Source organism: Labrus bergylta, chromosome 8 (assembly GCF_963930695.1).
Source record: "Labrus bergylta chromosome 8, fLabBer1.1, whole genome shotgun sequence".
NCBI lineage: Eukaryota > Metazoa > Chordata > Actinopteri > Labriformes > Labridae > Labrus > Labrus bergylta.
The window spans coordinates 2903515-3028225 of record NC_089202.1 but is presented as its reverse complement, the minus strand read 5'-3'; the positions used below and the strand labels follow the sequence as shown (position 1 = coordinate 3028225).

The following is a 124711-nucleotide window of genomic DNA, read 5'->3' as shown; positions in this document are numbered from 1 at the left end:
TGACTAGTGTATCGGAAAATTTAGTTTTTCCTGCTTTTTTTGGCACCCCAAACATCCAGTAGTTTGACTTCAATATAATTGCTATCTAATCGTTGGTTGCATTAAGTAGGGGTTAAATATCATTCTTAAAATGTTTCCTTTGCTACTGCCAGGAAAGATGACACTTCAATCAATCAACAGATGGTATTTGGTCTTGTGTTCCCACTTTAGTTTAAAACCAATTTACAAACCAACCTACACTGTACTTAAGCAACAATCTGCTGATGTGACAGGTAGCCTTTACAAGTAGAGGCCTGTGTGTTTTCCGGTGAGTATTGTTAATGGCGGTTAGTTATAAGTGAAACGGCTCCTCGCCATGGGAGCTGTGCCATGCTCCTGTGTACCACCTGCCAGTCCTCCAGACTTTTTCCATGCACCAAAGTTATGAAGCGCCTATCCCCATAGTGACAGAAGGCAGGCCTAGGCGGTGCTCCCCTGTACGACCATGGTGAGCCCAAAATAGCTCCACTATTTACAGATGCAGTCACGCCCCTTTTTCCTGGCACCGTGTCCTCCTTACCTTAGTCTTCCTCTGACAGCGCCATACCCTTTGACACAGTGGAGAGATGACTCAGGGCCACATTTTCAACAAAACAAGAAAAGGCAAACTAAAGCTGCATAGCCATGATAATAAAACAAAAACAATAAATACTGATATATAGTATCACACACGGCCTACGGCAATGTTGCATTTTACGAGAGTTAAACATTCAGGATTGGAACACTTTAAAAACCAATGCTCATGAGTTTCTTTAGTTAAGTTTTGATGTATTTAATTCAACGTTTGTGCATGTGTACTTCTTGTATACTTTCTGCTTTTTTCATCAAAATAAAATAACTGATACAACCCTTATAAGTCAAATACACTCACAAGAGGTTAACTTATAGCTAAAAACATTGGAAATTGAGGAAACAGGTGGATTTAATGGGCTGCAAAAAGGAGCAAAATCTACCTGTAAGTAAAGTTTTGCATTGGTTCTTACTCTTCAAAAGAACTTACACCATGCTGTTTAACCACTACGCGTAGCCTACAGTGTTTGTTTACTTTGTCTATTTTCTCCCCGACACAGACAACACACACCCACTGCTACATCAGGGATTATTTCTGACACTTCCCCTAGAAGACCTTGCTTTCTTCCTTTTTTAAAATATTTTTTTTATACCTTTATTTAGAGATAAGACAGTAGACAGAGTCAGGAGAGAGAGCGGGGAACGACAAGCAGGAAAGGAGCCACAGGTCGGATTCGAACCCCAGGCTTTTTTTTTTTAATAGAAAACATAATATTTAAAATAAAGTCTAATAAAACACTTACAAAAACACAATATATCATAATAAAAGGTATGACTAAATGTGTGATTTTGGTCTTTCATCACAGCAGATGTTCTTGAGTGAAAATGAAGTTATCTTTCATCGTAACAAAACACAAGTGAGCTGTTGAGGTACTGACTGTTCTTACCTTTAGATGGTTCAAGGCAAGCTGTTTCTCTTTTTTCTTATCATGCTAAACTTAGTTGACTGTTACCTCCTCATACCTTACAGTAATATCCATCACACAGATATTGATATTTTTATACTAATTATTTTTGGTAAGAAAATGATCAGGCTAATTATGCAGGATAACAATCTGTTCTATTTAAGATGGAGGACCAACAAGTACATGTTATGGAGAGTAGATGGCTTTCATGCAAATGCCAAGCTGACCACCAGCCGTGGGTAAGACAATAACTCATCTATGATCAGCACCTTTGACGACCCCATTTCCAAATTTGAATGATGCATATAACTTTTCATATTCACAATTTAAAGGATTTTTTTTAGTAAAATATTTATTTTCACTGAACCTTTTAACAGAAATCATATATATTAAATTAGAATAATAAATCCCTGATGCTTATTTGATATAGTATTTAACTCATGATCAAAGTATACGTGGCTGTATTCAGAAAGAATGCACTGATTGGTTTACAAGATGTCCAAAGACCTGACTGGTCAAATTTTACTGACAGAGTGATTGCTGACAGACAGACTCAACAAATGATTGGCAGTCTGACTGATGGACACAAATTTGGACCACGACATCCTTTAAGTAGACCATGAAGACATGCAAAAATCATAACCTCTGATCATAACGAGAGCAGCGCGTGCCATTTTCTCCCAAGGGTCCACCTGCACACGACACCTGGCAGAGGGCACGACTTAGAAGTTTTCACTGAAGGCTTTTTTTATGGCTTCTTTACAGCTCTGCTTCCTCCTCCATCGTATTCCCACTGAGCCCTTGATTTGGGCTTTTATAAAGTGAGCGCATAGGCACAGCGCTGGAGCCTGCTGCCCTCTACTCTCCTCGGCCATCTGCAGGCAGTAAATCCTCAATATACCTCCGTTATGAAGGGCATGTTGAGAGAAAAATGGGGGTGGCTTTAAGAGGTGCTTTAAGAGATAATTGCTTGACCATTCACTCGGACCTTTGATAGTTTTGTCCCTTACGATCGTGCCACATTTGATCTTTTCTTTGGTTCCTAGAGTCCCTGATTATTCGTTCTTCTTCATAGACATACGTCAGCTGACTATAAACAGACCGTTTCATCAATTACCTTTAGGAAGATAAAGAAGATGAAGACCATATGTCTGTGTGTGGTTATGAGCATGTGTTTACATGTGTTTTCTTTATCTGTTAAGGTTGGGATTTTTGGTGCTCCACAGGTGTACACAGAACTCCTTTCATGGGCCTGTTTCCATGTGACAGGACCAGCAGATGACCCGCTGACATGGTCACATGGTTGTGGACCAACAGACAAATCACCTTTTTAAAAGACACTTTAAGAGTCACTCAGAAAGGCAACCAGATGGGGCCTGGAAAAATCTTGTGCCTTTTTTTTTTATTCTCCATCTGCAATCATTCAGCAGCTTGATTCTCTCTCTGTCTCTCTTTTGTGATGCGTGAAATGTTGTGCAAGGATTTGTCAAATTTAGCAGCAGGACAGATGTTTGCCCTTTGGAAATGTGAAAAGTGAGAATTTTCTTTTAAAGGGGGTCTGTTCATACAGGATGAGTTCTCTTTTTCTCCACATCAAAGTGGACCCATTCAAATGGCCTTTCTCGTCCACTCTGAGAGCTCTATTCTTCTTCATTGACAAAAAGGAAATAAAACTCCAAGACATCCCGAGCGAGCCCTCCTCTATTGTTTGTTGTAAATGTTTCGGGACATATACAGAATGTTTATGTTGAAGTACATTGTAGCGCACATTAGGAATGCTCTTAATGGGCTACAGTAAAAGCCCTTGCTAGTCAAGAGTTCAGGCAGGTGCAGACTCTTACAGTAGATAAAGGAGCCTGGCACTGGAGATGAGTTCACGACAATCACTGTGAGGCTTTTAGACGCCTTCTCCGAGCTCAATCTTCATTTCCCCTGACACTGATTTTGCAATAAGGATCCGGAGAAAAGGGGAATGTCCATCTATTCATTTTAATGATCCCTCATTATTGACTGCTGGCAGGGAGGGGGCGGGCAAAGGTAATGATTCTTTGTCTTTGCTGGCCAATCACTCCTCTTAAAGGAATCAGACTCTAAATAAGGCCACTAATGGATGCCCAGTATGACCTTCATCTGACCCCATGTAAAGCAGTGCAAACTGACTTCCCGACATGAGTGAGTGAGCTTTTGCTGCTTTAGTCATTCTTCTTTTTGAAAGAGCTCATTAAGATATATCCAAGTAGAATGAGGAATTCTAATCAAAAAGGTCAAACCACAAATTCCATTTAGTTGAAAATGGAAAAGAAGAATCATTGCTAGCAGAACTATGGCCGGGTCAAGTGCAGATTTTATAACTGATATAACTCAAGAAATAGTTTAACAATCTCACAAAGGGGCTGATTTGCTTTCTCGCAAACAGTTGAAAAAATATTTCTTATTTCTGTTTTTTTCTTATTTCAGTTAAATCTCCTGCGAGGGACATTCAGGCTGTGTCGACCTTTTCTTGCAAAGTGGACGATGCCTCTTCTCATTATGCTGATTTTGTCCTGTACATGTCTAAGTCATGTTTTTTAACCAACAAAAAATAAATTCTGCTTTCTTTTAACTGTCAAATATAACACTCACAGGGACTCATTGCTGTGGGAAATGTAAACAAATGCAACATGCAGTCGGTCAGTTTGTCTGACACCTACCTGATTGGCATTAAAAATATTAAGACAAAGTGAACATCTTTTTGATGGTCTCGTTTGTTAGATCCTAAAGTTGCATCAGTATTATTTTCAGTCTGTTTCAAAACAAGGTAAGAACTCCAAACCAGACCTTGAAAACATGAGGCTAGAGTTAGCATTCCATTAGCTTAGCTTCTCCAAAAAAAAAAAAAAACAGAGGATAACTGGACTGGCTCTGTCCAAGTTACTAAAATCGTTACCGTTGGATAGAACAAGTATTGCTTTTCTTCAAAGGGATGGATTTGTAAACTTTTATTTAAATTAGTTAAGTAGGATTCTGCTGCCAGCAAGCTAGCTTAGCTTAGATAAAAACCTGGCTCAAAGTTCACCTATCAGGTGAGCTTTCAAAAATGGACACTTTCATTTGACCACAAACCCACATGTATCAATTAACAGATTGTAGGAGCCATGTTTGTGAGGTGCGGACACAGATTGTTCCAGCAGGTGTCGCCTTTGGGTTAAGGTGAAACTCTATATAGGTAGGAACTATCACTGGGGTGTCAGGTGTTGCTTGACGGGGAGCAAATACACTTTTTTGACCGCTGTACGCCAGGCTGAGGTAACAGACGTGAATTATTGTTTGAACAGGTCACATGTGACAGTAATCAAGAGATTGATTTACTGAGAAATAAATATTCCCAAGAAGAAGATATTGGACTGTCTTATTTCGAAAGCTTACACTCAGGAGTGAAGCCGGCAAAGCGCGTCAATCCATTAATATCAAACCGAACTCCAACAGAAAAAACCAGGGTAAAATAAATCAAAGAAAAACACTACAGGAGTTCAAAAGTACTGAACGCAAGGGACTTTGGCAATATGACAAACTGACATGAAAGAGACCGCACACAGACACTAAATAGACTTTTGGTGATTGGACACAGGTGTGACAAACAACACACAGGTGAAACTAGTGAACGCAATCAAAGCCATGATACTCAGGGGCTTAACCTTCACCGAACTCTGAAATAAACAAAATACAAAACTGAACAAGAACAAATCATGACAGTTATCGGTTCTTTTCAAACACTTTATCATCGTGCAGCAAAGCTTGTAGTACTAAAGTCATTATCACAAAACTACTATTATAGAACTTTGATTAGCTTGCAACAAGCAATTAATGTGTCCATAAACAGATGTAAATCTTACTTAAGGTTGGGTTTGAAAAGAAAAGGATTCATCACTGAGGCCTTCCATCCAAGCTACGATAAAGCTGACTCACAAGCACATTATACTTCCTTCTTTGCCTTAAAATAGTCCTTCTGTTATTTTCTCCCTCACTTCATGTGTTCAGATAAGCTAACTGGATGCTGGCATCACATTTACCACCATGGGTCTTAACGGTTATTTTACTTATCATCTTATCCTCGGCCAGAGGGTACACTCGGTTGTTCTCTTTAAACCTTTTCCCACCAAACTCTCTCAAGTTTAGAATTTCTCTGCAGCCACACCATTTCACACATATTGATGAGGAAGCCTTCAGCAAATGACTTTCAAGTGAAGAAAAAAAAGAAGATGCTGTGATTAAGCTCCAGTAGCTCCTGATGTATTTGCTTGTCTGACTGTATCAACAAGGTTTTTAAAGAAAACATCCCACTGTTCACGTACAGAACATGGCACACTCATAGCAAATGATGTACCTTTGATTTTATATGTATGAGTGAGTGTGTGCACATCTCAGCCCGTCTGAGCTGTCATCAGTCTGTCAAGGTAATGAACCCTACTTTACTGCAGCCTCCAACAGCTCTTTAAGGCCTACTTCACACCGCTGAAGAAATACACTCAGGTATAAGTTGTTTTGCCTGGATGGTCCGCTGGATGATGGGTGGGCGGGGATGTTATTAGGAGCGTTCATCTACAAGGCTCCCCAAGCCATACTATACTGAAACTGACCACAAGACAACCCTATCATCCTCAAAGATTACCTGTCTCCTGCACTGTATATGAATGTTTTATCATAAAAGCTTTTCTTTTTTGCTAAGTGCCTCCTTGAGTGTTTGCTTTTAACTTTTGATTACTTTATGTCTTGTTGTGAAGACGAAAAAACAAAAGGGCCCGGCCATTTGAATATAATGGACATAACGGGAAAGGTAGTCTCTGTTGCTTCATTCCAGACGATATATCACGGCAGTGTAATCCAACACAGCGGGTGCAAAATAGTTTTTCAGAAAGTGGTTGTTTCAGAGGATTGGAGTAAGCAGATTGTAAGAAGTTTTGATCTTGACATTTTGTCAAAGTGGGCCGAGCAGGTGGAGGCACTCGAGGGAAAAAACAGACATGACACAATCCTATGAATAAAATAGTACGGCAGGCTTTGTATAAGAGCCATATGTTTCCGTCTGTGAGGAAATATAGGATGTCATGCATTACAGCATAAAAAGACTCATTTACAACCATTAAAAGCGGACCAACTCACCATATCTGCATTTGATGTGGCTGACTTTTTATATGATAGCTCTCTTTTTTATATAGTCGTGAGTCATTTAGAAGAAAAAATATTTTTCTCTCATTTAGTCTAGACGTCTATCTCCCCCCCACCACCACCCTCCTGCTCCTCAAGGTTTTAACAGACGTCGCGTTGCGAGAGGGGAATGGTCGATTGCATAACGGAAGGCGAGACTTGATCGTTCCTGGCCTTCTCACAAAATTCAATCATTCTCTGCATACTCCAATCCCATGACGGCCTATTAAAGAGCAGCCCAGGCTAGGATTTCCCCTCATGTGTTTTAAATTGAAATTACGGTCACAAAGTCTGCCATATGCATGAATCGAGGAAGACAAGGAGCCTGGGGAGAAGGAGATATCAAAATAGTTCAACAGATGGAGAAAAAGAGAGAGAGGCAGGCAGAAAGATAAGAAAACTCCTGACCCTTCCTTTCGCTTTTTTTTGCTACTTGTGTAACCCTGACACCCACATTCATGTTAGGCAGTCCGTCCGCCTGTGTTATCTTAATGAATCTGTAGGAGTTCTTTTCATCAAAAGGACCAGATCAAATGTTTATTCAGTGGAAATGTCCATGAAGAAATGTTGATTGTGGACCAAACCTTGGATGTTCTCCCATATTCAGATATTAAGCCACGGTGCTTCCAAACAGCTCGGCAGCTTTTAAACTCAGCACACCATAAGTCATAGAAACTACGGGAAGCGATAAGAAGAATAGGTGAAGTATGAGACATCAGGAGATGATCACCCCAGATGTGCTTTGAGGAACCACTGGGATCTGAATCAGACTCTGACTGGCCATAAGTTCCTCATTCTTTTTCGTCCCTGTTGACTTCGGGAAGGACACACATGCTCACTCACACACTCACTCACACACTCACACACATGCACGCACGCACGCACGCGCACACACACACACACACACACACACACACACACACACACACACACACACACACACACACACACACACACACACACACACAAGACACAAAGACACACTTAAGTACACTTACATGAATAAGACAGCGTCTCTGATTTAGTGCAGAGGATGTGATGCAGACAACATTCTGATGACCTGGGCTGACACCCCAGAGACATTCATTACTCTTCCACCTTACTAAGGTTTGGCAGTTGCTCCAGAGATTTTGAAAAAAAAAAAAATCTATTTGAGGGCAGCATCACACTGACCAAGATGTTTCTATTTTTTCAAAAGGTTCACATGAATTGGGTATACATTTGGAACACATATTAATGATGAAGGTTTTTAAGACACGAGTCAAACAGTGGATGGAACTGAAGCAAGTATGTGGGCATTGACTCTTCCCTCATAAAATCCTCATTTTACTGTTTGATGTTATTTAGTCTCTTATTTGTATTGAGTTTATAATGTCTGTATTTGTATCACTGTTTCAGTATTTCTTTTAGGCTACTGATTCTGTTTTAATCCTAAAAGCTCTGTCAGGGTCAGGGGTTGTAAATTAGCCACAGATAGATATGTCTTGTAAGCATGTCATCTACTTCGTATTTTCATATGAAGCAATGTTCATTGCATGTGAAGAATAAATAAAAGACAAAAGAATAAATGAAGAATCAAATAAATAAATCATAATCCATTTTCAGCCTGGTTTTATTTTATTTGTTATTTACTCCTTTAACAAATTCCCTTCTTGTCTAAAAACCGTTGCACTACTTAAAGTGTATTTATTACAGCTTAGTGTTACAGTCTGACTCAGTTCATCATGCAGATCTTTTTATCAAACAGTGACACCTAGTGTTGAATTCAAAGATGTGCAAGGAACCAAAAGAAAGGTTCATTTCATATTACACATGCATGTGTCTGTATTGGGTGTAGATTAATTAACATAGGGACAGTCTTTCCATGGGATGAAACCAGTGAACTATTTATTTCACTTTGTTTAATTCAATCTAATATTTAAATAAAATCAATAATAGAGGTCTGCATGGTGGAACTGTAGTTAGCACTGTCGCCTCCCAGCAAGTATATTACTGGATCAAATCTCTGGTTGGACAGGGGCCTTTTTGTCTTTGTCCCACAGTTCCAAGACATGCTCATTATCTTAATCTGTGACTCTACATTGCCAGTGGGTGTGAGCATGACTGTGCATGTTTGTTTGTCTCATCATCAGCCCTGTGATTGTCATGCGACTTGTCCAGGATTTACCCTTCCTCTCACCCAATGACATCTGGAATAGTCTCCTGCCCCCGTGTAACCCCAAACAGAATAAAATGGTCTCGATATGGATGGATGAATGCTTTTGATACGATTTAGAACCACAGAGAGGCAGGAAGAGAGGGTAAGACCACATGTTACATTTTACTTTTTAAATATCACATGATTCTATCTGGTAATATTAATAGGACATGCCTTGTTTTTATCTGAGAAAACTTCACATTTAGATAATCGTCTTTGGTTTGCAAAGCCCTAAGGAGGTGGGATATTCTGTTTTTGTTTGAATTGTATTACTTTCGCACATTCGATAAAACTTTCCTCTTATCCTGCACTTGTCTGTTCTGTTGAAATACATCTGGGCACTGCACATACATGGGTCATATGAAGCTCTTAGTCTGTTATTCAAAAGTTCCCTTTTCAACTTTTTAACGTTTATATCACTTCAAACAAAACATAAAACACAACACATGTGAAATGGGCTGACAGTCTTTGGGTCATACCTTTTGTCTTATCAGCAATTCAACCCCTCTGCCTGTACGCTTTGGTATTATACCTTCTTCCCCAGCTTGTTAAGCGTAAAGTCAGTGTGTAAAGACGTGCAGTATAAGTCAATCATTTCAGGTGTTTTATTTTTAGCAATAAAACAAAAACAAGAATGTACTCATACAAAAGCTGTTTCAGTGTCTCAATTAAGGCACATTTTAAAGCCAAAAGTGCCTCTGTTCTTATAAAAGAAGCATCAATCAATAACACTTTCACATTGTGTTAACAGTTCAAGTAAACTGGCTTTGACCTCTGAATTGAGAAGGAAGTGTAATCTACTCAGCAACAAAAAAAAAGTCTAGTGCAGTCTGACACATTTGTAATTAACGTGTCATTTCAGACCCTGCTCCAAAAATAAATAAATAAACTATACCTAACACAACTCCATCTGAATCTGATAAAAGAAAACTGTTCAACAAAGAACACGGCTTACAAATTAACAGAAGTGGGCACAGTTCATTCAAATGTAACTAATTTTAATGTTAATCCGTTAACAAAGACGTTAACTTTGATATCAGTTAATCAGATCATTCTGTTAATAATTAATGGAAGTAAAAATTAACGTTGACCTTAGCCGGTAATGTCAAAAAGCAACAATGACATCATTTTTTTTGATTGCCGTTCTTAAGACTGAGAAAAGTCTCAATAACAAACATGTTTAAAACATTTAATCTTCCTATTTAAGATTAGTAATGCTTAGTTAAATCCTGGTTGTATATATTCACATTCTTAGTTTTGATATTTTTAGTGCTTATTTACTTTGTATTTAATATTATATTATGTTTAGATTTGCTAACATTGTGTTTTTTTACTCATATTGTGTGTTGGATAACCTGCTGCTGTAATGCCACAATTTCCCAGTTTGGGATCAATAAAGTAATTCTATTCTATTCTATTTTATTCTATGTCTCTGTTGAAAGTCTAAAAGTAATAGAAACTTTCATTTCTCACCCGCCCGCCAGCGGACTAGGTATGTTTACTCATTGTCAACGTCTTTTAGACTGCTGTGTATATTACCCTTACCATGCTTCCAACCGAATAAACAATTTCAAGATCTGACCAACACAGCAGCCACAATCTACGCATCTGTCAGACCACCGCCAAAACACGTCTTTCTGTTTCATTTTTCCTACCATCTTAAGGTCTACTACTCTACACTTTTCCGGTCTTGCAATGGCAAGGGTCCCCGAGATCCAAATCCAGTAAAAGATTTAAATCAAAGACATTAAATCCTTAAAGATCCATGAATTGATTCAAAACTTCCGCTGTTTACTCTGCAAAAGTTCTTGCACGCTGACCTTTTGGCTGACACCTCATTTGACCAATCAGGAACTTCCATTTTCTGTTCCTAGGCTACTAAAGCCAATGAGAGCTTGAGGAAAAATGGTCAGCTGACTTGAAATGTCTAAGGTGGATTCAAGTAAGGAAAATGATGTTATTGGAAACTAAATTTAACGAAAGTGAAATCGTTTTTCCAATTAATTGTTAACGGATTAACAGTGTGCCCAGCTCTGCAATTTAACAGCTGTACAAAAAGTAGGAATATGTAAAGAAAAAAAACTACTGCAGTGAGTTCAGTGCTACTTAAGAAACAGCGCAAGTAATGTTTCAGAAATTGTACAACAGTGTTTACACTATAACTTAAACATACATATTCTCTACATTGGACACTTGGTATTGCAAGCATCACCTGACTTAAAAAGTCCATAGACACTGACCAATGGGAACATCGATAAAGCCCCAATCATGGAGCCCAGCTGCACTACTGCTCCACACCACACGAGGGCGCTGTGACCCTCATCCCTCAGAATCACCCCAATGATGACCTTCACATACGACAGGGACAGGACAAACAGGATCCAGGCCAGCACCTGCAACATAGAAGAGGTAAATATGATGCATAACAATCATCTCAAACTCAGTCCCTGTTATTCAGATACCACTTCACTGGATTGAGTGCCCCCTGCCTCTCTTTAAAAGTCTCAATCCTTGGATGTTTATATGTGAATGTGTATGTAGGCCTACTTGTATGTGTATTGGTATGCCTATCATGTCATGTGATATTACCTTGTTTATTTCATATTATATCCCAACCAATTATATCACACGTTATAACCTGTTTTAAGTAGACTAATAATTAATACTCAACATTTTACATACATATCTACAATGTGTAATATTACCCATACTACATGCCCACATCAATTCTGCTCACCATTAACAGATGGGGACAGGAAGTTTTACTCCATTAAAAAAAAAAACTGAATTGGTTCACCAGTTAGTTCCTCATCAAAGGTGGAAGCGCTGCTGTACCAGCTTGTGAAATAAGCCATGGCAATAGCTAGCTGCTGTTTCTGGATCATGATTACTGATCAACATCCCATTAGTATTGTGCTAATAATATTATCTAACTTATTTTGCTTCAACAGTTTTGTCTCGTAATTAAATTTTCTGCTGATCCCATCGATTAAGTCATTCTGCATTCTTTTTCATTCAGTAAAAACAATTTGACCACAGAAATACAAAAAGTAAATACAAGACTTATGGGAATATTCATCATTTTATACTGTATATATAAATCAAAAGGTCTATGATGTTGAATATGTTACTATGGGAAAATAAACGAGTACTAATAAATATGCATTGAAACATGGTTTGACAGTATTGTCTTATTGATAAAAATTGATTTTCAAATTTGCCAACCACAAGTCCTGTTTGCAAGCTAGAACTTTATTTTAAATGTAACTGCTTCTAATTGATCATACAACTTTATCCTGATACATAAGAAACAGTCTTACTATGACTACAGTTCCAGAGGGACTGTGGACCAGTAGGGGGCAGGGACTGAGAGAAGCCATGGCCATGATGTAGGCTCCAAATCCAGTCCCAAACATGGTCAAGAAACCCATGAAGAAGAGAGACCTAAAAACAAAAATCATTACAAATTGTACAGCTTAACATTTCCTGGTATTTGGCACAACTTTTGCTACAAAATGCTTCCTTACATTAATTCATTATTGTTAATGGGAAGAGATGGTTTCAGGTTATCCGTCTTACCTAATTGGAACAAACATGGCGATGAGGCAGGCCACAGGGTTAGCAACAGCCGCCATGGTGGCAGCAAGATGGTAGGCCTTGTTCCCATACGGCAGACAGGAGTAGGACTGGATTGAGGGTAGCACTGCATTGGTCAGAGCATTGACCCAGGCAAGTACAATGAATATGAACAACACCTCCAGGCTACTATATGTCCCCATCCAAAAAGAGCTCCTGGGCTCCCTCCTGACTGCTTCCAGGGGGCTGATCATGGGCTTCTGCTCTGGTGTCTGGGCGTGCAGAGACAGACCTTGTTCCCTTTTCTCAGGAACCAGATCACCACTGAAGTACAGGTCATTCTTCCTCTCCCGAGCCACAGCAGGGTGATAGTTTAGCAGGATGAAGGCTACCATGCAAACAACCATCATCACGCTGAGGAACACAAAGAAGACCTGGGCGGAGAATTTAGCCGGCTGGTAGATGGCTTTTAGCTCTCCACTGCCAAGCATAGTTGCATTCACAAGTGTTTCGTTAGCAACATTAACCAAAGTGACATTCTGACAGTGGACTACACCAACACCTTGAATCAGAGCCACCACTGCAGGCACCAGACCACTGAGGCCTTCGCCTGCAAAGTACGTAGTGAGGTACTGTGGACGCAGCCTCATCATGAAAGGCAGGAAGGTAACAGAGGAGGTGCAGTCAACAACAGAGAGCAGGAAGCTTAGCACCAGCAGGGGAACGCTGTGAAAAGAGCCCCCGATTGCGACTGTGTGCTTCCAGAAGAAGGCCAGCAGGAATGTCGCAATCACCCCCAACCCTACGATGCAGTATATGACCGGCCGCTCGTCTAGTGTACCAGGGCGGAAGTGGTGCATGAGAGTGATGAAGAGTGGACCTATGTTGGCCATCTGGATGAGGACTGTGAGGTAGGATGGCAGAAACCAGCCCTCTGGGATCTCTGGTACGACCAAGGGTAGCTCCACCCACATCCCGTTGATCGCCACCCAGGAGCCCATCCCGAACAGGCAGGCCAGCACGTGAGTCAACAGCGACATGATGGAGTGATAGTAATGGAATGAGGTAACTCAGGAAATCTAGATCTAAACAATCTGAAATACAGAGAAAAGCATGGTGTAGTTTTATTAGTAGAATGAAAAACTTCATAATATAAAAATGAAATAATTTATCAAATTCCCAAAATGAGCTTTAATATGAGATAGGTGTATTAGGACTAAAATATTACTTCAGTGTTTGTGCAAATTCTGTCTCAGATATTTTAAAACTGGAAAGAGGGGGAAAAGGGAATTCTTTCTTTTACAGTCTTAGCCTAAACATACCTGACATGCATTTGGTTTTACTAATAATCCATCTACAGTATTGGTTGTTGGGACAAATCTTCTGGACCGATAACAACATTACTATTTCTTAATCCTCACCACTAGCATGGCTAAACAAAACAAAATCAAGTGCCTTTCAGCTGATCTTTGCTTACCTCATTATTGAGGAAACTTGGGGGAAACAAATGTAATATGCATAGCAGGGGATGAATGCTGCACATTTGTTACTGTGTAGCAAAGCAAATTACCCATGTGACTGTAGTTGACCTTCAAAGTCTCCCCTTACTCTACCTCTTGTTCTTTCATTCTCTCGTGTACTATTTGGCACTGGTTACCCGACCTTTCACTTACTGACACACTGCTCCTATAAAAAGCTCCATGTGGTCGTGACATAAACAGACACATTACAGGGACGTGTTTGTAAAGCCGTGTAATAAAACTACATCACAACTACTGTCACAATGAAGGACTAGCCCTACTTCAAACCATAAACAAACAGTCAACTGTCATGTACCAACATACTGTAAAGCATACTGCTAATATGGTACTGATGCAAAGGTTTTCTGAGGACTCAGAGTGGGACAGGGTCGAGAAGATTATCTAAAAAGAGACATTAAAAACAACTTAGTGTTTTTAATAGATGCCCTATGGATTCTTAGGGTTAGGGTTAGGGTTAGTAAGAGTATCTTGTTCTTATTATCTTCACAAGCAGGCATGTGTAACAGTAGTATTAGGAAACTCTAAAGTTGCTATGAAGGCAAACGGTTAAAACTTCCTGTTCCTGCTTTTATGTCTTCAAATCAATTCGTTGTATCTCTCCAATATACGAATCAAACACACGAGCATAGACTTGATCCTGGTGTTTCTAGGATCACCAGGAAACCTAATACTCTGTAGGCCTACATACCTTGTATCCACAGTCCTACAATATTTCATCCTACCTTATTCAGAACATCGCAAGGAAGAGCCTGATCCCCCCCTTCCTTCTGTCCATTCAAAAACCCTCACACCATCGTGATCCGTTTTTTCTTACATCAGCCACAAGTATGTGTTTATATGCCTTCCCTCCCCCTTTTCTCCTCTATTCACACTTTACTTAAGCTCACACTCTGCTTCCGTGTCCCTGTGCTGCTCTTGTCATGGGAGGGACTGCACACGCGCACATGCTCCGCACCACCATGACACTGTGAATGTGCTCCTATTGGAGGCCTGTTTCAAACTCACACAGCCATGTGCTCATGGTCTGCCAGGGGCTCGAGCAATAGGAGGAAAGAGAGTAAGGGAGGAAGCCTCAGAGAGCTTAGCTCCTCCTTTTGCTCGTCCCTCCCCCAACCAGCACTCAACCTTCATGTGGTCTGCACTCCTAAACAAACATGCTGCACTGTCAGTGAGAAGGTTAGTTACACACTCAATGAATTTATGCACTATACATATAAAAAAAACATACAAACCTAATTTTTCTTTGTACCTTGGTGTATTTATTTTACACCAGCAGTTCTTTTACATTCAGGTTGTTGGTTTGCATTTCACATGTCTTAGGTGTAAATAGAATTACTCAACTAAGAATACCAGTTTATCATGTTCAACTTAGACAACACCCACATGACATTGCAGTTTGGATTTTGCAATCAGCTAAATGGTAAAGGCTCATATTTAACAGTATGTTGTGTCTTTAAACTACCTTTAATACTACAGATTAAGAGGCAGACACTCCACCTTTGGATTGTGACATTTTACACAGCAAAGTGCAGTGATTGTTTTGCATCAGCAACATCTCACGTTATGCCCAATGCTTTTGTAAATGTCACCAAGGCCACCCATAAGGCGCCTGCATGGAGGGGGCCCATGGAGGTTAGCAAAGGCACTGTTCATCCTAAAACATCAATCAAACTAAATTGTATTTTAGAGCTACAGTAACACATCGTTACTTATTAAAGTAACATAAAGACGCATTTTATTGTTAGTTTCCTGTTACAAAATATACCTCTCTTCTTAAAATGGTATGAGCCTATAAGCTTTTTTTTTTTTGTAATGTTAACATTGTGTGTGGGCCTGTTGAACAAAAGCTGATCGGAGCCAGGTAGAGGATGCTAGCCCAAACGATATCGCTAATGCTACTGGTCCACTGGCACATGTTGATATTATCAAATGACATCTGAGGAGGGCCCAATTAATGGACCTATCAGGGGCCCAGTCATTTCATTTGGACAGGCCTGATTATCATCAATGATATTTTACATTTATTAAAGATACTGAACGAGGCTGACAGAACAGCGGCAGGACACATCAGGACTCTTTCTACTAAACCAACATACAGAGAAGTAGTGATTGGTATGTTTCTAAATGTTCTGCAAGACTTTAGGTTGTGTTCTCTTAGCACCTCCATGAGGTCAAAAACCACATGATAGTGCTCCTACAGCGACCTTTTCTACGGCTGAGTAATTTTCTCCTACATCACAGCAGCAGTATTATCATCCTTTCATTTAACCTTTATTTAAATCTTGAACATCACTGAAAATGAGGGCATGCCCCTCATTTCCATTGATGTTGAGAGTACATCTAAACAGAATACATGTGCTCAAAGAGAATAAATACAAAGAATGGCAACAACCCAATTAAAAACATTTACATTCAAAGGCACAGCAGTTTAAGATCATAGTTTTAAATTGGCCCATCGGAGCGAGTGTGTGACGTTTGAATGCCTGTTGTAAAGTGTTCCATGTGAATGCAGCACAGAAGCTAAAAGCAGTTTTACCAAATGTTGTTAATGAAGTGTTTGCCCGTGCAGAACTTCGAGCTTCAGCCGAATATTGAAACGTGTTGAGTGTTGACGATGTGACTGGTTTAACAAAGAAGTGATATTTTGTCAATTAAGGCTTTATTAATACATAAAAAAACAGTGCCTGTCATGTATCACTGTTGTGTGGAGTAACTGTCACCTGTAATGAACCTGAGGGTATATTGTTAAATGGAGTTTAGGGGGGTCAGCGTTGAGGCAGAGGTGTTCTGATAGACAATGTTACGATAATCCAAAAAAGCATCAATGATCCGTTTTCTGCAGACCTTTAGGAAGTTAACGTTGTTTCGGAGGAATCACATTTTTTAACGTAAGGGTATGAATGTAGAATTTAAATGTACGTTTTTTGATTAAGCAGGCACCAAGATATTTGTATCCTTTGTCTCTTAGGTTAAAACATTTTAAGTAGAACGTCTTCAAAATGTTGGGATTAATTTACGACAAACATCCTTAAGATATTTTGGCCCCTGAAAAAGTAAACGCTTATTTTTTATTGTACCTTTGTTTATCTATTTAGAGCTATACATAAGGTCAACATTAACACTTTTTTCTTATATTTCCTATTTTTATTTATTAGCGAGTCAGCGTAATTTTTTTTTAAAAAGTCTTAAAGATGTACAAGAATGCATCTTCTGCATTCTCTCATGAATTTGAGATAAAACCGTGGACAGACAGTCAAAGCAGAACCTTTCTCAAGGTTATCAACAACAAAAGAAATCTGCCAGCACAAGGCTGAGAAAGTAGGAGGAACGATCAGCTATAGTAGACCACTGCAGAGTGTACATTATAGGCATAGATTTGTCTTTCTTAATCATGCAAATTAATTACTAGTGACTATTCTGCAAAAAAATGTAATGTAAAAAATGTATGTAATTTACAATGTTTGAAATATTTATAAAAATCACACATTTTTAAATACTCCTATAATATTTTAGTGATATAAATTGGTTATAAAGGTCATATTTGCCTTTTCTTCTATTATGAAATGATTCATTTACAATAAATGCTATAAATATTTGCTTATTCCTGCCGATATCTCATTGATCATCATGTGGTTACATAAATGGTAAGGAAAATCTCAAAATTAGCTTTATTGTACTTTATTAGTTGATTATAAGTGTTTCTAAAACTCCACAAAAGTATTATTATATGACACGTTTCCTCTTCTAGACTAAACAACTTAACTTAAACCACAAGGCACTGAATTTCTTGCTACATTTTTGATGGCCTTAATTCATCATTTTTTATGAGCCAAGAAACCACCTACCTGCCCGTCGGAATGGTGAAGTGAAGCCCAATCTGGTAAGAAGTTGCACAAGTGCAGCGATGCTTCTGTGCTGAGAGTTATTGTTGGGATGCGTAACAGCACAGTGGCCTTCTGATGTTTCTGTTTTATGCACGCACACTGAGAGCAGCGCTTGTACTTTACTACTCTGGGTCTTACAATCTGTGTCATGTGACTGCAGAGGGCTGAGCCAGGGGTCCGGTTTGGGAAACTGAAAACCTCAGCAGCAGGGGTGGGTGCTAGAAGGTGAAAGAGGAAAGAGGTGTAGGAATGAAAGACAATGGATCAAAGACAGGTGTAGCTTTGAACATGTTGGTGAGAAAGTATCAGACTAAACCTGATGAGTTTGCAACATTAACATGATGCCTCTCTTTTTTTAGAGAGCGCTGACACAGTGGGCAGCTTAGCCAACCAGAAGATGACTTTGGACAGCTATGGTGCTTTCTGAGTGGGTGATTGGTCGGGGTCAGTCCGGCTTTTGTTGAGCACAAATTCCAGCCCAAACGAATGACCCCCGTGGAGCACCAACTAGTATTACATCAGAGTGCCCTTGCACCCACGTCTGCCTTGTACCCTGACTGGAACTAAATGTTCGCTTCTTGAACAATAAGAACATTTCAGACTGATGACATTCAAGCTAATTATTCTGGACTCAGTAAATTAAAATGTTTTTGCACATTTTTCTGAAAGTGTAATTAAGGTTATGGTTGTGTAACAAAGACATTTTAACCATGGACTGTCCCCAAAATATTTCTGTTCAACTTGACTGATTGGTACAGGAAAGTTATTATTGCTCTTATCTGTATTATTGTTTTTAAATGAGCCTTTGTCATGTTTTAAAAAAGGTGAATGTCATTGTGGTAACACATTGTTGTCATCAATTTAAAAAGGATGAGACAATGGTTTTAAATTGGTACTCTTAACACAAACAACGTCACAGCAAGTTATTTAACCAACATGAGCTACACTATTGGTTAGCTAGCTGTTGCTACATACTAGCAAACTAGCTCTAGACAACAATACTCACAACATTCATGCTTGCTAGGCCTATGTCACAATGACAACATATCTTGGCATACTTGAAGGCTGAATATCTCTGGGCAGATTTCATATGACTTTGTCCAAGCCATTTTATGTGCTGCACATTTATATTTGGACATGTTAGCTAAAATCAACTCTCTTTTAAGTTATTAACCAAGTTTAGCAAAATGATCTGTTTCAGTGACTAAAACTGCGTCCCCATTAGCTCAGCTACTTGAGTGGTCTACATACAGAGTTGCAACTGATGGTTTATCTGTTAAAGAAAGAATGTGTGACTTTTGGATCCAGTAGATTGCTATTGAGCAGCAGCATTAAACCACTGCTGTAATTAAAAACCATTAAGCGCAAGCAGCGGACAAAATTGTCCTTTGCTGGACCTGCAATTTGCCGTGGCTTGCGTTTGTGTTAGCAGGCTAATGTTTTTGTCTAATGTGTCTTTTCTCTCGTCCTTGACCTCAGTCCTCAGCTTTTATAGTAAGGCTGTAATTTAAATATGGCTCCGACAACAGTACAGCCAGTGGGACTCGCACTTCTCACTCATTGATATAAAACAGCATAGAAATGTCTGACTTCAGTTCAGCTAATCTTTGCTGATTTCATGACCTCTTTTCTGAAAAACAACATCAACTGTAAGCAAGAACTCCCAGATCTCTAGTCAAAGGATAATGTTTTTATAAAAACTCAATCATGCGCAGGCTGATCCAGTGACCTGGAGTCAGGGTGAATATTTGTGCAGAAGTACAATACTCTGCTTTCTGTCTCTAAACTGCAGGGCTCTGTGTTTAAACAAATATGTCAATGTTTTTGGTACTGAGTGTACAGTCCAAGTGAGACTGAAGATTCACTTGTTTAAGTCAGCAGGAGGAGAACTCGATCTAGGTATTCACAGAGGCTACCTCTGCCATTCAGAATTTATCATTAAATATGATACAAAATACAAGACTACATACACCTGACCTTTATCCTTAATCTTTTTTTTTCGATAACCTGTGATGCACACTGCTTTGGTCCAAATTCTTCAAAATTGGGTAAAAAGCAGTTTCAAGAAAAATGAATGAAAATCTTTGCATTCTTGCAATGGAAGAAACTTTTAATGTAAATTCAAAAATCATTTTTCAGTCTTCCAACCACTCAAAGCACTTTTTCACGACATCTTTAACACACACATGAACACACTAATGTCATAGGCTGCACTAAAGTGTTGATTTGCGCATGATGTCTTATCTAATCATTCACATAACTTCACACATCAGTGGCTCTACCTTTGCGGGTAATTTGGTGTCTTGCCCACTTCGACATTTTGACCACTGGCTGGGAAATGAACCAACAACCTTTCAAATTTAAGAGATGACCTGATGTTCTAATGCGCCACAGCCAATGTCTTTTTGATCTCAGTTACACAAACTGCTCAGATCAATATGCCAATGTGTAAGTCTTTCACACGGTTGAAGTCACACAGAAAAATCACCAGACTCTTATTCCTGAGAGTTTCACAGCTTCCTTTTGGGGCTTTGTTTTGGTGTTCTTACTGTTTGTTTAAGTCTCACTGCTCTAAAAGTATCTTAGAGCCAAAACAGGCTCCTACCAGGTGACCAGAAACATGGCTTCAACGTTGTTGAATCTGCTGTTTTTTTAAAAGGCCAGAGTTTGTCACCAACCGTACCATAACAAACTTTATTTATCTTTTTAAGACATACCTTGGGCGTTTTATCCCTTTATTGTGAGACAGGACAGTGGATTGAGTCTGAAATCAGGGAGAGAGAGAGAGTGGGGAATGAAATGCGGCCAAGGAGCCACAGGTCAGATTCAAACCTGCTTTGAGGACGGTAGCATCTGTACATGTGATGTGCGCACCAACCACTAGACCACAAGTGCCCTACCTTTACAACATTAATATATATAAAAATGTACAGTATATTGCTCATAACTACACAACATAAAAATGTGAAAGTGGCTGCCTGCAGTAAAGCTGATAAGTTAATTTTAAGTTAACAACTTTGTTTCCTCTATGTCCAAAATAATTGCACCAAAAAAAACAACAATGAACTGAGCGTGTTTTATGTTTTCATTGTCATGTGCAAATCTGCAGTGTAGTGCATAAACCACCATTCATCAATATGCCAAATATTTTTTTAATTTATTACAAAATGATTTCTTTTTTCGTACAAGTGGACGTAAAATTATTAGTGACATTCCTCTACAGATTTCCCTAGTTAGACATTAGAAAGAGTGCTGGGTATAGAAACATTTACAGTACAGAAAGATCAGGGTGCATAGCAATAGAGGAGAAATCTGGCCTTTATATTTTTACATTTCAGCAAAAATTTAAAAAAAAAAAAAAAAAATCAACCTTCTGTTAGAGCAACACAGAGAGACGGGGAAAAGGTAAATCATCATTTAAAAACGTATTTGACTTTTACAAAATCTTTTTTCGACAACTGCATAGACCATTATGCAACCTGTAACATAGAAGCTACTGTCTCCACTGTCAGGAGGATCTAGTACAAACGTTTACATACAAAAACAGTAACTTTACATGAAGCTTATAAATGAGAAGTTTACAGTAATACCACAGCATCACTGAAGCCTGTACAGCAGACTGAAAGTGGAGCTGCAGCTTCTTCTCTCTAAGGAAAATGCTTTTTTTTTTTTTTTTTTTGCTGAAGGGATGCATAATGGGTATCTTCAAGATCATGAGAAAACCTCTTAAAAAACACATTTAAATGTTTATACAAAATGTATTGTGAGAATTTCCGAATGGATTGGAGGTCAAAGACAAAAAAACTCAAGACTGAAATACAGGAAATTCAAAATATACTGCTTTTGGTTAAAGTGGCTGGTAGGGAGAAACAATGAAACTATAAGGTCGATTTAACTGAAAAACGACAAAACTTCAGTCATCTCCAGTGCATTCTTTTGTTCTTTTTCTTATTCATGACAACTGCGATCTTAGCAAAATGATTCATCTACAGTAGTTGGACACATAAAAGTGCATTTTTAAACAAAACTTTCCCAGGAAGTACAGTGTTATGACGTAAACGAAAAAACTACATTTTCACAGTAATGTTCCATAAACATACGTACATCCAGAAGCACAAAAAAGAAAAAAACAAATCCTGAGAAAATAATCTCTACAAATCAACAATGACTTTGTTGAACTTCAGTGCATCGCCCATTACACAATCTCCAGTGTTTATAACAAACGTACAGAAAAGAAGCATACAAATACACAATAAAGTGAAAATATGGAGGCAAAAAACAAAACTGTGGCACTGCCAACAATGTCAACTTCATGAACTGAAATGAAAACAGTAATTATCACAATGTTGAAGGACATCAAGCTGTAACCTTCACATCCTTGTGGTTTTGGTATATGTTTGTTTGTTTTTTGGAAGATATCAGACAGCACAATGTACAAATGCCTTCTACCTGTAAGTCACTGTTCAATCAGTTTCCCCACATCACTGCCCATGAGCTTTTGTTCTCAGGGTTCTCGTACCTTCTGACTTTTTCTTTACAACCGAATAAAAATAAAAAGCAGGAAAATCAATATTTGATAGAGCAAGACTCTGGCCCTCATGCAATAAGCATCCATGCAGAACTTGTAATCCCTACTCTCTAGGCAATCCGATATTTCTGTATGAAATGCAACAAGGAATAAAAAGAAAATCTTGATTTGCATCTGGATAGACCTCGTCTTTCTCCACTCAGAGGGGGGATTCATCTGTACACAGGGACCCTTTAACCTCTGGTGAACTTTGTGATACTTTTCTGTCATTGTTCTCTTCAGATGTGACTGAAGTGTTGCCATTTGGCCCCCTGTATCACGTTGCTTCCTCTTATCATTGTGTTTCGGGGGCCCCAAGGCGGTGTTTGGGTTCAGCACTGCAGCATACACGTGGTGCTCAGGGGGCAAAGGTCATCATGTGGGTAACCTCTCAGCTTCTTCTGGGGGATGAGATGAAATGAAAAAAGGGACAGGGTTATCTGACCAGCTAAGTTCTTTACATTTGTACATTTTCAATGAGACAGCAGGATGCATGATAAAAGCATGATTGTTAACCTGATGGTGAGGGAGAATTGTCCTCCCCTGTTGTGACAAACTGTAGATCGGAGCCCAAAGCAGCGATGGAGCTCCGGGGGCGGATGCAGCGGTCACCTGAGAAACTTCTGCGAAGTAATGCCTGGAGCAAACATGAACCATCAGATTAATCAGTTGTTAAATATGTGAAATTCTACATTTAGTTATGTCAGGAAAGGGGGGGGGGGGGGGGTGGTGGGGGTGCAGGTGCGGCAATATGCAAGTAAAGGCTGCAACTCTTCTCAGTGATGATTTGGTGAGTTAATGACAATCTATTGTTGACAGAACACATTAATATCAAAACTCTACATGTAGCACCAACTGTCAGTCAATAAATTAAAAAACACAAAAACAGAAGAGAATGTCGCTGTAGCCTGTTTGAGCAGCACACAGTCGTACTTGTCTTGCCTTGCGGGTCATGGGGCTGGTGGGGGCGGAGGCACTGCTGTAGAGGCTGAGGCTGGAGTTTGACCTGCTGACAGTCAGACCTTTTGAAGAGCTTCCAGCAGGGGACAAGTACTTCTCCTTGATCTTCAGGTTGGTCCTGCCCTTTACTGTTGAAGGGACATTTAACAGGGTGCTGTGTGTAGATAATAAATGCTTTGACTAGCTCTTATAGATGCAAGAATGCTTACTCATTTTAGAATCAAGGCAATGAATACCTAACCTTAAAAATACACCAATGTTATACATATATTTTTTTTTATTATACTGACATGGCACAAACGAAAATACAGAACCATGATATAAATTGAAATGTTTTTTGTACATAGAATGATGAACTTAGGAGAAAGTACAAACTATTTGGATTAGTATGTTTAATGGAGCAATATGTAACTCTGACATGTTGCATTTAAAACTGATACTGCAGTCCAAATTCAAAACATTGGAGAGCGCTGTCTCTCCTGCCCCCTCCTCCCTAGAGTCAATGCGCATTCAGGTTGCCATGTCGCAGACACGGAAGCTTCAGTGTTTAGCCAGCTGTGCAGTCTGCAAACCTTTCTGCGGTCTGCCAAGGTAGGTAAGGTAGAATCCATTATCTGAACCAGTTTGCTTGCCCTCTTCTATCGCTCCAAGACCTGTTGGTTCTCCGTTTGCCTGGCAAACCAAGGGGTGTCCAAAACGGCCATGTAGCGGTTAGCCTTTAGCTTCTCTGGTCAAAACAAGTACTGACCGTTCAGAACTAAAATCAAAACTTGCTGCATTGTTGTCAGAGATGCCAGCACTTCAACATAGCATCTTTCCTTAATGTCTGATCATATAGTAAGGTGATTGAATTATTTAAATCAGTAGACATCTTATATATTGCTCCTTTAAAGTATGTGGCTAAACAGCATGCGTCACTTTTGGTAACTGCAAGCCCTACTATACTTGTCTGAACACTAAGTGTGCTGTTTTACATGTAGTTTGTAGGATGTATTTTGGGGTATGCGTGACTGACCTCTGCAGGGGTCATTCTTTACCAGGAACTCATCTAGAGCAGTCCAGCCTCCTCCCACTCTGACCATCAACGTGCTGCGCAGGATGCGAACCATGCGCAACTGCTGGGAATCTCCGAACTGCAGCAAACACACAGAATACATCATTTAATCCACAGGTTTTTTTTTTTAGATATCCTTACTGTTGCATCTTTACAATTCACTTCCAAGATTTCACAAATGTTTCCTTAGGCATTGTCTTTTACACACACAGGGATTATACATAATATCTCTAAAAAAATAATAATGTGTAAACCCCATCAGTGAGAAAAACACATTCAAGTCTATTAAAATGGCTCACCCTGTATCTATTGGCACTTATTTGCTCCACTTGAAACCTCTTGGGGCAGTTACACTGTGACACCTGTCGGCTCACCTACAGGAAAGACAAAATAACAAGACGTCTGAGTAAATTTCACAATACATTAAGCACTATAATTCATCATATGACATTTATAAGTTCTGTCCCATCATAAAAACTGTTCATACCTCTTCATTGATTTGATCTGCATCCAGTGTTTTCCTGTATGGATCTCTGCTGGGGTGTAGCGCACTCACAAACTCATAGTAGTCGATGAAGCCATCACTGTTAATGTCGAAGATGTTAGCAACCGCGTTCATTTCCAGGGAGTTGGTTGGGAATTCTACAGAACATATGGAGGTTTTACTATGACTATAGAAAAGGTCTTGTTACAGAATAATTGATACATCTCATTTAGACTCATTTGAGCATTTAAATGTATGATTTTTGATTGTGTCTTTTGGGTTCTAAAGTCATTCAGAGTGTGTGATACATGCATGGAAACACTGGACCAGGATATGACTCGTTGTTCTTACTGGAGGCAAGGACATAATCAACAAGCTCTTTCTGGCTGATGCGTCCGTCCTGGTCCCGATCAATGCTGCGGAACACGTCCAGGATCCGCGACTTCAAATGACTGATCCACTGCATGTAGCGCTTTCGCCAAATATTGAAGTCAAAGTTTGCAAATTCCTCCATCTGTCGAGAAATGCAAAACAGCACAACATATTTACTGTTTGTAACATTGAACAGTGGAACTTTCTTTAACATATCTGTTGTTTTTAAAATGGGTTAATTCTGCAAGGACAATAACCTCTTTGAGCATTTGCTGGTGTTGCTCCAGACGTGTTTGTCTCGCCACAGCCAGGAGCCAGACTTTCTGCCACTGGCGGACCAGCTGACTGAGCTCTGGGGTCTGGGGGTCAAGGTGCTCCAGGGGAACAGGCACTACAGGCGGGAGCTTCAGAGTGCTCCTCCTCTCTAGATAGAGAAATAGCAACATTACACATTCTGCTTACCAAACTGTGAGCCACATCATATGCAGGGATTAAAACAATGACTTTTGGCGTTTATAACAGAAGTGTGGCTTACTTGTGAGTGGACGTTTGCTGGGTGAGATTTGATGCTTAGGGATGCTTTTGTGTTTGCAGGACTTTGTGGCATGTTCAACCTCTGGAAACTTCTTATTCAATTCCTCCATGAAAACCTGCTGCGACAAATGATCATTGATGACACGGACCAGCAATGATGTGATTTAATTCTCTGTATATGCTCGATAGTCTGGTAATATTGTAATATAGGGGAATTATACTAAGAATGATTCAAGGAAGATTTAGAAAATATATCTGTATAAAGAGAAGTTCCAATAAGTCAAATGAAGGAAAATAATGTGTTGATTATGGCAATTGCTCTCAACTGGTGGGTTGGGCCCAAAAGTGGGTCGCGGAGCTGTTTTCAGTGGGTCGAATGTGTGTGAGAAAAATGCTGTCAAAAAGTCTATTCAACGTTTTTTTTCACAAGTTGGAATCGTTCTGTTATTTTTGTTCTGTCACGATTTGCACCGTCTGAAATCCAAACTGCACAATTTTTCTGTAAATAAATCTGATTGATCAAAAAAAAAAAAGAAATTTGGTCATGATTTTTCATGAAGGAGTGGTTGGTGGGTCCTGAGGCTTGACCAGTTGAGAACCACTGAGAATAATATGAGTTGACTTATTTGTCCAGCTAACAAAAAAGTATCTGCACATATTACCACTCCTCAGTTTGTAGCAGAATTGAAGAGTGGTCTGCATTTGACAGAGAAGATGAAATATGGTATAGAAGGGGGAAAAAATAGGTTTTAAAAAATTGTACTGTATGCTGTTCTATCAATTCTTGGTTCTGCTCCGTGGTCTCGGGTAGTGGCTCCTGTTCTCTGAGGGTGAGGGATTCCTCTGCTGATGAGATCCAGTCCAGCAGCCTCTGGACCTCCTCTCTCTCTGCCTCCAGTGCTGCCAAGATGGCCTGGATCTTCTGGCCCTGCTGCTGAGCCCAGGTCTGAACCTGACACAGGAAATAAACAAGGTGAGTGAACTGCATGGGCTTCATTCAGATTTCCTAAAATGCTGACTCAACAGTTTCACCAATTGCGTAAGCATTTGAGATCCCTAACTGATGGCAATTCAGGGTACCCAAAATTATGAATTATATAATCCAGTGCCTATATCCGTGAACACTCACCTCCTCATAGCGAGTCTTGGTGACACTGATCCAGGATTTTAAGGTGATTATAGAGTCTGGGTGACAGGAGGCCAGGATCTCTTCACCCAGACACTGAATGTTCTGTAAGTCCACAGCCTGAGCCTGCAGGGCACTCATGGATTCCTTAATAGGATCAGAAAAAGGGTTTAATCAACATTTAAATCAGTAAAACATTCTCACGCTGGATGAACCATTAGCTTAGCAATAATGTAAAATTTCACTAATTTCAGAAATTTTTCCTTTGATGTAGCTTAAGATGAGAAGATCAAATGCTGTTTTAATGTTTTAATGTTACTACTTTGTTGGGTAGGGAGAAGGGACATAGTCCAGATCTGTTAACCAGTTTGCTACCCTTCAACAGTAGCCAAACTTAATATTCAACTAGCTAACATTACGTTAGCTAGAAATTTAACTCAGATGAAGCATTATGTTAGCTTTATCCTATTGCATCGTGAAACACTACAAAAAGGTATTATAAGCCAATTCTTAGCTTACTGATTTTTTTATGTATGAAGCTAAATGTATCTGCTGTGTGACAGTAGCTAACAGCTAATCAAATGTGTCGTTTCCTGTGAAATATAGCTGAATGTTCCTCTTGGATTGTATTATCATGATTCATTGTCTTTTTAGCTGCCATTTAAAATAACCACCGTGTGAACATGGTCAGCTACAACCCCTTGTTGTACCAGTTCATTGCTTTGTGCTAAACATAGTGTCAAATTGTCAAGGATCTGCCTCAGGGAATGATCCCACATCAAAGTGGTTCAATCGAAATAATTAAAAAAATACAAAACTCTGGTGAATGTGATTCAAACATTAAAAATCTGTATTTGTGTTCAAGGTGAAAATAAGTTTATAATGTATAGGCCTACTAAAGATTTCAGTTTACAAACTATTAAACATCTGTTTAAATAGATTAGACTTTTATTTGTACGTTTGCATGTAAAGTTTTTTTTCTATGCTACAAAAATATTTAGAATCTCCCTCAGTGGTTTTCATTACCTTTGTCTTAAGCTTGGTCATCCTATCCTCTGATTGGTTAGTCTAGAGACATGCTTTCTGCTCAGAAAATTATCTGTCTACATCCAACTGTTTTTCTTAAGTCCAGTGATCCAACCACCACACATTGAACCCTAATATTACACATAATTCAGATCACAGCTTGCAATATTTCTTGGAGAAGGCATAGATATCCCTGAAGCTATCGAATTAATTAACAAACAACTTAAGCTAATATGAAAAATAAAGAAGACACATCTACAAGATCTTGTGAATAATATCCAAGTTTCCCAATATTATGCTACTTCTTGTTATTACATTTTTTAGCATGCATTCAGTCAATTCATTAACAAAAAGGTTTCTGTTATATGACCCCACTATTAGTCCTTCAAACAGGTTGAATGGGTTCAAGCATGAGTTTGTGCAACACTCGCCCTTTTGTAACTGCCACTAAGCCAGACACTGAACCTTATCAACATTAACCTGTTGTTCTGTTTCAGACCGTGACCCCTTGACCTCCCCAGTAGCAAAAAAAAAGATAGGGTGTATGCATTTCCCCCATAGAGTGTGATAAGATATCATCTTATACTGACCTTGTGCTGTTTGTGGAAGGCGAGCAAGCCTTCCTCCTCCTCTGGTATGACCCCATACTTAAGTATCCTCTCTGCCTCAGTGAGATGTTCCATGAAAGAGTGGACGAGGCCGTTGAACTTCTCAGCCTGACGAGAACAAAGACATGTTTTTAGATAAGTGTAGGGAAGTGGTTAATTACCTTTTTTTTGTTAATTGTTATAAAAACAGCCAATAAGATGCCATTGGCTATATTCTGATATAGGATACAGCTTACATTTATTTTTGCTAATGTTCATTTGAATTTTACTAACAAGGATATTTTCCTATAAGGAGACTTGTGGTTTGTCCTGATTTGTAATTTTTCAGAGGAAATGGTGAAATGTAAAGCCACCGTCAGCATTATTTATTGCAGCTTCCATAAGGACAACAACAATGAAATAATATAAAAGCTCATTTCATCTTCTACTTTATTGTAATACCTGCTGAAGTGCAGCCTCCAGCCTGTCCTGCTTGCTGACTGACAGCTTGCACACAGCTTCCCAGCGGCCTTCCAGCTCATCCATCTGCTCCTGCAGCCAGTGAGCATCAGCTGTGCTGCTCCTGGTCAGATCTCTGACGGAGCGTTTCAGGGTTCTTATGCATCCAGCTCTCTTCCCCAGCTCCTTTTGGAAGGCCTGGGTTAAAAAAATAATAATAATAAATTAAATCAACTACATTTAAAGAAATTATAAACAGCTTAAAAGATGAATTCATCACTGAATATCCCATTACGACATCCATTACTGTATGAGTTACTGAATCTTTTATCAGTTATCCTGTAGAAGCAACGATTGCAAGGCATTCGCATAAAAATATTACTGTAAATTTAAAATTTACAAAAGGCTTACAAAAAAACAGAAACCATGATAAAATATCCTGTGGATCCTATTTTTCATTTTTTAAATGATTGCATTGTTGTTTAAAAATTCTGAAATATTGAGTCTACAAAACTAAAGGCATGATAGGTGTTGTACCTTATGTTTGTCTATCAGGTTGTGCACCATATCCTTGTCTCCGCCTACAGGAACATCATCAGCTAGTTGGGGCTCTGCTCTGTACAGCCAGTCATTCAGAGCCTGCAGAGCGTCAGTGAATCGACCTGAGAACAGCAGGGCCTCCTCCAGCTTGTGTTGTCTGAGAGAAGCAAACAAAAACACGTTCAAATATGCTTGTATACAGTCACGTTTATCCTCATCAGCTGTAACACGGTGCACACCTCTCCATAGATTTCCCACTGATCGTGTCCCATGTGTCTTTGAGTTCAGCCAGCAGGTTTTCCAGATGCTGTCTGTCATGGCCGGTTTGAGCTCGCTCGTGAAGACTGCGCCCATTCTTAGATGCAGCGTCGTACATCGGCCTCTTTGACCTCAGTAGTTTCTGGAACTCCTAATTTTGTTAAAAAGAGTGATCAGTGACGACCTTCATAAATAAATTGTACACAAGTTCATTATGACGCCTTTGGCTGTGCTGCACCTTTTGCTCAGTCAGTTGTTGTTTGATCTCCTCGTGGGACACAGCGATCTCTTTATGTGTGTCTAACGTCTGCTCTACCTCCGTCATCCAGTCCACTAGCAGGCGCCATGATTCATTAAACTAAGATACAAGAAATAAAGGTATAAGTCACACTAAAGGTGCTCTGAGTAACACAGTAAAAAAATGTGAAGTTTTAGAAACATGGAGAGTTGATATGATGGCTTACTTGTTTGACGTTCTTTTTGACCTCCTCCAGCATCCTGCCTCTTTCCGCAGCCCGCTGCTGTAGCTTCTTGTAGCGATCCTGGACAGTCATGATCAGGTTATGGATGACATCACAGTCTTCCTTCCTGCTCAGCTCGGTTAGTCTACATGCTGTGTTCTCCACTGTGCTCTTCTTCTCACCATAGCCCTTCACCTCATTCACCAGTGTCTGTGTAAAAAGAAATGGTTCATATCAGCAAAAACAAAGACATAGAAATGTTTAAGTAACTCTGGATCTGATGGGGTTAAACAGTAGGTGTAAAAAGACCTACTCTTTGGTCCTGCAGCTGAGTACAAACTGTGTCCAGGACAAAGCTGGGAGCAGGAAGAAACCCAATAGACTCTTCACACTTGGTCATCTTAGTGAGAAGTTCCTGCACACTACTGTGAAACTCCTTGGACAGACTCAGCCCTTCTGTAAGCTTCGCCTATGGGAACAAATGACATTTAAAAAATTGCAATGATAACACAACACAACACAACACAACACGAGAAAGAGTTAAACCACCTTTCGCTCCTGGACTTTGCTGTAAACAGAGGCCCATTTCTGTTCGAGAATGGATAAGCTGTGTTCAGTGCTCGATCCCCGCACAACATCTCTGCTCTCCAGCATCCTGTGGATGGCATTCTTCACATCCGTGTAGGCGTGAAGCTTTGACTCCATCTCATTGCACAACTCCTTTCATAGGCGAGAAGAAGGAAGCCAGTCAGTTTTTTCATTTTCTTTGAGGAAATACTAAGTAGCAGGTTTTTTGTTTTGATAGTTAGAATTCTGGTGAGTTTTACCAAGTGTGCACTGAGCCTTTCAGCGGCAGAGTCCGGCATACTCCATATGATTTTAGAGGAGGACAGTCTCAGGTCTGTGTTCTCCAGCCACTGCAGAAGATCCTGAATCTCCATTGTAACATCTTGTACCTGCAGAAAAAAAAATTAAACAACAGATTAATGCAAAAATATTTGTTTGTGATGCATATATCAGCTACAAGAACCTCAGTTATTTTATATGCTCTATAAAAACGTTGACTTAAAGCTTCACATTATATATATTTAAATTGATTTTCTTTATGATAGTTAATCCCACTGGTTGCAATTTGGACTTATCTCTTCATGCTTTTATGTTTACTGTTACAATCACCACAAGAGGGCTCCAAGATCAAAGTCAAAGTCAAAAGTCAACTTTATTGTCAATTTCAAAACATGCCAGACATACAGTGGAATCGAAATTGCGTTTGTCTCTGTCCCACGGTGCAATACAACCAAAATAAGGTAAAATAAGATAAGGTAAAAATAGATCAAATAAAATGAGGTAAAAATAAGATAAATAATATTTACAGTAATAAATTCAAGATATAGCGATATAGTTTCAAAATACACTATAAATATAAAGCAAATATTGTCAATAATTCATTTTATAAGGACAGCTTTTCTTATGTCTGTAAATTCATTGCACTTGTTTCCGATGAATCTGATTTTCTCTCTTCACCTGACTCAGTCTGTTCTCTAACTCCAGCTGCCTGCGTTCAGTCTCGCAGCGGACAAACTCCCAGCTCTCATTCAGCTGCTCCAGGCGAGACTGCAGACCATGCGGGCTGTCCCCAGACCCGACCTCCAGCAGCCCCCTGCCTGCCTGGTTCAGGGTCTCCATCGTGCGAACGTGGGACATGACATCATTACGCAGTACCTTGGAGAAGTAGGAAGCAATTGAGGTCAGATATGCAAACAAGACACATTTTTACAAAAGTACAGTTTGGAGATGTTAGGAGCTTTAAATTGTATTTATTGTGCCTGGCAGGCTATACGGATCCATTTTTTTTGTTGGAGAAGAATCGAGAAGCATGTATAACTTGTGAAGAATATATTAACATAAATATTACAAAATGCACAAGCACTGTAGACACAATGTTGAAAGCTATCAGGAGGAAGAAGTTATTCAAGGCCAAGTGTTATCTGGCAGATACGCCAACAGGTCTTTGAGGGACGTGAGAAGTTTGAGTGCTATGACACTATGTAACAGAGCAGTTTTGTGATGAGTACATATTTCTAAATTGAAGCCTGAACATTATGTCAAGATGTTTAGGGCAGCCACCTACCTTGTGTTTTGCCAGCTCTATTTCACAGGCCTGCAGGTCGATGCTGATTGGCTGGCTGCCCTGCAGTTGTTCTGCAGTCCTGGAGAGCCATGTGTGCAGCTCATCCAGTGTGTTTTGGAACTGACCCAGACCCAGCAGAGCACACTCCAGCTGATGCTGATGGCAGCACAGGAAAGGAGAAACATCAGTTTTACAGTTGGCCTGTTTGACATGTAGCTTCCATGCAGTTTCTACAGGGCCCTCATAAGTTCACATCATATTTAAAGAAATAACACTGACATTATGCATACGATGTGTTATGTTGGCATTACATAATGATATCTGCCAAAAACATATTTACCTGTCTGTTGACGGTCTCTGACTCCAAGCTGTCCCAGCGGTGTCTGAAGTCACACAGCGGTGAGACTGAACCTGGGCGCTCTGAGCCTGGAGACAGTCGGCACACAAAGCGATGGTTCTGACTCTCTATCTCGATTTTCTTCTGGTAGAGTTCACGCTTAAATTCCTGAAGGGAGGCAAAACATGATAAGAGTTTGAATAATATATACCAGCTATTGTAATGACTGTTTTTGTCATTGGTCATCTGTATTGTTGAGTGAATTTACCTTGAGATCACAGAGCTGTTCTTTGACTGACTCCAGGTCAGGGCCAACCATAAACTCTTCAGTTGACCTCAGCTCAGCCGACTTCAACCACTCAAAAAGACCCTATTAAAAAAACAATAACAATGTTTGTATAAAAGCACAATAAGAATGCATTATACTGAGCCCTTGTTCCAGAGAGCCATGAATTATCACCATGTTATAGTAATTGGTAGATATGCTTGAGCTTGTGTCGCACTTTTGTAGTCTTCTGACAAGAAAGGAGGGCTGCAGGTCACACCTTCACATTCACACAGTGATGGCAGGCTGCTATGTAAAGTAGTATTAACTAATACAATACACATTCATACGCTGCCGAAGCTACTTGGGGTTAAGTGTCTTGACCGAGGGCACATCGGACATTTGGCTGCAGAAGCTGGGGATTGAACCCCCGACCTGAGAGACGGCCGACTCTACCACTGATCCACAGCTGCTGCCCTGTGAGTGTCACAGTAAACAAAATGTTTGAACTGAATGGTCCAACGACTATTGCTGTTGGTGTATGGAGCTGGATTCATTTGACATAGTTTGTTCCTTTAATAATGTCACACAGTTTGCTCCTTTAATAATGTCACACGGTTTGATCCTTTAATAATGTCACACGGTTTGCTCCATTAAAGGTATTTGCCTTTGGAAGGGGACCACACTGTCTGTCAGTCACACAAAAAAGCTGCAGGGAGTAAGTCTTAAACACTGCTACTCAAACAGAAAAAAAAGAAGCTTGTTAAAGTCTTTGGCAGGATGCCACAGCGCTGCATAAATCAGGCAGTGGCAGCTAATTTGAAATAGCTATGATAATGACCTAGAAATACTATTGAGTAAATGAGCATGCACGCATTATCCAAATGTTTTTGAAGTTTAAAAGATTGAAACTTAACAGAGACACACAGTTTGGGCAGCAACAGGCTCTGAACCAGTTGCTGTCTGACCTTAAGATTCAGCCAAATCCCAAGGTTCTGTTCTGGTATTCTCACAAACAAACAACCAACCACACACACACACACACACACACACACACACACACACACACACACACACACACACACACACACACACATTCAAATCTTATTATTGAACCATCTGCCTGTTCAGATAATGTGCCTTATCAAGTACACATCCTGTTGGCCGTCAGACGGCTGCTGCATCGTGTATGAAGGCACAAACCTGCATAGTGTCCTGATAGTGAAGTGCCATCTGCAAGGACTCCTCCAGCTTGTTGTGACATTCGTTCCACAGTTTGCTCAAGTTGTTCCATGTGCAATAGAGCTGTTAAACAACAAAATGAGTTAGACAATGCAATGTCATGAGTTGAAGAGGATTTCAATTCTATGTATTTCTTACTTCATCTAGGCTCTTTGTGACATCTGGTTTATCTGTATCCCCACAGGCTGACATCAGGTCCATTCCCAGAATGCCAAGGGTGTCCAGATCTCCCTGTAAACTGTCAATGTCCTCCCTGAGAGTCTAAAAGCATGAAAGGGTGAAAAGTGTTTTATAGGCTTTTTTTGTATAACAATGTGAAATTGTTATGTACTGTATGTCTCCAAACAAACCTGCATGGTCTCAAGGCTCTGGCGGATTGTTTCGGAGTCTGTCCGACTAGCATTGAGATCCAGAACGGCCTGCTGACCATCATTGAGAGCAGCTGTGACATCACTGACATCACTCCAGAACTTCAAGGCCAGATCCAAAAGTTTGAGCAGCCAGCTTTCCCTCTCCTGGGCCTGAGTGTGTGTCTCATCCCACAGCTGGGACAGGCTGGATACTCGCTCCTGGATGGCTAAAATCACAAATAAAACAGGAATTTGGCTCAGAATGGTCTTTCTCCAGTTGTTTGCATTTCTCTTTGTATGCAAACAAATAAGAGTACCTGTGCCAACCGATCCGTCACCGGCTGCCTGTGTGTTAGCCAGCAGCTCATCTGCCTGTGTCTTGATGCTGCCGAGGCCTGTCTCCAGCTTGGAAAGCTCAGCCAGGGTGTGTTTGTTGTCCTGCAGCTGCTCCTGGATCCTTGGGGTGAGGCCTTGAAGAGAGCTGGGAGTCTGTATGCGACTGCGCAGGCGGTCAAGACTCTCTCTGATAAGTGTCATCCTCTCATTCAGCTGTGGATTCAAGAAAAAAGATATGAGGGTGTGTGCTTTGGCATATTTGTCGTGTGTAAAATGTGAGGGCTATTTAGAACAATTTTTTGATTTGTCCAAGTGTTTTTTACCTGTGTGAATCGAGGCAAGGACTCCTCCAGCAGATTAGCCGTCTCTCTGACCCGGTCTCTGATGGCTCCATGTTGTTCCTCGGCCTCTGAAGCCTTTCGACAGAAATCCTCCCCCTGAGTGGGGTTTAGTTCTGATAAGCGTTTTGCTAGAGAGCATAAGCGTGCAATCAAGGGTCTATGTTCTGCTATAGACTCCCTCAGACCCTGAGCAGAGGAGAGAAACAACGAAAGCTTGTTAAATATTTCGAGAACACACTGTCTTTTAGAGAGAACCTGAGTTCATTTCAATTACTCGAAAGAATATAGGTTGCTGTTCCTTTAATGGCACACCTAACAATGCCGACACACCATTATAATACGACTGAAAAAGTATCCCTGTCAGGTTGTGGATAACATTAGGGAACTGCACTTAGACAAAACACCTTATTTACCCAGAGGAATAGTGGCTTACTGTGAGGTATAAAAGGACCTCTTTGTTGAAATGGACAAAAAAAAAAAACGAGTGATAACAAAGAGAAAAGTGTAATGTGGAGAAGCAGGTTCCTTCTACCTGTAAGAGGTCCTGTTGTTCCCGAAAGGCTTCGTAGCTAATTGTGCTCAGGGAGAGCTGGCCAATTAGGGATTGAGTTTCTTGAAGCCAAGGCGAAACCTCAGCAAAGCCCTCTGAGAACTGGAGAAGAAGCGACTGAGCGTGCTCAAGCTGCAGGACCACATGGGAATTGGTGGCTGAGGTTGTGTTGCATTGTTCCTGTAAGGCCTCCATTGGTGTCTGCAGAAAAAAAGAAAGAACAACTTTTAGCACTGTTTTAAACTTTAATATCATTATATTAATTGCTTAAAATGAACTATAGAGAGTTACCCGCAAATCGCCTGTTTCTCCTTCATCACTGTATGTCAGCAAGATTTCACTGATCTTCACCATCTTCTCAATGTTGAACCTGTGTTGAAGAATCTCCACAGCCAAAATCTATTCAAGAGACAAAACATCTTGTTTAATTTAATTACAGTACAGACTTGAAATTGCTTTTTTGTTTTTTTACAACTTTTTTTCATACAAAGATGGTAAATGTGTAGTTGGTTCATTAGTTAGTGAATTATATTTGCTGACCTTCTGTTCATAGAGTTGTTCTGCTATGAGCTCTGGATGCAGGTTGATGGATTTCAGCTTCTCAAGACTCAGTGCTGTGTCTCTGAACCAGGCCATCTCCTTTACCACTGCCTGCTCCAGCTGATGAGAATGTGCTAAATGTTAGTATCATAACAGCACATCAATGAAACATGACCATGTCACAATCACACAATTACATCACTTGGAAGCACATGCTACCATTCTGAGGAACAGCGAGGATGTAAAATGTTATTTGTGCATGAAAAGAAGACATTTTATAGTTTAATGTCCGGACACCTTTTATTCAAAAAAGACAATAGAATCAATTATCAATGCCGTGTTCAGGATGAACTTTTAAAGAAAAAGTTGGAGGTTATCAGCAAAGGAAGACCTACAACCGTAAATGAAAGCTTTTGAGAAGCAATTAGACTTCAGCACTAACAAGTGATACCTGTCGTGGACTTCGTTTTCAAGTGACTGGATCATCATTGTTTTGGTAATGTAGGCCTACATTTTTCAGGCTAGCTGGAGCTAAAGCTTGCAAGCTACTTAACATGAAAGTTAACCTATGCTTCTAAAATCTTTGTTTTACCATTGCTTTTTCTGCCATTCAATGCAACGCTAGACTACATAGGATAATCAAAGCTTGCATTAGACATAATTGATGCTTTTAGTAAGAGGTAGCAAATATTTATTAGTTATTTTATACTTTTGTTGCTGATATCTACACCCTCTTTTGACTATTTTGCATTTAGCCTCCACAAATGTATCAAGTGTCACAGTGTTGGCTAAATACATTTAGATTTAGATGCATATTTATGAAATGATAGCACCTTTTGTCAGAGTCAGTTAAATTAGGCAGGAAATTATTTTTGGTTCTATAAACATGGTGTTTAGCATAATAATGCATTTTCAACTTGTGTATGACAGACTTATTGTATTGTGTTTTGCAGATTTACCCTCTGTCTCTCAGCTGCACATAGTACTGAATCTCCAGCATGTGTCTGTGCTCCACCTGCCCCGAGGAGCTCCCTCTCAATGCGGCCCAGCCACAGGTGGAGGTCCTCCTGGCTGGAGGTACAGCGACTGGAGGCCTCCAGGGCCTGCTCAAGTCTTTGCAGCACATCCAGACTGCTTATACTTAGCACAGAGCAACGGATACGCAGGGAATCCATCTTCTCCTGTACCTGCTGGGATTCCTCCTCTGAAGCACAGGACAAAACGCAAACATTGGGAATATCAGAAGTAATAGGGTAACCAGTTTGCAGATATTGACAGTATTAAAATGTCAGACAGAGTTATAGGATATTGACATTTAGTATTAAATCAATTCTATTGATCAACATATTTGTTGGGAGACTTTTTATTTAAATTGTTTTTAACTGTTTTCGAACATTTCATACAGCTTGCATGAATATAGAACACATCTTCATTTGATAACATTAATAGATCAGATAGAGCAGAACATGTTAGAGTGCAAAGGTCTGCTTCTACTATCGGCAGTATTGGAGCGAAACATTTATACAACATAGGTTAAAGCCTTGTTTTTGTATCCCTCAATAACCTTAAATTGACGTAAGGTCATAAAGTGAAGTAAACCTTACCTGAAATTGCTCCCATGAGATCATGGGCTGACCTTTGTATTTTTCCTAGCTCCACAGTTTTTACTTGAATCTCTTCAACGACAGCCTTGACAAAGGTTAAAAAAAAAAAAAAAAAGTCACAATTTAATTCTCAGGCCAAAAAGCATTTGCTCTAATGTGCATGCAGTTGACCTATAAATGATACTTTTCCAACCTTGGCCCTATCTGTTGCTTCTGAGAGATGCAGCATCACTCTCTCTGCATTCCGTAGTTCAGCTAGAGTTTGCTCCACCGATATGAGCCATTGCTGTAAACTGTCTACTCCCTCCTGGAAGAGCTGGGCCCTGGGCAGAATGAGTTCCAGACACGCTCTCCTACCAATTACAAGACAGCCACAAATTGTTAAGTAAGATTGTAACATGGATTAACCTTTGCCAAATGAGAGTGTGGCATTGGCACTAAATGTATCTGACCTTTGTTCTGCCTCCAGCTGTAAAGCCTCCCATTTCTGTTGGAGAGCAGAGAGCTTGACCTTGGTCTGCTCCCCTTCCTCTCCTGGGTGGGCCTCCACCAGTCGAGGGCCCTCCAACATCATACAGTCCATGCTACGCCTTCGGTCTGTTAGGAGACGCTGCAAGAGCTGTAAAAGAACAGATTTGTTCATGAAGTTCAAAAGGATCATTACAGATGGTGGAGTCATAAATCATATTTAACCTTTAAACTTTGAGAAAAGGCAGACGTGTTCATTGTTTCAAGCCCCTTGTAGAGAACCTTTTGTTTAAAATCCAAAACATGTACAATGAGATGCCAGTTAAGGTCATTTGGTAGAGCAGGAGCCTAAGGTTCAAAAAGGCCATCAGAAATGTTTAAAATAGAAAAAGAAACATTTTTTATCTATACTACAGAAATAAATTACCTTTCACAAGAGGTTCAATTTCAAATGGCATTTCATGGTGCTAAGAGCTAACATTTATCAAAGCCCTATTCTTGTTTTTTCTGCACTTCCGATATTGTGGATAAGCCCTGTCTCATGTGACAAGCTTACATTGTCGCGAGTCAGCCAGGTTTCACCTGATTCAGAAGAACTCACAATGGCTGTGATTACAGCTGAGTGAGGTAGTTCCCTTTTTTTTCAGACCCTAAGGAAATGTTCACAATGACTTACTGACAGTGGTTGTGAACGCCACCCATCCACAAAAAAAAATAACTGAGTTAAAAAGAAAGCAGTTGAGCATTTTCCATGACCCGCAGCACACTTTTCAAAAGCTGAACCAATCAGGTGTATCCCCCAAGAATAGTGCTCAAAAGAATTTTTCTTTGCAGACTAGAAATGAAGTGAGGTGATGTGATGTCGGTGATAACAGACCTTTTGTTCTTGGAGCTGTGCTTTCACCACTTTGACCTCTGAAGATGGTGGTTTCTGATTTGCTGTGAGCTCTTCAATCTCACTGACCCATGTGAGCAAAGCTTCCAGGTTTTGGAGAAATGTGTCAGAATCTGTGGACGCATCCCTCAGTGCCAAGGCAGATCTCGTTCCCTTGAGATGGACCATTGAAAAGTATTAGCTGAGAGGTATTGATGAATGGAAAGACATTGTTCCAGGTGAAACATGATCAGGTTAACTTTACAAGCACAAGGGGGGAAACGATGGGTTCAGGGTTAAAGCATACCTGCCATCTATCCAGACTGGATTCTTGGTCTGAGCTTGAGTGCCCATCACTTTGGAGCTGCAAAATGAAGACAGACTAGTTTCAATTTATTGAAACATTCTTTTAAAAAGATTTACTGTCAATGCCATGGGTAGGAAACATGAGGAAAGGTAAGAATGTTAGGGTCAGATGTTGAGAGGAAAGAATGGATTGAACACATGAGATTAGACGTGTTTGAAAATTGGTGATTTTGGTTAACCTCTGCCAGTTCCTTAGCGGCACCATTTAGGACTCTAACAGTTCTTGTAACAACGGGGTCCCCTCCTTTATCTCCAGATGGATATTCGGTAACTTCCACAATCTCTGTCACGATCGTCTCTGTCACTTCCGTCACTTCTGTAACCTCTCGTGATGCCAACGTCTTCCAGGACCAAGGGCTTCCTTCTCTGGAGTCTCTTCTCTGGAAGCTGGCCCTCCTCTCCGCTGCACTCTTGTCGAGATGAGCCAGGGGGGATCTGGCAAACTCCGGGGCCACTGTTCTCCTTGTGAGGGTCCCATTTCGGGATGTTTTTATTGGAGAAGGGCTGCTGTGCCAGGCGTTTTCCAAAGTACTGCTGCTCCTGATCGTAGAGGCTGGAGAACTCCTGAGGGGTTTGTCGGAAATGGGAGTTTGAGTCCCCTCCTCCCTTTTAAGATCAATTTCCTCTAACTCCTTGTCGCACTCTGACTCCGTTTCCTTGATTGCATCCTCCTTTGTATTTTCTTCAACAGCCACTTCGGGTTTGGCCTCTACATGCTGTTCCTGGGGCTGCCACTCTCTTCTTCGTTGGTAACACTCCTTTAGGAAGGCCTCGTCTGACCTCACGTGTTTGGACTTCTGGCCCAGGCAGCTGGGCCGGCTGATGAGGTTACCCATAATCCTTCAGCCCAGAGGCTAGTGAGGTAACAGGTGAGGTAAGGCCCCTTGGCCATGCATGCAGAAGATCCTTCAGCTACCTAAAATAAGACAAGGGGGCTCTGGGTCATCATGCAGTGAAAAGGTGCTCATTATGTACATTAACCAAACATATCATTGCTCATTTTTCTGCTTTTCAGTAACTGTGCAGTATTAATTGCAACTGCTTCTATCTTCAGATAACTCCTATGATACAAAATGTTACCAGTTTCTCACATTTTTTACTTGCCAAATCCATGTGCCAACATTGCCCTTTTCCTGCCACTGATAGATTACAGCGAACTACAGCAGAGATACTTGGCCCGGACAGTCGCTGTCCCTTTGTTTTTCTTTTGACCACATACACACATGCTTCCCATCTATCTCACATCACCCACTTAAATATTCTGGGCTTAGAAATCAATGTGACAGGCTTGTCGAGGATCCCACTGTTGAGCCTGGCACAGAGTAGCGGTGGCAAAAGGCCAGCATTTTCTCTAACTTAGCCTGGACCAGTCCTGGGAAACCCGCTAAGAATCTGATCAAATATGACAGCCATAAAAACGCCTCATTTCTTTTTGGGTGACAATAAAAGGAGGAGGTTTGAACACAGGGTGGCATGGCGGAAGTTGGGGGGAGGGTAATGAAAACATACACCAATCAACAAAGGCACCTTAGTGTGCAGACTAAAATAGTGGTTTTCCATTATGAGATCGAATTGGAGCTTGCAGGCCTCTCATCAACACCTTGTTGGAGCAGTACATTACTGAAGAGACTCTGATTGGCAGTGACAATTTCAAACTGTGTCAGCCTGCCTGCTCCCCTCTCAGCACAGTGCCTTCATTGCTTTGACATAAGGGTTAAAGGTGAATGTAATTATCTTGGTCTTGAGGAGCTGAGGTGAGCCCATCAGGAGATCACAGGGAGGGTCCCTGTCCTCTCTCTGAGGCGAGGTTGGACCACTCCATTCATAATTATACAGGTCACCTCAGGTCATGCTTGGTGACTAAAGATCTGTTGAGGGGCACTATGGGTGGACACAGAGGCCATTGGGATGTTGGCTCTACAAAATACTGAGAGAATTCTCTTTGGAGCTTGCTCAAAAATTCAGAAGAGGTGGATCTTTGGGTTCAATCACATGCTGCAGTCAGGCTGTTGGCAGAGAGAATTATGCTGAATAAGCAGCTCTTTTAATCCTGCCAGAGGTTAGACACAAAGACAGTCTGTAACCAAGGAGAACTCAAACTGTGCTGCTTTCAACATGCATGTCATTTTTGAAATAAATCAAATCTCATTAGTGTGTCTCCCAAGTATGAAACTAATCATAATTAACATACACCGAGGCTCTTAACTAAATGAGACTAGAAAATGACCTAGTTTGATATGATGCCTTCATGTGCATTAGGCTAGTAATTACCAACATCATGCAGGTCTCTGCTGAGCAGATGATGCAGTCAAGAGAGATCCACAGGGGAGCTCACAGTCTGATCAGAGAGTGGTGCCCAGACAAAGCCTCAGACTCCAGATCAATGATTACCCAGTTAGCTCAGATCACTGGCCAGCAGTCTCCTGAGGAGAGCAGAGAGAGTGCCTGTGGCCGTGTTCACATGGTTTAACAATTCAACAAGAGGGTGTGCCGTGTCTGGTTACTTCTTCATATGTGTGGTTGTTAGCTGGATTACACGTTTGCCTCTACAGTGATTTCAGTGCAATGTACAGTAAGCAAGAATATGCTGAGTAGGCTGATTATGGAGCACATGGTGCACTGCGAGGGGAATATAATCAGACATGAACATGCAAATGTACGATTATTATATCTACTAGACATGGGGGCGCTCAGACACTAATATACACCCTACTTTTTTTTAAATTAAGCATTAATCACATGAAAGAGTATTATAAATCCCATGACCTACATTCTTCTACTATCAAAGCGCACAAGGAAAGCCCCCTCAAAATGCCTCAAGCCTGTGTTTGATGTGCACCTCTCTCTTTCTAGTGTAATGGTTCAAGAGGGGGAACCAGGGAACCAGAGAACCACTCCACCGTTTACCTCATACTGCCAATGACCTAACCATCCCATCACTTAACCTATTTCCAAATGGCCCTTAATTCAGCCAAGCCCTTTCCCTGCACTCAGCAGTGATTTATGATACACGACTGCAGTCCATTTCCTGATGAATTTGATTACAACCAAGGTATGGGGGCTTCTTTTGTGGTATGTCGAAATATAAAATAAAATCCTGCTTGGAAGGAAGCAAATACTTAATTTCCAATCTGATTCTTATATGAATCTTAATTTGGAGACTTGTATGCTATCCCCTTACATTTTAAAATATCCATACAGTATATACTCAAGATCAAATCTTAATCGTATGTATTGCACAATTGAACCATTTATTTCAATTCAAAATTACATTATCAAAATTTTCAAAAATGTCTGTATTTGTATGAAATAGGATTGTAATTAGTAGAGGAACAATAATTATTAATCACAACAGTAGAGCCCCATGATGTTGTGTCACTGCTGTTTGTCTGCCTCTGTTAAGGGAGGTCCTGAAGTAACAATCATGATAGTGGTCCCTAATCAGAGATGGCAGCTGTGCACTCACTCACCCATGAGACTCATAACATTTTAGGCTGGATATTGTACAAGGTCACACATTCATCCCAAAGACAGCCTTCTAAAAGTGAAAGAAAAGGCAATTTCATACAACCAGGTGTCAGCATGGTTGTAGCAAAGCTATTCAAATAATGTGCTTTTGTTTAAGATATGCTCGTGTGGTTTTAATCTTTTAAAAAAAACCACTAAGAATTTGTTTACAAAGAACAAACTATAGAATATATAAATATATACTTACATGTAAACTTATCCATTCAAACTCATGATGTCTTTAAGTGTTTCATTGCCAGCTGCACTTGCATTTTTCACTTCCAATGAATTTAAGAAAAAAATAATTTAATGTCACATGGCTCCCTCAAATCACTGACCAGCAAAAGTCCCAAACCAAACTCTCCCTGAGCCAATCCTGGCTAAAAGGCAGTTTTGGCGGTTTGAAACTCACGAGAAACCACACTTACCCCTGAAGCACAGTTGAGCCAAACAGCACGAGTAAAGGAATCCAGCCAGTCCTCAATCACCATTCAAAAAAAGGGGAGCAAGGGGGGGAAATCCAGCTTTGTTAGAGCATCCTTTGAATGGCCTCCCAGCTCCAACATCCCAAACTGAAGGCTCCTCACAAACACATATTCAAGCATACTTTCTCCAACACACACTCAATCACACATGTCCACATGCAAACACACTTTCCAAACACTCTCACACATGCCCTGATAACTCATGCTTTTCCGTTGCCCACAGTCACAGGCAAACAATGTCCTCCTCTCCCTTCACGGTGCACCCCTCCCCTCTGCTCACTTCACTTCTCCTCCCACCAGCTCTGCTCCTCTCCCTTTCTTCTTTGTTGTGGGAGCTGTGATAGAGGAATTCCCTCCTTGTTAACGCCGCCGATGGGATAGTGCGCCCAGATGGAGACAATGTATTCCAACGGCTCAGTTGAACTCCCACAGTTCCCAGCCAAGAGCAGTTTTCACATGGAGGTCAGATTGTCAGCCTGCTCCATATAAAGACAAGGCGGTGGCATTCTCATCAGTTCTGCAGCTCAGGTTGCTCCTGTCCCCGGCAAGCAAGGCGGCAAAGTGCCCCCTTTTACCTTCCCCAGGCTTTTTCTCTCAATCTCTCCCTCTTCTTATCCAACAAAGCCCCTCCTCTGGGTCTGACTGTGGCTCAGAAAACTCCATGCTGCTTCTGCTTGAAAAATGGGATGGGTGGGGGGATAAAAAAAAGGAGAGTTTTCTAAAGACCCCCGGGCCGCCCCTTGGAACATTCACATGTTAAGTGACAGCTGCCTTAGCCCTTTCCCTCTCTCGATGGCGAGGAGGAGAAGTGCAGGCTACAAAAGAAGGTACCCACACCCACCCTTCTTACCCACCCACTCACACATTCACCCCAACCCCCTTGCTGCCCCCCCCTTCCCCATTCAGAGCAAGTGCAGTAGTCTCCACAGCAGCAACAAAGACGACTAATTACTGTAAAACATCTCAGATTACTTTTCAACTCACTTCCAGCCATTGCAAACTCCGTCCCATAAACAAAGAGGCAGGAAGAAAACACACACACACACACACACACACACACACACACACACACACACACACACACACACACACACAGAAGTAGAGAGAAATGTGAAGATAAAACAGAGTCTTTTCTCTGCGTTTGGCATGGAAGGACCCCTATGGGGAAATTCTATCATTCACTATTTCAGTATGTCACAATATTTGCCTTAGAAATGCAGACCACCAAGCATGCATGCAATCTCCATTACACTAAAATTACACATTTTCTGGGGTTTCAACTTAACATTTGTATTTTTCAGGTGTATATGATTTGATTTAACATATGAGCAAATTGATGAACACAAGTTGTATACAGGTGCAACCAACTGAAGCATGCTAGCAGGTGACTCTCACAGTGTTTATGAATCCCTGAATCCTACCCTCTTTATTCTGTTCTTTCTTGTCTTTGTCCAGCCAGCCAAATGATCAAGCAATCGACTGATCTGCCGAATGCGTGCATGCATGTACAGCACACACCCACACACTCTCTCTCACATTGTCTGGCGTATAAACACACACATGCTTGCACATACCGGCGTCCTTCCAAAATCTGCAAGGTCACATAGCATTGTGAGTTTTTAGGATTTGTTGTTTTGGAAAAGGAGCCTTACTATTGATGTATTTGTTGCTTTACTTTTTATAAATAAGATGCATTTTTGCCTGCGTTTCATCTCTTTGCCATTGCTTCCAGGGATGCTAATATCTACTGTGAGTGGGAGGAATGTGTTTCACTGCTTACATTCCATTGTGTATATGTACATATATCCCCTCATAAAATATCATAAAATCAATAGCACTCGCTCATGTAGAATGCCTTCTGTGTTACATGTGAGTGGGATGTCTTTGAACCTGTCAATGCAAACTGAGTTAACTGTGCATGAGATGTGTGCAGAGACCTGATATATATATGTGGGCCCTGGGATCATGATGTTACTACATTAACAGAGGCTAGAGTCCTGCAAAAGGTTCTAATGTTCTAATGTTAGTGTTAAATTTGCTAAAAGGGTGCATTTAATTTCTAGAGCCATGTCAGAAGACCTTCTAGAGGCCATGTGAGGCTGTTCTTAGACACAGTGATGATGTAAGCTAAATCCTTACATGTAGATTCAGACATGAAGAACAGCTGAAGGGAATGTCATGAGTACTGGAATCAAAAAACATCAACTTTTCATACCAATTATTTCAAAAGGTTGTAAAAAGCATATTTAAAATGATTTATGTAAAATGCTTGTCACAAATGTTATTTGTTGATTTATTTTTGCCTCATTTTCTCCTTCTCTTACCTCCAAGTTTTTGTGAACTACCTAGCGCCCTCTAGCGACCCCCTTGGGGGACAAAAACTTGCACGCAAAAACACCTGCTCTAGACCACATGGTGGAACAACAATACAGTAGCTATCATTGTTAAAAATCACATAGGGTGGTAAAAGGGAATTTGACTTTTTCCTTGGCGTGTTAAAGGTGGATATATGAGAAGCTGTGAAAGTTATGTTTTTTATAAACATATCTTTGTGCCTGGGACACCCCCTTACAATCTGTGGGATATGAGTTCACAAGGGTTTAACAAGTTTTGTTGGAGCATCACTTTGTAGCTTTTTGATCTTAGATACAAAAAGTAACCAAGTCTTGTAAAACAGTCCCTCAAGTGATTGTCCACTCAGCTACTCATTCAGTAACATTGTAACCTCAATGACTTAGCACTAAAGCTGCTGATGGGTGGTTACAAATGGGCAGTTCATTCTTCCTTTTCCACTACGTTGCTGCCACATTCAAACTCCCAACCCTCCACTAGCTGTAATTTATGTAAATGGTGATAAAAAAAAAACAAAGGCGTAGGAGAAAAAAAAAAGTGAAAATGCCTGTCACTGCGGCCTACAAGGAAGCAAGAGAGAGAGAGAATTGAATAGGACGACCCCTGCAGGGTCAAGTTATTTAACCCCTGAGTTCTCCAGTGCTGATGCAAGAGTTCTCTGTCTCAGAAGATATCTCGCATCTCAATATTTTAGACATGCACAGGGGTAAATAAAAAGGGAATCACACATTCTGGACTTTAAGACACCGCTCAGACAGTTTAGCTGTAAAAGATTCACATAAACACAGAAAGTTTGTTTCTTTGGGTCACTTAGAGAGCTCATGTCTTTAGCTGTTTAATGAGCAAGTTAGGCCCAAATTCCCCTTCCCCCTTTCTTTATGTGAATGGAGTTGGCAGTGATGAGGCACCACTTTGCCAGGAAGACATTGTTGTAAAAAACCATGACACCTGATCCCAGCTTTCAGCATCCTCCAGCCCCCTCTGTACTAATGAAACGATTTTGCCAAAACATCTCTCCTCTCCATTTCAAAGTACAGCAGCACACAGAGCCTGCACACAGTTCTTTAAAACACGGGAGCTGATGTGTCTGAAGAGCTGCTGGCACGTTGCGCCGTGATGCAATAAGCTGCAACTGGCGTCAAGAAAGAAAGCTCATTTTTCACCCAGTAGCCTTCATTATCCCTTCAAAATTCAAGGGATAATAGAGTGGCGTGGTCGGGAGATAGAATAAAATGAGTCTCTAAATTAATGTGATTCAGAATTAGAGTCCAATATGAGCCGGAATTTGATCACAGATCCCATGTGGCAGAGGACCAGAGGGAAAAAGATTAATTTTACGGGCTTGTTTCCCCCTCCTCTTCGATCTCAACCTCTCTACTGCCTTCAAATTAAATAAGACCTCAATGGCTCCTCTACAGAGCATGGTAATTAGTCCTCTTCATGAGACATGAAAAAAAGAGGGGGTCCCTTTAAAGGGTCAAACCAGAAGAACCATTCAGCATGCACACTGTCATTTATCACCAAAAGGGGTTGCTCTCATGAAAAGTGGATGAAAGGCTGATGGGAGTCCCTACTGGGTTGCTCAGGCCCCGCTGAGCTGCCCGGACGCTGGAAAATGTAAACGGCAAAAAGGAGAAGAGGATTTAGGCACTCCAGGATGGAGGAGTTCAACTCATCTCGGCTATGCGTTTGATTCGACTTCTCCCAGGAAGTTAGGATTTACAGCCATATAGGTCCACATTTTCCACAAGTACAGAAAGGCAATAAAGAGGCCCCACATTACCATTAACCCTGATAAAGTGTGTGAATCAAGATATTCTTCTATGGGATGTATTATTAAAAGGGCTATAAGTTTGAAATCAATTAGACACGCGCCAAGTGGGTCAAACAAACTGGATGTGACATCAAATCCCAACTTGAGTTGATAAAACAAAAGTTTTACCATTGAGGCATTTCTCACTATTTATTTATCTTGTAGGTGAATCACAGCAAGAAAATTAGAAGCCGTCCTCCTTCCTCTCCTTTGCTAAAGGTTGTGACAGCGTCAGAGAGCAGGGATGCTGTTTGCTGGCTGTCAGAAACAGAGAGCAGAGGATAATAGGCTGTGATCTCTCACCCTGCTTCCTGGCTCTGTTTGTAAGTTGTGTGTACACGGCTTATTTGGGATGCAGCATCTGCCACAGGCCCAGGGAAACCAGAGACCTTTAAGACACAGACAGCCTTTATCCAGAAGAGCCTCATTGGTGGGGGGGGGGGGTAGACAGAACTTTTGACCCTAACCTGACTGTCAAAGTGAAGAGATGTCATTTTGACTTGTCAGTGGCATGATGCACAGACTATGTGTACAAAGAAACAACAACACCATCAGAGTAAAAACTCAAACTTTCCCAGAGACATCATGTGTGAGCTACAAATTCTACAAGGTTCATTTGTAGCTATTTGGAAGTTTGGAAGTTTTTCATTGCATCAAACATTCTTCCTTAAGCTAATTCTTCCAGGAATACATTCTTAACGTGCTCCAAAGTTGAACATTTGAATGTCTTAGATTTCATGGTATCTGGAGAACTCCATCTGCTGAAGAATATCACAAGACACCATCAAAACCTAGAGAAGCTACTTAGGGGAGCTTGTGGAATTGCAGCTTTAGCAATACCCTCTTCATAATCAGGCTTTCCTGGTTGAAAAATGTACCCATTGAAGGGTATTTGCATTGGAAGTTGTTATTGTCAATGCTTGACAGCCTCCCATTTCAGGCTCCTGTGTATCCCAGTGTTCATGGGAAAAACAGCTTAAGATGTGTCAATGCATGCCTGGTGTTAAGGAGCAGGTGTATGTCTCTCTCCTGTGTATTGCAGGAGGGTCTGTAGGTCTATATGTGTGTGGGGTGGGGGGGCTGCTGTGGGATGTCCTCATTCAGACTCCTAACTAACGAGTCCCTCAGGCCCAGACTGCAACCAGCAGTGCAGCAGGCTAACAGCATTACCATGACAAAGGTCTGTGGTCGGATGCAGTATGAAAAAGGCATGGCAGGGATAAAAGACACCCCCTTATTTCACACATTCTCATTTGGGGTCCGAAAAAAAAAAACTCTACGAAGTTTTCAAGCTTTTGTGACACGAGACATGCCTGTGCATCACACTTGTCAGTCCTCAGGGAGACGCAAACAAAACCTAACGTGAAAAAGAATAGTCAACTTAAGGGAATGACTTAATGTTTTCTTAAACCCTCTTCCAGAGGAGGCAATGAGTAAGTTTCTTCAAAGGTCACACAGGTTCAAACACAGATCGTATTTTGTCCCTTGGCTCTTTCAAGCCACACAATCAATTAATGGCTCAAACATCCAGTCAGGACAAATGGACACATTCACTTGAATGGACCATATAACTAAATCAACCGAAACCAATTTTTACTATAACAATAAAAAACTTCAAACACTCTTGATCCTTTTGTGTAATTGATTCACAGCTCACTGAGGAAGGTGCAGTCAGTCATCACCAAGGATAATCCAATAAATGATTACTTCAACATGTTGCTGCACCTCTGTTAGAGATAGAGTAGCTTCCATTTAGTGTTATAAATGAGCTAATAAGCTCAATGCAAATGTATTTTATATCCAAAGGCTGAATTCATTATTTCAGAGTCAATGCACAGTTAAACCACACAATATAATATGATACAAATTATTCAGTGAACTATTTGAGAAAATGTGCTGATTTAATTGCCATAATCCAAATGTTATAATAAGGCAAACCTGCTGTTGAGAAAAAGGTTATGGCATTAGCTGGTTTAGACCTGATGGGAGTAGCATAAATGCAAAAAATGCTAGAGCTAAAGTTAGCTTATTAGCAAACCTGCTGAACAGTCATGACCAAACAGCCACACAATGTGATGCTATTTCTGTCTTCTTTTTGCCATTCAGAGATTTGGCCAGCAACTCAGTTTGTGGCCCCAGCTTCAACTGACAGATATTTGAATAGATGTTTGCACAATTGGTTGTATAACAAAATCTACAGTTGGTGTTCAATAAATGCCTCAATAGTCTGATCAGAGAGCTCTTACCATAAAGATCCAGCTCTTCTTTTTTCTGCCCCCTTGCCTCTTCCTCCCATCTGAGTCTAATGTCTTTTCAGAGTGTGCGCTCATGTGTGCAGGGGGCCTCCAGTGCCAAGCACTTCTGTGGCCTGGCTGTCCAGGCCAGGCACAATGGAGCCTGATCCCCCATCCCCTCTGTCCCCCTGTGGCCTAAAGAAGTCTCTCTGCAGGAGTGGAGGAGGACCACCTCAGTATCCTTCTGAGTATGTCTGACTTTGAAAAAAATCCAGTCTCTATCCTCTTCTTCTTTTTTGGTAATGCTCAATTAACTGAAGTGTTAGCATGCTGACTAGCATCATGTATTGGATCATTTATTGTCTCTTGTTTTCTTTATCATAACATAACCCTAACCCTAACACAAACCATCCCATAAACATAATAGGATGGTGCAATTACAGGATGCTTCATGGGGCATTTGAATGGGAGAAACAAATGAATTACTATGGATAATAAATCCCAAAAAAGGAAAACAGTAAACTCAATCTAAAGTCAAACATGAGTCTGCATCCTTTTTTGGGTTTAATGAAGTTGAAAACAACTGACTGGTTTAATTTTGAGTCAAACTAGAGTTCAACCAACATTTGGCTGTGAACGTCCCTCCCGATTGCCCCAAATTTTAACCATTTTCAATTTAAATCCTTGTATGTTCTTGTTTCTTCAGTTGGAAGTTGTTGTTTTTAAAATCCTTTTGTTTTTTGTTTTTTTTAGCTTTGCCGGTGATGTAGCTCTGGAGATAACAATGTTAAATAGATTTGTTGGTTGGTCCACTATTTTTCAGACAGGATATCAACAACTTTTGTATGGCTTACCATGAAATATGGGGCAAATGAATAATCCTTAGAGGATGAAGTCTGCTGATTATCGAGATTTTTTTTTTTTAAGCAGCACCCTGTGATGATTTAAAGCGCATTTAATCCAGTGTTTAGGTCAAAAGGTTGCCAAACGTTTTCTGGAGATGTTTATGCTCTGCACAGGATGGACTTTTCTTTGAGCTACATTTTCAAAAATTACATTTACCAATAAAGGAAGGGCATTCCCATCAGCCTCAGCAGGTGAACTGGGAGTGTAAAGCCAACACTATATCAGCGTGTTAACCTTAGTTTAATAAAAATGTTTGCATGCTAACATTTAGCTTCCAGCTCAGCTATGTCTGAGAGCAGAGTCACTAACTCTGCTGTAGAGTTCTGTTACTTGATGATATTGCTCCCAGTGTGATGAAAACATAAAGGCCACACAAGGTTCACAAGGTTCTTTCTAATCTTCAGAATAACCAGACTTGACACATTTACACAATGAGAGATAGTGAGCGAGAGCAAATTTGAGAGAGAGAGAGAGCGATAGAGAGCGAGAGTGTATAAGGCATGGCAGTTGGATTTAATTTCATGTGAAGTTTGAAAATATGTCTAAAAGAAAGTCTAAAAGGTAAATGGACTTGAGCTTGTAGAGCACTTTTCTAGTCTTTTGAATACTCAAAGTGCTTTTACACTGCAGGTCACACCTACACATTCACACGCCGGTGGCAGAGGCTGCTTTGTTAAGTGTCAATCATTATTAGCTAATCCATTCATACACATTCACATGCTGCCAACGAAGCAGCAGGAGCTAAGTGGGATTAAGTGTCTTGCCCAAAGAGGATGGACAAGCTGCAGGAGCTGGGGATCGAACCCCCAACCTTCCAGTTGAGAGACTCAACCACTGAGGCACAGCCGCACTGTCCTTCGTATAACCGTTATTAAGATAGAAAATAAAGTAAAAGAAATACATAAAGCACTTTTTCAACTGAATCTGATGATTTAGATTTAAATTTGTCAAAATTATATTTTTTGACTTGACATTTATTTGTGGGACAAAAACTCCCTCAGGAGGAGGATTCTGCGAAATACATTTAATGTAACTTTTCAATGTCAACATGTCATGTGGTGGATGATAGAGGGATGATGATGATGACGATGATGAAAAATCAGACAGAGAATAAACTAAACAAACCCCGGGGTCCAGAGGAGGCAACCTCATCTCCATACTCTTCAGCCACTGTCTCAGTGCCCTGATTTGACCTCTGAATTCACACTGCCATTGACTTAGGTCTTCCTCATCCCTCCTAAAACAGAGAGAAGTATTTTAGATTGCATTTTGGAATATCTTCATTATATATTTATTGATAATGACATTTTGACTTGTCCTGCTATACTGTAGTTCTATACAATTTTGTAGTCTTCTTTGCTTCATATGTTAATATAAAACACTGTATGGCTGGATCTTTGGTTACAGGAAGGAGAAAATAGAGAGGACAGACACAATAGCAAAACCATGACCTTAACCACAGCAGAAAGAAGTTACAACAGAGCTGTCAGGGAACATTACTCTTATCAAATATAAAGTAACCAGGGCTTTGGAAAACATCTCATTAGGGAGGCACTTGCACTTTTTTTTTCTCTCTCTCTCTCCCTCTCTCTCTCTCTGCTGAGCTGGAACATCAGTCTTCTTGTTTCAGTATGTTTCAATCAGATGTGCTCTCTTCACTAATCAAAGTGTCTTTGTACTGTGAGTAAATGCAGACGAACCGGTCTACAGAACTGACACAGTTGACTAACTGTGGTCACACAGGATGACTGTTGGTGGTCACTTTCAGTTAAGCAAGTCTTACTTCCATTGCCAAATTTGTGTTAATTAAAATAAAGTTCCAACATATCTTCATTTTTAATGACCAATTACTGTTAACTTTGGACAAACTCATAATTTTGTATTTCCTGGAGGTTTGACTCTCAGAAAGATAGATTTTCTAAATTAAATAAGATAACTCTTAAGGTGTAGTTTTGTTGTTTTTTTCTTTGGAAACATACCCATATCTCTGATCCACTGATGTTGGTGATGATCCAAATACAGCATTTTCTTTATCCTGCATAAGAACATTGAAAAAAAAAAACAGACAAAATACTTGCACCAATTCTTATATATTGCTTACTTACAGTAAAGCCTTTGCAGCTGCTTGAGCTGGTACTGTGCATTCAACAGTTCATTATATGTCTACAGGCTTTGATGAACCTCTCTTCTCTGTGTTCTTACCTCCCTGCCTCCAGCTTCTGGTGCAGGAAGAGCTGGCAGAGAGAGGCTCAGGTCAGAGTAGTCAAGGGAGCTGAGTGAAGAATTCTGGGAGGTGAATGCCCCGTTTCTTCTGTTGGCAGGCTCCTCCATCAAAACCAGTGGCTAGTGTTGGCATAGAGATCAAGAAAGTGTTTACATCTGGTTTGACTGACCTAGAAGGTAAATCCACATGCATTACCAAAAATATGCAATGGGGAGGTGATTTTTAATGATGTTCTTTCGGCAGTATTGGGGTTTTTTTAAATCATGATCGGAACAGCTTTCTTTGACAAAGCCAAATTTTAAAGGGGAGATAGTAAAGGTCCTCGTCTATGTAGGAAGTAATGCAACATCATCGGGCTTTAAAAGAACAATTATTGACTTAATACTCTGACTTCTAGATAATCATTATAGGAAACATAGAACTCAGTGTGTCAGGCAGGTGTTTGGACCGTGTAGCTGTTTCACCTGATTCTGTTGCTTCTTTTTGGGGAGAGTGTAGGTTATGCTAACACTGCCCTCCTGTGGTCAACTTGTGCCCTTACTAGCATAAAAATACGACAATGTATCACTCTTTGCATGCATTTTTCTGTGAAGCTGTAAAGAAACAGTATTTGAAAATGCTATCACTGGTGTATTGTTTGGCTCATAAAATATTTAACCTTTAACTTTTTAACCTAGGAGCAAGACACAAGGCTATTACTTTTCCTTGAATCTTTTCTTTACTGTATATTCATATTTAGAAATAATTGCTCCATCATTGTTGTGCTCCAAGGGCGGGGCACTATCTAGTTTTTAAGATATATCGATTTATATTTTCAAACAAGTCCCTATTGTTTATGTTGCATTAAAATATTGTTAAGTGTCACCTATTTTAGTTCATCTTTGTCATTTTTCATGTCCATGTGGACATTGTGCAGCCGACTGTTAATGAAACACATTTAGCGTTTGGACCATGTGGATTTATCTTAGAACTTACTTTGTTTTTATTATTTCTTTAAAGAAGAAAATATTGATAAATATATTGAGTATCGTAATTCAGCTAAACAATATCGAGATATGAGTTTTGGTCCATAAAGCCCAGCCCTAGCTCCAACATTGGTTTGCTTTAATAAGAAGCTATAGGAAAATGGGCATTATTTAAAGTGCAACAAGCTCTGTCTAATTTGCTCTATTTTGATGTCCACACCCTCGGGTGGGACTCCATGATTTTGGTATATTACACCCAAACCTGCTTTTTGGACAGCATCTGATGATGGTGTGTTCCAAAATGTTGTGTTATTTTATGCAAATAGCAAATAAATAAGTATATCTTTGGGAGCCAGAGTGTTGCGACTTGCGAGTCTTTGTGCATCATAACTAGTGATGTTTTTCACGACTCAGCACCTAAATAAGTGCATGTGTTAGCTGACTTTTTCTGACCCATTAAGTGAAGTGCCATAGTTTAAAATGTTCTCTTAATTCCAATGTAATTTGGAGCTGACGCTATAAAAATACAAATTGATTGATTGATTGATTGAATTTCAGAAAGCAGGTCTTTTTACATTTAATTTAGGTTGCATTTATATTGTTATATGAACGACAAGAAAGTCTCTTTAGAGCATATTTATTTACAACATAGTGTTATTTTCAGAAAGTCATCAGAATCCACTCACCACATCATTCAAAGCAATATCGGTCTCATAAGCAAAGCGGACCAGTTAGTTTGTGAACTTCTATATGTCAAATTCAAAATCAGCACAGTGATATCTGCAGTTTCTTGTGTTATTTTACACTAACATATTTCCCCAGTATCCTTTATAAATGTAAAACATGCATAGCAAATAAAAAAACAAATTGAAGACATTTACAGAAGTAAAACATTTGAGAGATACATAACAGAAACACTTGTAGTGGGAAATATAGCTGTAGGCTAAAAAGGCTTCAATGCAAAAGAAATATGTGACAAAATTTCAACTGAAATGAGCAAATGAACAAAAAGAAAACATACATTCACGCAATGTTGTGCTGTATCAAATAGTTTAAATACCAAATGTATCTTATTAGCACTTTGGTTGCTTTAAATTTACAGAGAGAAAATACAAAAATATACTCAGTGGACTCAGGTTCAGTTTTATGAAGACATGCTGTTCTATTACAACATACTACTGTAATCCCAATTAAATTAAAATGACTGATGCTGTGTGTATGCTTTCTGAGTCTTCTCTAAAAAAAAGTCAGGATATAACAGCATAAACAGCACGATTAGCATGCAAAAAAAATAAATATGAAAATAACTTCAAGAATGAGAGGTGTTCCTAAAAAGTATCCCAAGATGGCGTCAGGTTGACTCAGCCTCAGTTTTCTTCAAATATGATGTGCAATGGAAGAAAGGACAAGGCAGATCTAGGAACAAAAGAAAATAACTATGATTTCAAATGAAATGAAAAATGAACCAAGCCATGCAGCAAAAAAAAAAAAAACAATTATTCACATTTATAATGTTAATGTTTATCTTTTTGACTTTATACTCTACCTGTCTAACTGGATGAGGGTGACATGGACTCCCTAAACCATCCAAATTGAAGGGATTGTTTTCTCCAACCAGCTGAGGATCTGTGTGTATCATATTGAGGGACTGAGGCAGCTGTAAAACAAAGAAACAGAATAAAGAGCTCTCAATATGCAGTAATGAATATTTTCAATAAAAAGGTTCTCCGGTAGTGGGTGAAGATGGAGAAAATGGCATGAAATAATGCAATAATTAATGTTCTGAGATGTGCTACGAATCAACTGAATACAAAAAGCAAATAAACAAATAAACCAAAAATAATTCAACTTACAAGAACCAAAATAACAGGCAGCAGGTCTGTATGGTAGATCAGGATCAATTCTGACATCATCTTGGGATTTAAAGGGGACACTTAAAAAATGGTGAATATAAAGATTCCAAAAATTGGAGTGTGTAAAACAATGGATTAATGAAGTCAAAGGATGTGAAAGTCCACTAGATAAGATATTCAAAGTACAAAAAATCAAATTGTTTTCAGAAAAGTCTGCATATTTTCATTTCCGACACTTGATATTTGTGTTCTCCTGTAGTGTCTCCTTTAGTAGTGTCAAAATTGTGTATTCTTAGTGGGTATGATATGATGATGAGGCCACAGTTAATTTGAAAAAAAAGAACAAGTATGTTCATAATCTTTACATAGAAAAAGATATTTGAAGAATCTAATTCTTTTTTTTAACCTCTTAAAAACACGGAGTTAACACAAACAGTATCTCATTAAGTAGGACTGGGATAAATGGTAAAACTGACAAATGTTTTTGGATTTCAAAGGAAATAGTTATCAAAAAATATTTCCATTTGACATACATACAGTATATATTAGTTTTAGAAGGCACAAGTGTACAACTTTTTTCACAAGTGTGAAATGGAAACTATAAGGTCACTTTAAGAAATAGCAGAAATGTCATGCTTTGCTTTGTAAAATATTAACTTTGTGATCTGTACTAAAGAAAAAAATATCTTATATATCTAAATGCTTGTTATGTTTTCATAAATGTTTAGACATCATTTATATATGAAAAAAAATCTGTATGATTGGTAAATCTGTGTGACCATTTCTAGGGCAGAATAAATAAATTATATATTCTTTGTTAATGTTACTATTTATTTTTGGGTCTTAGTGAAAAGTTGTTAGGAACAGTACTAGCTAACTAGAATCTGCGGCCGTAGCCAGATGAAGAGGAAGTGAAGGAGGACGATGAGAAATTCATGCTGAAGCCAGAGCCAGCATCGATACTGCCTCTCCTAGAGCCTGTTCGGGAGCCAGTCCTTGAGCCAGTCCGTGATCCATAGGCAGATCCAGGACCACTTGCATTGTAGGGACTGTAGAGGCCTTTGCTAGACTGTGAGGAGGCCTCCAGAAGCCTTAGACTGGTTCCTTCCTCAACCATGCTTTTGTCCATGGCATCTTTGTAGGAGATTTTTAGTTTGGTCTTTGGGCACGTTAGGTATTTAGAATATGAATTCACATCTCTTAATTTCTGGGCAGTTCGGGCATCAATTGAGCCCTTCTTTATGGATTCATCTAGTGGCACTCTGTTTTCAACATCAGGCTCAATAAGTCCACCAGTCAGATATTGGATCTCAAGGAAACGTTGCCCAGCCTCATAGTACAACCAGCCTTTCTTTAAAGCTTGGGATGCAGACATCTTTACTTTTGTTTTGGGGTCTTCGAATCCATTAAATGCTTTTTGGGCCAGGTTGAGGCGATCAACCATGATTTTATCCACTAGGCCTTTTTCTGTGGCATCAGCAACTGCAAATCTTTCCCCAGTTGTGGGGTCAATTATTCCGCCTGTGCAGGCTTGGGCCTCCAACAGTCTTTGGCCTGAGATGTTGTCTACCAAGTTTCTGTGAATGGCCTCAGTGATAGACACCTTCTCCAGGGTGTCTATGTCTAAGATTCCAGCTATGGGACCAGTTTCCTCTACTGGATCATTCCATATGACTGCAGGTGGTTTAATGGAGGGTATGGGGCTCATGGAAGAAGAGTAAGTAGAAGCAGTTGTGGAACCAGCAGTGGAACCAAAGGAGGATGAGCGTGAGCGGAAGCCTCCGGTGTTTCCAGAAAGCATGTCAGCAAATTCTGTAATGGCCAGGTTTCCAGAGCGGTATGTATCAAGAGCATTCTGGTCAATAAGGCCACGTGCAAGAGCATCATCAACATCATATTGTCTCCCTGATCGCCTGTCAATAATGATGGATTTGACAGTACCGTCAGAGGAGGTCATTGTGATCTCTTCCCATTCACACTCTTGCTCAGCAAGCTCCAGGTAGGTTTGATGGTCAATGAGCCCCTTCCTGTAGGCCTCATACACAGTCATTTCTTTCCCTGTCTCTGGGTCTACAATGACAACTCTGCGTTTACGAACTGAGGACTTGGAGGAGGTCTTCCTTTCCCGCTTCTTTTCTTTCAGTAGCAGGAGCACCAGGCCTGTGTCAGGATCAGTGATGCACCTCTCCATGAGCTGGAGGTAGGTTAGATTTTCCTCAGTGTTGGGATCAAAGAAGCCTTTGGTGTCATCAGATGGATCTGTCAGGATCTCATTCATTTCCTCATCAAAGAAGCCACGTTTGTAGGCTACCTCAACTGGCAGACGATGACTTTCCTCTGGGTCAATGATACCACCAGTGGCAATCTGGGCCTCCAAAAGTCGGATACCATGGTCTTTCAGGATGAGCCCCTTCTTCATGGCCTGGAACAAGGAGATGGTTTTGCCTGAATAAGGATCTCTGTATCCTGTCACTGCACGCTCAGCAGAGAGGAGCTTGTCTTTAAACTCAGGTCCTACAATTCCCATTCTCACTGCTTCACTGACAGTTAGTTTGAGGTTTTTGATTGGATCAATGACATACCCTGTGGATGCTTGGGATTCGAGAAGTTCAAATGCTGTGCCTGGCCTAATCATGTTCTTTTTCATGGCCTGGTAAATTGATAGACGTTCCTTTGTGGACTCTAAGAATACACCAGCAATACAGCTTGTGCCCACAAGGTATCTTGATAGTCTATCACTAACCTCCTCCACTGTAACTAGACCTTCATTCAGTTCAGTGACAGTTTGCTGGTCGATAATTTGTGAGCGGAGCATCTCCTCCAATGTGATCGGTTTCCTCAGACCCTTGAACATCAGCCTCTTGTCTCCCAGGGACAACAGGCGCAATCCTCCTTCAACCTTGCATATTTTGAGCAGTTCTGCGTAAGACAGTTTTTCGTCAGTAACAGGATCAACAAATCCCTTGACATCATCGGTCAGCCTCTCATTGGTTTCCTTGTTGATATAACCTCTTTGCATGGCAATGTCCGCAGGCAGGTGGAACTGGAATTCAGGATCAATAATACCACCAGTGGATGTTTGTGCCTCTAACATTTTCAGAGCATAATCCTCTGGAACAAGATCCTTTTTCATGGCCTGGAATAGAGATATGATTTTCCCACTGTATGGGTCTTTGTATCCTGTGACTGCCCTCTCAGCTGAAAGAAGCTTATCGTGGATCTCAGGGCCAACAACACCCTTACGAACAGCTTCATCAACTGTGAGTGTTTCATTTTTTACTGGATCAACGAGGAAACCTGTGGCAGCTTGAGTTTCTAGGAGGCTGAGAGCAACTTCTGGTTTAAGGAAACCTCTCTTCATTGCTTGGTATATGCTTATCTTGGTGCTTGAGTCAGTTGTGACCCCAGCAACACAGCCTGTGCCGTAGAGATACTGTTTCACACTGGTCAACTCCATTATGTCACGGATGTCCCTCTTGCCCTGTTTGAGGAGGTTGTATGTTTCCAAGTCAATAATGCGAGCATTGTAGAGCTCATCAACAGTTATTCTTCTCCTTATAGTTTTACATGACATTGGGTCATTTTTGATGACCTCTCTCTGCTCCATGATCTCGATAATAATGATTATCATCCGCTCTTTAGTGATGTTTCCAGAGCGATATTCATCCATGAGTTTCTGCCTCTCCTGCTCTGGAAGCAAATTTGAGTTCATGATGTCCCAGAGGTTCGTTGATTGGTTAGCAAGACCCTCAATTGGAATGTCAATTTGGGTGTTGGTCAGATCACTCTGTGTTTGTTCCTCTGTGTAGAGGTATGTCTTCTCCACAACAGTTGGAGACTGAGGCTTTGAGAGTGGAAGGATGTACAGGCCGGTCTCTGGATCTTTTTGGCACTTGTCTTTAAGCTGTCTGTAGGTCACACTCTCATCAGACGCTGGATCTGAGAAAGCCTTGTGATCATCAGATGGTTCAGATAGGGTTTTGGCCATTTTCTTGGTCAAAATGTTCTTCTGATATGCCACATCAGTAGGGACACGGTGGCTATTTGCAGGGTCAATGATTCCTCCACTAACCATCTGTGCTTCCAAGAGTGGCATGGCATGCTCTTTTAAGATGAGATCTTTTTGCATTGCTTCATAAAGGGAGATTTTGTTGCCTGTGAATGGGTCTTTATAGCCAGTGACAGCCTTTTCTGCAGAGAGGAGTTTTTCATGTAGCTCCGGGCCAACAAGGCCTGACTTCACTGCCTCATCTACTGACACGCATTGATTCTTCACTGGATCTACAATGAAGCCAGTGGCAGCCTGGGCCTCTAACAGTGAAAGACCTGTGTTGTGTCTCAGGAGCTTTTTCTTCATAGCCTGATAAATGCTTATTGTCTCTTTCGTGGGCTCTAGGTAGATGCCAGCAATGCTTTCAGAGCCTTGCAGGTATTTATTGACATTGGGATTCTCGCTGACCTTTTTAGGTGTTGTTTTGCCTTGCTGCAGGAGTTCAAAGGTTGGCTTGTCAATGATTTTGGAATCATACAGAACGCTAGCTGGGACAGGAGATCTAAGTCCCTTGAAGCTGGACTGTTCCTGTTTCTTGGCTTCTTTCTCATTTACAACTGTGATAACAATTTTGATTATTCTTTCAATTGTAAGCTTTCCTGACCTAAATTGTCTTAGCAAGTCAAGCCTTTGTTCCTCAGTGAGATAATTAGAGTTGAGGATTTCCCAAATGGTCATCTTCCTGCCCTTAAATGGTCCAGAGTCAAGTTCGACAGTTGCCTGATTCATTGCCTCTTTAGTCTGAGCCTCAGTGTAGGTCGGCTCCTCCTTTGCACTGATTGCTTCATCAGAAAGAGGCAGCAGCAGGAGACCAGTTTTCTTGTCAGTGACACATCTCTTGAAGAGCTCTGCGTAAGTGACATTTTCTTTTTTGTTGGGGTCAATAAAGCATTTAGTTTCATCTGTTGGACTGCTGAGAAGCTGTTTCATTTCATCATCAAAGTAATTTCTCTTGCATGCCACATCATGAGGAATGCGAAGGCTTTTTACAGGATCAATAATGCCTCCTGTGGTTGTTTGGGCATCGAGCAGTCGAATTCCTTGATCTTTAGGAATAAGATCTTTTTTCATTGCCTGGAACAGAGATACAGTTTTTCCTGTGTAAGGATCTTTGTAGCCTGTAACAGCTCTTTCTGCTGACAGGAGTTTCTCATGCAGCTCAGGACCAACAACACCTGCTTTGACAGCTTCATCAACAGTGTACTTCTGATTGTTAACAGGGTCAACCATGTAGGCTGTACCTGCTTGGGCTTCAAGCATATTTAAGGCAGGTCCTGCCCTCATCATGTCTTTTTTCATAGCTTGGTAAAATGACATGGTCTCCTTGGATGAGTCAATGACTACACCTGCAATGCCTTTTGTACCCTTTAGTGCTTTGTGGACGGGTTCCATTTCAGACACCTCTTTGACTGTTTTATTTCCCTTGTGCAATTTATTGTACAGGTCTTTATCAATGATTTTGGACTCCAGGAGCTCAGTGGCAGGCACAGGTGCTCTCAGACCGTCAAAGGTGATTTCATTCTTCTTCTCTTTGTCCTCTGCCACAGTAATCACAATCTTTATGATTTTTTCTATTGTGATTTTGCCTGTCTTGTACTGACGAAGAAGGTCCTTCTTTTGGTCTTCAGTGAAGTACTCAGAATTGATGATTTCCCAAATGGTGACAGTCTTTCCCTTAAACTTTCCAAATGGCACAGACACAGTGGTTTTGCTGAATACATCCTTTGTCTCCTCCTCTGTGTACATACTTGAGCACTGGGCAGCTTTGTCTGTTATAGGCAGGAGTAGCAGACTGGTATCAGGGTCAGCTACGCATCTAGTCATGAGCTCAGAATATGTCAAAGGTTCCTGAGTGCTGGGATCAAAGTATCCCTTTGTATCATCTGTAGGCTTCTCCATAATCTTGTTCATTTCAGCATCATAGTGTCCCTGTTTATAGGCTATTTCATTGGGTACACGGTGACTATTGATAGGATCAATGACGCCACCAGTAGCGAGCTGAGCCTCAAGGATTCTGATGGCATGATCATGCTCTATCAGACCCTTCTTCATAGCTTCACAGACAGAGATCTTCCCACCAGTGTATGGATCTTTGTAGCCAATAACTGCCCTCTCAGCTAGAAGCATTTTATTGTGCAGTTCAGGGCCAATCACACCTTCCTTGACAGCCTCATTAACAGTAAGTTTCTGATCCTTAATTGGGTCTATGATGTAACCTGTTGCTGCCTGTGCTTCCAGTAGTATCATGGCTGTGCCTGGAGTAATCTTCTTTTCTTTTGACGCTTGGTAGATTGACATCTTTTGTTTGGATGGCGTCAAAACACCAGCAATGCAATTTTTACCTTTAAGGGTTCTTTTTAGATTTTCAGTCTCACCAAGCTTTTGCACAGTGGTTTTGCCATTTTTCAGCTTGTCAAACTCCTTCTTGGGTAAAAGGCCGAGCTCATGAAGTCTACTGGCAGGTACCTTTTCACGGATACCATCAAATGATAGGGGATCTGGTTTCTTCTCTGCACCGTCTGCCAAATCACCAGCATTTTGGCCGTTGTAAACAGTCTTGGTTGTCATAACCGATGTTACTTGGATGAGCTCTTTGCCTGGAATGTTGGTGTTTTGGTCTTTCTTTGCGTCCTCAAGCTGTTGGAGCTGATCACGCAATTTCTGGTTCTCTTCTGCAAGAACCCTTTCCTGCTCTAGTCTCTTCTTCTCCAGCTCTTGCATTTCTTTTTGCTTGTTAAGCATCTCTTTTTCAGCCTCTTTTTGTTTGTTGAGGGCTGCATCCATGGTAGCCTTGAGTTTCTTCTTCTCCTCCTCCATCTGCCGTCTCTGGCGTTCTTGTTCATCTTTGAGAGCTTTAGCCTTTTTGAGTTCCTCTTCAAACTGGCTCTCCAGCTTCTTTTTCTCATCTTCAATTAATTTCTCCTTCTTTAACAGCATCTCCTTTTCTGTCAGGAAGGTCTGTTGCAGGACTGTCTTCTCATGTTCAATTTGTTTCTGCTGTGCATCAGCCACCTGGTAGGAAAAATAATAGAAAACACAAGTTAACACAAGTATATAGGAGCGGCTAATGTATTCTGTACATATTTTGTAACTATGGCAGGTTTTTGTTTATATAGTTTACATTTTTAGTTCATTTTGAATAGTAGCAATTTGTACAATGCACTCTGCTTATGCATATTGAGATCAAATAATCTATGCTTTAGATAATTTACTGTGACAACCAGGATCAGACAGTGAACTTCATGTAATGCATCTGATAAATGAAGTTTAAGTACTATTTTTATCCGTACAAATTTACGTGGCTCTACAATTAAGGATAGAGTGCCTTGAGGTGTTGTATTTCAGTTGGGAAAAAAAATCCCTGACACTCTGAATTCTAAAAAATTGTTCTGTCAATGCTCAGTATGTTAATTTGAATTTGTCATAGTAGCTTTGCTGGCTCTTGAATGTTTATTATAATTCAGGTTTATTTGTCACTTTTTTGTATCTTTTTGATGAAAAGGTTAAGAAATTTAGTTGTATACAAATTTGGAGATAACCCAAATAGCCGACAAAGGAAAAGATCTGCAACAACCCAAAAAATATCAGTATGAGAAACGGGCTGCAAATAAAGTCACAATGCTAACTATAAAGACAAAAACAAATACACCTTGGGAGTCTGAATCCTGCCAAAATCACCCTCATACCACCCAAAGGGTACACAAAGATGCCCAAACTCCATCTCACTTGTCTCCCATCCCCATTTTGTTTTATTTATTTAGCTTTTGCGGAAGCTGCTGTATCAAAGCTACAATAAGGATAATGCCTCTTGTTGTAACACACCATTAGCCCCCCCGTACAACATGCCTGGCAACTCCAACATCCCGGCTGTACATGGCCCCTGCCCCTCCTGTCAGTTAGGGACAGTGAGGTATAAAGACCAACACTTACTCAAAGCTTCCATAGCTAGCAGAATAATCTATAAGAGGCACTATCTGTAAAGCTATCTAAGCTTGGTATTGGAAAAGAAAACAACTTAGCAATGCTACCTATACCTCAAAAAACAACTTCTACATAAGATCCAGTTGAACAAAAATACATTATTTCTTTAGATTGATTTTTTTGTGGAACTTCTCATAGTGTTGTACTCACTGAGGGCCCCATAGACACTCCAGCCATTTCTATGAATGTAAATTTACTGGGTCATTGCAGGGCCTTTGTCCTTACCGGCTAACCTGGTTAACTGATATCATTTAATATAGAAATTGAAATACTCTGGTAGTAGCAATAATAAACATACCAAAAATGATCCAAATTCAGTATATGGTTCTAAAGCAAACTCAGTGGTGGGGGAGGATGTGGTTCAAGTCAACAAGCACGTGTCAAGAAAGAGAGAATGGCGGTTGCATGCCTTTTGTGTCAAATGATGCACACAAGTGCATTACAGTCATGCCGGTTGGAGGGTTGACAGGATGACAATAGGTATTAAGACTAATATTTATGTCTATTATAGCTGACACATGTTTTAGCTAGCATGTTAAGGTTTGGTTCAGTGGTATGCTTGTCTGCCTGGGATGAAGGTACATTTGGTGGAGATGTCTGGATTTCTTAAAGCTCTCTCTACACTAAAAACACTAGTCATTGAAACTAATGATAACAACTCCCTTGTGTTTGAATATTCTTTACACTCTAAAAAAATGGTGAAAATCCAAGATTAAGCTACCATCAAATAAACGCAATGGTACGCTTCTTTTGACCACTTAAGATATTGACTCAGTGTTAAATCTGTGAATGTACTGAGATGCTAGACCTCTTTTGACCAACTTTAGTTATACTCGCTGACTAAATTGCTAACAAAATGTATTAATCTGAATTATTTTGATCTGAATTTGAATCATGACGTTTCAATTTACGTTGGATCTGAGTTTCAAAAAGGTTTTTTTAACGGCAAGAAATATGAAGCGTGTCTTAAAATAGAAGAAACATTCCAGGATATGAGGGGGCATTCAGGATGCGATCTGCATGAGCACAGTGCACTGTAAAAAATAAATGTAAATCATACTTTGAACATTTAAAATGAGAGAAATGGTTTCATGATTAGTATAATCAGATAAAGAGATAGAGGAAATTTTAAGAAAGAAGTGGGTTAGATTTCAGAGAATTTGAACAATGACATAAGCTGCTCTGTTATGCCATTTTTGACACAATACCTCTTTTGACTTATTTTGCAGTTCTTCAGCCTCCTTTTTCAGTCTAGCCTTCTCCTTTTCTAGGTCTGCAATAGCTTTGCGTAAACCGTCGGCCTCTTTGCTGGTATTTTGTCTGTCGACCTCCAGTTTTTCCACCACAGTCATTCTTTCCTGGGTGGCTTTCTCAGTCTCATACAGAACAGAAGCGATGTTATCGGCTTGTTTCTTGAACTTTTTAGCTTCTTGTTCCGCTTTGGCCTGTGCTTCACTGAGCTGAGAAACTTGAAGTTTGAGTCTTTCAGCCTCTGCTATGATCTCTAACTGTCTTTTCCTCTCTGCCTCAAGTGACTTCTGGTATTCCTCTGTTTCCTCCTCCAGACGCTGTTGCATTAATTGTTTGTCCTCCATCAGCTTTTGTGCCTGCTCTTGAGCCAAGTCCTTCTGCCTTTGGAGCATCTCTGCCTCAGCTCTAAGTTTGGATGCCTCTTGTATGGCCTGCATTTTCTCCTTCAGCATTTTATCTGCGAGAGCTCGTTGCTGATTCAGGTCGTCTTCTGCAACCTGTCTGAGGCGCGCAGCCTCCTGGGCCTCTACACTTAGTCGAGCTGCATCTTCAGCAAGCTTTTTCATGCTGTCTGCCTCTTTTGCAAGGAACATTTGAGTGTTGTCTTTGTCTTTCTTGATCAGGCGTTGATTTTCCTCCTCCATTTTGATTTTCAGTTTGAGAAGCTCCTCCATCTGAACCTTAACTTTAAACAGCTCCTCTTCGACCTGGGCCCTTTGTTTGACGGCGTCATCGACCTCGTCCTTCAAGCGCTGCAGCTCATCATCCAGGACGGATTTCTGTTTATCGGTCTCATCAAGCTTCAGTTTAACCTTTGTGAGCTCTTGTTCCACTTGGAACTTCTGTTTTAATGTTTGCTCTGCCAATTTTTTGTGTTTCGCCATATCAGCATCGGCTTGTTGCTTCTGCTTGAGTGCCGCAGCTTCTGCTTGTGCTCGTTTAGCAGCTTCAAATTCAGCCTCCTTCCTCAGCCTCTCAGCGTCCTCCTGAGCTTTGGCTTGGACTGATGCTTCTTGCTCAGCAGCTGACCTTTGACGCTCTGCTTCCTCTGCTTGTTGGCGAAAGAGAGCAGCCTCCCTCTCTGCCTTCTCCCGAGCAGCCTCGGCCTCTTTGGCTAGTTTCTTGGCTTTCTCATACTCTGCCTTAAGGCTCTCCTGCATCATTGTGTCTTCCTTCTGTTGAGCAAGGACACTTTGGACTTGCTGCTCAGCAGTGCTGCATTTCAGCGCTGCTTGTTGGGCTGCAACAATCTGTTTTTCTGCTTCCTTGTCGGCCTCCTCCTTTTGCTTCCTGGCTTCTTCTGATTTCTTTTTCAGCCGATCCAGTTCTTCTTGGGCGGCCTTGCGCTGTCTGGCTGCCTCTTCCTCTGCAGCGGTGATCTTCTTGACCTTTTCCTCTGCCTCCCTCCTCCTCTTCTCCTCCTCCAGGGCGAGCTTCCTCAGCTTCTCCGCCTCCTCTTCTGCTCTGAGTTTGCTCTGTTGAGTTTCCTCTGCGATGTTCTTCAGCTTGTTCAGTTCGAGCTCCAGGTCAAGTTTTCCAGACGAAGCCTTTTCAAAGTTGAGCTTGAGAATTCGAATCTCTTCTTCTACGACTCGCCTCTGCTTGAGCGTGTCATCCACGATCGCTTTCTGTCTGTCCATTTCAGCCTCGGATGACTTTTTAAGTTGGACTATCTTCAACTCAATATCCTGCTTGTGCTGGTTAGCCTGGTCTTCGAGAGCCTTCCTTTGGTAGGCCTCATCCTCGGCATGACGGCGGAGTCTTTCGTTTTCCGCCTCCTTTTCCTTCAGGGCGATTTCAGCCTCTGTTTTTAAGCGAGTGGCTTCGCTGATCGCAGAGAGCTTCTCTTTCAGGATCCTCTCGGCCTCCGCTCTCTGACGGGCTGCTTCTTCCTCAGCAATCTGTCTCTGATGCTTCGCCTCCTCTGCAATGGCTCTGAGCTTGCCCGCTTCGTCGGCGAGATCCCTCATCTTGGTGGCTTCGGCCTCAAGAAGCTGCTTGCTCCTCTCTGTGTTGGACATGGTCTCCTTTTCTGCCTTGGACTTAAGCTGAACAAGGACATCCATTTCACTCCTCACTTTGGCCAGTTCATCCTCCAGCTGTTTCCTGTCTTGTTGAGCTGCAATGACCTCATTCTTAAGGCGGTAAAGTTCATCCTCGAGGAGGGATCGCTGCTGCTCGGCGTTGTCGAAGTCTGCCCTTAGACGAATCAGCTCCTGCTCTGCGGTGAGCTTCTGCTGAGCCGTGCTCTCAGCTACCTTCCTCTGCCTCTCGAGCTCTTTCTCCGCCATCTCTTTCTGCTTCAGGGCAGAGTCTTCAGCTTTGGCTCTCTTTTTAGCCTCGCGCTCAGCCTCCTCCTTCTGCTTCTCGGCGTCTTCTTGAGCGAGGCTCTTCTTGTCAGCTTCCTCCTCAGCCTGGAGTCTCAAGCGGAGGGCCTCATTGGCCTTCTGTCTCCATTTCTCAAGTTCCTTCTCCGCTTCTTCTCTGGCGTTTTCGGCATCCTCCTGTTGCTTCTTGAGACGCTCCGCTTCCTGTTGCAGCTGGAGCACAGTGCCGTGCTCTTGTTTGAGCGATTGCTCCAGCTTTGAGGTCTTTTCCACGAAGGACAGGTGTTTGTTCTGGAGATCAACTGCAGCACTCTTCTGTGCCGTGTCACAGGCAAGCTTGATTTGTCTCTCCTTCTCGACTTCTGCCTGCTTAACCCGCCTCTCCGCCTCCTCCGCCTGCATCTTCAGGTTTTCAAGGTCTTCCAGAGCTTTTTGCTTTTGCCGAGAGGCCTCCTTCTCGGCCTCTGATTTGCGTTTGAGCTCCTCCTCTGCCATGCGCTTTTTCTGCGTCTCTTCATTGACTTGTTTGCGCAGCTTCTCAGCTTCTTCCTGGGCAGCCTTTCTGAGTTTCTCAGCTTCAGCTGCTCTGTCACGAAGCTGCTGGAGCTCAGATTCAGTAGTAGACTTTTGTTTGACTGTGGTATCAAGTTGGAGCCTGATGAGGCGGATTTCCTCCTCAATCTTGACCCTGCTCTGCAGAGCGTCATCCACCTGTTGACTCTTGTCCTTGATCTGCTGCTCCGACAGGTTTTTGAGCTCATGGAGTTCAAGCTGGATGTTTTGCTTTTGCTTCTCTGCGTCGACAGCGGCAACTTCTCGCTTGTTTACTTCTTCCTTCATTCTGAGTTTCAGCTCTTGAGCTTCTTTCTCAGCCTTGGCTATGGCCTTCGCGTGAACTTCAGCTAACTGCTTTTGTTTGTCTAACTCAGCCTGCATCTTGGCCATTTTTTTCTGCTCTTCCGCTTTGAGTTTCTCTGCAGCTTTCTGCATTAGTGGAGGGAAATGGTAGAGAAAGGATTATAATCAAGCATGACATGTTAAAGGTAACTCTTTACATCAACCAGCTCAACATAGTGGGAAATGCAATTACGAGTGTAACCACAGCCCATCCCACTGAGATATGAGCAGCTTAATGTACAGTATTACCTAGGCAATGTTAATGTTAATGTTAAAGTTAGCTCAAAGATCAGGACAAAGGTCAATCACTAGATGCAAAATAGATGCACATTCATTAAGGTGATGTTAAATACACAATGCAATTAAAACAGTTCATGACAAGACAATTCAGAGGGGGAAATGATGTGAAATGTATGAATGAATGTATGGAAACAAAAATATCACTTCACAACACAGCAAGAAAACCATATGGCATGCCACTGCAGCTGTAGCAACTCTCAAAAACTGCATTAACACAAGGATCCCATTATCATCATTATATCATAATCTACTAGAATAAAAGTCATGTAGCTCTTGGTCTTATCAAATTAAAATGTTTGTTTCAATATAATTGAGATGATCCCACACTGCTTGATAATCCCTTTTTAAATACTCTATGTGTTGAATCTTATTCTGCTCAGTAGGCATTTGTTTTAGGTAGTAGTGTTCAACATTAAATTGTTTTACGTTGTTTTTCCTCGGCTTTATTTGGCAGGGATAGATGCAAGTATACATGGAGAACTGAACAACAATTTTCCAATACCACAGCATTTATAGCGCTAATGCTAATTTCTAATGCCTGGCCTTGCAAATGCGTTCAATATAAAATAGTTATGGTTATTAAGAACTTCTTTAGACAAGTGTGAGAACATTTCTAAGTATTGTAGTTTATTCAGATGAAGATTATACGCTTCATGTTAAAGTGTTATCCACAGCACAGCACTTCACTTAAACTGAACCCTATCTCTTCCCATGCACCGGGGTTCTTTAAATCACTATTTGCCACGACATAAAATGGAATGGAAGAGTAAGGCAAGATGATGCCACTGAAGGTTGGAAACCAGTTTACGACTCCGGCAAGTTTTAGAAGCATTTGAAGTAGGTTAAGAAGAATATTAAGTACTGCGTAGTAAGAATGATGTGGACTCAGAGACAGTGCAGGAAGTGAAAGTGACTCTACAAGAGGCGGTACTAAAGGAAGAATTCAAATGAAATGTAAAGAAGAAATGCAGTTTGAGAGGTAGTTACAGTGGCTCTACAAGAGGCCGCAGTAAAGCAAGAATTAAAATGGCATGTAAAGAAGAAATGCAGTCTGAGAGAGACAGATGGGAGGACAACAAGGGGGGGAATAGGGGGTTACACAGTGAGTAAATTTACCTTTTTAATGCTCAAACATGTTAAGCATTCATCATGGCAAAGCACTGGCAAGCAGTTAAGAGAAGCAAAGAAACAAAAACAAAAAACATCAGGGTTAGAAAAGAATGTAAAAACTTGAAACCAGTGTTAATTTAGGGAGAAAAAAAAGAAGAGCTGAAGACCATAAGTGAACCTTAGAGATTTAACTTTGATTTATAACCTTTAGAAAAAAAAGAGCCCAGAGGGGATAAGAGAGGAAAGGATAATAGCAATGAAAGAAAGAACCCCTCACTCTAAATCTGTGAATGGAGATGAAATCTATTTTAGAGGAACATTTAGAGTAATGTTCTCAAACCAGGGTTAAAAACATCTATTTAAAAATGGTGTTCCCTTGAATGTACACACACACTCAAACCTCATGCATCGTGTGTTTGTGACAATCTTTTTATGCATTCACTTTTTTGCTTCGCTATGAGAGCTGCTAAAATATAATTTAAATATTCTCCAGCTAATCAGCTACAGCATGCCAATGTTTCAAGTGTAACCTGTGCAGAGAGACTTTTGTCACCTGTACATTAAGGTCATTTGTGTTTGTGTGTGTGTATGTGTATGTGTGTGTGTGTGCGTGTGACACACAGAGAGAAGTGGGTGCATGCGTGTGTTGTGATGATCGGCAGGTTTTTTTTTGTTTGTTTGGTTTTGTTGTTTGGTTGATTATTAAGTCGGTTGGTTAGCTTCATGTTAGAGTTTAGTTTGTTTGGGATCCACAGCCAGTTGTCACGCACCTCCTCGTCGTCCAGCCGCCGCTGTGTGTCAGTGATGAACTTGATGTACTGACTAGTCAGAGTCATCAGCTCACTGTACCTGGTCCTCAGTGTTACATACTGATACAGGGGAGAAACAAACAACACTTAAACATGTGAGTTTACAGCTGCATGTGGATGGAAAGTAAAACAACTCTTGTAATATAAATCAAACAAAATTCACGATTCATACTGAGGATCTGTATCCTATAATGTTGTAAGAAAAACACCTCCTGAATGATGTTGTCAGAAGCAGAATCCATTTTGGTTTTCTTCAATGGAGAAGCAAGAGGCTCCACCTGGGCTTTGTAGGCCACCAGCTGGAGTTCGTAGTCCTATTTGAAAACACAGAATCAATAAATATTGATATTGTTAAATATTGTTTTGGCCATGTTGATTTGAAAAACATGTATAGTTTTTTCAAAGGTAGATGCTCACCTTGATTGCATCAATGTATGCTTTGGCATATTTTTGACACTCGTCAACGTTGTCCTTGTTGCCCTCGATCTCCTCAAGAAGTTTCTGTTTTGAAAAAAGGGAGGTTATAATAAGAGTTGAGCTCACTATAGTTCCATGTAAAAAACCATCATGACAATGCTCAAAATCTCCCGCAGATTTCAACAAACCTTCTCCTGGGTCAGCTGTTCTTTCAGAGTCTTGCTGTCCGTGATGGGCACGGCCTGAATCTTCTCCTGCCTCTGCTTGGCGTCGCCGATCCAGCGGATCAGCCAGTCGTAGCTCTCGCGGTAGTAGCCGAGCTGACGGCCGAGCTGCTCCAGCTCTCTCTGACGGAGGTCCATCTGTGTGAACATGGCCTTCCAGCGGTCCTGTAGGCTGGACTGCAGCTGACGGTAGTGGTCGAGCTCGGCGTCGCGCTCGCTGTGCACGCGGGACATCTTGTCACTCACTGTGGAGGCCTTCTTCAGCTCCTCGTCCAGAGAGTCGAATACCGGCTGCTCGCCCTCGGCCTCAGCTCGCATTTTCTACAGTTAAAAAAAAAACAACCAAATAAGTTAATATCATCATTAGGGACAAGGCTTAACTGATTTAGATCCCTGTGACTAGAAAATAAAATATATACATACAGAAATAATGCAGCTCAATCAACACTTATGGGCTAAATGTGTGCGGTTGTGACAGTGACAGCAGAGACTTTATCCTCTGCCTGCATTTTCATGTTTTGGTTTGTTTTGATTTACTTAAGACGTTTCTGGTTGGGGAGCTGGCGTGTTTCTCCCAGCCAATGACAATGAGCAGGTGAGTTTAGGAGTGGATACACTTCAGCGATTGGACGAGGTTGAACCTTGTGTTAGCCTTAACATGTGGACGCAGAGTTGGCCTGCTTTCTGTTGGACAGGCAGGTGCCAAACACCGGCGGTTAGCTTTTGCTAGTGCAGGTAGCTTGCAGGTGAAGGTACAAGCAGTAAACGTACACACTACGTCCTGCAGTGAGCGTGCACTTCTCGGGGTGATGAGCCCAGGAGGAGGAGGGGGTCCAGATTCAATGTTGTGTTCACATAGCTGCAAAGACAATTTGCTACTGACTCCACCTTTAAAGTTGTCCTCTAACAGCTGGTGTTTCTCTGAACCCTGACACTAAAAGAATGAAAAGCTGGTTTACCTTGAGCTTTGATCTGTAAGTCTCCACTTCCTTGATATCACTGGGCACAGTGTGAACCTCACGCAGGCAGTCCTCATACTGCTTGAGAACTCCCTCAGCACCCTGAGTGTTACGAATCACCATTTCCACGGTCTTCAGCCTGGGGCAAAAGAAAAAAAGAAGTAGTACATAAAGTGGCAAACCAAAGTTTCATCAGAGAACAGTGCATTATCTTTTCATTTCAAAGAGCTAGTTTGTGAAGACTCACTTGTCCAGATAAAAAGAGGAAAGCATGTGGGCATGATCCATCTTCTGCACGGTGACGTCAAGCTCTGAGCGCAGGACGGGATAAGAGGCAGACTTCTGTGGGGAGGCCAAGACCTCTTGTGTCTTTACAGAGACCTTATTAAGGTCCTTCTTGAGGCCATCAAGTTCCACCTGGACTTTCTGTAAGACAGGAGAGGACAACAACAGTTAAGAAAATGTGAAGAAGGTCTTTACTGAGGATAAATATGATAAACAAGTTTTTAGAAATGTGTTACAAGGCATCTTTCATGAACCAGTGCAGTGTTTGTCTGTGTGTAATGATTGGCCAGAGGCAGCGCACAAAATATTAACAGTCTGAGGTAAGCTGGGGTCTGAGCAGATGTAGTAAAAAGGTAGCCAGCGGGCTTTCAACTATCTCTCATGTGTGAACAAACTCAAGACATCGTAGCAAATGTAATTCTCTGCTGTATTTTCACACTTCAGAGTAAGCCAGAAAAAAGCACACTGCAATCTGATTTCTACTCAACAACCTGAGGTACAGAGGAAGCATGACATTTAATTATTCATTCTTCTTTTCCAATCAGTTCAACTTTATCTTTCCTGTCAGTGTCCTTACTTCAACTATTCTGCATGGTTTTTTGCACGATACATTATGGAAAAAAGCTGTGGTGACTGCAGCAATAATGATTCTCTTTTTTTCCAACTATCCTGAGTGCCTGGACCTGGATTATTTACACCAATGTATTTTGCTCTTCCATGAGTACCATTGGTTTGAGGGATACCAGAAGCGCTCCTGTTGTGTTTCTTATTTATGAAAAAAAAAAAGGTGTGCTGCCTTTTGATTTAATTACAAAAAATCATCCGGTTATCAAGTCATGAATGCAACTATTTGGTTTTAAGCTGTGAATACATTCAAATAGTACACAAACATAATGACCACATCACGTTATGGCCATTAGAAGAGCATTTTCTATCCTTCTACATTAAAAGACTTTTCTCCCTGCAAAGGTTATGAACAGGTACTTTTTATCTCTTTCTCCAATTTAAACTAAGGGATATGCGGTCACAGTTGATATTAATTAGCCCTTTGGATAATCTTCTAACTGGCCTAGTGACACCGGTTGTTGAATAATTGTAGATGGCAGCAGGAGTCTGTCAATGGAGATTTAAAAACATTTTGAATATGTCCAGGATTTCTTGATGCCATGTCCTTGCATGAAAACATTAACACAATCATTGTTTAATTAGCGTACCTTCTGCTCTGTTGTCTTCTGAATACACTCCTTCAGAGGCTCCTTCTCTGTGGGTCTGCGGATGCGAGCCACAGTCCCGGTCTCACAGTTCTCAATACGCAGACGCAGGTCCTTGAGCTCAGAGATGTAGTTCTTACACAGAGTCTCGTCCTGCTGACCTATGGAGCAAACAAAGTGTCTCTGTTAAGTACAGCACAATGTACTATTTTCTTCACCAAAATATGGGGAGTGGGGGGGAAATGTCCCCCACATCTGTCCCACACAAGTGTTTGGTGGTGACAGATGTTTGATGCACTGTAAAATATGAGTAGATCAAAACTACTATCACATACTGTAGCTTAGAGTATAGTTTCTATAATCAGTTTGATAAGCAATATTTATGATCTGGGATTTTTGAGGCGCATTTATATTAATATGTATTTATTTATATTTAAAAGAATAATTGAAGCCAGTATGTTGAGGAAATATGATGAAATGTTTTAATAAGCTTTTTGTTATGTTTTGTTGTGTTTTTGCGACACGTACATTATTTTGCGGTCTGTTTTGATGGGGGGGGGGGGGGGGCGCATGTTAAGTGTGAAATCAGTGCAGCTCGAGTTGACTGCCTGAACTAGCTCGCAGGCGTCGCCTCATATGTGTAGCACGATCATACATGCATCTCTTCTTGAGAGTTGTGACATAAACACACGCAGCACAATCAGCACTACAGTTTCAGCATACACTGTAAAAAATGCTACTTAGGAACAGTAATGGCTTTATTAGGTGATACAACTAAATGACAAAAAAACACAACATACTGTCATTAAACCAGGTTTTTTTTTCCATTGAGCAAAGCTGCAGATAAGACAAAGCAACATGGTAACCAAAACAACATGCCGTCACTCAGATCTCTACTCTAGTGGTTCTCAGAAAGGCTCATCCAAAGCTCAAAGCGTGGTGAGCTGTAGCTTTGACTAGCATCACTTACCTTTGAGCCTAACAAGCATTAGCCCTGAAAGATGAATAACAATTACATTCTGTAAAGTTGCTGCACACTTGTAGTATATTCTCTTTTTCCCATGATTAATCAAAAACTAATCCGTTGTTTCAGAGAAAGAACGTAAATGTTACCTTTCTCCATGGAGCGAACCAGGCTGTCGAAATGTTGGGTGGACTTGGTGTAGTCCTCCTCGATCTGCATGCGGTCGTCGGGGCCGAAGAGCTGCGAGTCCTGGCTGTCACGCATGTAGTCCTGGTAGTGGAGCTCCAGGTTTCTCATGATCAGCCTGTATTCCTCGGGTTTCATGCTCTTTAACTATGAAGGAGGGAGACATATGGGAGGGCATTTAGTGGTAAGACTTTAGTGCACCTTTTCCGCCATATTCTCAGAAATATGATACGTTGGCTGATGTACTTTTTATGTTTGAAGTAAGGTTTATTGCATTTTCTCATTTATATATTTTCATTTGACCTTTATTTATTCTCGAGAAATCATTGAGGGCAAGCCCTCATGTACAATGACGTCGAAATTACAATTAAAACGAATAAGAGACAAAAAACAACTAAGACAAAATACATAGATTATAAGACCAGAAGAATAAGCAGTAAGCAGGTAACTACAGTTAATAACATTTACACTCATGAACACAGTGAATTGTGATCAGGTTTTTAAATTGACCCATGGTAACCATTGTATTGAGTTTGAATGTGTTTTGTATTGTGTTCCAGGTGTGTGCAGCACAATAGGTGAAGGATGTTTTCCCAAAGTTTGTTTTTACTCGTGGAACCGTTAACATTAGCCAGTCACTTGATCGAGTCTGATACTGATTATCAGCCCAGATTGAATTGCCTTTGAATTGCCCCCTGGGGACAAATAAAGTTTTTTGAATTGAATTGAATTGAATTGAACAGATTAATAAAGAAGTGATGTATGCTGGTAGATTTATCGGTAGACTTTATCGTACAGGATGCAATGATGAGTGAAATACTTGTCACCAGTGATAAATCTGAGGGCGGAGTGATAAACTGTGTCTAATGATTTTAGGGTGGAGGCAGAAGCATGTCTATAAATGACATCCCCGTTGTCCAGAACAGACAGGAAGATGGCTTCAATTATTCACTTTCTACTCACTAAAGGGAAGAATATATAGAATCATCAAATCAAAAAAGAATCCAAAACAGTCCCCTTGTTCACTGAGAATGGCTTGTGCACTTTTACCAGCACCTAGAAATAACCTGCATTAATATAATAAAAGACTAAAAACATGTGAACTTGTTCAAAACCGATTTTTGGAGCCTGTCTATCCTTTGCAAAACCTGTTATGGGCAACTGTTAAGTTATTTAAGCGATATACTGCAACAAAAAAAAAGTTGTTGGTTTGGGCCATTAATCTCATACAAACAGTCTGTTGAGGTAAAGCTCATCTATAATTACTGCTAAGTTAAATGTCCATTATATCTTGTTAATACGTCATGTTATAATGAATGTTTACACCCCTTGTAACACCTCTAAATAAGCGTTTCACTTTTTTTAACAACTGTTGTACTCACTGTGGTGATGTTCCAGGAGCGGATCTGTGTGTAGTCTCTCATCAGGTACTGCCATGACAGCAAGCTCTTCATGTTAATGTGGAGTGTCTGCCACATGGTTACCATCTGCTGATGACCTGCATCCAGGCTGGAACAGGAGAGGAACCGAGTTAGTGCAACAATTAAGGAAACAAACAGGACTTCATCAATAAAACATTTCCCTGTAAAACTCGACCGATTGTCTGGTTGTTGATGCTTAAAATGATCAGAAGTGTTACATATATTTCAAAATTGACATCCTCATAATCAATGCTGCTTTAGGATTCAAAAAAGTGTGGTTGCATCTACAGCTGTAAATAATATCTGTAGTGTAGTGACATATGGATCAAGGATTTGACATAATGAAGATTAGCATTTCTTGCTACTGAATTAAAACAAGTAATTCTCATATTGCTGCTGAGTGGTTCTTCACTCAGTTTATAAACACAGCTGTCACAAGATGGATTCATTCTGTTTGTTGTGCTTTGTTCTCACCTGTTCACACCGTCCACAGCCTCCTTGTTGACCGGAGGCACCATGAAGCAGACGGAGGGGACCACTGCCTCGGTTCCAGAGCGGTTCAGCACCTTCCACTTGAAGGGCTGAGAGTTGTTGAGGAGTGCGCACTCATCTCCTTTGTGCACAGTGATCTGAAACACAACCCATGGTTGGTAAATACACACATTAAATGGATGGAAAACTGATATCAGGAAAAAGTATGACTGCTCTCATGTTAATTATTGTGAATGCCTGTCAGTAGATGTTCTAACCTCCTGTTGCTTGAAGTCACAGACAGCCTGGACGGGCAGTTTGCCTTTGATAGAGGTGGTGGGGTTGCGTGGTTTCAGCTGGATGATGGATTTGGCTCTCTTGTTCAGGCCGGTCACAAGGGTCTTATATTCATTCAGCTGTTCTTTCTCCTCCTGCATACAAACAAGATCACGATGAAATTATCCCATCTTTTCTTTGAAATCATCGCTATCTTGATCAATTTCTTGTGCATTTTGTTTATAAAGCTCCTTTTGCATCACTATGCATGAATATTTTAGATATACTACAGAGGTGTAGTTATGATAACTTACCACAGCATCCTGCAGCAGATCCTCAAGGCGGGTGGCTGTAGTGGAGCGATCACAGCTGTATTTCTTTTTCATGTTGTCTTGCATCTTCTTCATCCTGTCCTGAGCCTCTTTCATATCAGCAAAGAACTGCGAGCAAAGGATACCATGGAGGTCAAGAAATACAAATTCTGCTCTTTGAATACAACTTGATTTTTTTGGGGGTAGAACTAGGGGAATCCAAATACTATAAATTGATTAAGATCAATGTGTTAGTACCTGGTAGTAGGCTGTGTTTTCTTTGAGATGAGCCTCAGTGCAGCAGCACAGCTGGAGGAGCCAGCTCCACTGAGTCTGCAGGGCAGCTGTGAAGGCCTGAAGAGACAAAGACAAAAAAGAAAGTCATGATGAAAAAGAATAAGAAGCTAGCTTGTCAATGTACTCCATTTGGTTATTTTTATTTAATACAGACAGTAATAATTTTGCAACATTTTGTTATTAAAGTTTTTTTTTAATTGTATTATTATATTTTACTTCCCCCCCTTATTTTAGAAATGTGTATATATGTGCATGTGTATATCTTTTTTTTCCCTTAGAATTTATTTAATTGTAATTGTGTGTCTTGGAAAAATGTTTAAAACTCAATAAACATATTGTTAAAAACATATTGTTGCACTGCTCAGGGTGGTTTACTAGAGTTCTTACCTCAACTGTCTTCTTGCCAGGATGTCCATCTTTGACAAATCTGTCTCCCATGGCCTGGATGTCATTGACCTTCTTCTCCCTCAGCTCCAGCTCTCGCATGAGACCCTGAACAGTCCAATTCAAACAGTTAATGACAATCTTAAGGGAAACGGTTATGTGTGTTAATTTGATTACTTTATCCCACAAAATCTGAAGGACTGGAATTATAAAAGACATTATAAAGCATGTGACAGCAGATAGTCAAGTGCTACTTCAGAGACATACCGAGTAGTTGTCTTTCTTAGCCGTCATGTTGGTGTTCCTGTCACTCCAGTCGAAGTTCACCTCTTCCTCTTCTTTGTCATTTAACCACATCAGCTCCTTTGTGGCAGCGCTGACGAATCCGTGGAGTGAATCCAGGTTCCTCAGGCGGGACTTTGAAGAGTTCTGAAAGATAAAAAGTAAATCAAATCATCAGTGGTGGATTACAAAAAAAACTGCACTCAAATGCACTATAAATAAATACAAATCTTTTAGATTCAGATTACGTTTCTAAATTGGAAGTTTGTACTAGAAAAAGTTTTACCAGTAGTTTGCCGTACTGAAGGTCCAGTTTGCCCAGGTATTCCCTGTAAGCACCCTTGCTGACAGGTGACAGCTGGCTCTGAAGAACACAAAGATGTAACAGTTGTTACTTTGAAATCAACGGGACTCTGCCCGACAGTATCAAATCCTTTGCAGCGGTTCTGATAATATCACCTCATCAGCCCTGGACCGTTCGATCTTGGATTTGAAGTCCTCTACAGTCTGGTGCAGGCCTCTGTGGCTGCCCAGCTGGGACTCCACAGTGGGCAGATCAGAGCCCCACTCAGCTGCATCAATGCGATGCTGGTTCTCCTCCACCCAAGCCAGAAGGTCTTTGACATAGCGAATGGTGACGTCATCCAACTCGGGCCGCACCTTTATGATCTGCTGCTGGGAGGTTGACGTCAGGTTCACTTTGGAAGTAGTCACCACAGTCTTCAGACGGAGGTTGTAATCGGTGCGCAGGTTCACAAGGCGCTCATGGAGGCGGTAAACCCTGTGGGAATAAAAAAAAAAACTCAGTCAGCTGTAAGTCTTTGTGTATCTCGGTGTTTTCTAACAGTTTTGTAACAGGGTGTGTCTGTGAAATATTCACTTGAAGGCATCACCCACCTGCGGTACATCTCATCAGCCTGAGGGTGGCGCCCATCCTTGAGCACTTGCACATCATTAAAGAGAAGGCGAATCATGTTGTCTGCCTTGTCCAGCTCTCTCTCTAATTCTGCAGTGTGCTGAGCTGGTTTCCCTGCGTTCAGCAGACGGATGTCCTGAAGGGGATTAAATTTAAAAAAAAAAAGATTTGTCATCTTTATTTACTTCTCTGTCACTACATATTTAGAAGATAACATAAAAGAGTTTAAGTGCATTTTTTAAAATCATAATTTAGAAAGGATGAATGATTTAAGTTTGCTCACATTCAAATCCAAAAAATAATAATGCATAATCATTTTCTGGATGCTCAGGTTTCTGTTCTCCTTTGTAGACAAATATCAAAATACAGTCATTATAATGTAATGGTAGGACTCACTGTCTGCAGCAGGTTCTCCAGGTGGCTGAGCTGGTCATCACTCGTCCTTGACTCCATATGGACTTTATTGACGATCCTCTGGAGCCTCTCAAGTCTGGATGAGAGAAACAAATAAATGTAAAGAATAAAAATAATAGAACTAAAAAACATTGTGTTTATCCTCGTTTTAAAAGTCCCATAGAATCAGAGCGCTCTCAGACATTTGGACCACCAGAAGCCAAAGCTCACTTGCTGTAATCTGTACTCCAGCAAAAACTCCAATTTATGTGGATCACCCACAAATGCCATGCCGCATCTCTTTTATAACTATTAAAGTTCCAGCTACATAAAAAAACGTAGCTCTTCTCAAAGTCCCATTATGCCTTAGGAAATCTACCACGTAGCAGGGCAGAGTGTGACACAAATCTCTCTGTTTTTCTGACAAAGACATCCAGTCTGCGAAATGAGTCATTCCTCATCTCACAACCGTGAACGAGGCTATCAAACTGTGAGATGCCTCGACTCGTGACACTAAACTATCCCATTTCCAAGAAATGATGTAGTTCTCAATACTGGGGAAGATGTCTCATTTGATTTCATCAAAACTAATTAAATAATTGTTTGTGACCAATTAAGGGGAACATGCCTGTCAAGGTGAAACAAACCAACACACAAAACAACGAGGAAAAAAACGCCCTTCACCAGAGATTTTGCTTCAATTCTACCAAAGCAGGAATTGCAATCGGCAAAATCTGCAACTATAATGAGTAATCACAAATAACCTTTCAAATGTTTTTTTATTTAAAAACAACCTTTGTCAAGGTTAAATCAAAAGTGACAATACATTATTTTGCATACTTTTTGTCATCTTTATCTGCATTTGGGGACGTTTAAAGGCTAACTAGCATGCCATCTAATACTATAACCATGAGGCTAAAGCTAGGCTAATAAATTGTTAGCATGAAGCAGTTTTTTAAAAATGCCTCATCTCATTCCTTTTTTGTTTGGATAAATTGAGTATGTTTTCTCTTTATACCTTAGATAGATGTTTTTAACCACTTGAAACGATCCATGTTAGTATTGTCATTTCTTAACCGCTAGTCATCATCTGTAGGTGTAAACTATTATCAGGACACATAACTGTTACCTGAAACTGAAGCACATTACAATGTCTTTTTCTATGTTTTTGTACTGTGTGTATGATATCTCATCTATATTCTTTTGTTTTTAGAATTAGTAATATAAAAATGTGTAATATTTCTGAGGATCATTCTCCATATATCCGATAAAAAACATAAAAATTAGTTTAATTAGTGTATACTTTAACTATAATAACTTGGATTGGAGCCATTCATCTCCTTTATTCATTGTTGTCCCATTTTTCTTCCTGCAAGCCCAACACAGTCACAGCAGACGACTGTGAGTCGTGAGTCTGGTTGTGCTTTAAAGGACGTTTTTACCTTGCAGCTGTGTCTTGCTAAACGTTGCCAAGTTTGTTATTTGCTCATGTTGGATTAATTTTGAGTCTCTGTAAATAATAGAACTAAGAGTAAATTCGTAACCGGCTCTTTTTGTCTTAAGATAAGATTTTAAAAAATATTTGAGTGATTGCTTGATATATCCACTGACTGTCCTCACCTCTCAAACTCTATCCTCAGCAGCCGTTCTCTTTCCAAGATGGCCACATGAAGTCGACCCCATTCTTTCTCCACATCAATAGGATCGTATCCTGGAGGGACCTTCACCTGACCAGCATGCACGGCGCTCTGTGGGGCAAACGGGTGTACAATGCATAAGTCGCGAGTCAATAGAACAGAACACAATAAAATGACAAAAGATTAGAAAAACAGGGTCAGCTTGCCTCAAAGGACTGGTAGATGTGTTTGGACCGGTTCTTGTCGGTCTCTTTCACTGGCAGCTCTGTCTCTTTGAACTTCAAGAACTGGCGCCAAAGAAGCTACAAAAAAAGAAGAAAAAGACAACATTTAATTTGTTTAGGGGCTTTTAATTCTTTTAATTTACAGATAGGACAGTGGATAGAGTCTGAACTAAGGGAGAGAGGATTAAAGGACTATAACCTCCGTACATAGGGTACACACATTAACCACTAGGCTACCGGCTTTTACAGTAGAAAAAGTAAAACTTCTACTTCCCTGGTGTAAAAGACATCAATATGCTGCTTTTCTTTCAGTGAATGTTATGCAATTTGCTCAGTTAACATAATTGGAAACCCTAATTCCCTGAATTAAATCAGACCATTAAAGTAACACATCATGCCACAGTTAAAAGTTTATATATAGATGGCTAACCTCTGGTGGGAAATCAAGTTAAGCTTTGTGAAATAACTTGACTGCCTTGCTGTTGAAGACAGCTGGAACTGTAACCTCTGTAACCAGACTCATAGAAGCACACCTCATACTGTGATTCTGCTGATGCACTTCTTCTGTTAGTTTGACTTCAAAGAAAGTTGAGAAAAGTACTGCAGACACGCTATGCTTTTGTTCAGAAGCACTGGCAGGGAGTGGCACAGTGGTGTCTCGTCTGAGGATTAGGTTTAGCATTATTTGCCTTGTGGCTGCATTTTTATTTTTTTCAGCACAATCACTGCCCCACCTAGTGCACAACAATACCCTCTTTTCTTTCTGCCTACATTATGCAAGCGTGTTCTTTCAGCAACAAAATTGAATGACCAACAAAACCTGAAGACTGAGAATATCTCTATGTTATTAAAAGTTTTCTTTAAATACCTAAAAATGATACTGTAAACCTTTAATTTGTATTCTTTAGTGCTGCTGAACAGCGGTCTGCAGACATATCCATAACAAAGCTAATCTCCAACCTGTAGGCATACTAAAAGCACATTGATAGCATCTCACCTCGACCTCCTCATAGCTGCCGGGGAACTTCCTCTCCTCGAAGATCATGACATGGTGGCGGATCCACTGCTGCAGGACGGTCACCAGCTCGTAGTACTCCTGCCAACGCAGCTCCAGCTCCTAAAGCCAAGGCAGCAGAAAAAAAGATAGATGGGAGATAAACAACAACAGACAGGAGGGCTCTTCTTCTCCTGCAGCTCTGTGTCCTATCATTCACACACCACACTTAACTCAATTAGGTAGCAACAATCCAAGTCTTGTGTGAATACACAGGGAAGGCAGAGGGCAGGGAGGGAGGTTAGCGGAGGGGGCAGTAGGTCGGGGAGACAGTGTTAAGAAGGAAAACAATGGTGGGAGGCAGACGGACAGAAGCACAAGTGTGTCGTTCTCCTGGATTCTTTGTGAGAAGTTGTGTATGCAAAGATTCATTTCAGGATATTTCAGGCCTCATCATAGCACAATGACAAAGTCTGAGGATGCATAAACAACTATACATTCAGTTTTACATGAACAGATGTGTAACAACACATTTGAGACTTATGCCTCCACACTGTAAACACCACAGGTTTCTAATTTCCCTCAATACCTGGTTTCACAAGACTTCTTTTTATCTTTTAGTTCTTGAAGCATTGGACCGCTCTGACAATAAAAGCTGATTTTTAAGTGGAGTCACAAGCCTGTTAATTTTTGTTGAAATCTGATCAAGCCTACAATCAGATCTTACTGGGCAACATTTATTTATAACATGTGTCTTAATCAGTTTGAAGGAACTTTCAATGTGATTGGATTTCAGCAACCCCTGTCAACAAGGCACAGTGACTTATCTCTTTGCTGTGTCAGTCCCGTACAAGACAATGTAGTGAAATATAAAGAAACATCTAGTCCTGCGTCTAATGTTGTAGTGCTCCAAAGCGCTCTTGGTCTCAAGAACGGTCTCGAGACAACTTTTTGAAGGTCTCGTCTCAGAATCAAAAGCTTTTTTTACTCAGTCTTGTCTTGGTCTCAGACTGGGTGTACACCACTAACAGACTATTTTCCACATTATTACTGTGTTTAGAAGAAAAATGTCTCCTTTCTAAAAGAAGGAATAACTTTTCATAATTAGATTTTTGTTCCCAGGTTACGGATGCAACCTTCCCCTATGTTACAGCCTAAGAGAGTGACACGCCTCATGCACACAAGTTGATGATTTTTCAGTGATATTTATGGTCTTAGTCTTGTTTTGGTCTCTCTCTTCTTTGTCTTGGTTGTGTCTCTGTCTCAGAGCTCTCTGGTCTCAGGTATGTCTTGGTGTCGGTTAGTGATATCTTATCTACAACACCTTCTGCGTCCTTTTTGATGCTAAAAGGTACAGATCACTGTGATACTTTTCCAGTTAGAAAATAGCTTCTGTTGGTTTACACTCTGTAAATCCCAACATTGGAATATAAGCAGACGTAAAACAATATCTTTATAGATATAACAAATCTTGTAGGTAATGGTCTGGTGTTTTGTAGGTCATACTGTGGCGTCAGTATCATGATAAGCTTAAACATTCATTATATGAAAGAAGGTGCTCTCACGCTTCCTCTGCCATCATGTACGTCCCTCGGCATGGCATCATACAAGGATGACACGTAAGTGATGATGGATTTCTCATCAGGGTGTGGAACATCCACATCTGGAAGCAGACGACAAAAATGTAGAAAATGCAGCAAAAAAAGGCATACATTTATTTAACATTTATTTAGTTTAACTGATCCAATCACATCACATGTCTGATGTTTCAGATCAAATTGACTTTTGGTGCTAGGCTTACCCTCCGGGTCAAGGAGGCGTGTCACTCCCAGGTCTCTCTCTGCCACACCAAAGGCATGTTCCAGGTTCTGTATGTTGTTCTGTCGGTACACTTTGCCCATGTCAATGAGTCGGGGACTAGAAAGAACAAACAAACAAAAAGGACAATTAACCAACAATAAATTATCACCAATGACAGTGAAAGGGAGAAGGGTTTGGTTGCATTATCTCAAGAGGTCCAATGAAAAGAGTCATTTGAGTTTGATTGGATGGCTGACAATGAACTGCTGTGTGAGTCCATATTAAGTGCACTGAGTATTCCTGAAGCTGTAATTAAAGTATAGTGACATCAAAGGATAGTTTCTGAAGGATGTGTGCTCTCTTCATTGACCTTTGAGTTTTAGAGATCAAAAAGTTTCACAAAAACATTTAGCAAAATGCTACTTGATGCTTGAAAACATGTTTCTATTAAAAATGGAGCTATTTTTTTTATATATATGATTGTCGGTAAAGTAGCCAATAGAGCTGAATGTGAGAAATCCAAAACTATCAAGCTAGCTGTTCCTTATGTAAATCAAATTTCAGACTTTTAATTGGAAAATACATGTACATGGTACATCCTCAACATTTATTTTTTGACATGATTTCAAGGGACTTAAAAACTGTAAAGTGTCATGCAGAGCTTGTTAAAGTTAATTTAAGTCATTTATAAGCATATGACGTTTAGGGGTTGATCACTGCAAGATACTACTGTTCTGGTTAGACGAGAAGTTGAAAGCTTGGCAAATGGGATTTCATGAAAGGCTTGATGTCATCTCTGTAACATGTACACAGAAGGAATGCATTGTGTTCCTGTCTGCTCACTTATAGGGTGTTCAATTAAATATTCTCAAAGCTCTGTATGAGCTTTTTAAGACCTTCTGCCAATGGCTATATGCTTTGAAAAAAGTCCACCTGTTCATCATCTGACAAGCACCTGCCTTTTTCTGTCCTCTGGGTGTTTTAGTCTCTTTGGCAGACGTCAGTGCTTCTATAGGGGGAATTTAATTTAAAGAGCATCTAGCATAATGAAAGCCATAATGAAAGTTGGAGCCGATCATAACTACCAGAAGAGAGAAAAGTTCACGTCTGCAGAGTGCAGGGAAGCATGATTGAGAGCATCACAGAGTATCTTCTATTATGCATGCATCCTTTACTATCACACCACTTTTACAATAGACATCATCAGCTACAGCAGTTTCAAATGCATTGACAAAAATCACTAAGTACATAGACCTGAAATATTGACTATATTTAAGGGAATGCAGCACGGGTAAGAGTAGGTGTCGTTTCATACAGCTCTCTGATGTGTAGAGTGGTACAGCTTGGATTGTGTACATAAACAGGAGAAGACTCCACATGGCGAACTTCTCGCACCGAGTACTGCTTCACCGGCCTGGAGGAGCTGCTCATGCTCTGGCCCTCCCTTCCATGAAAGATATGAGACCTCAATCCATGGCCCAGTTCCTCACTGCTAGAGCGGGCCCCCGAGCTCTGAGAACCCCGCCCTGAGTCCCCAGAGGATGTCTCTGATGGGATATCCTCGCACAACATGACCACCCGGGTGTCCATATCGCCGACAGATCCTGATGCATCTCTAATGAAGCCCAGCCTCCGCTTCCTAAGCTTCGACTTCTTCCTTAAATTGAGCATTTTTAAAAAATCTGCAGGAAGATCCTTGTGCAGTGGCTTTGGCGGTTGGTTTTACAGATTCATCTACTCTTGATGAAAAAGTGTTTTTTATGTCTAAATGGTATCTAGTAAATCCATGCGACGTGTTTCTCAGGTGTCCGTCATCATGTGAAGATCCTCCTAATCCTTCTGTTGGGTTGTTGTGATGAAAAAGCCTCCTAGTGGCACAGACAAGTCACAGCGACTTTGTCAAGCTGTTCTGCATAAAACCAATGTCCATCTGTTGCCTTAAAATTTAATCTGTAAGCCCTGGACAATCTTAAACTCTGATGATGAGCACAAATCTGCACTAATGCCTGGGCACAAAGTAACGCCAAAGTGTTCATGCAGCAGCCACAGAGTGCTACAGCCACGCCCACACACCACTCCCCTGCCCATTATGAAAGGCAGCTCTAATCCAGCCTCAGGTGTCTCCAAAAAAGAAGAAAGAGTTGCAGGTACATGTTCAAGTTGAAGGAAACCTGCCCCTGCAGGCATTTCTTTCTTGCCATTGATAATGACTGTAAAGAAGAACGTCTCTGAACATTTCACTTTCTCTTATTTTCATTCTCTGCTATAACTGTTTGCTCTCTGGTTTCTAAAACCCCTCTTTGTTAAAATGTCTAAAAAGCAAACTTAACTTTATTGACAAATCTTCCTGAGAATAAAAAGTCTATTCAATTCTCAGGATGTTGCTACACAAAGCAATCCTTCACCGCTAATTCCACTTTAAAGACACAAAACAACTTCAGGGGAGTGAGTATGTTTATGTTTTCATTTACTTTTTTTTATCACTATAGGTTCCCAAAAGTCCCAAGAGAGCTAACCAAACGTGATTGAGAAAATGATCACCCAAAGGTCTAACTGTCTTACTCATGGCAGACGCCTGTCTGTGGTATTTCTAGCCTAAAGGGCATTAATACAGTTAATATCAAATCTGCCTAAGACCAGTTCTGTCAGGTGCTGACTTGAAAATAGGTCAAAAGGTTTTATTTTTTTTATGGGCAGAGTATAGCAAAGTTAACTTTTAAAATCCAGTTTAATAGACAAGAGTGCTCAATTATTCTGAGCCCTGTTCATGCAACTGTAAGGAGTCTCTGTGTTGAATCATTTAATACTAAGTGCTAATTACGTCCCATTAAAGTTAACCAGATAGCACATTATGAAAAAGCCATGTCATTGTTTTTATAACCGAAGTTGATTCAGGTATCAATCATACACTGTAATTATTAATGTACAAAGCCTGAGTGACGTCAGCCATCTGTTACAGCAGGGGGCTCTGGAGGATCATCGGCAGCTGTTGCCATGTTGGAAATCCTGTCTCAGCCTAACTTTCAGTCAGCCTAACTTTCAGTCAACCTAACGACAGGCTGAGAGCTGGAGCTGAGGCGGATTTTAAACCTCTTGACGAACCGTTACATGGCACCCACCTGTCAATCATGTCAGCTATGTGCCTAAGTATGGATAACAAGTATGTAATAAAAAAAATCACTCCCCGTACAGTGTGCGCCCATGAGGACAATTACTAATCAGGCCTATTTACATTTTTGTGCCCGCCTGTAAACATGTTAATTTCTACAGTAAAAACAAGATTTACTGAATGGGGTGTGTATGTGACTTCAAGCCTCAAGTGGACCCTCGCTGAACTGCAGGATTTTGTACTTCCGCTTTGACTTCATTTTTAAACACCAGAGGTTGCCGCTTGGTATCACTACATCCTGAGTTCAGAGTAGGTACTGTATATTGTGCAGCACATTTATTTTTTAACAATCACAAATTGGAATTGGCCACTCACTAGTGTTTGTGAATGACGGCGTTGAAGAGCTTGCCGTCCCTCCAGCTGGTGGTGAAGTTGTCACAGCGGATGCCCTGGTAGCCGTCCGTCATCCTCTGGGACCAGAGCAGCAGCTTCTCCTTTGCCGTCATGTCTTCTGACTGACCATTGATCTGGATGTCTGAGATCTGAGATGGTATATGAATAACAGGTTAGAAGAGTGGAATAATGTGCAGAAGATGTGAATAATCCTTGTTGAAGGAAATTTGAGGAGTTTAGTCATTAGTGGAAACCAAAAGGAGCGGAATGATTGGACACCCCTGATTAACCCTTGTCTTTCCTTTGACCCAGTAACCATCTATGGAGTTAGCAGGATTTATTCTCCTGGCCTGGAAATCACCACTCGTTTGAGACATAGGGAGGTGTGGATGATGAATCACTGGCATCAGGCTTTCCTTTATTGTGTTTTTCCTCTTTTAAAAACTCTTCCCCCCAAATTTAAGGATATTCTGAAACTGGACATATTTTTTATTTTTTTTATGGGTCTAGTTTTTAACATGATATCCCTTTTCTTGCAGACTTTTTACCAACAATAAAAAAGTCACACCCATGTGACCCATGTTTTAATAATGTTGGTGCACTTCTTTTTTAACTTTTATAGAGTTGACATTATGTATTTTAATCCGTAAATAAAACTAAATTGTTATAATCATGATGTGGGGTTTAACACTAGATTATATTAGAAGAGGAGGCTTTCACTATCCCCTTTGATCGCCGTGACTCATCAGAAAACCACAGCCACTCATTATCCTCCTTATTCTATGAAAGTATAAAGACTCTGGGAACATCTTATCTACAGGACTCAGTGGCACCATCACCAGATTACCTCACCAAAAACCCCTCTCAACACCAGCATCTCCTTTGTTTTCTCATGCTTACCTTCAGCCCTTTGCAACCCGAGCCATGTGATGTTAAAGGCCCTGCCCATCGGGCTGATATACCCAGGGATTTCTATCTGTCAGCTCTTGGCATACACAAGAAAAAAGCAGGAAAAGGCCTGGGTACATGGGATGTGGTTGGGAGTGTAGCATGACAACAAGCTGTACACTCGAGCAGACACACCCTCCCCCTGGGAGTCAGGCAGAGAGTGACTCATTCTTAAACACCCTGACAGTGTTTCAGTTCTTTAAACTGCTCATAGATCACCTACTTCAGACCGGACATGTGAATGGAGTATCAGTGTATTATAAAAGTTGCATTTTCTTCTAGAAGATCAGGAAATGATATGATGAGATGATTAGAAAATGTCCTTTTTTAAGAGGAATTATGAGGAGCAGAACCCGTTGGGATTGGTTCCAGGCAGATGTGAAACAGCAGCTGACAGGTGTAGATCCCAGTGACAGATGTAGAGAGCGATAATACAATAAAAAAACAACACTGACAGATGAGGAGACCTGGAAGTGAAGGATGATGGTCCATATTAACCCCAAAGTGAGCTTGGGGTTTCCATCTGCGATGTCATCGTTTCTGATGTTGACCAGCTTGACCTGAGAAGACAAAGCATGGTAACAGTAGTAAACAGAAGTTCAATCCATCAATGAAATTATTTTTTTTTCGTTCAAATTTCCAAAGGTTTTTTAAGGTTCAAGGTATCTTGTGTATGTACACACCTGCCGATGTTTGAGGAAATCCAGTGCTATCTGTACATTCTGCAGTTTGTGGAATCGCATGCGGCCTTTCTCTCTGGGCTGGAGAGGAGAGAAAAGACACAAGGAGACGTTTAGTCACATGACCTCCCGCTGTCAGAGGGGACCCGTTTGAACACTTCCTGTCAAGCGGAACAGTAAGTATTCAATGGAATGAGAAATTCATGGAATGAAAAATAAAAATAAAACATTTAAAGATTGGGAATAATTGGCGAATCCTTAATATTGCATAACTAGGAATTGATTTCATGGGCTAAATTTAAGATTTACAGTAAAGCCACAGCCACACTTGAATGAACATATGAAGACTGTGTAGTTTTCCTTGGCTTCATCCTTTTGTTTAACCATTATTCCTGGCATATGGGGTAAAATGAAACTTGATGGAGATAATTAACCATAACACAACAGGAAATTTGCATTGGCTGTGGCTGTGTCAGTCACGGGGTCTATATCATTAATGTCATCTGACAGCAAAGTGAGGTAAGATTATGTTGCATAATGCTTCCTTTTTATAATAGTGGAAATGAACAATGTACGGGCAGGGAGAGATTCTGCAAAAAAAAGAAGAAGCTTGTGGACAAATGGAAACGTATCCTGCAGGTTGAAACCCAAAGCAAGCCTGTCAATAAGGTGAAGGAAAACAAGGCAACAAAAGACTTGACTTGCCATGGAGGTCTGGATATCATGCACAGCCAAATCACATGTGGCAAAGCATGGATGAATACAAACAATAAGACAAAATGAAGATATCTACAGTAATAGTTATCGACCCACTCACCAACCGGACGCTCCTGACCATGTCTCTCTCCCTTGGCTAGCTCGAGCGAGAGCCGTGCAAAGAGAGGGAGGAGAAGGCCAGACAGAACACACAGAGGAGGGTTAAAGGAGGAAGGAAAGAGAAGAAGAATGAAAGCAATAGATCAGATCGGAGTATAGTTCAACACAGCAGGTTAAGGTTAAGAGTTAGTGCATTAGGTGATGAAGATGCTGAGCTGGAGCTTGTGGAGATGCAATGAACCACAGCAGCAGAAAAGCTTCCCTGATGCAGTCGCTTGCTGCTGGCTTTGAAATGATTCTGATCAGTCGGCCATGAGAAGAAAGAAAATCAAAGTTGAACAAAAGCTGACGAAAAATGTATATGGTGAGCCAAAAAGTACAGATCGAAAGTAAACTCAAGAGCAGCAAGGGCCAATAAATAAGTCTCAAAGTCGAGCTCATGTCTTTGACTGACACATCGGTGTGATTGGTTACAGCTTGTTGCCGAGGGGATGATGTACCTTCAGATTTAGGATAAATGCTCCTCATGTAATTAGTCTGGATTACGTTTTGGTTAAAGAAAATGAAGGATGATTGGGGTAAGAATACAGAGCTTTGGGTGTTTCTCATAGTCAAGGCCCTGATAAAAATAAAAATAACAAAAAGACACTCACCAGTTTTTCCCCAGAGAGAACCTCCAACAGCGAGATCAGGTTATGTCCATCTCGAAGGTCTTCATACAGGTCTGTGACGTGACGCTGTGACTGCAAGGACAAAGTGGAAATGGAATTAAGAACAAACTGTTGGTACATTTGTTTTAGCACTGACTGAAGAATAACACACTGCTTGCTCAGTGTTTCATTTTTTTTTTAGATTTCCTTCCATCCAATCAAGAGACTGTTTCTTTTAAGAATTCTTCAGAGATTTTCTGAAACCACAGAATGTCATTCAAACTTTGAGAAAAAAAAGAAAAGCCTGATAATTTGCAATTTTTCATTTTTGGAGTTCAAATTTAGAGCATCAAACGAATAATCTGTAACAGAAACACTGAATACAAGTTGAAATAACTTCTTTTTGAGCTGTGTTATATATGTTTCTTCACGAGTGCAATTCTACACAGGTGTGGAATTCATCGCCGTGAGCAGCCAAGCCTGACTCCTGCTCTAAATACCAAGCAGCAGCTGTCATCGCTAATAAATGATAGAAGGGAATCAAATACAGATCAGTGGGGTAAAAAAAAGAAAAGAAAAAAAAAGAAAAAGTGCACTGGTACTGTAACCTCAAAATCAAGGAACAACACAACCACACTTAATACACTTCACAAAACGTTTGGAAATCAAGTCACTGAACGTCAACAATGCATTCAATGTGTATAAAAACCGGAGGTGTGGTGTCGCTGCACAGAACATGTGCATGTGGAAGAACATGTGAGGTGCGGTGAATGGTGCAAGAAAACAGAAAGGCAGACAGGAGGAGAACGTTTGAAAAAAAAAAAAAAAAAGGGTAAGAGACAGGCCTCATGCAAAGTTCTTCATGACCAGACGTCGTTTTCAAACAGTCCCTGGCACTTACCTCGGCACTATAATGCTGGGTGAAAAAAAGAGATCAAAGACGGAGGAATTACAACGCATGGATGAGTAATGGAAAGAAAGGAAAACAAAAATTAGAGATTTTAAAAAAAAAATGAAATTAGTAGGATGACATGGAAATGTAGATTAATTCATTTAGAATGAAATTCTTAACAGAAAGATGATGTTTTTTTTACATTTTAAAAATGTGCATGTGTTTCATCATGTAGGTGAGTGAGGCCTCAGCCCACAAATGGAATGAGAATTAATTTCCCCCTGCAAGTTACAACAGTGTCTGATTTATATTGGCAAGAATTTCAACTCAGATATCCAAACCTCAGACGTCCTCCTTCCTGCCTGCAGAGACAAGCAGGAGGATCCGATATGCAGTGAAGGAAAACAACAGTGCCACCACCAGAGGTCACTGTCTACTCATATAAGGAACAACTTCAGACGGTTTGTTGTAGAAGTAAAAATGTTCCGTAATGAACCACTACAATCATGGCTTCAAGTGTTTTCAGTATTACTGAGCTGCAAACACACATGTGAAGCTTTTTAAACCTCCTAAGTATGTGTGTGAAGGTTAATTTCCTTTGTTCGAACAATGATTTTTTTGTGCTTACCTAATAGTCTGTCTCCTCAGTGTGTACTCAAAAGCCATCTATCACCACTCTTCTATTACTTTGTACTGAAAGGCGGTGGTCTCTGAGGCCCCCGCTCACACACACTGTCACTGCTGAAAGGCGGGTGTTATGCTACAAATTGCCCTCTCGGAGCTGTTCTGTAAACTTCTCAAGGTGAAAACGATTAGCACACACGGCTCACAGGCCTTCAGACCTTCCTACAAACACTTAGCATGCTTCAGGTTTTACGTAAGGGTTACATCCTCTGGTGCATTTCCTCTGAAGCTCTGCAGGGGTTTCCTTCATTTACAGGCAGGTAGAATCTTAAATTGCTGGCTCTGCAATGAGAGTGGCTTTTAATCTAATCACATGTAGCTTCAAGGAATGTGCCAATTATTCTGACATCTGGGGATTTACTCTGCAGAGGAAACCACTCGATGGCCCTTTGCAGCTTTTCATGGCTGTACCTAACCTACAGTCTGCCCCCTGTCAGGTCAGTCATTAAATCAGTTTAACATCAGTTTAACATCAGGGGAGCATTTTCGCACATTAATTAAGAGTTAACACTTTTTTTCCCAGAATATGTTATTTTTTCTAATTTCTTCGTCTTTTCCACAGATAACTGAAGTCTGAGAGATCTTCCTTCTCTTTGATATGATGCTTGTCTTAATTAATGGACCTTTTTTTTTGTAAGATCTTGAATTAAGGCTGCAACGATTGCTTCTTCCCTCTTCAACGTAAGGACTTGAGGCCTTTCTTTGTCAACTAAGACGATACATGAAGAGCCGGACAGTTTCATATTATTAGTTAGATCCGAGATTTAACAGAATATTATTCTAATTTTTAACATATTTAATAGACTAAACAATTTGTATAAATGTATATGATTGTAAAATAAGTAAAATCCACCATTGAAGTCCATTTTTAAAAATGCATTTCAGCTGTAAGTCTACTCAACTGTCTGAAAACCCCCTCTCTTCAACGACTCTAACTGTTAGTATGTGCAAAATTTAAAATTTTGAGACCCTGAAGAAGGATGTTTGTACCGCTATGCATGTGGGTTGATTCTCAGCTTCTTTTTGTTTTTTAACATGGCCTTAATTTCAGGTTTTTTGTTAAGAAATAGTCAATTCAATAAAGGCTTTTTACCTTTTTGAATGTCAACTCCAGAACACTCCAGACTCTACTTTTTGTGCTGCAAACATTTTAAACCTTGGACAAAGACATTCATATGTTTTCTTTTTTTTTTTTTTTTTTTTTTACGTTATTCATAAAAAGTCACAATTTTAACAATCTAAACTTGAATTTTTGAAACTTTTGAAGCTTTTCACGCATCAATGCAAGGCTCCAGTTGAGGCCCGTTGTGCATGCAGGTAGCCACCCTCTCCCATGAGTCTGTGCAGCACATGTGCTACCGTAGGCACTCACCACTGTGGGCTCTGGGCCCAGATTTTGCCTTTTCAGAGGGGGCTAAGTGAGTCCAGATGTTTGTGACTCACCCTCTAAAATTGACGGAGAACACTTAAGAGAAACAAGAGGGAGTAACTACTCTGTATGTTCTCACAGTGTGGTAGCTGAATGGAAATGAAAACTCTCTTTGTGCCTCCCCCCTCCTCTTGTTCCATTCTTTAAAAAAAATGAATGGCCTTGTGTGTTTGGAGTGATAATTCAAATATGGAAGTCATACTGTTGTACAAGTGTTTTCTGGAAGCAAAGGGATATTTTACTCCTGTGTGTGGGAGGGTTAGTTATTATGTTATGGTGGTTAATTTTTCACCCCTAATGAGAAACTCCAGAGTGAGGAGTGTGGCCCCATCCTGACCTGTTTACCTCCCTGACTATGTGATGCATTGGAGGGGGCTTTCAGGTCAGTGGAGTGAGGTAGGTGAGACTGGATGGATACTGATGGATAGTTTACACAGTCCCTCAGTTGGTGACAGACCGGACTTCTGGTTAGCCTCCTCTTTACAACGCATTGTTAACAGGGGGGTGCGAGGTAGCAACTGACTTGCTCATGTGTGTTTATGTAAGAAGGGATTGAGGTGTTGTCATTTCCTTTGACTCACTTAAAATACAAAAGGATCGTATTTTAGATCATTCTGTCACGTCATTCAACATCATCCACGACATTATGAAGCAGGCTTGGAATCTGACATACAACTCTGTAATCGTAAATCAATGACCCTGCAACTTGCTTGGATAAAATCTGTGTCACTCTGTTCGATGACGTGTGTTTGTTTAAACCAGCATGAGCTCATTAACTTACATAAACCTTATATAGACTTCATCCCCTATGACATTTGTTTTGAGTGTCAAACATTAACAATAACTTAAAGTTCCTGCCAACACTAAATTAAACCAGGCCAACCTACTTAATTTACACCTGATCATGGCTGCTGAAGGCAGAAAATTAGTGGTATTAATTGACTGTAAAAAACATCAATCCCAAAGTGATTTTACCCACGATTTTGTTGACGTGCTCGGTTCAAGTGGTAAACTCAACTGAATATATGTAGTTAGTTTAACAGATTAGTCCTTTTGGTGTGAGAGTGATGACATGTAATCATTAAGTCAGGTAATCGTGCACATCTCTATTCTAAACCTGAATTAGCTGGCTCACTGAAAAAACAAAAACATGCAGAGATCTCGAGGCACAGCGAACCCTATAATTTGAATTGTATTTGTGTAAATAAAAAAAGACAGCATGAGCTGTAGTGACACCTTGTGGACAGCTATGTAGGAGCGCCTACCTATGACCACACCCACAATCATGCAAAACTTTAATCTGTAATCTATAATTTAATATAATTATACAATTCAAAAAGATGAATTATGAAGCAATTCTTTCTCATGCAGCTGTACAAGGCTGTAAACATGTTTAATTCTACTGTAAAGTTTGGCATCTAACTTTGGGGCTCTATGGAGATTGACTCACTTTTGGAGCTAGCCTCAGGTGGCCTCTTGAGAAACTACAGTTTTTCTGCACTTCTGCATAATTTTTCAGATGCAAAGGTTTTTGTTTTGTTGCAACATTGATCAAAGACTCAACAAATCACCTGAAGGCAAATAAGTATGATGACTCACTGAGAGAACATCTGCTGTTTAACTGTATTATTCAGACCCAGGCCACAAACGAGGAGTTTTACCTTTTGATACCCGACCTGGTTGTTAAAAACCTTCTTGCATGAGGTTTGTGGAAAGTTCAAATCTATTCACACCTTATAAATGCTTTTAAACTCACATACCTGATTAAATGTGAATGATTGTGGAGCGTGACATTGTCAGGATATTGGAGCAGGGATCTGAGTGTTAATACACCTTTAAGAGTATCAAAAGAAAGAGTCAAAGTCAAGCACAGGTCCTTACCTTCATTAAGTGCTTGTTCACCCATTTTGTGAAGGTCTTCTTCTGTACTCGATCTCGTTCATCTGCAAAACAGAGAAACCAGAGTTTAACATAAGGCATAGAAGAAGAGGCAACAAGTTGTAACCAATCAAGAACAGAGCCCGACCGATTTATCGACCAGCCGATAATATCGGCTGATATTAGCAAATCCAGAGACTATCGTATCGGCTAATTTTATCTCAGATATGCGCCGATATTACTTGATTTATTCACCAGTAAAATATACATTCATTTGCGTTTCAATGTATTACCCCATCAGTTCTCTTTCACCAGCAGAGTGTGCTATATGGATTACAACAAACATCATTACTCTCGAGTGTCTAGTGATGGTGCACGTACATGCACAGTTACTTTCCAGTTGAGTGACCATCTTGTCTTCAACATATATCTTTTCCACAAGTGTTTGATAACTGCATTTTAGAGATCAACGCAATACATTTATCTATCTATCTCTGCAGATCAAACATAGATCTAAGAAGATATCGGCTGATATTTCGGTATCTTTTTTTTTTTCCCCTTCCAAATATCAATAACGGTATCAGACCCAAAAATCCCATATTGGTCGGGCCCTATCAAAGATTAAATATATGTTTGTGTTAACATTAACATTTTTAAACTACGCACTGAAGGTTAGGTGCGAAAAGTGCTGGAAATAAACAGCATGCTATTGATGTATTTTTTTTATTATGGAAGTGGAATTTAATATAAGTAAAATCAGTAAAGAAAAGGAAAATCCCTGAGATACAAGACAATGCAGAGCAAACAGATTAATCTCTGGGTGGATATAAAAAAGCCTCTTGACTGTGCACGCCTGCATCTGAGTCAGACTGCATCAGAACTCATTCACTGTGGGCAGATGCTCCCTTATTGTCTCTGAAAACATTGTATTTGTCAGATCATGACACCATCGCCAGCTGTACTTTTAAGAGACAAAAGGATTCCTTCAGCAAATGTTCTGGATGCGTGAAGACATGCTGTACGATTATCACAAGACCTGGCTGGCATAACTATTAGAGTGCGATCTTCCAACAAGAAACAACAGGATCTTGGCAAAGGACCACACCTACTGAGAAAAAAACTAACCTGCATACACCCAACCAGTGATGTGTTATTGGATTCAAGTAAAAAAAAAAACACAAGGTGTGTCACTGCGACATTTATTATGGACACATCGGTCTGTTTTCATCTCTCTGATGTCGACCTGCAGGATCTAAAAGTTGTGGTTCACTGAGTCGTTTGAATTTCACAGGATTAAACGTGACACTGTGACAAAGAAGAAGACCATTTTTAACAGGTTCAGGAATGTTCTTCTTTAATGACTCCCACAGCAGTCATTCCCACTCTAGTTAAAAAGAACTCAAAGTCCTCTGTCTTATCACTTTAAAGGGAGCAATCAAACCATCTTCAGTTTAGCCACACACCCAGCAATGAACAGCAAAGGGCAGTGATTCAATGCTAAGGCTAAACCGACGCCCACAGGCTATGTTTGTTTTCTCAGGAGGGTGTCAACAAGGACTTCTGCAAATGTGTTATGGAACTACGTTGCCATGGTAACCCCACACAGACATCCCAGACCTTTAACCTCCTCATTTATCATTTAAACCAAAGCTTGACTTTGTATTCCCTGTGGTTCTATTCCAGCAGTCAGCAGGTTTAAAAATGTCACCCAGAGTGGAAGTGTGATGTACAGTTACAGTAGAATCTCTGGGATGTTGTTAAATGCCGATGTAAACAACACAGTTCTCCGGAGAAGTTGCACCTTGACCCCTTTAGGTCCCCTGAACTCTGTTCACAGCACGTTACCTGATCAGGTTTCAACCACTGAAACTCTTTATGGAGTCGTTTGCTCTTTATAAGTGGAGGGTATGCGTGTGTATAGAGGCCCAGTGAACTTCAGTATCAAATATCAGCACAAACAGGTTTCAATGAAGTGTGATGTCTCCAGCACAGAACTGCATGGAAGTCAACGGTAGGGTTAAAAGTACTTAGTAAATGACTTTATACCTTTAATGTCAACATTTTAGAGTCATACTATTCATTTATCTGACAGCAATAGTAACTACTCTGCAGATGAAGGCTGTACATGCAGAATATATAATTAGCTAAAAAAATGTGATCCAATCTTAGAAATAAAAATGATCCATACTCCAGTTAATTAAGCTCCACAATGCATTATTAGAGCATTAATACTCGTGGTTCATATTTAAGCCCATTCTTTGATTTATACTTTACTTATTAAGTGTGAGTTTGAAAGCAGGGCTATCATTTTGTCCACCACTGGTCAATTGTTTTCCAGCCTACTGTTAAAATCAGGAGAAACAAGAAGAAAGCAAACAGATAATAACAATGGCAGGATCCAGCTCTCCTTAATGAGGGTAACAGCCTTCAGATGGCTTTAAAGTTAAAACCATGTAAGAGTAGTCAATTTGTGGAAGATGTTAATTATTTAAAGGATTCCTTTCTACAAGTGCAGCAACTTTGAAGAATTCTGGAAAAAAAGGAACAAAGTGACTAAAATAAGGAGGGAAATGAAACACATTATTCACCACAGCTACAGTACAACTGAAGGGGAAGTAGTCTGTAGCTATACAGTGACTAACCCAAACACACACACACACACACGCTGCACAACAGAAATTGTGAATGGGCTTCGCTGACCAATACAAAGTGAGGAAGCTGCTGATGCATTAGAAAAGGGGAGTATCCTCTTTTCACATCTGAGAGTGAAGAAACACCGGACAATACAGTACAACCACAAGGTCTGCTAAATTTGAGCTCAAATTGAATACAGCAGTAAATTATAGTGTGGCATTCAACAGTTGTAAAAGTTCATGCCTACAACATGCTGAGCAAAACAAAAAAAAGTCCTCACTGCAGAAACCTCCAACACTAATATAACATGAATTACTCCTCTCACCTCTTCCTTGGAAAAAAACACACACTTAATTCTTCCCCAGCTATGTCTCACCCAAACAGGAACAAATAGATCAAGACCAATTAAGCTATTTTCCAGAAACTGCCACCACACTGATACCTTTTCTGCCGTCCGTAGCCTTCAGCATCCCCTGGTAGTAACCATCGTCTGAGGGCACCCTCTCTCTGCCCCCGCTGTCAGACGAGACATTCCTGAACCTCTGCTGCTGAGAGTTCATTGTTGCCGTTTGTCAGCAAACACAATATAAATCCTAATGATAAAATATCCTTGATGTGCAAACTTCAGCTTTCCTCGCTATCTGTCCCACTGGCCCTCGATTGGTCCCAAAGTATGCAGTCCTGTGGCCAGCACTTCACAAACCTATGATTTCTCTCAACCTCCTCACTCCCTCATCAGAGTTCAGCTCTGCCCTTATTTTTCCTCCTCCTTTTTTTTTTCTTTCCTCCTTTTTCTCTCGCTCACTTTATTCCTTTCATTTCAAACGGTGCCTGTAGGCTATGAAGTCTGGGCCTGTCCCTGTGAGTGATGTGGGAGTGTGTATTTAGTGGCGTTAGTGTGTATAAGGACATCGTGGGTAGGGCTCTGAACACACCTCTTCCTCTTACAGCGTGCTGTGTTTTCGCTGAGGCATGGAGGAAGGACGAGGTGTGGCAACCTGCATGAGCTATAACCTAATCTCTCCGTTTGCGCAAGACACACAGGCTGAGTCATTAAAGATGCAAAACCATCTTAAAAGCCTGTGCTGATAACGTTTATCATTTATTAAAGTTTATAATTATTGAAGTGCAATATGAACCATACTCCAGAGATAACCTCAATTTACTACAAGGGACTAATGAGCTAAAACAGTTTCTGCCTCCTCAGTCAAACCCTCACATGTACATAAACTCACATCTCATGGTTAATCATTTCTTATTCACAGCATTCCTTAGACCTATCACATTAAGAGTTACTCACTGTGACCAAAAAAAGAGAAGAGTGGGGGGAGGAGAGAGTTTTGGGAAGAGCTGCTATAGATTCCAGACAGTGATGAATGACCACACCCTGAACATCATTGATTTACTGAGAGATTAGAACTCAATACCACTAAGTATGGGTATAAATAGGACGACAAAAATATGGATATTCATTTTGTGTTCGAGTGGTCATCCTTGCAATGCGTTTCTCATTTCCTCGACATGTGTGGCTGTATCAGGGTTTTCCCTTTCTAACATGTTGGGAGTCAACAGAGTTGGTTCCTGCAGCCAGACACCATTGTTTCCAAGTCTTTGTTTCTAAGGTCTAAGTCTGCACATTTCTCGCTCCGTAGCATTTAATCCAAACAAATCTGATAACATCAAATGCATCACTTCCTGTAAACCGCAGTGTTTTTCCACTGTGGTGCATTCAGATTGTTCAAATCATTAGAACTGTTTAGAATCATCTACATGCATAACTATGTTAGGTAATGTTACACTTTTATCATGTTTAAATATTTTGCAGGAAAAAAAATAATCGCACTTTGGATGGTTCAGTCAGTTATTGTGTCAAAATGAAGGGTAGGAATTAGCCAAGTTTTTGCCAGAGCAACCTCAAGAAACAAGTAAATGTGGGTAAATGATGAATGATAAGATGTAAAGCAACAGTGGCAAAAGGAGAAACAGTCAGTTAGGTGACTCAGAAATGTCAAATAGGAAATAAAAATGTACCTTAATTTGGTTGTTTAAGCTAAAATTAGCCTCAAACCAGACTAAGGGAGGCCATAGCAGAATATGTGTAATAGAGCTATGGTGCTTTAAAGGCTTTATATAAAATTTTTTGATCCAGCAGATGTCGCCCTTGAGCTCCAGCATGAAACCAAAACAACTCGCGCTGCATTGTTGTTAGCATGCTAATGCTAGCGATCTTTATTATGCTCGTATCTTCACACTGCATGTAAATTTACCTGAAATGAGCGTGATCTAGAAACACAGTTAAGCAGTGAGTACAGTATGTTATTCTTCTTTTCTCTAGTCCCTCAATTAAACAACTTTTATACGTGAGGGGAGGAGTCAGCCGGCCGTCCTGACGATGTAAACAAAGTGAAGATAGGACTCTGAAAACTCTGAAAACATCACAGACAGTGGGACTCGGGTGTTACACCCATTGTAGACAGTCATGACTCACAGAGTTATTTTCAGAGGATATACTTGATTTCTATTACAAGTGTGAAAAATTGCATATAAAGCCTTTAATCAATTAAGAAATACACATTTTATCTTTTGCAAAATACATTATTCTGTTGTTTTGAAAGTCTACGACAAGCAGACATTTCCGGAAACCTTAACACCTGATTCGTGTTCATGATGAGCTCCATCATTGTCCCCTATATGCTTGGTATATATGCAGTGTACTACGGAGCTGGAGGACAGGGTGTGTCCTACCTCTCCTAAATCTTGGAGCTCCAGCCCTAAGGTGGGTGTACACCCCTGACTGACATCACTTCATAGAGCATCTCAAAACCACTCTCTTTGAGTTGCACTGAGTATTGAACACGACCTGTACGAACATGAAGGTACTTAATGTGTCAGTGTGAGTGTGTTTTTTTTATGTGGGTGTGTAAGAGTGTGTGAGTGTGTGTGTCCATGTGTGTTGACTCATTTTGCAGCCACGTTAGCAAATTTGGAGACACACCTTTGTGGTTCCTTACAATGTCTAGGCAAGCTGAGGAATTAGGGAGCGGTATGTGGGCAGGTAATTAAACGAAAGGAATCATATCAGGTACAGAATTGACTGTAAAACACTGAAAGGTCTGCATTGGGAAATACTCACAACCTGGAACAGTGCACGTGTGCTTATTCATTATTTATTTATCATTAACTTCCAAAATGTCTTCAAATGTTGATAGAAGTTTTACATTAAAGGTATTCACTGCAGAATACAATGGAATGCCATTGAACCAAGCAGCATGTGAATGGTAATCTGAGATACAGAGGCAACAGTAGATGGTAACTGATATCTCTGTGATGTTCTGGCAGTGCAGCATATACCAACACCTAGCTGGGCTGCATCTCTAAACCTCCTGGGAAACACGAGCTGGGGGACACAACTGGGAAAAGGCAAGGATGCAGAAAAGTGTGGAACATCTTAGTCATGAGATCTTTCCACCGAAAAGGAGACATATCATTAAGGTCTCAACATGCTTATTACTCCGTTCCCCTCATCTGGCCTCATCAAAACCAGATGGAACACTTTGGGCTTTTCATACAAGTGGAGAGAAGGAGGGCTGGGTGAAAATTGGGAGGAGAAAGTATTTTCTCTCCAAATGACAAGTTTGAGGTTTGATATTTCTTTGTGGGATTGAAGTGACAGGGAAGTCAGTCTTCCTCTGCTAACACTCGTCTTGTAGTTGAACACACATGTTGATTTGGCTGGTATATTTGGCGGGTATTAAAAAGCTAAAATAAAAAAATCCCATCAGCCTTAGCTACACTTTGAGTGAACTGGTTACAAGCTAACATTAGCATGCTAACACAGTAAACTTAAGTAAAATCTAAATCTAGCAGATTAAATCTAATTAATTTTAGCATGGTTTTACGTATCGAGCATCTTAGCCGCTTGATTTAACCTGAACCACCACTATGCCAAAATGTAATCTCACAGAGTCAGTACTGTAGATGTACTTGCAAAAAAAAAACACAGCAGATCGTTGTGAAAAGTGTTTGGTGTAATTACAGTAAACAAATATAACCACCGACTTAATAGCAGTGCTATTCCACACCAATGCTGTTCTGAAAAACCCAATTACCCACTAGCAATTTTGCTAACCATGTTTTCCTTTTGTGCCTCGTAGAATATGATCATACAAATGTAAAAAAAAAAAAAACTCTTGATGCCAAAGTCCTGAGCAGGACACAAAGTTACACATACATCTGTAATGCCCATAATACCCACAAACACATAGTTGAGCTTTCAGGCACTTAGGGCTAAAATAACCTGTGTTTAAGATCTGGGGAGTTTTTGCCAAGCAAAGCAGACAAATTAGACGACAAAGGAATTCTAAAAATGGGTCATTATGGTTTTTGAAAGTGCTGAACTGCAGGGCACACAATGGTTTAGGATGGCTGGACAACACTTTTCATTGTAAGGAAACGATAAAGGAAGTGAGGATTTGCTCTCAAGTAAGCTCTCTTCTCTATCTCCTCTCTCCCATTGTCTGTCCTCATCCCTTCCATTAAGGTGAAAGTGTAGGCTTTTACTGCAATATCTGGCAACCACACCCCTGAGGGAAAGGAATGTTTATAAAAGGAGGAGTTTTAACACACCCTGGAGCAACACCAGAGTTATTGCTGTGAAGTAGAGGATAAGGAGGAGTTAAGACTAGAAGAAGTGGGCTGCTTCCAGTGGACACGGACTCATATTTCTCAGGCACACCAGGCAGAGAGATCCTCATCTGCAACACTACTGTCTGTTTAAAGATACAAATTCATTAAGTCTAAAAGTGGTAAATGGTAAACGTTGAATGGACTTGAGCTTTCACAGTATAGCGCTTTTCTAGTCTTCTGACTACTCCAAGCACTTTTACACTGCACATCACATCTCCCCATTCACACCCATTCATGCACGGATGGTAGAGGTTGCTTTGTAAAGTGTCCATCAGTATCAAATAATCCATTCATGCACATTCACACAAGGCTGACGAAGCAGTGGGACAACTTGGGGATAAGTGTCTTGCCCAAGAACACATTGGCCGACGACTCTACCAACTGAGTCACAGCCGCCCCCTCACAATCAGGTATCAAAACTCTGATGCTCACAGGGCTGCATGACTCAAACACCCTGGCATGTGTCACACTAAATTTAAAATGTGTTCAAGCCGATTAAGAACACTGAGACTGTATGATTAAAAATAATTGTGTTAAATGATGCATTTATTTTTTCTTATCCAGCTATTTGAAGGGGAAACTCATATAAACCAGGACTTCTTGTTGTAATCTATTTGTCATTTTGTCAGTTTTATGGTCTTTAAATCTAAATATTTAGATGTATGCTCATCCAGCTGAAAACAGATTCTAATCTCTGGTGTGTTTGCCATGTCTGTGTCATGATGAATAGACCACTAATATCCACCATGACCTCCTACATGACAGCAGTACTTTAGATAATGTTGTCACAGTCAGATGTACTGATGAAGCTGCAAACTCAATTTAACTCAGACTCAACAAGCCCCTGGATTAGACACGGCAGCTGAGTTTATAAATAGCTCCGTGCTCAGTTCTGGAAGCCTCTGTTGAAAAGCCCCACACATCTGGGATCGTGTCAGTTGCTAAATGTTTTATCTGGTTGATTTAAAAAAGTAACATGATAATGGGGGACGAGCTGAGTTAGCTGCAGTTTGAGTGGCACCCATTAAACATTTGAAACAGCATGTGTCGCCCTCTGCAGGTGAGAGCAAAGACATGCAGGTAAAACCGTTTTCTTTCACAGCAATTCACACAATCAAGTGCCCTAATTAATTACAGGTATATATAGTGATGTTTTGATACCAAGTGATTTTATTTTAGTTTTTTTTTTTTTAAATGAAAAAAGGTAGTGACTGGTACTTTAAATTAGTTTTCAGACCACCACATATTACATACCTTGTTTTCTTCACTCCATTGTGAAATAAGCACCATAAATAAAAGTCTATGAAAATAAGTATGCTGTCTTCATCCTTCATTATTTTCTTTTGATCATTGCTGTGCTGCTGCATACTGCTGTACACTGCCATTAACATCCTTCTTTCTCAAGCAATTGGAAAATCAACCAATGTTCTGTAAATCTTTTGTCCTGGTTAAGACTCACGAGTCATTTTGTCCCTCTCTTTCTTTTTTGAAAATCAAATACAAGTAAATATCATTAATGATTTATGTGCCAGATCATTCCTTTATAAACCGTTTCTTCAAAGATTACATAGCCTGCCGTCACATATTGAAAAGCTGTATGTTTGTCTTTTTCTGAAAAAAGTTGTATTAATAGATTAACAATTTGGCATCTAATATTTCAGATTTAATCAAGAGATTAAAAAAATATATATGTATAGGAAAGTTAAACACGAGTAAATAATTAACTTCAACCTTGTTAAACTGACACAATGCTCAGTGAAGGATGACTTTATCAAACCGTTTCACGTTGCAGAATGTCAGCACTCATGACTAAATCTAAAGAAAAGTTCCCTTGTGATCTATTTACAACTGGAAAAAAAAGGGGGAACCTCAGTGATGTTACTATGACAACCCCTGTAAATAAACAGAACCATGTGCTGTGGTAACTGTGACTGACTCTTACTCATGACTGTATTTTTAGACATAGAGACGGAGGGCTCTCCAATAACGTGTGAAGGAAAACACCGTCCTGCATCCAACTCATGCTCTCCATGACTGGCAGAAAGAAGTGACATATTTTCACCACTAGATGGAGCCAGAGCTCAACCACGCCCATGTTCCTTCCAACACATCCCCACATGAAGATGTGGAATACTTTAACAATCAATCATAGGAAAATATTCTGTGAAACAAAAACATGAAATATTTCTTTGAACTGACACAATGAATTGTTGCATATTGACCACTTCACATCAAAGTTATTAATTTACACCAAGAAGAGTCTATAGGCTACTGCATGTCCTTTTCTTTAAATTAAACTTACTTTAAATTATTTTCAGACATGTTGTAACACCTGACATAGACAGACAGTTCCATAAAAACGGAGCCTCCCTCATCATAACTCAGGAATGTTGAAGCTGTAGTAAATGGTCATTATGTATGCAATGCATGAGACACTTCTTCACTCTGATTTGTATTACTTAATGTATGGCATCAGTGTAGCCAGAAGCAAATCTCTGTGCATCTCATTATGTTTGTTCATTATTTTTTGAGCTTTTGATTTATCTTTTAAAAAAAAAAAAAAATCTAAAAATTGTTATAAGTAAGAAAATGGCATTAACCCATTTGTATAAAAAGAAGAATACTTAAATTAAATGTTTTTTTTCAGTTCTCCATTGTTTCAGACAGGTTGACTGAAACTCTGTTTACAGGTATATAATGTAATCATTTTGCACATCTATCAAAATTCTTACATGACTAAACCCATGCTCTTCAAAGAGGCAGTTAAGGTAAAGCCTATTATGTACATTAATAATGCGCTACTATTAAAATAATTCACCAATTTCCTTAATATGAATGCCATGAATGTGATGGTTGAGATATGATTACAGTGGTTCTGCTGTTTAAGATTCACTGTGGCATTAAGAAGATGTTTTTATGAATACTTAAAATACCAGATTAAGTTTTGACATTTATACATTGTGTCTATTTGTTGTTTTAGATATTTGCTTATTCATCTCTCATTCAAGCTTCCAGCATCAGAAGTGCACTATATGACTGGCTGCATTGTTGACTTTTTGATCCTGGGTTTTAGATCTCAGGCAAAATGTAAGCTGCTTAAACAGACTACAAACTGTTCAAAGCAGGTTTCAGCCTGTGTTGAGGTGGTGCTGGTTTAACTCAGTTCATACTGTAGAGCAGCTACAGCTGGTTCAATTCCCAATCCTGACACTGTTTGGTTCCCGCACCCCTTCTCCTTAATGTTTCTTGTCTAGCTTCAGCTGTCCTGTCCAAATAAAGGCCAAAAGCCAAAAAAGAATCTCAAAAGGAATAAAAAAAACTTTGTTGTGTTACAATTGTTAAAGTTAAGAGAAAATAAATCCTATCCTCGTTAAAAAAAATACTTTTGTGTACACTGCAGTTGCACTCTTGAGGTCTGTGTTAAGAACATTTTGTTACCTGAAACACTTTGAAATGTAAATACATTAAAATACTTCAGTACCTCCATAGTACATCTATGTATGGAGACTCTCAGTGTCTTTTCATGGCCTTATTGGCTCGTTACCACCACCAACAGTTGATCAGTGGAAAAGCATGAAACCATTGAATTTGACTCTGGTACTGTACTCAGAACCATGTGGTTGTACAATGCTGATACAAGTCCTTAAACAAACTCCTCCCTGCCTAGCCCACACACTTCCATGTCTCTCCACTCACCTGCACAACACATCTTACTGTACAGAAATCTGCTCCTTTCTCCGTATGAGCTCATCTCATGCAGGTACTTCCCTCGCTCAGGATTCCACAAAGCAGCCATTATGAGCCCAATGTAAAAAATCCCCCCGTAGCCTTCTGTGTTCCCGGCACACTGTGCCAGCTGGTGTGAGGAGATTTAAAAAAACGAAACAGGAACTACTTTGAAACAGGTGAAAGCCAGAGAGCTGGCCCTGCCCCCCTCATGTACACAAAATAAAACATAACAGGTAATGCAACATTGCTTTCATGTGGATTTTGCACACTTTCCTTTTAACATTTGCCACATTGCATACCAGGACACCAACACACAGAGGCTATTATTCATTCATTAATAACTCATTTACATCCAGTCATCCAGCAGTGGATACTTAACTATGATATCATCTTTAACCATACCTTTAGTGTCCCTAACCGCCCTAACATCATTTACTTATCTGTGACAGTGTTTATATTTCCGCCTTTTCACACACACGCACACACACAAGGTGTAAGAGGCAGCAGCTGTTTGAATGCAGAGTATTTTTTTTTCATTGGCTTACTGTGAAAATAAACAGCTCCCTAACTAGCTCATGATTGATTGATTGATGTTTAACTACAATAAAACCACAAATGATAAACCCCTGACTGCTTTAAGATCACAGATGAATTATTAAACGTCTGCTCAAAGTAACAGGCCTCTCCAGCTGACCCACTGTCAACTTTAGGATGTGACAATTTACGACAGGGCACAGCTGAGCTCTTCCTGGATCCCTTTTAAAAGAGAAAGTGACCGAAATATGCTGCGTTCTCTTCTTACAGGACACTGACCTCTGACCTAGGACCTTTCAAGTCGCATTGAACACCATCACTCACAGAGACGCATTTTTCACTGACCTGTTTGGAGTCTTTTTACTGCAAACATTACGACTATTGATCCAGCATTAATATGTTTTACATAACAAAGAATCACTGCTAAGGATAACAATGTATTGGTTATTGGTGTATTGGCTGATATTGGCACTGTTGCCATTAATTAATCCATGTAACTAGTGTGGGATTTAACGATGTCAGTAGCCGATGTGTATCTACAAACTAGCATACTGGTGAGTCAGAGATGAGGTTTTTTTATTGGGCAGAAGTCCCCTGAATAAACTCTGATTTGTTTTCAAGGTCAAACGTGAAAGAAAATGTCTGCAGTTTGATTGCCTTAGACCATCTCTGAATAAAATCAGGCACATGCAGTTTGTAAGACATGTTCCTACGTCTCAAGAGGGGACTCAAGCAGACACAACTTAAAAAACATCCAATTTCATCTCATTTGGAACACAGCCGCAACAATTATGAAGAGGGAAAGAAAAGTGGTATTGTAACCGGCACTGATTTTCACAATTGATGCATCTCTAGTTTATATAATTTGTATGCATTAATTCTTTAAATGTATTCAAAATGAACGAGTAGAATCATTGTTGGCTTTTTTGCAAAAATACATTTTAAAGATATGGACTGGCTGCAAAGTTAAATACTCTGCCAAAATTATTTTCTATAATAAGAAAAGATCAAATTCCAACCAAAATCTCTAATACTAAACAAGCTCATACTGTCTTACATACAGTACAGTATATATGACTGTTTCAAATAAATCTAATGAGCCACACTTGGGACTGTTACCAGCAGCTGGTTAGCTTAGATTTTCATTGAGGCAGGAAAGCAGCTAGCATGTTTACAACTTAACAAAGCACCTCCCACATCTCCTCTCCATTAACAAAAAGTGTTGTTGTTTTTTTCAAATGACCATCCTATTGCTTGAATACTTTGTGCTGAGTATTTGACCAAAACTCTATTGAACTAAACAGCACTGCCTTCCAAAAAAAAAAGGACGGAAAAAAAATTTCAGTCATGAAAAATGACCCAAGAAACATTATTCGACTTAAAGCAGTTTTTTCTTCCGCAGTACATTCATTACTTAAACTACAACATTAGGGTTTAAAGTTACACTTGCATATGATATATTATCTTTACATAAACAGCTGATGTCACTGTTTACTGTGTGTACTGAGCAAACCCTAATGGTCTTCATGAAGGGTTAAATAAAGTCAAAGCTCAGGACTTGATGTGTTTCCATGGTCCCAGCGCTGCTCATAAATTAAAATCAGCTCTAAATGAGCGTCATGTGAGAGCTTCATGTATCTTTCTGTCTCATCAGCGTTTGTTCATTACTCCCTCAGGAAATGAAAAACTGCATCCAACGCTCCTTTGGGTTTCTTTGAGCCCCTGAGACAGAAGTTCCTTGTTTATGTTATGACTCATGCCCCACTGGTTCACCAGGAGTAGCCACAGTGGTGTGGGCCATCAAGGCTGTTTAATACACACTCATGAGTTCTGAAAAAAAAAAAGACACACACACACACACACACACACACACACACACACACACACACACACACACACACACACACACACACACACACACACACACACACACACACACACACACACACACACACACACACACACACACACACACACACACACACACACACACACACACACACACACACACACACACTGTTGTTCGGTAAATGGTGGCTGGATTGCTCCAGAGCAGGAGTCGTGTTTGTTTCCAGGAAGAACTGGCTTTTCCACTAACCAGGCCAATGCCAAAAAAACAGAACTCAACCACTATGCCCACTCAACTCAGTGTCTCACAGTCATCTCTAACAGAGCCATTGGTTGCCAATGTATACATTCAAACAGCAACCAAGACCTTAGCATGTCAAGCAGGATACCATACTTTTCCAGCATTGCAAAAATGACTGGGAAAGCCTGGGAAAATACCATCTTCTCTAAAAGACTCATCACTGCTATGATTGCCAAATCAGATGTAATCTATCACTTTATGACTTAAAAGGAAATCTGCTTTGTTTGATTTTTTCTCCTTTGTCTCTGACATGTCATCTGCCATATTTTGCACCCTATGAAAGAGAAAATAAACATATAAAAGGCCGAAGTTCAGCTAGGATTGTGATAAATAATTCACCTTGTGTTTGACACAAAGTATTTACAGACCAACTGACTCATTCTAAATTGGCCAGGGGGGGAAGATGTTTATATTCATGAGCCCACCTCTTCATGCTCAGAACAGTGTCCTGCATCCACGTGGTGGCTGAAGCAACTACAGGCTGTACTAGGTGATATCTCCCTGGCTGAGTGAGTGAGTTAGTGGATAGAGGACAGAGCTGACATAATGCAGGATGGGTGCCAGTGGAAAAGGGGACAACCAAAACCGGAAAGCCCCCTAAAAGACCTGGACCAAAGATCACAGATTACTAAGAATGGCAGCAGCATTAAAGTCTTTAGTATCTCAGACGATAAAACATTAATAGGAATGTTATAATGTCAGGGTCAGGTATAGACAGCAGTAAATAAGCTAATGTTGAATGCACGTCAACATAGATTAGAGTCATGTGTCTTTAGTATATGAAGGGACAACAATGCTGTAGTTTAAAACAACCTGTTGCACTCTGTGCAACATAAAAAAGGCACAATGCATCCTTAAATACATAAAAATACCTTTGATATTATTTTGGTGTTGACATATACTACATAAAAATGGTATTATCGTTGGTTGGTACTAATCATATTACTGCCTTAACTGTTAGCATTAACTGCTAATGTCTTTTTACTATGTTTCCGCCAAATCCCAGAACAAGATTTAAGCTTAGTTACATATGAACTATCTCTGCACCCAAGGGAGAAGCAGGTGAAAGGAAGTAAAATTATACTTACTTCCTTTCACCTGAGTCTCCGTTCTTTCAATCACGGCCCTAAGATGTCGATGTATTAAGTCAAAGCTGTGCTTAAATTAATGCTAATGTTAGCATCCAAACACGGCAAAGCTCACAATGGCAAAGCTAACCGGCTAATAATGGTAATAATGTTTAACGCATTAGGGAATTTTAGTTCATTGTGTTAGCATTAGCATGCTAACATCAGCCTTAACTGATTGTTTAGGCTGATTCAGAAAACTAATACTGTGGTAGGATGAGTAACATTTAAATTCTGACTTCATAATACATACCTACTACGTACCTGTATACTTTTTCTTAAAAATGCCCTTGATAATTATTGAGATATTTCAGTAAAGATATTGAAACAGAATTAAATCTATATATCAGTTGAACCACAGCAGAAATTATGGGGGAAAAAAACTCAGTTGTCACATAGAAAGTCATAGCATCAAACCGCTTATTGTCTACGTTCAGTATAAAGGAAAGTATCTGTTGGAGGCTCCCTGCATACAAATGTAATATTTCCCAGGAAAGGCCAAGATAAAGTCATCAAAGACTCAGTGATCCATCTTTTGTAAGGCTCTTTTTGTTCATAGGCTGGCAGATGGTTTGGAGACTGGTAGTGCCTCCAATCTGACAGGTGTATTAAACCAGTGCTTTAAGGAAACAACTCATGTTTCTGAAAAGACACTAGAACACAAACACACACACACACACACACACCCACACACACCCACACACACACCCTCAGATCTCTTATCCAGAGCCAAACTTGACCAGACTGGTTTTGGGAGTGTCAGGCATTGTTACAACAGAGCTCATCAGCTGCTCTGCAGGGGAAACTCAAGAAAGTCAGCTAAGTCCAGCTCGCTACTGTTTTTTTGTCCATGCTCTTGTATATGTGACTTTAAGAGTCTGGGCCACCACAACATGAGCCAAACAGAAGGTCTCTCACGCTGTCTGAGTGTAAACCAGGGTTAATCCCTTTGCAGCCGCATGTAAAAACAGACACTTTGTGACAGTGGCACGGAAAGGCCTGGTGGCACCTTTGACTGCTTAAAGTGGCAGGCTGACAGGTTTGAAGGTCGCACATGAACGTGACTAATACACAAGGTAAACAAACAACATGTATAAGATCTTAAAATGTATATTATGAAGAAAAATACATGAAGAAAAAAAGCATTGAAATACAAAATATGTACTATTCTCAGAAAGTATCAACAACATCAGCATTTAGCAATTGAAACTTCAGTTAGAGCAAAAGAAGAAGAGAAGAAGAAAAACAGTCCTTTAGCAGCTACTTTTAGATTTGACTCTCATTGCATTTTCAACCTTTACAAATCCACTCTGTGCAGCTCTCTTACCTTTCCTCTTGTGTTTTCTCAGGTGCCAGAATAAAATCAGGGTCACTAGGTGCCCCAAAACTACCAGGGCGGGGAGAGTGGGTGCTGGGGGGCTTGCAGGCATTTGGAGGGACAGATAAGAGATAAGACAGAGGGGATGAGGGGACAAGCCTGGGCCGTAGAGTGACAGGTGGGTCTTTACAGGGAGGGGGGGAAAGGGGAGTGGGACGGTGTGGGTGTGGCAGTGACATAAAAAGAAAAAAAAAAGGGCAGGAATTCCTGCTGTTTCTCCCACCCTGGAGCTAGGCTATTACTGAAACCTGCCTTCTTTTCAAGTCTGCCTGCAATGATTTGTTCAGCTGTTTGCTAACACTGCGCTCTACACAACAAGTTTAAAAGGTTAATTTATTTTAATAATAAAGAAACATAAACATAATAAAGGAAATATCCCTGAATTCTGTTTGCCCAAATGTAGCTGTTATCGGTTTGTTGGTATCGCTATCTGTTTCAAAATCTCCCTGTATCAGATGAAACAGGATAAGAGAGAAATATGTTGCGTTATCTTTGCTAATCTGAAGAATATCCGTGACTCATTTAATCTTTTGCAACATCCACTTCAAGCTTAAAGTAGGATGGGCTTTCTATCTGCATTCTTGGCTGATAACTTATTTCTTGAGAAAAAAGGTTGAGCCCATTTCATCAGCGATTGGAATGAATGTCCTTCAGCAAGTCCAGCTTTCTTTACTGTGATACAGATCATCACACACTAGCACTAAGTAGCAAAGAATGACTCTGTTAAGATTTAAAATAAAAACGAGTGACAAAGTGATGAAAAGTAAAACAAGAATAATAGTGATAAGCTCTATCTTATTTGTGACAACAACAACAACAACAAGCCTCTTCAGGAAATACAGTATATTGTACCGATGATTGTAGGTGGTTGTGCTTTCTGAAATACACTTCTACAGTATCTCTTATAAACACAAAAAGGTTTGGAAAAAAAACCCTCAAAAGTCGACCCTCCTTGTTGACACCCATCAGAACTAAGAACAACAGGAAAGACACCTCCTAACAAGGGTGGGTGGGCTTTGCCCCCGCGACCTCTGCCCTCATCCTCTCAAATATACATAGCATCAAAAAGAAAAAAAGGAAAATATAGAAGGCAGCCGACCTCACTCGTAATTCAAGTGAGTCACAGTTAAATATGGAATACACTTGGTGCTGTACTAGGTGAAGGTTGTCCTGTGTTAAATATGAATGTGTGTGTGTGTGTGTGTGTGTGTGTGTGTGTGTCTCTGTTGTGTACGCACCAACCAGGAACACAACAAGACTTCACACTGTGCCCTTTGCCAAAAACTCACTAACAGTCAGCAGACAGACAGACGTAGTTAGACACAGACAGACACGCCACAGCAACCCCACTCTGTGGACCTACCAGGTATGATCTTCATCTAAGAGATGGCAAAAGAGAGGAAGAGGAGGACGAGGAGGTAATGGAGAGCTGGACACAGAGAGGGAATGAAGAGGACAGGAGAGAGAACTCCTGTTTGTTTGCTCGGAACTGTTCCGTTTCTCTCCCCCCTGTGTTAAACTGTGACAGGCTGCACCCGCTGTTTGGATCCGTCAGCCTGCTCTCCCGTGGCCAGGGGAGGAGGGACGACACGCAAAGCCCTGGGAAGGGGGCAGGGGGGCTGGAGGGGGTGGTGGGTGGTCTGGGGAAGAGGGTCTGAGCTGACTGGGGGGTTATAAATATCCACCAGAGCCAGATGATCACACAGTGTCACAGTTAGTAACTGATGGAAGAGCTCTGGCAAAACACTTGGCTACCCTCGCCCCCTAGAGACCCCCCACCCCCACACACACACACACACACACACACACACCTTCCTACATCTCCCTTTGAAGATGATGGTGGCAGGTTTATTTGGCCATATTAAATCACAACTCTGAGCCAGAAAACAACTCTTATATGAGAGCCCTCTGGGGGTACAAAGATAATCAACACCAATTGGACATAACCCTTAATGTCAAATCTTAACTGATGATCTTCCCATTTGTCATTTTCATGGTGATTCTAATTTCCCCTTCAGAATGAATGACTTCAAGCAGAACTGTTTGCTCAATACCTGGCACTTAAATTGTAATTGAGATGGGCTAGACTTAATATGTTTAGCAATATTGTGGGAAAAGGCCCTGGCAGTGCGTTAGCAGGCCGCAAATAGCAGCAAAGCCAGCAAATATGAAAAGTGAGAGCTTAAGACTGATGGTATATTGACGAGATCAGATTCAGCCTCTCAGAGTTTTGTGATGGGCAGTTGCAGTGCAGTTTGGTTCAGTTCCAATAAATGGGTACCGTACAGAACCGAACTAAACCAGACCTCTTGGTAGAAACGAGGCTATAGAAAGAGGGTTTCGCATGGCCTGAGCGCTCACTGTCCCCTATTGCTTTTGGGATCACAGCAATGCACAACAATCTCTAAATTTAGACGCTCCTAATATATGCATATGTCTTTGTCAATTGTAGCGATGACAACTGGTTGCATTTCATCCTAATGCTAAGAGCAATTCCACCAAGTGTCTGGAGGGTAGAGCCGGGATTGTCTCCTCTCGTGCATCCTCAATGCTATAGATGGATGTCCAAATGAGAAATGAGGGCAGCTTTACTAAGGGACCAAGTAGGGGCTTTAGAGAAGATTGCAGGGAATTCCTCTATGACCATCCTCATGTGCCTTCACGACCTCCTGAACTAGAAAGGCGCACTGAGCCTGCATGCATGCATCATTCATGTTAGGACACATAGCTGAAAGGTATTCTAAGCTTTTGTCCAGAGGGGGAATGCCTCTTGTCTCAATCTACACCGGTAGATTAAGCTCCGTTTTGTAAATGACACCCTTCTATACCAGACCCTTTTTAAAGTAAGGTCAAATCCTTACAAAAGTTCAAATAAAGCTAAATAAACACTGAACACGTGAAGCCTCTGCAGAGAATTCACACAGACTATACTATCCCAGCTCAATCAGACTGATGTGGTGTTAGTCAGCTGGTCAACATGTACCCTGGGAAATGACTAACATCATAACCATCTTAGCCAAACCCTCAATATATTCCACATGTCATCGATTCTTCCATTTCCTGTGTTTTGCCTACAATGACTTGTATTGCTTTAACAGATCTCTGATTCTGTGCGGTGTCCAGCCCTGACTTAATGATGTTGGAACTCGCTGCTTTTAAAATATGATATCAAACATGGCCTGCACGGCACGGCGGTACATCAAACTGGCGACTGTTGGAAGATCACACGCAACCGGCTCATGGGAAGGGTTATGTTTAGATAGCTCTTACTTTGTCAACTCATTTATGCAAATGTTAAATAAGCAAGGTCCTTCTTTCTAGTTTGAAATGTCAATTTCAAAGGCATCATGAGGATGTCAGTTACTGATTCTGGATTTAAATTGTGTTTTCACAAATTCTTCTGTTTTTGCCTTTATTGGATGGGACAGCTGAAGAGAAACAGGAAATGTTGGGATGAGAGAGAGGGGAATGACATGCAGCAAAGGGCTGAGGTCGGATTCAAACCCAAAGCTGCTGCAACGAGGACTATAGCCTCTGTACATGGGGTGTGCAACATAAACGCTAGGCTAGCGGCGCTCCGACAAAGTAGCTTTTAAAGTCTCCATTGGCTTTCTCAAGTTTCATTCTGACTGTATTTTCAGTACTGGCACACTGTTTCAACATCTCCTCGCTGTCAAAATGTTTGCTTGGTGTGCTTGTGTGTCAGCTTATGAAAGACATGCTAATATGGTATTACACATTCATTCCAATAAAATGTAAGATGGGATTTCAGGTGGAGTCAGCAGTAAGAGATAGTCCGGCACTAAACAGCCAAGGTCATTAACTTTGTTTTGAGGAAAACATTACTGGTGGCCAACAGCAGAAAAAAGCAGCAGCAGTATCTCTTTAAGCTGCCAAATCATAAAACATGCTACACATAGCATGGGATTGAACATTCACAATGTCCTCCTTTTACAATTTTTTTTCCTTCTCCAAAAGGTCAGGCTTCTAACTCAAGCCCGCAGATTTGAGAATGGCCTGGGTGAGTCATGACATCAAAATGATGTGCCGCCATAATGACAGGCACAGTGCTGCAGCACACTGTAGCTCTTCATTTAACCAATCACACAAGAATGCACCGAGCACATTTTCAGAGATGAAAACATGGAGGACCTCAGTGACATGTCTAGGCTGTGATTTAGTCTAATTGGCCTTGGTGCCGTGGGTGGGCAGAGTTGGAATAGCCTTCTCGTGGATGTCCATCAGACACAAAAGGGCACAGCTTTTGTACAAGCATATACAGCACCATCCTTTCATAAAAATAAAAAGTGTGACACACAACGTCAAAATGTTTCATAGAAATCTAAACCAGAAAAAAGGACCACTTATTTTGAATGCAACATTTTTGTGGCATAAGTCAGATTTACAAATACTTTCCCCCCTTTCCTGGTTTCCACATCACAGATTCAATGAAAAAGAAACCAAATTCATAAGCAGGACAAGAGTAGGAATAGCTAACTGCAGCTTTATCTCTGGGTGTAAGTGAGTCTGATGACAGCTGTGTAATTAGCAAACATATCAAGAATACCAAATGATAACAGTAAGATCTGAATCTCTGTTAACCCCTCATTTCTGAGGTCAAATCCAAATGAAACTGCTTTCATAAGAGTGACAAATGTGGCTGACGCATCGCCTCATGACCAAAAAGAAAGCAAGGTTTATATTCTCAGGATGTGAAATATTAGTTTTATAACGTCAGCTTATGTAGTGTTGTAGCCTTTGGTCTGTCTGACAGATGACAGTGGTTGTTAATGGACAGCAGATGTCAGCAGTGTGTTACAGCACACTGTGTTCATCTGATAGACTCACACTGTTGTGTCTGCATCTGATAACAGCACTCATCAGACAACACCGGGACTACCTGTAACATTTCAAATCTCTATAATTCTTCACAATTCCAATGAGTATTGCTAAGATTAGTTCAAGTTTCCTTAAGACGTTGTAGTGCAGATCATTTTGTGTATGATGAGTTGCACATGCTGCTTACTATATGTATGAGTCATACAGTACATGTGGTTTTATCACACTGCAAAAGGGACTTTATTTTCCTGATGAGTACCACAGATTGAATGAAAGAACCCTGCTGTTAATTGAATCCAGACCTGCTGTCACGTGTGGAACCAAACAAAACACACCCAGAGAGCAGTGAGCAAAACCTTCCAACTTCCTGACTCTTTGTCCTTTGCTCACACCCACAATAGACAACGCCCTTGTGAAGTCCATGCTTTACACCCTCACAGGATTGCAAAAATGCACATGATAAGTCAAAACAGCACAACATTTTACCCGTCAACATTGTGAAATATTGGGCATCACGCATTATCAAGAGTCACATGAATATGCTTCTGCATCCTGATATGAAATAAGCAATGCAAAGTTTCACTTCAGCAAAGCCAACCACAGAATCAACTTTTTTCTTGACTTTATAGAATTGTTTTATTTTTTTCCTCCAGATCTGGCAAAGGAGGCCTGCATGTACTGCTGTTATCACTTTGTCTACATAACTCCCATATCCTACACATTCCATTACATAATGGTATGCAAGAGGCATGCTTATCTCCTTTACAAGACAGGGTGAAAGGAGGACAAATAATGAAAATAAAATAAAATAAAACAGGGAACATAAAAAAAAAAAAAATGTGGCACAGAGAGAACAGAGTTTTACTGGAGCAAAGAGGAGTTGTGCTCCCAAAAAGCACCACACCTCCCTCTCATCGTCAGTCAGGGCTTTAACTCACACACATCTATCTCTACAGGGAACAGGCGAGGCTGGATCGCAGCAAACTGCCCCACCTTGTTGGAAAGCATGCAGGTCTGGATAATCTCATTTGGCAAACACTCAGAGATGACTCCAGAGATTACCGTTTTTACTGAAACATGTGGAGCCACATTATTAGCAAACACCCCACCCAAATAAATAGTTTTTTTTTGGTTAGAATCGTTTGATTTTAAGTTTTTAAATGCACTAACCTGTATACAGTGTGGTAAATTATAGGTTTGAACGTGGAAGTAATTTAACTTTTAAAAATACGTTTTTAATTATAACTTTCACCTTTCAAAATGTCATAATGCCTGTCTAAGAGTCTGACAGTGTCTTGAATATACTGTACTACAGGGCATGCTATAACTGTGTTACTGATACTTCATCTATTTTAACACACACATAATTAAATCACAGCCACATCTCAATGCACTCTTCTCACCGGCTCACTGAAACTACTTCTAAAGACAGGCTGCCTCCAGTCCACATCACAAAGAAGAAGCTGGGCTATGTCATATGTAACTTTAAGCCATCAACTGTTATCAAATAACCCCAAATAATACTTTGGCAGATAAGCAAGAGACAGACAGTTATGGGAGTGTCCTTAGGAGTAAGAAATACTACACGGGTACCTGACAATGTGAAGGAGCAACAAAAGGGCTTTCATGTCCTACCCTACCTACAGCCTCCCACATTTCAAACAAGAGGCAAAAAAAAAACAATTACGTCACATTGCAGAGAGAGATAGTAAGAAAAGACCGGAAGTAGGGTAAATCATTCAAACAAACCTTCAATGAAGTTTGGCCACGTCTTTTCCTCTGGCTCATCCAGTGAGTGGTCCCAATCTGGTTCAGGTGAGGCCCCATGCACTATGGCCCCTGCTGCCCCTGACAACAGTGCCCGCTCTATGGCAATTGCTTCCAGAACATCCAGGTCCAGTTCTTCACCTTCTTCCTCAGGTTGCACAGGTGGAGGAGGAGGTGACTGCTCCCCGGCGACAAGGTGCTTCACCTCAACTATCTCTTCCACCACTACAATTTTCCTCTTCATGGCGGCCTCGTCAATGTCAGAGTTTGCAGAATCACAGGTGTCCCCCAGGTGAGGCTGGTCAGGCCGGGCAGCGGCGGGTGTGGCAGTAGCAGAGGGTGTGTCCTCCTCCAAGTCCTTCTTCGCTTCCTCCTGCTTTAAGGCCTGAGAAACAGAGAGGCTTTTCTCTGTGCTGCGCTCTGCTGCCTGACTGGATGAATGTTGTGCAACTCTGGGAGGCTCCTCTGGCTGGGCGAGGGGGCTGGCCTGTGCCTGAGCTGCAGCTGCCTCTGCTGCTAGCGCTGGTGCTGCTGACGCTAACTCTCCGGCTGCGTGTGCTTCCCTCACAGTCGAGGATGTTTTTGGTTTCGGAACCTCCCGCTTGATTTTTTCAGCAAAGAGCAGAGCTGACTCCACCTCCCCTTTGTCTGCCGGGGCCTCAGAGAGCACAGCTGCTGCCTGCCTGGTTTCCTCACTGCACATTCTTTCAGGAGTCATCTTTGGGGAAGCATTCTGCTCCGTCAGTTCAGAGGCCATGTCAGGGCTGTCCTTAACAGTGTTCTTTGGCAATGATGTAATGTCAGTGGACAGCAATGCTTCGGCCTCGGGCAAATGGACAGACTCTGCATTTTTGCCGTCTTTTGCTGGTGCCTGGGTCTGCTTTTTCCCTTTTCCTTTCTTCTTACCCTTTGAAGCTTCCTCTGCAGCTTTCCCTGCACTTATTGGGGATTTAGTCTCTGATGTGAGTTTTTGTGACTCTGAGACTGCGGCCGGAATTTTCTTGTCAGGTTTAGGACCGGCTTGTTCAAGCTCTACTTGAGTTATTTTCTGCACAATCACTGTTTCCATTTTAGTGATATTCATTTCCATAGATTTAGTCAGCCCCTCGTGGGCCAATTTAACGTTAGATTTGTCCATTGAGGATAATTGTCCCTGTGTTTCCTTTTTAACACTGCTTTCCTCTGCCTGTTTTTTCACTGTTGCATTATCTGACAGCTCTACTTGGGGTCCTACAGGGATATGTTCTAGTAGAAGTGTTTCAACTTTAGAATCACTCTTGTCCTGAGTTTGCTTCGGGACTTCCATTTTTGGCGTCACTTCGATCTCTTTAGGGACTTTCTTTATATCTCCCACATCAAAACGGATTTCAGCCTGAGTCTTGTTTTTGTCAACAGCTGATGCTCCCTTAGTCTTAAAACTGGTGCTCACTTTTACTGGCTCGTAGTGAAGCAGTGGTGTGGGCTGGAGGGCAATTTCTGCTACCTCCTCAGGGGACTTCGATGTCTCTCCAGGGGATTTCTTTTTCTTCCTTTTTGATTTAGAGCTTCCTTCAACCAATTGCTTAGTCTCCACTATCTCCTGGGCGACACTTTGACTAACTGGAGCTGGAGATGAGTCTTTACTCTCTAACATTTGGCCCTGCACTGACACTTCAGTGGCTTCTTGCCCTATTTTTTCCTCTTTCTTAACTAGAGGAATCCTCTTTACATCAGCGTTCTCCTGTTTTGTGCAAATCTCTGTTACTGTAGATTTGACAGGTTTTACATTTTCAGCACTTGTCATTGGTGCTGAGAGAGTCTTTCTAATGCTCGTTTTAACTTCAAGAGTTGAGGATTCACCCACTTCAGTTGTTTTTGGGGGCACTTCATCACTTGTGGACTTTACTGAGAGATTCACAGAGGTCACTTGAGCATCAATGGGTGCCTGAGTCACGCCTACTGTATCAGTGGACAACACTGAGTCATTGGGGGTACTGTGGGGTTGGGGTTTGGTGGTATCCTGAGTGACAGATACTTGGGCAGTTTTCTTTGCCTCCTCATGTTTTATTTTAGACTCAACTGAGGTCTTTGCCTCTGTAGGTTTAACTATTTCCTCGTCAACCTTTGCTACCTTAAGCCTCTCATCTTTGATTTCTACATTGACAGGTTTTGTGCTGACAGGGGTGGCCCTGGCGTTTGATATTTCCTTAACTGTACCTTTGGTAATTACTGCTTGGGCCTTGACTTTATCGGCTGGATCCACATTCACCTTTTTTGTCACCTGCTCATCTTTGTTATCGGGTTTTGTGGTTTTGATGGCAGGGGTTGGGGTTGCAGTGTTGGTAAGGGGTTTTGAGGTTTCCTGAGAAGCAGCCATTGTCATAAATGCTTTTGGCTTTACTTTCTCAGCTGCTGGTTCAGCTCTCGCCTTGACCTCTGCAGAATTAATTGGATCCATTGCAATTACCTTTGTTGTCTCATTCTCTTTGACATCTTTATTGGCAGGTTCTGTGATGACAGGTGTGGTGGTAGAACTGTCTGCAAGAGCTTTTGAGGTGTTGTCAACAAAAGCAATTGTAGGATCTTCCTGAGCCTTTAATTTACTAGCCTCCTTCTTAGACAGAGCCTTAACTGCTGCAGGCGTAGCCGGCTCAATAATCGTTGTTTTTGTCTTCTCATCTTTGGCATCTTTTTTGACAGATTTTGTGCTAACAGGGGTGGCATTGGCAGGCTCAATTAGGACTTTGGAGGTTTCCTGAGAAAAGCTGCTTGTAAAAACTGCTTGGGGCTTTACTTTTTCAGTTGCCGCCTCAGCTGTAATCTTGACCTCTGCAGATTTAATTGGATCCACAACAATTGCCTTTTTTGTCTTCTCCTCTTTGACCTCTGTACCAGGAAGTGTTGTGATAGCAGGCTTCACGCAAGCTTTTTCATCAGGGGTATTAAGCTTCTCTTTATTTGTTTTGGGAGAGGAGTGATCTGGTGGAATCTTTGAGGCTGTAGCCCATGCAGCCCCTGTAGCCAAAGTAGCAGCCATTAATGGTAGGGCCGGTTTGGAGGACAGTGATGTCAGTGACACATCCTGTTTCAGATCTTCTCTCTGAACCTGAGCAGAAACCGGGGCCTTCTCCTTTTGGACTTCAGTCACTCTTCTCTCTGATGATTTTGATACCGGCCTCTCACTGCTCACATCAGGCATCTGCCGAGAGACTCTTTTTACCCTGCTCTCCTCCATCATCACTGATTCACTGGGGATGACGTTCCCTTTCCTAAACAAGGACTGAGGCTGGTCCTCCACTTCCCATGATGCTTTTGGCCTAATTGAACCTGCAGCTTGTGGACGGCCCCTAAACCTCGGGGTTCTATCAGAGTAGCCCTCTCTTTCTCCGGGACCCATCATCTTGTGGCGGTAGCCCTGGCGTTCAGCATGAGCCTCTTGGCTCTCTGATTCGCCCCTGCGTCCTGGCTTTGGAACATAAGATGTTGGACCTTCCACAGTTTGGACCTGTGCAGCCCGGTGGGCAAAAGATAGGGTGGCAGCAGGCTTCCTGATCCTCTGAAGGGATGCAGGGACGATCTCAGGTGGCAAGCGGAGGAAGTCACGCAGGTAAACAATGCCCTCATTGGTCAGGTACCAGTAGAAATGTCTCCAAGCAAAGGTCTCCTTCACATAGCCCCTTGACTTAAGAGACCCCATCGCACGGATTACTTGAAGATTGCTCACACCTTCTACCTCAGGGTGCTTGGCCTGAGGTCTCTTGTCCTTCTTGGACACCATGACACCATCTCGAAACAGCACCTCGTAGATGGCCCTCAAGTCCCTCACGGGCATCAGCATTCCAGCAACCATTGTACTTAAACTAAGAATACTCTCTCAAAGTAAAACTGAAACTGAGAACATGAAGGAAAAGTCACTAAACGTCTTGTTGTGTAAAGGAATCCAGTGGCAAAACCAGCTGTCACGTGTTTCTTAATTCAATAAGGAAAAAAAATGATAGAAGAAATCCTTTTTATTTTTTTTCTTACTTTTTTTCCCTCTTGTTCTCGCTGCTCCTTTTGGGTATCGTGAAGAAAACAAATATTCCTTTGTGAATTCTGACTCAAACAAAGTCAAAAGTGTCCTGTTCCTGCTGAATTCAGCGTGGCTGGAAATGAACAGTCTCTGTTCCGCCGAGATGGCAATGACAGAATGGAAGAGGCAGCGTGTGTGAGAGAGTGTGTGAGAGAGAGAGAGAGTGAGGCACACATCTCAGTCCGGCTCCTCCTACCTTCTCTGTGTAATTCTAAGGGAAAAAAATGGCATGGAAAAAAAGTCTCACCGAAGTAAACAGTTCAGCAGAGGAGCTGCAAGCAAAGAAAAAAAAAAGCATCTGAAATAAACGGCTGCAAAGTAAGAGCGAAGTCACACGGATTGAGCAGCACACCTATGGAGTGTGTTTGAGCACATGCTCTGTAGCTCTGTGACTTTCACAGAGACACCCACTCTCTCTCGAAAGCACACGCCTCCTGTGTAATTTACACACACCTCTAAACACACATTAAGACAGGCTGATACACACCCTTTGGCGTGTCACACACACCGCACAAATAAAAGGGCTGTTCTTAAGAGATTAGTTTAGAACAAACAGATTCATACATACATCTATCCTGCCCTGGGACGACTTGCAGAGCATGCATGTAGGTTATTAAGTACAAGGTATCTAGTTTTACACATTTCCTGATCAGGTATCACTGAGGACCTTTTACTCTACACACAAGGTGTGGTTTTAAGATTTCAAGTTGCATAATGAGTGTGTAAAGTCTGGTGACTCTTGTGGATGGATTTTGGTCGGTCTCAACAGACTGAGACATTTAACAAAGATTGTACGAACAGGATATAAAAAGACTAAACAGTCATGACCCAACCCTTAGATACAGAACTATTATAACGTTTAATTCTATTAATATCTGTGTTTGTTTGGAGATGCATTATATCACTAAGTAAAGAAAACTACATAGATGAATTGGCATTTCCTATTACAGCTCACTGAGGTAAAAAAGAAAAAAGAAAAGAGATGGTAAAAGTGATGCAACAGGCTGTAAAGAAGTGTTGCTGCTTTAAGCAGTCAGCATTAGGGCTCCATTTAGCTGGGAAGCATATATCTGCCTTGCAAAACTATATAAAGGTCTGCACATTATAGCTAACCTTTTCAGTACTCCCAGGAACATGATATCAGATTTCTTTCCCGAGATCACTTCTCTCTTCTGTACATCTGTCTACCGTCCGTCTCCCCGTGTCAGTGACAGGCTTCCTGCATAGCCAGTCTCCAGTGAAAGCCAGTTTGAAGGAAAGCTGAGCATTGTTAGACATAGAAGAGCAAAGTTTACAAGGTCCACTGAAAGAAAAGAGTAGAGCCAGCAGGCAGTACTTTTGCCTGGAACACAGTGCTCTAGTTGCGCAACTCATGTGGCATTGGGTTGATGCTTCTTTCCCCCCGCTGTTTTAAACCACAATCACTATGCATCCAAACACTGGTGTACAACTGTTTTTATTTTATTTGCCATGGCAACAGTCAAATGTGTAGTGAGCCAGCTCTGACTAACTTACATATCCGCTTACAGGGCTGTAGTGAAGCAGCAGCAGCAGGCCATAAATCTGTACTCCTGAACAGCTGTACAACACTGTCGATTCACAGTCCACTATGTGGAAGACACTGATGTGACCTCAACAAACTATTATCAGATTGTTAAGCTTTCATCCATAATCAGGAAAAAAGTATCTGAAGCAAAATGTTAGACTATACAGTTGTAAAAATGTTGTTAGGGTTAATACAAAAGACAATATAGGCTTAGATTAAATGGCAGCCTTGTAAATTTAAATAACTACTTCCATGACAGCAGAAATAGTTTCTGGCAGTACAGTACTCTCAAGAAAACAATTCCTGTTCCACAACAGTTCTTTGACACTCATCTTGTCATCATAAGA

At 40.7% G+C, this 124711-nt stretch overlaps 3 protein-coding genes across 13 annotated transcripts; all 3 read right to left on the bottom strand.

Moving 5' to 3' along the window:
- Positions 1 to 9485: 9485 nt before the first annotated feature.
- Positions 9486 to 18014, bottom strand: slc52a3-2b (solute carrier family 52 member 3-2b). 2 transcript variants are annotated; one of them, XM_020634944.3, is made up of 4 exons: positions 17858 to 18014; positions 12475 to 13565; positions 12216 to 12339; positions 9486 to 11288 (listed from the first exon to the last, which is right to left on the bottom strand). In XM_020634944.3, the coding sequence occupies exons 2-4, from the start codon at positions 13509 to 13511 to the stop codon at positions 11076 to 11078; spliced, it is 1374 nt and encodes a 457-aa protein (XP_020490600.1). In that variant the 5' UTR covers positions 13512 to 13565; positions 17858 to 18014; the 3' UTR covers positions 9486 to 11075. The 2 variants fall into 2 exon arrangements, with proteins under 2 accessions (XP_020490600.1, XP_020490592.1); XM_020634936.3 differs by lacking the exon at positions 17858 to 18014 and adding an exon at positions 14735 to 14876.
- Positions 18015 to 21028: 3014 nt separating this feature from the next.
- On the bottom strand, positions 21029 to 44485 carry macf1b (microtubule actin crosslinking factor 1b). Of its 5 annotated transcripts, none has more exons than XM_065957562.1 (40): positions 43664 to 44485; positions 39908 to 40644; positions 39670 to 39726; positions 39366 to 39536; positions 38473 to 38639; positions 38214 to 38373; positions 38021 to 38105; positions 37376 to 37620; positions 36417 to 36536; positions 36168 to 36275; positions 35859 to 36077; positions 35309 to 35512; positions 34967 to 35198; positions 34650 to 34876; positions 34438 to 34560; positions 34261 to 34362; positions 33061 to 33162; positions 32796 to 32960; positions 32456 to 32611; positions 31849 to 32046; positions 31152 to 31280; positions 30874 to 31044; positions 30638 to 30793; positions 30328 to 30534; positions 30102 to 30221; positions 29845 to 30014; positions 29603 to 29762; positions 29069 to 29263; positions 28610 to 28735; positions 26997 to 27140; positions 26631 to 26819; positions 25869 to 25986; positions 25591 to 25757; positions 25313 to 25475; positions 24965 to 25119; positions 24777 to 24851; positions 24439 to 24556; positions 23397 to 23551; positions 22980 to 23100; positions 21029 to 22861 (listed from the first exon to the last, which is right to left on the bottom strand). In XM_065957562.1, the coding sequence occupies exons 2-40, from the start codon at positions 40562 to 40564 to the stop codon at positions 22839 to 22841; spliced, it is 6360 nt and encodes a 2119-aa protein (XP_065813634.1). In that variant the 5' UTR covers positions 40565 to 40644; positions 43664 to 44485; the 3' UTR covers positions 21029 to 22838. The 5 variants fall into 5 exon arrangements, with proteins under 5 accessions (XP_065813634.1, XP_065813637.1, XP_065813632.1 ...); XM_065957565.1 differs by having other exon boundaries at positions 23406 to 23551; XM_065957560.1 differs by having other exon boundaries at positions 21029 to 22864; positions 43664 to 44483.
- A 10350-nt stretch (positions 44486 to 54835) lies between these two features.
- On the bottom strand, positions 54836 to 123113 carry plecb (plectin b). Of its 6 annotated transcripts, XM_065957554.1 has the most exons (36): positions 118750 to 123113; positions 95928 to 95989; positions 91045 to 91134; positions 90393 to 90428; positions 89579 to 89656; positions 89363 to 89455; positions 87930 to 88096; positions 84447 to 84562; positions 84211 to 84308; positions 82649 to 82768; positions 81634 to 81729; positions 81411 to 81538; positions 79794 to 79887; positions 79379 to 79533; positions 78941 to 79262; positions 78768 to 78845; positions 78467 to 78628; positions 78203 to 78307; positions 77777 to 77872; positions 77522 to 77647; positions 77210 to 77362; positions 76935 to 77089; positions 76422 to 76548; positions 75003 to 75186; positions 74860 to 74883; positions 73893 to 74050; positions 72641 to 72819; positions 72394 to 72532; positions 71399 to 71755; positions 71211 to 71294; positions 71003 to 71107; positions 70755 to 70853; positions 65308 to 68661; positions 56068 to 63130; positions 55761 to 55871; positions 54836 to 55630 (listed from the first exon to the last, which is right to left on the bottom strand). In XM_065957554.1, the coding sequence occupies exons 1-34, from the start codon at positions 122594 to 122596 to the stop codon at positions 56945 to 56947; spliced, it is 17373 nt and encodes a 5790-aa protein (XP_065813626.1). In that variant the 5' UTR covers positions 122597 to 123113; the 3' UTR covers positions 54836 to 55630; positions 55761 to 55871; positions 56068 to 56944. The 6 variants fall into 6 exon arrangements, with proteins under 6 accessions (XP_065813626.1, XP_065813628.1, XP_065813630.1 ...); XM_065957556.1 differs by lacking the exon at positions 90393 to 90428 and having other exon boundaries at positions 89351 to 89455; positions 118750 to 123112; XM_065957558.1 differs by lacking the exons at positions 90393 to 90428; positions 118750 to 123113 and adding an exon at positions 99001 to 99354.
- Positions 123114 to 124711: the final 1598 nt, after the last annotated feature.

Excerpts from the sequence above, each read along its gene's own strand:
- slc52a3-2b (XM_020634944.3), bottom strand. The coding sequence starts at position 13,511 with ATGTCGCTGTTGACTCACGTGCTGGCCTGCCTGTTCGGGATGGGCTCC. Across the intron at positions 12,340-12,474 it reads GCCATGTTTGTTCCAATTAG|GTCTCTCTTCTTCATGGGTT; the intron begins GTAAGACGGATA and ends TTTTGTTTTTAG. Across the intron at positions 11,289-12,215 it reads CCTCTGGAACTGTAGTCATA|GTGCTGGCCTGGATCCTGTT; the intron begins GTAAGACTGTTT and ends TCTATGTTGCAG.
- macf1b (XM_065957560.1), bottom strand. The coding sequence starts at position 40,564 with ATGGGTAACCTCATCAGCCGGCCCAGCTGCCTGGGCCAGAAGTCCAAA. Across the intron at positions 37,621-38,020 it reads TCTCATGGGAGCAATTTCAG|AGGAGGAATCCCAGCAGGTA; the intron begins GTAAGGTTTACT and ends CCTGTGCTTCAG. Across the intron at positions 22,865-22,979 it reads CAATTCTCCCTCACCATCAG|AAGAAGCTGAGAGGTTACCC; the intron begins GTTAACAATCAT and ends CTCATCCCCCAG.
- plecb (XM_065957554.1), bottom strand. The coding sequence starts at position 122,596 with ATGGTTGCTGGAATGCTGATGCCCGTGAGGGACTTGAGGGCCATCTAC. Across the intron at positions 81,539-81,633 it reads ACATCTACCAGTCCTTTGAG|AGCGCCGTGCATGCTGGTCA; the intron begins GCAAGCTGACCC and ends TTTGCCCCACAG. Across the intron at positions 74,051-74,859 it reads AATGCTTGTTAGGCTCAAAG|GTCAGCAGGACGAGACTCTG; the intron begins GTAAGTGATGCT and ends TTTGCTCCATAG.